General features: G+C 35.8%; 11 protein-coding genes and 1 pseudogene across 14 annotated transcripts; 11 read left to right on the top strand and 1 right to left on the bottom strand.

The window, feature by feature from the left end:
* Positions 1 to 7,609: 7,609 nt before the first annotated feature.
* Positions 7,610 to 8,536, bottom strand: LOC130960457 (protein P21-like). Its single transcript, XM_057885852.1, has one exon. The coding sequence runs from the start codon at positions 8,505 to 8,507 to the stop codon at positions 7,827 to 7,829; it is 681 nt and encodes a 226-aa protein (XP_057741835.1). The 5' UTR covers positions 8,508 to 8,536; the 3' UTR covers positions 7,610 to 7,826.
* A 2,389-nt stretch (positions 8,537 to 10,925) lies between these two features.
* Positions 10,926 to 12,572, top strand: LOC130961226 (putative disease resistance RPP13-like protein 1). The gene has a single exon (XM_057886980.1). It carries the CDS (start codon positions 10,926 to 10,928, stop codon positions 12,570 to 12,572), a length of 1,647 nt encoding a protein of 548 aa, XP_057742963.1.
* Positions 12,573 to 28,811: 16,239 nt separating this feature from the next.
* Positions 28,812 to 34,018, top strand: LOC130960763 (putative disease resistance protein At3g14460). Of its 2 annotated transcripts, none has more exons than XM_057886226.1 (3): positions 28,812 to 32,875; positions 33,359 to 33,434; positions 33,949 to 34,018. In XM_057886226.1, exon 1 carries the CDS (start codon positions 29,200 to 29,202, stop codon positions 32,869 to 32,871), a length of 3,672 nt encoding a protein of 1,223 aa, XP_057742209.1. In that variant the 5' UTR covers positions 28,812 to 29,199; the 3' UTR covers positions 32,872 to 32,875; positions 33,359 to 33,434; positions 33,949 to 34,018. The 2 variants fall into 2 exon arrangements, with proteins under 2 accessions (XP_057742209.1, XP_057742208.1); XM_057886225.1 differs by having other exon boundaries at positions 33,347 to 33,434.
* Positions 34,019 to 34,075: 57 nt separating this feature from the next.
* Positions 34,076 to 40,593, top strand: LOC130961224 (putative disease resistance protein At3g14460). The gene is made up of 2 exons (XM_057886974.1): positions 34,076 to 34,162; positions 36,909 to 40,593. Exons 1-2 carry the CDS (start codon positions 34,113 to 34,115, stop codon positions 40,591 to 40,593), a joined length of 3,735 nt encoding a protein of 1,244 aa, XP_057742957.1. The 5' UTR covers positions 34,076 to 34,112.
* A 1,650-nt stretch (positions 40,594 to 42,243) lies between these two features.
* Positions 42,244 to 43,848, top strand: LOC130961344 (UDP-glycosyltransferase 91A1-like). Its single transcript, XM_057887178.1, has one exon. It carries the CDS (start codon positions 42,247 to 42,249, stop codon positions 43,675 to 43,677), a length of 1,431 nt encoding a protein of 476 aa, XP_057743161.1. The 5' UTR covers positions 42,244 to 42,246; the 3' UTR covers positions 43,678 to 43,848.
* A 1,232-nt stretch (positions 43,849 to 45,080) lies between these two features.
* On the top strand, positions 45,081 to 50,006 carry LOC130961343 (putative disease resistance protein At3g14460). The gene is made up of 3 exons (XM_057887176.1): positions 45,081 to 48,869; positions 49,393 to 49,695; positions 49,924 to 50,006. The coding sequence occupies exon 1, from the start codon at positions 45,131 to 45,133 to the stop codon at positions 48,806 to 48,808; it is 3,678 nt and encodes a 1,225-aa protein (XP_057743159.1). The 5' UTR covers positions 45,081 to 45,130; the 3' UTR covers positions 48,809 to 48,869; positions 49,393 to 49,695; positions 49,924 to 50,006.
* A 1,884-nt stretch (positions 50,007 to 51,890) lies between these two features.
* On the top strand, positions 51,891 to 55,557 carry LOC130961223 (putative disease resistance protein RGA3; annotated as a pseudogene).
* Positions 55,558 to 61,360: 5,803 nt separating this feature from the next.
* LOC130961341 (putative disease resistance protein At3g14460) lies at positions 61,361 to 66,656 on the top strand. Of its 3 annotated transcripts, XM_057887175.1 has the most exons (4): positions 61,361 to 62,744; positions 62,880 to 65,209; positions 65,341 to 65,931; positions 66,315 to 66,656. In XM_057887175.1, the coding sequence occupies exons 1-2, from the start codon at positions 61,565 to 61,567 to the stop codon at positions 65,189 to 65,191; spliced, it is 3,492 nt and encodes a 1,163-aa protein (XP_057743158.1). In that variant the 5' UTR covers positions 61,361 to 61,564; the 3' UTR covers positions 65,192 to 65,209; positions 65,341 to 65,931; positions 66,315 to 66,656. The 3 variants fall into 3 exon arrangements, with proteins under 3 accessions (XP_057743158.1, XP_057743157.1, XP_057743156.1); XM_057887174.1 differs by having other exon boundaries at positions 61,361 to 65,209; positions 66,319 to 66,656; XM_057887173.1 differs by having other exon boundaries at positions 61,361 to 65,209.
* A 2,463-nt stretch (positions 66,657 to 69,119) lies between these two features.
* LOC130961222 (putative disease resistance protein At3g14460) lies at positions 69,120 to 79,517 on the top strand. The gene is made up of 8 exons (XM_057886973.1): positions 69,120 to 69,146; positions 70,979 to 71,024; positions 71,716 to 75,368; positions 75,806 to 76,020; positions 76,523 to 76,971; positions 77,576 to 77,695; positions 78,736 to 78,793; positions 78,884 to 79,517. The coding sequence occupies exons 1-3, from the start codon at positions 69,120 to 69,122 to the stop codon at positions 75,348 to 75,350; spliced, it is 3,708 nt and encodes a 1,235-aa protein (XP_057742956.1). The 3' UTR covers positions 75,351 to 75,368; positions 75,806 to 76,020; positions 76,523 to 76,971; positions 77,576 to 77,695; positions 78,736 to 78,793; positions 78,884 to 79,517.
* Positions 79,518 to 88,635: 9,118 nt separating this feature from the next.
* On the top strand, positions 88,636 to 92,944 carry LOC130960400 (putative disease resistance protein At3g14460). Its single transcript, XM_057885787.1, has 2 exons — positions 88,636 to 92,351; positions 92,667 to 92,944. Exon 1 carries the CDS (start codon positions 88,719 to 88,721, stop codon positions 92,331 to 92,333), a length of 3,615 nt encoding a protein of 1,204 aa, XP_057741770.1. The 5' UTR covers positions 88,636 to 88,718; the 3' UTR covers positions 92,334 to 92,351; positions 92,667 to 92,944.
* Positions 92,945 to 118,344: 25,400 nt separating this feature from the next.
* On the top strand, positions 118,345 to 120,092 carry LOC130961221 (putative disease resistance protein RGA1). Its single transcript, XM_057886972.1, has 2 exons — positions 118,345 to 119,766; positions 119,912 to 120,092. Exons 1-2 carry the CDS (start codon positions 118,421 to 118,423, stop codon positions 120,090 to 120,092), a joined length of 1,527 nt encoding a protein of 508 aa, XP_057742955.1. The 5' UTR covers positions 118,345 to 118,420.
* On the top strand, positions 119,966 to 122,635 carry LOC130961220 (uncharacterized). The gene is made up of 2 exons (XM_057886970.1): positions 119,966 to 120,807; positions 122,547 to 122,635. The coding sequence occupies exons 1-2, from the start codon at positions 120,135 to 120,137 to the stop codon at positions 122,633 to 122,635; spliced, it is 762 nt and encodes a 253-aa protein (XP_057742953.1). The 5' UTR covers positions 119,966 to 120,134.
* Positions 122,636 to 142,192: the final 19,557 nt, after the last annotated feature.

Raw genomic sequence — 142,192 nt, 5'->3', positions numbered from 1 at the left:
CAACAAGTGTAACATAAACTGCCATGACACAGTGCCAAAAAAAACATAATATAAAGACTCTTGCTTCAAGGAATTGGAGTGGAGTTGCTGCTGCCGCTTGATCCTTCCTTCAAGTGTGCAGTTGTGGACCTCTTTTTTGGTGGTGGACGGAAGGCAGGCTGAGGCCATCGAGTTGAGGTTGATCCCCCTACTGTGGGAGTAGGCATGAATTCCATGAATCTGGAAGTAGTCCCCTGGGAGGTAGCTTGCATGGTTTGAGGTGTGACAGTGGGTGGCACATCAGAGGCCGTGGGTGATGGAGTAGTAGTAGCTGGTGTTGCTAGAGCAGATTGTGGTTGGTGAGTAGTTGGTGGTGGTCTTCGCAGATTCTTCTTCTTCCTTGGTGGCTTTTGTGTAGTTGTTGGCCTAGTTGAAGGAGACCTCACTGTATTAGGAATCGGTTGAGGAGCTGAGGTAGTCTCCTACAACAGTAGACACATATGATTGATTTCATTAAGAACCTTTAGAATGAAGTTGTAAAATGCATCATTAAACTTACATGTGGTGGCTGAGATGCTGCTGCTTCAGCTACTTCAACAGCTTCCAGTGTCTCTTCCCAGAACATCTCCTCCAGTCTTGCAGCCTCATCCCCATCATCCTCAGCAGCTCGGTGTGGATTTGAACTTTGTCCCCTAGCCATAGCTTCCTTCTTCTTGGAACAGCTACGACTGTTGTGTCCAGTCTGCAATACATGTAACATGAACTTTCATTTTGTTGACATTGAAAGCACAAGTAATGGGAGCATATGAATTATGGCTTACCTTTAGGCAGTACTTGCAAGTGATGGGGCCATACTTTCTGGGGGCCCTATGAGGATCTGGTTGGGTTTCCTTTGGGGCATCATTCTTTCTGTCTCTTTTTAATTTTGGCCTCCCAATCTGCTTCTTGTATACTGGGGGCAATATAGGAGGTAGATCAACATGTTGCCAGTATTCTTGGCTAGGGACAGGCTGGATGACATACTCATATGTGCTATTATATGCCCCCATAGAAAGCCAGTTATGTGCATGTTCCTCTGGCTTCCTATTCTGGTAGCTCAGTGCAGCACATGCATGCCTGCACGGCAAGCCAGTCAGTTGCCAAAATCTACAGGAACAAATCCTCTTTCCTATATCCACCATAACCTTATGAGGCAGGCATTGTACTTCATAGACATTTCCAGGATCATCTCCGGTAGGAAACGGCCGCCACTTGTTGCTCTCCCTTTTCTCTTTTTCAAGCCTACTCTGCTGCACAGGAGTGATCAGCCCGTTATAACCCACCAAAGCCTTCTTGTTTCTTGCAATTATACTCATCATATAACACCGCACCTCTTCCAGCATAGTTATGATAGGCTTCCCTCTCATCTTCTTGATCCTAGAATTAAATGATTCGCAGTTGTTGTTGGTATAATTGTCAGATTTTGGGTACTCACTAAAACCACTCCTGCTCCATTGACTAGGAGGGATTCTGTTTAAATAGTCCCAAGCATGAGGATTAACCCTTTTGATTCTATCCAGTACAGCATTGAACTCTTGAGGGGTTGTGGCCTTGGCACATCTCCACATTGCCATTTTCAACTCTGTGTCACCCCACTGCTTTCTAAAGTTCTGCCATATGTGCATAGCACAAAATCTATGATGTGCTCCTGGATTCACCTCACGCATAGCTGGGATGAGGCCCTAGTTGTAATAAGTAAAGCAACATATTCATTATACTCTATTATGGGCAATAACTATGACAGCGGTAGGTAAGCAGGATATAATGTAACAAAATAAAATAACAATGAAGACATACACAGGGGATACGAATTCAGATGTTACCTTCTGCATGTCTGACATGAAGTTGACACCATTGATTGCAGCATTACCTATGTCTTCTTGGAGGAGTTCCAGAAACCATTTCCAGCTATCCTTGCATTCACACTCCACAACAGCGTATGCTATCGGATAGATGTGGTTATTGGCATCATGGCCGATTGCAGTCAACAACTGCCCAGGGTAGTAACCCTTTAAAAAGGTTCCATCTAACCCTATAAAGGGCCTGCAGCCAACCGAAAAACCCTTTTTACACCCTTCCAAGCATATATATATCCTTTTGAATTTGTGCCCAGTCCCTTCAACATAATCAGTACTAATCCTCACAGTGGAGCCAGGATTGGTCCTCATAATCTCATTAGCATAGTCTCTAAGAACAGCATACTGAGCTATTTCACTCCCTTCTATTAGTTGTTTTGCCTTCACCATAGCCCTGTATATCTTTCTCTCGTTCACAATCACGTCATACTCCTTCTTGAAAAAATCTTGTGCCTGCCTTTGAGTCAAGTCCGGAAAATCACGGATCTTGTCTTCAAGCTCCTGTACAACCCATTTACCATCTGCAGATTTATTTTTGTTAACTCTGCTGCAGGTATGTTCATTCACAAACGTTTTCACCTGAAAGCTTAATGGAAACGACCGTTTTGCACAGTATATCTGCCACGGACAGCTCTCATCATAACATATGGCCTTGCACCTAGTTGAGTCCACCCTTGGAAAGAATATGCTTCTCCCTAAGTTGATGTTGAACTTCCTAACTGCCTTCTTGAAATGGTCCAGATTTTCAAACTCCATGCCAAGCTCTAACCTTACTTCCCTCACTGGAGCATCTGGATTCGCTTGAGGAAATGCTGCCTGCTCACTATCTTCATCATCACTTGCAACGGAATCAAGCTCCTCCGACTCGTAACAATGCATCCCTGCAGTTGCCTCTGACATATTTTCACCATCCACAGGTATATAGAATGAAGGATGCTTGTTTGGATCTTGGTTGGGTATGAATGTTTGCCCTGAAGGTGGAGGCCTGACTGTTGATCGTCTCTTGGACTTCTGTTGACTGCCACTACCCACATCTGCATTTATATCTGGCTGTGAACTATTGGGTTGACTACCAGTACCGGGTTCTTGACAAGGATGTGGAATGTACTGTGTGAAAACCTCGACAGATTCGGTAGGCCCTTTATCCACAGTGGGAGCCACTGACTCTGCAGAAACTGGAATTTGGTTTCCATTTTCTTCACTTGCAGCTGACACATCTGGTTGTTCAGGGTGTGGATGAGTGTTTTCCGGAGGTTGATATGGCGGTAAGTTGGGTTCAGTGGGTGGATCTGGTAGCTGAATGATCCTTGGTGCCTCATCAAAGGTAACCTTTGGTGAATGGGTGGGTATATCTGGTTGATCATTGCTCAATTCTGGTTGCTGTGTGTTTCTTGGGGTATCATGGACTTCTTTCTCTCCCGCAGCATCCGCTGTTTGAGCATCCCTTCCAGGCACACCTCCTACATTCTCCCTCAATTTCATCACTTTCTTTCTCTTCTTCTTTGGGGTTGGGGGTCTCCTAACACATAATTTGGTTCTGTGTTTCACTGGGGTCCTGTTAACAGTTAATATCTCAAGCTCTGGTTCCGGTTCGTTGTTCTCTTCTGCGAACTCAGGAAGGTCAACTGGATGCTCGGTGAACACTTCAACTCTCCTCCCATTAGCAATCGCTGCTTCATACATGCTCACCACATCCATGTCTAGTCTAAGCAACCTCAACCCACCATTCAACTCCTTCCCAGGTTCAAACCAGTACAGCTCGCTCACATCGTTGTACCCTATGTCCTTTACTAGGTCATTCATGAAGAACTTATTAAGCGTGTCCACATTCACTCGTTCAATCTCTGTTTTCTCACCCCCAACATACGCCAGTTTCCCATCATCACCCTTTTCAAATTTTTCTCTGTGACTAATGACTAGCGTAATGTGGATAGTTGCCATTTGCAAACACACATGTATAAAGAAGAGAAAACGAACTCAGAACCACATCATAGCCACTGAAAAGACACCCACCCTAATAAAAACAACATACCCACAACCATGCACCAAAAAACCAGAAAACCAACACAGAGAAATTGAAGGTTAGTGCTTACCTATGGATGAGACAACACAACTCCAACAGCTGACACGAAACACACCAACAAGCACGCTCTCTTGAACACGGAGATTATCGTCGGCACCGGAGATTTTCTGTGACTAGAGAAGATGAACTGGCTACTCTTAGGGCTCTACCCTCTGTTCTGCGAAACGCGCGAAGAGGTGTACCTTTGATAACTGTTCAATTCTAATTTTCCCTTTTTTTTAAAAAATTATAATTTTGAAATCCAATTGTATTTATTTATAATTTCCACGTAAGAGGCCCCCCATGCCATGTCACGCCGGGAAGTGCCACGGAGGATGAGTTACTAACGGAGTCAACGCCGGAATAAGGCTTGGTTAGTTTCATCCCACGAATGTCACGATTGATGGTTACATTTGGTAGTTTTCTTCTCTCGTGGGTACATTTGTCAGCGTTTTCAACTTTCATGGGTACAAATGGTACTTTACTCATTTTTATCCATCAAATTTTCAATTTGCATCAATTTTATCCTTATTGTTAATTTTTTTATAATTAATATTTTTCTTTCCGGTTATACCCTCATATCCCCATCAATCCATCATCATTATCATCTCTCTTTCCCACACACACACACTCTCTCTCTCTTTTCATCCTCGCCATCATCATCGAGCACCACTATCGGCAGCGGTGGCGGCAACTGCAGGGAGCCGAAGAGGGCGAGAAGAAGGCGGCAGCAACTAACGGAAGTTGGGTATTTGTGGCACCACTCTCTCTCCACCACCATCTTCATTTCCATCCTCACCATCATCTCCACCACCACCATCATCATCTCTCTTTCCCACTCTTTATCTCTCTCCGTCCTCACCATCATCTCTACCACCGTCATAATCGAGCAACCACTATCGGTGGTGGCGACCGCAGCTGTAGGGAGCCAAAGAGGGTGAGAAAGGGGGAGAAGAAGGCGGCGGCAGCTAACGAGAAAGGGGCAGCCTTTGCGGTTCAGAAGAGCGAGCTTGGTGTCACTATTGGGTATTTGTGGCACCACACAGCAGCGGAGGCTTCTCAAGAGTCAGGAGTATGCAATTTTTTTTATTTTTTAGTTTCCTGAAAACTCAATGTAAAATTTGATTCTGAAATCTGTCTATTGCAGATATATGTAATTGTTATTGTTGTTGTTATTGTTACTATTATGTTTTGTTTGTGAGGAGATAGTTCACAGTTTCGAAATTAGAGTGGATGGAATCTTGGGTTGAGTTTGATGTAGTTTGAGATGTGTTTTTGTGTTTATTGGCTAGGTCTTTGGATTATCTTAAAAAATTTTGGAATTGATTGTGATATAAATCTTGTTCTTGGGTGTGAATATTTGGTAGTGCTTCAAAGGAGGAGAGAGATGACTTTGGTGGTGCTGGGATTGTGCAAAGAAGAAAAAAAAGGTTGGTCATCGTCAAGAATGGAGCTCGATGGAGATGGTGGTGATGGAGAGTCGGAGAAAAAAGGAAAAAGAAGGAGAAAATGGGGATATGGCCAGCGATGATAAAGAAGAAGGTTGATAATGGTTGCTCAATGATGATGCTGGTGGAGATGATGGTGACGATGGAGAGAGAGAGAGAGTGAGCGAGAGACGATGATGATGGAGATATGAGAGGTATCATTGGAAAGAAAAATATTAATTATTAAAAATTAATAATAAAGATAAAATTAATGCAAATAAAAATTTTGATGAACAAAATTGAAATAAATTAAAATTTAGGAATATTTTTAAAACTTTTAACAAACATTAAGTACAAAAAGTATATTTTATCCTAATTTTTATATTTAAATAAAATCTTTTAATATGAATTAAAAAAATAATAAAATTATTTTTTTCTCTATAAATATAAAATAAAATAATTTTATACACCGTAAAATAAATTTTTATGTATAAAAACTTTTTAAAATTAAAAATAATAATTATTAATATCAATAAAAAGATATTAATAAATTTTATAATGAAATAGTGTTTGATCCGGCGTAGGCCGGGGTTTTACACTTATGGAGGATTATATATATATATATAGCTTCCAACACTCTTATTTAACAATTAAAGTGTGGTTTATCTCTCAAAGAGAGCCCTTTTTTTGTGTAGAAAGAAATAACAAATGAAAAAGAAATAATCATGAGTGTCTCAAACTCTCAATCACTGATAAAAGTTGCAGAAAATCATACTATTGCCTTGCTCGTACAAAGTTAAAACCTTCTTCAACTTGCAATTTCGTTGAGTCTTTCATGAATTAAAAACACAAGTATGAGCCATTATTACAAAATTTAAATCCAATTCTTAAAATCTTCTTATATTACAATTTTGGATAAGCCAATAAATTTTAAAAATTTCTATGAAATCAAATGATTTTTTGATTTAAATCTAGTTATGGTTTTACATTTTATATGTTTAATTTATTCTTCAATTTCAATCTCAACTACCTTGCTGTTCACTACAAATTCATTTCATTGCATGCATTATTAGCTTGTATTAGAAATAATTATTTTAGATTTCTTTAGTTTGTTAGGTTAATAATCAAATTAGTTTTTAAAAAATTTTTTTAATTAAGGTACGAATTAATTATATTTGTCCTTCAATCACTCAATTAACAATTTTTTTTTTAAATTAATATTGTAAAACGTTAATTGATAACATATATAATGCTTGATATGTCTAGTTGGATATTGACTAAATATGTTTATAAAAATTTATTAATTTAGTTATTTTTTCCAATTACAAAAATCTTATTTTCAATATGAACTAGTGACTAAATTGATAGATAGATTTTTGTAAAAGTCAACGTCCAATTGAACATGTTATGGTCATGTATATGCTATGATAGCTATCAGTTAACATTTCACATCATCAATCATTGACGAAAATTGTGAGGGGGGAGTAATCGACGGACATATATATATATATATGATTAATTCGTCATCTTTGAAAGACAAATTTAATTCTTTCAGAAACGAATTTAAAAAATGTCTTATCTTTCAAAGACTAATTTGACTATTAACTCTTAGTTTATAATGTTTCTTTCATCTTTGTATTTTGTCAATGTGTATAAACAAAAGTCTGTCTCTATCTCTATTATTTGGTGTTTAGATATTTTTTTTTTAACTGATACTAAATCCATGATACGCTTCACAGCTAGTTGTAAACTTGTAATAGTTCAAATACGTGACTCTTAATATAGTACTGAGACTAGTAACTAATATTAGCATAACTACTTCGATTTGATGCATTTGAGAGAGATTAGTATGGTAGTACTATTGAACCTGGACCCATAACATAACACGTTAGTTGAAAATTGAAACTTACCCTAAGATGCATTTATGTTGTATGCATGAAATAAAGTAGAATTGGCCACATCTCTAATCAATTGCCACTCTAAAAAAAGTGTGGTCATTGACTATTTTTGGCCGCGCTTTTAAAGTGTGGCAAGAAAAAAGTGTATTCATAGACTTTTTTTCTTTTCCCTTCATATAGTCCATGAAATTGAATTACAAAACGCTATATTCACTGACTCTTTTTAAAAGTATTAATTTAAGGGCTTGCCTTTTAGCCAACGAATTACTTAATTATTTGAACTAACACTTACTTAAATGAATTAGAAAGTTAATTATTAGACTAATCTAAATTAATTATCGAAATAAGTAGTCAACGACCTGTAAGACAGGATGTCAATACTAATTAGTATTAATGTACACACAGCATTAATGTTTTATTGTCACCATTAATAATTTATTAAGAACACTCCATGTGTTAATTATCATATTAATGACAGATTTTTATACGCCCAAGACGTACAAAGTAGGCCCTTTATTTGGAGGTGCTAATTAACATAATTAATTAGCGGGGGTGTTCGGGAGGTTCAAGGGCAAAAGACAACCTTGTAGTTGGTTCCTCCGGGGCAAGTAAACGTGCTTGTCTGGTCATCCTTAGGGTAACTGTATGCGTCAGGGCATCTAGTTTTAAAATATCTTGAATAATCAGTGGCGCTGCAGCTACCAGAATTGCAACAATACTGATCCGTCTTGAAAACAGTGCAAGGGTTGTTGCAGCCGCCATTAGTCTTCAGCTGGCTAGGGCACTGTCCGATGATGTCGGCAGTGCAGCTAATGGAGCGCGTGCACCCGTTTGAGGTGGGGCTGAACTGCATGGGAACGTTGAAACCGTCCACCAAGGATATGTCGTAGAAGTCCAGGTTGTTGTATTGGTTTAGGGCGAATTCTGCCAGCGTGTTTGGTGGTTGGCCGTATCCGCTGCACTGGAGCCGACCGCCGCAGTCGCCGGTGTTGCAGTGTCCGTTTCCTGAACCGTCGAAGCTGCATCCTGTTCGGGCCCAAATGCGTGCTGCGGTCGTGCGGGCAGCAACCTGAATGGTCCATGTTTGGCCAGAGTTAAGCTGCCGGCCGCCTCCGGTGGGCACCGCGGCGGCCCAGACGGTGTAGGAGCATTTGTTGATTATGTCAAACTGTGCTGCCCTGGCGGCAGCGAGGTATGTGGTGGCGAGGACGAGGAAGATGGAGAGGGTTTTGGTTGTGGCCATCATTATTGTTGAGTTTGGTTTCAGTTGAGTGCAAGAGGGTTGTGTTTTATATATAGGATTTTTTTTTTCGTGACGATCGATGCCGTGTTCTTGAATGAGACAATATGACGACATCATAGACTAGTCAACAAGTAATGTAATTGGAAAATTCAACATATAGGCCACCATAGTTAGTGTATAAAAATGCACTTCACTTTAATTTCCAATAATAAAATACATATTTAATCAACTGTTGAATTTATATATGGGAAAAGGGGGGTTTGCCATATAGTACACGTAAAATAGTACACGTAAAATAGCCGGATCCTTTATATATATATACGCAAAATAGTACATATAAAAGGGAGTTTGCCGTGATTATCGCAAAATAGTGTAAGCCAGCTGGGACGACTTGAAGTCAATGTCTTCTAGCCTGAACCTGAATTATTAGAAGGAGCATCTCACGGTAAATTTTAAAAAGATAAATTTAACAGTGTTCGTATAATTTTTTAGAATGTTTGAAAATATTCTAAATGGTTCCAAATATTTTAAAATATCTTAGAAGGTCTGGTAATATTTTAGAAGGTTCTAGAAAATTCTAAAAGTTCATAAAGTATTTTAGAAGAGTATGGATGTATATAGGAATATAAAGAGTAGTATAGAAGAATCTAGAAACATTTAGAAAGTTGTAGTAAGATAGATATTCGTAATGAAGGTTCTAGATAATTAATCTGAACAGTTGATTAGATTTAATCATAACCATCTATTAAGGGGGTGGATGGCTATAAATATGAGGTGAGAGTTAGTGTGAGGTGTGTGAGAATCATTTGTAACAAACTCTTGAAAAGTAAAGTGTTCTTTCCACCAAAACTTCCTTTCTCTTGTATTCTCTTGTATTCTTAGATTTCTTGCTAAGTATTGAGGGTTAGGCTGACTTGGTCTTATCTCAAGAAGTTGAGTAAGTTCGAGTGCCGGCACAGTACCGTTGGAGTGTGTCCAATGGCATGACAATTTGGCATCAGAGCAAGGTTCGAGAGGGAGTACAAGTAGTTTGTAGGTATGGCTTCTAGTGTAACCATGGAGCATGTTGAGTCTCCAAGGGGAAGGAATGCTATTCCTTCTCAATGAGGAGGCAAGAAGGTCCGTTCTTCAAGTGAGTCTAGAAGTAATTAAGGACTCTAACTTCTTAGAAGAGAGAGTTTCTGTATTGGAGAATGTTCTATCCTCTATGGATGAGCGTTTCAAAAGATAGAACATGATAAGGAGACCCTCGAGGCTCACGTGTTAGGAGAACTAGATGCTTTCAAAGAAAGCATGCTCCAAATCAAAGAGAAGTTTGAGAATTCTTTGAAGTTATTTGAGGAAGTTCGAGTTTGGTTTGAGGAGGCAAAATCTCGACCAACCATTATAAGTGAGACGACAAAGATTGATCTTCCAAAGCCAAAGGAGTTCAAGAGCGTGAGGGACGCTTGAGAGGTGGAGAACTTCCTATGGCAAATGGAGAAGTACTTTAAAGGCTAAGGGGTGGTCGAAGAAGTAATAAAGGTACACAATGCAGCTCTCTACCTTTCTGATAATGCTACTTTGTGGTGGAGAAGAAAGTGCGTAGATATGGAGAAGGGTACTTGCAATATAGCCACATGGGAAGATTTCAAAAGAGAGTTGAAAAGACAATTCTTCTCTGAGAATGTGGTATATGAAGCAAGGAAGAAGTTGATGGAGTTGAAGTACAAGAGTACGATTAGCAACTACATAAAGGAGTTTACTACTCTTACGCTTCAAATTCCCAATTTAGCGTCAGAAGATGCATTGTTCTTCTTCATTGATGGACTCCAACTTTGGGCAAAGCAAGAACTATAAAGAAGGAATGTTAAGGATGTCGATGAGGCCATCGTGGTGGCCGAATCACTTACTGAGTATCATAGAGGAGACTCTAAACCTAAGTCTTCCTCCAAGTCTAGTTCTACTAAAGGTGGGGGAGATAAGGGAAAGAGTTTCTCGACCAAGAAGGAAGGAAAATACTCTTCAAAGAAAGAGTACGAAGAAAAGAATAAGGCTTTCGTGCCCAAAGGAGGATGCTTTGTGTGCAAGAGACTACACTAAATAAAGGATTGTCTCAAGTTAGGGACTTTGACATCTATCGCCGAAGAACGAGAAGCTCAAAATCAAGTAATTGAGTGTGTTGGATCCATCGATGAGGAAGTGGCTCGATAATCTTAGGGATGCTGTTTACTGTGCTGAGGACTTGCTGGACACCGTCCTCGCCAAAGCTGCCACACAAAAAGAGGAAAGTTCTTCCTGGTGGTCCCCTAGCTTCTTCATCAACCGAGATAGGAATGACATGGTAGAGAAGATGGAAGGGGTGGTTAGAAGAATAGAGGATCTTGGAAAACAAAAAGATTTTCTTGGTCTTGAAAGATTCCCACTAGTGGCTCATCATGGATGACTCCATCCAGTTCTCTTGTGAGAGGGAATGTGTATGTCAGGGAGGATGACAAGAAGGCCTTAGTCAAGATGCTGAAGGACAACAGTGAGCATCACCTGTCTGTGATGGCTATTGTTGGCATAGGTGGGGTTGGTAAAACAACTTTAGCCCAATGGCTGTACAACAATCAGGAGGAGTTCATGAAGGGATTTGATCTGAAAGCATGGGTTTGCATTTCGGAGAAGTTTGAAGTTGTTGAGACAACAAGGAATGTCATAAAGCAGATCCATGGAAGTACTTGTAGTCTGGATGATTTCGATTTACTTCAAAATGCTTTGAAAAAAGAATTGTCCAATAAGAAGTTCTTTATTGTTCTGGATGATGTTTGGAGTGATGATGGTGACAAATGGAGTAATTTTATGACCCCTTTCCAACAAAATGGAAATAAGAGAAGTATTATTTTTCTGACTACTCGAGAGGAAAATGTTGCTTTTGCAGTTCAAAATTGTCGCCCTTATTTTCTCAGGAAGTTGTCTGAGGACTATTGTTGGTCAGTGTTTGCAAAAAATGCATCTTTTCCAGAATCAAATGGGAGAGCAGCACTTGAAGAAATAGGCAGAAAGATTGTCAAGAAGTGTGATGGATTGCTATTAGCTGCAGAAACACTTGGCCGCTTGTTACTTACTAAGCATGATGTTGAGGAATGGAACAAGATACTAATGAGTCATATTTGGGAATTTCCGGTGAATAAGAGTAAGATTATTCCAGCATTACCGATAAGTTACTTCCATCTTTCTCCACATTTAAAGCGTTGTTTTGTTTATTGTGCTTTATTTTCCAAGGATTATCCATTTAAAAAAGATGAATTAATCCTTTTGTGGATGGCAGAAGATCTTCTACCACCACCAAAAAGAGGAAAGAGTTTGGAAGAAGTTGGTTGTGAGTGTTTTGATAAACTAACTTCCAGATTATTTTTCACGAAGACAAAAGGCTTTGATCATTTTTTTGGGATGCATGATCTGTTGCATGACTTAGCAATATTCCTTGCTGGAAATTTCTATTGCAACTCAGAAGAACTTGGTAAAGAAGAGGAGATAAAGATTCAGACTCGGCATTTTTGTGTAGATTTACGTCATTGTAGCTCAAAACTTTATAATTCTATTTCTAAAGTAGAATCTTTGAGAACATTATTATTGTTTGCCAATTTCTCATCTCCCAATTGCAACATTGAAGCGGCAACATGTGAGATATTATCAAAGTGTAAATACTTGAAAGTTTTATCCTCTGATAAACTTGATGTGTTGCCTAATTCAACAGGAGAATTGATCCATCTCCGCCACTTGGATCTCTCTTATACTCGTATAAAGACATTGCCTGATTCTTTCTGCAGCTTGTGTAATTTGCAAACATTGAAGTTGCGTCGTTGTTTTGAGCTTACTACGCTGCCTAGTGGTTTGCATAATCTTGTGAATCTGCCGCATCTTGATATCAGAGGAACTTCTTTGGAAGAAATGCCCGGAAAAATGAGCAAATTGAATCAGTTGCACGTTTTAGGTTCCTTTATCGTTGGCAAGCACGAAGACAATGGAATCCAGGAGTTAGCAGGGCTGGTAAATTTTCACGGATCCGTTGAGATTAAGGGTGTGTTTGGCAAACCAGTTTGAAAGGATAAAAGTGCGTTAAAGTTCTTTGAACGCTGTTTTTTTATGTTCGGCAATCTTTTTCTTCTAAACGCAGAAGTGATTTTGCAGCTTAAAAACGTGTTTACTGAAAGTAAAAAATTATTGCTTCTGCGTTCACTTTAAAATATGACTTTTAATGATCATTATTAGTTTTTTTCAAAAGAATTTTCATATTTGTTTCAAGTCATTTTAAATATTTTAAATTCTTTTTCAATTTTTAGTACTTTTTTTTATATTTTGATTTTTTATTAAATTTGTTATTGTAATTCTATTATAATATGAATTATTGATCTTATTAAAAATGATAAAATAAATAAAAAACTAATCATATATAATAATGGAATTATAAGTAATAAAATTTTACAGTACAAAATAACACTAAATAAAAGAATACTGAGAGTACTAAAAAAATTATAGAATATTTTTTTGTTTGACATTCTAAAATTTATTATTATAATTTTTGTTCATTGTTTATTATTCTAATTTGTTATAATATGTGATGAGTTTGGAAAACTCTTATTTAAATTTTGATGATGAACAAACATTATTAAATATTTAATTACAAAATTATTAATTTGATCTTAATTCATATTTGCTTAATTAATAATTTTGATTGTGCAGACTTTGTGTTGGGCCAAAAATGAAATTCTGGTTTAAGCCCAATTAGGTTTGCTACATACTTCTCATGCCATGAAGCTGAATTATTAATTGGGCCAGAATAAATGTTATTGATGCAAGCCCAAGTGAATGCTTTCTTATGTGCTCAATGCTTGATCAAAACTTACCAGGAAAGCAAATGCTTTTTAGTGGGCCAAAATTCAATAGCCCAATGTGTTTTATTCATGCTATGGTCCGAAAGGAAAATGATTTTGGGACAAAATGAAATCTATTGCTACCAAGCCCAATGTTGATGAATGTTTCCATGCCTTATTCGAATCCATGAAGCAAATGAAATGCCTAAATGCTTCCAACGGATTCCACTTCATTATTTTGAAGGATTTCAAATTTAATTAATGCATTGGAAACATAAGAAAGAGAGAGAAGATTGATTTGATGGCTATTATGACACTACACGCTACTCAACAAAGGGAAGTGGGAAACTTGAATTCACTTTTACTTTCTCTCTCTTTGTTCATTGATTATTGTTCAAATCCATTGAATACTTTCTCTCTTCTCTCTCATCCCTTTCCTCTTCTTTCTTCGGTCATTAACCAGGAAGCCATGGAAGCTACTTGGGGCTACCAAAAGGAAAAGGAAAGCAAGCCTAAAGACCATCGAGTTGATGGCACGAAAAAGAAAAAGAAAAGTATGCTGTGACTGAGATTATCACCTAATCTGGTAAGATTTGGTGAGGTAATCTCGGATCCTTCATACTCAAAAGAAGGATGAAGATTCGGCCAGTAGGGAAGATCCTTGGAGGCATGGCTTGTCTTTGATTCTGCTCAACCACCACAGGGAGTAGCTAGAGTGGCGAAGTGATGGTTGAAGGCAGAGATTGAAGCAGATGAAGTCATCATCATCATGAAGCATCAAGGGCCAGAAATCCATCTTGGAGAGGAAGCCAAGGATGGAGCGCTCGGATTGATGAAGAGTGATGATCAAGGAAGGACTAGAGGTATTTGCATGTTGGTTTCTGCATGAGTTACCTTTTCTCTCTGGGTGGCCGAACCGGTTTTTTTTTGTTGAAGGAAAGGAAGCTAAGCTCGGGTTTGTGTTTCAACTGTGAAGGCTTCACTTCTCTATAAAAGAGGTGAACAGTCATGGTTTGATTCAAGGAGTAAGATTTGAGAGTGCAAGGCACAGAGTTCTCAGAGCTACCTAAGCTAGCAGTTCTCTTCTCCTTCAATGTTTTCTGTTTTGTATTTTTCTGTTTAATTTTGTCATGTCTTGAGTCTCATGGAAAAAGGCAAACAGTGAGATTTGTATGAAAAAGCCATAGAGCGGAAAAAGGCAGAGAGTGCAAAATTAAAAGAAAAAGTCATAGATGTCTTAGAGTTCCTTTGTACATCTGTGTTGTGTTTCATGATTCTGTGGGAATCCTCTTGTAAGTTGGGTTAGCACTTTGCAAGTTGTAATCTGGATGATTATAGTGAAATTCCATCATTGTTGTGATGGAGACTGGATGTAGGCTGCACTGCACTTAGCAGCTGAACCAGGATATATCTGGGTGTAATCTTCTCTCTCTCCTACTTCACTTCTGTTTTTACTGTTCTAATGCAAAGTCAAAATGTCTCATGCCAAGTGACGAGATAAAATGAAAATGTCTCGTGACTAAGGACGAGATAAAACAGAAAAGTCTCCTCTAAAGTCCAGCAAGTGTTAGCAAGCAAAAAGGGGGCTAAGATTCAACCCCCCCTTCTCTTAGCCACTGAAACCATCAATTGGTATCAGAGCTTGGTCTCAAAGAGATCAAGCTTTGCAGCTTGGAGTAAAGATCCTCTTACAATCTGGTTGAAGGTCAATCAAGCAACAGACCTCCTCTTTTCAATGGGAAAAACTATACCTATTGGAAGGAGAGGATGAAGATATTTGTACAAGCCGTGGATTACAGACTTTGGAAGATCATCTTGGAAGGTCCTAAATTTCCCACTACCACAAATGCTCAAGGAGTAACCTCTCTTAAACCAGAAGCAAGCTGGACCGAGGAAGATAGGAAGAAGGTGGAGTTAAATGCCAAGGCAACCAATCTGCTCAATTGTGCTATCAGCTTTGAGGAGTACCGACGAGTATCACGATGCACAACGGCAAAGGAAATCTGGGACAAGTTGCAAATCACTCATGAAGGAACTACTCTTGTAAAGAAAACTCGGACGGACATGTTAAACAGGGAATATGAGATGTTTGCAATGAAGGAAGGAGAGTCCATTGATGAACTGTTTGAACGGTTCAATATCATCACTGTTGGCTTAGATGCTCTTGGAATCACACATTCAGAATCTGTGCTAGTGAGAAGAGTGTTGAGATGTCTCACGAAAGAGTGGGAAACAAAAGCTTTAATTATTTCTGAGAGCAGCAACTTAGATTCCATGACACTTGATGATTTGAGAGGAAATTTACTTGCTTTTGAAAACTCCTATTTGAAAAAGGATTCAAAAAAGAAAGGAATTGCATTTTCTTCTATGACTAACCCTCTGGATGATGAATCCAGTGATAACTCTTCTGAAAATGAGTTTGTGTTGTTTGCAAAAAAATTCAGGAAAATGGCAAAGCTCAAAGGCAAAGGCGGCAGCTCAAGGAGGATGAAGAAAGATCTTAGCAAAGTAACCTGTTTCAATTGCAAGGAAATGGGGCATTTCAAATCTGATTGTCCCAAGTTGAAGAAGGAAGAAAAGCCGAGAAAAGGAAAGAAGAAAGGACTAATGGCTTCATGGGAAGAGTTGGAAAATGACTCAGATGATGATGATGAAAAATCAGAAATCAAGTCCCAACAGTGCCTTATGGCAGATCATGTAAATCAGGTAGTCTTTCATAACCCTGACACTGAAGATCTTCATCTTATGATAGACCACCTTTCTGAAAAAATAAGATGCTTTCTGCTGGAAAATCAAGAACTTGAACAACAAATCACCATTCTTCAAGCTGAAAACAGTATTCTAAAAGAAAAAGTGAGAGAGGCCGAAACTGCTTATGATCTTGTCGAAGAGAATAAGCAGTTAAGAGCCCAAGTTAGAAGTTGTGAAAGTGACCACTCGATACTTGCATATGTGGATTGTTTTAAGCAAAATGAAGAGTTGCTTAAAGAGGTTAAAAGACTTAAAGAAGACTTAGCCAAGTTCGCCCAAAGTTCTGAAAATTTGAATCAAATCTTGGCTAGTCAAAAACCTCTTTATGATAAAGCTGGGTTGGGTTTTTATAAAACTGAAAAATCACATTTTGAAAACTTTGCTTCATCTTCAAATGATACAAAGTATCAAGACCCAACTTGCTTTAACAAAACAACTACTCCAAGATTTTGTAGACTATGCAATCGAAATGGACATTTTCCTATTCAATGTTTCTTTGGTGAAAGAATGATTGGTGATAAAGTTTGTAAAGTTGTTTTTAATTACAATGGCTTAGGACATAGAAGATGGTTTAACATAAAAGGATCCAAAAGGATTTTGATACCTAAGGTCTCTTAAGCATTGTTTTGTAGGTGTGCCTAGCATCCAAAAGGAAAGAGAACATGTGGTACATGGATAGCGGATGCTCTAGGCATATGACCGGAAAGACAACCTTCTTCATAAAGCTTGATGAATATGATGGAGGATTTGTCACATTCGGTGATGATACAAAAGGAAAAATAGTAGCTGTTGGGAAAGTGGGTAAAAATCTCTCATCTTGTATAAATGATGTTCTTCTTGTACATGGATTGAAACATAACTTGCTTAGTGTTAGTCAATTATGTGATTTGGGTTTTGAAGTTATTTTTAAGAAGCTTATTTGCTTAGTGGTTTGTGAGAAAACTGGGGATGTTCTATTTGAAGCTAAAAGATGCAATAATGTGTATGGATTAACTCTTGAGGATTTAAAGGAACAAAATGTAACATGCTTTACCTCTCTTGAATCTGAAAAATGGCTTTGGCATAGAAAGTTGGGTCATGCTAGCATGTACCAAATTTCTAAGCTAGTCAAAAGGAATTTGGTTAGAGGAATTCCAAACATCAAGTTTGATAAGGATCTTACTTGTGATGCTTGCCAATTAGGCAAACAAGTAAAATCCTCTTTTAAATCAAAAGATGGAATCTCAACCAAAAGGCCATTGAAAATGTTACATATTGATCTTTTTGGTCCTACTAGAACTCAAAGTTTAGGAGGTAAACACTATGGTCTTGTGGTGGTAGATGATTACTCTAGATTTGGTTGGGTACTTTTCCTTACTCATAAGAATGATGCATTTTATGCATTCTCCACCCTTTGTAAGAAAATTCAAAATGAAAAAGATTTGAAAATTGCCCATTTGAGAAGTGATCACGGAAGAGAATTTGAAAATCAAGATTTTGAAAAATTCTGTGATGACTTAGGGATTTCTCATAATTTTTCATGCCCTAGAACCCCCCAACAAAATGGGATGGTTGAAAGAAGGAATCGAAGCCTTCAAGAAATGACTAGGGCCATACTATGTGAGAATGAAATTCCCAAATTTTTATGGGCTGAAGCTGTGAACACAGCATGTTACATTTTGAATAGAACAATCATTAGAAAAGGGTTAAAGAAAACTCCTTATGAGCTGTGGAAAGGAACCCCTCCAAATCTTAAGTACTTTCATGTTTTTGGATGTAAATGCTTTGTACTTAACAATAAGGAAAACCTTGGAAAATTTGATCCAAAATCCTATGAAGGAATGTTTGTTGGATATTCCACCACAAGCAAGGCCTATAGAGTTTATCTCAAAGAGCATAGAACCATAGAGGAATCCATACATGTTACCTTTTGTGATTCTAACTTAATTCCTAGTATTGTAAAGGATAATGATACAGATTGTGAAGAGGATGGAACAAGTAAAGAAAATTCCAAAACTATTGAAAATGAAGAATTTGTCAGCCCGGTTTTATCTCGTCAGATTGAAGGAGAAACTTCCATTTTGTCTCCTGAGCAGACACGAGAAACTGAAACAGTGAGACCACCAGAAGCTCATCAAAACTTAACACCTGTCCGAAAGCCTAGAGAATGGAAATCCATGAGGGGTTATCCTCATGATTTCATCATTGGTGATCCCTCTCAAGGTGTAACCACAAGATCCTCCACCAAAAGGCAAACCAAACCTAGCAACTTTGCTCTCTTGTCACAAATGGAGCCCAACAATGTCAAACAAGCTCTTGAAGACCCATCATGGGTCAAGGCCATGCAAGAAGAGCTTGCTCAATTTGATAAGAATAAGGTTTGGACTTTAGTACCTCATCCGGATGGTAAGAAGGTAACGGGTACTAAGTGGGTATTCAAAAATAAACTTGGTGAGGATGGACAAGTTGTTCGTAACAAGGCTAGATTAGTGGCCCAAGGTTACGATCAAGAAGAGGGAATCGATTTTGATGAGTCTTTTGCTCCGGTAGCTAGAATGGAAGCAATTAGGTTGCTTCTTGCCTATGCTGCCCATAAAGGTTTCAAAATGTTTCAAATGGATGTTAAATGTGCTTTCCTTAATGGCTTTATTGATAGAGAAGTGTATGTGGCTCAAACCCCCGGTTTTGAACATAAAGATTTTCCTAATCATGTGTTTAAACTTTCAAAGGCTCTTTATGGCCTTAGACAAGCTCCAAGAGCTTGGTATGAAAGGCTTAGTGCCTTCTTGCTAGAAAATCATTTTCAAAGGGGAACCACCGACACTACTTTGTTCATTAAAGTATCTAATGATGATATCCTTCTTGTTCAAGTTTATGTGGATGATATTGTGTTTGGATCAGCCAATGAAACCTTGTGTGAAGAGTTTGGAAAACTCATGACTAGTGAGTTTGAAATGAGTTTAATGGGAGAGCTGACTTTCTTTCTTGGCCTCCAAATTAAACAAACTCCTAGTGGTACTTTTATTCACCAAGGCAAATATGCAAAAGAATTGATAAAGAAATTTGGCTTAGAAAATTCCAAACCAATGGGAACACCAATGCATCCTAATACTAAACTTGAAAAGGATGATGATGGCCTAGATGTGGATGAGACACGGTATAGAGGTATGATTGGTTCACTAATGTATCTTACATCCTCTAGACCGGACATTGTTCAAAGTGTGGGTGTATGTTCAAGATTTCAATCTCACCCAAAAGAATCCCATTTATCGGCTGTTAAACGCATCATTAGATATATTAAGGGAACATGTGATTATGGCTTGTGGTATCCAAAATCTGATGATTTTTGTGCAGTAGGGTTCTGTGATGCAGATTATGCGGGAGATCGAGTAGATAGAAGGAGCACCTCGGGCATGTGTTGCTTCCTTGGAAGCTCACTCAACATGTGGTCAAGCAAGAAACAACCCACAGTGGCTCTATCTACAGCTAAAGCTGAATATATATCCGCATCTGCTTGTTGTTCACAATTAATTTGGTTAAAAACTCAATTGGAATATTACAAATTAAAAATCAATAGCATACCCTTATTTTGTGACAACATGAGTGCTATAAATATTTCCAAAAATCCTGTTCTGCACTCAAGAACAAAGCACATTGAAATCAAATATCATTTTATTAGAGAACATGTGCAAAAGGGTACTATTGATATTCAATTTGTAAAATCTGAAGAACAACTTGCTGATATTTTTACAAAACCCCTCTGTGAAGATAGATTCTGTCTATTAAGGAAAAGTTTGGGAATGATTGATTTAAATCATGTTGAAAATTTGTGAATTTCTGATTCTGTCCAATTTTATCTCGTAGGAATGGACGAGATAAAAACAAGGCATGTTGGAGGAGCTATGATTAAGGGGGAGGCTACGCAGACTTTGCTTTTAATGGGACCCACATAATCAAGTTTGACCCCTCATTGATTTTTTTTATTGGTTTCTCATTTTATGCTGATCAAATCTTTTGATTGTCATTTCAAATCTCATTGGAAGTGGTTATTGTCACATCAAATCCCGCTCTCCATCTAATCCCTTGAAACTAGAAAACCACTTTTTCAAAACCCCTTGGTTAATAACCGCACCATTATGGCTATTAACTTCCCATCATCTCTCTCCAATCCTCATTAATTGCACCACTAACCTCCTCTCTCCTCACTCTCGTTCGGCACTCCCACCCGTTCATATTCAACTTCTCCATTCCTCCTAACATGAAAAAGAAAACGGCACAAAAGAGAAGTAGCCGAACCCCCATTCCAAAAAATCCACCATTCTCATCACCTCAAACTCATACACATATCCATCTTCATTCTACCTCCTCTTCTACTCCATCACCTCCTTCCAAAAGAACCAAAACCATGCGTCGCAAAGTCATCGCTCACAAATCTTCAGGGAGAGGAAAGAACAAGGAGCCTAGCGTTCAAGAAGAAGAAGAAGAATCACACACTTCTCCACCACCATCACCGCCAAAAAGACCTACTCCAACCACAAAAAGCTCTCAGAAAAGGCCGAAAAGCTTTGTTCTGCATGACACAAGGGAACCGGCAAATTTGGAGTCTCTCGACTTCAAGAAAAAATTTCATAAAACTCACTCCCACTTTGATCCCTCTAGGTTTTACTCATGTGCCTTCTATGAATTTCATAAAGAGGTTTTGCTAAAACGCCCTCTCTGTCTTTCATACCTGGTAAATCTTGAGAAACTGGCAACCAAAGGAATCAACTTTTCTTCCATGTTTGATGCTTTGAAGTGGACCCCACTGCTTCACATTCAGAGACTTGTGTACCCGGGGCTGGTCCGGAAATTTTATGCAAACATGCGTTTGATTGATGGCTCAATTCACTCTTATGTCAAACGTGTTTACATGACCCTCAATCCTCAAACAATAGGCGCTGCTCTTGGATATGAAGAAGAAGGGCCAAAAGTTTACATGGTTGACAAGTGGGATGATCAGGTTGGCATTGCACAACAAACGGTCTTACAACACATCTGTGCAAATCTCTCTGGTTTGGATGGACTAATTCCAACTCATCGAGCACTCGGTCCTGAGAACTCTCTGTTGCACCGTATCATCACTCACATTCTCACTCCATAAGGCGGTTCTCACCACAGAGTAACAGTTTCTGATTCTGTTATTTTATTTGCACTTCTTACTTCTTCCCAAATTTCATTTGCTTATGTTATGATACGTCATATGTGGGAAGCAGTGAAAAGTACCAAAAAGGCTAATCTTCCTTATGGCATGTTTCTCACATGTATATTTGAGTATTTTAAGGTTGATTTGACTAATAAAACTGTTGAGAACAAGATTTCAATGATTAAAGGAGGAGGGATTTCGGGCAAGAAAGGAAAGAAATCTGTTCCCTCTGAACCCTCTCTCAGTGATCTGGAGAGCCATCCTGAACCCTCAAATGTTACTGGATCAATTCGGGAGGTTCTTAATGAGATGCACAACATGTCCAAGCTGATGTTCAAATCCCACAAAACTGCCAGAAAATTGGAATATGAACAGGAAAGGGCTTGGAAGAAATGTCTTGATAGGGTTGGATTCATGATCAAGAGCTTTGATGATGAAATGGGGACAGGGGATTTTGAAGCGGATTCTGGTTCAGAATTCAATCTTTCTGATGATTGATGGCTGTTGTTTAATTTTATTTGATATTGGCTTCATTAGGCTCAATCTATTTTTTGTATGAGCATGACTTGATACTCACTGCTCTGTGATACTTTGATACACTCTTCTTATTCTATTATAAATATTTTGCTCTATTACTCATGTTTTGTGCAGGTGCCCCCATGATGACAAAAGGGGGAGGAAAATCAGTTTCTAAAATTGAAAATGGAAACAAAGGAAAACAGGGGATAAGAACAGGGATGAAATTTTCAAAATTGAAAATTCATGATCACCTTTGTTCAAAAAATGCATGTTGGTTGTTGATAAAATTTTGCATTGCTGCATTTAGTTTATCATGATTAATTAAATCTCACTTGGCATCTGATTTATAATCATGCTTGATTTTTTTTATGCCTGGATGTTGATTCATCATTGATAGATTTGCTGGATTGAAAATGTATTTTTGGCAGTTCCTTTAAATTGTATAAAGTATCAAAAAATGCCTTATTTTGCTCTACAAATATTTTCCATCATGTTGATTTGCTCTGATATGATAATATTTGGATATTTTTGATGGATATAAATTTTTGAGCAGTAAATCAGTTTATGATATCAAATGAGTGTTGATTATCAATTAAAACTGCTCATAGATCAAGCATTTAGCATCATAAAATTTGCTAAATAACATTGTTACTTGAAGCTTGATTAAATGTCACAGGTTTAATGCTTCCCTTGGTAAAATAGCATACATTAAGGGGGAGTCATGTGACAATTTGAAAGGGAGAAATATTCAATCTTCAAAGGGAGTACTCGTACTCAATCTTTAAATTTCTTTCCATTTCAATTTTAATAATGTTTGTCATCAAGGGGGAGATTGATGAGTTTGGAAAACTCTTATTTAAATTTTGATGATGAACAAACATTATTAAATATTTAATTACAAAATTATTAATTTGATCTTAATTCATATTTGCTTAATTAATAATTTTGATTGTGCAGACTTTGTGTTGGGCCAAAAATGAAATTCTGGTTTAAGCCCAATTAGCCTTGCTACATACTTCTCATGCCATGAAGCTGAATTATTAATTGGGCCAGAATAAATGTTATTGATGCAAGCCCAAGTGAATGCTTTCTTATGTGCTCAATGCTTGATCCAAACTTACCAGGAAAGCAAATGCTTTTTAGTGGGCCAAAATTCAATAGCCCAATGTGTTTTATTCATGCTATGGTCCGAAAGGAAAATGATTTTGGGACAAAATGAAATCTATTGCTACCAAGCCCAATGTTGATGAATGTTTCCATGCCTTATTCGAATCCATGAAGCAAATGAAATGCCTAAATGCTTCCAACGGATTCCACTTCATTATTTTGAAGGATTTCAAATTTAATTAATGCATTGGAAACATAAGAAAGAGAGAGAAGATTGATTTGATGGCTATTATGACACTACACGCTACTCAACAAAGGGAAGTGGGAAACTTGAATTCACTTTTACTATCTCTCTCTTTGTTCATTGATTATTGTTCAAATCCATTGAATACTTTCTCTCTTCTCTCTCATCCCTTTCCTCTTCTTTCTTCGGTCATTAACCAGGAAGCCATGGAAGCTACTTGGGGCTACTAAAAGGAAAAGGAAAGCAAGCCTAAAGACCATCGAGTTGATGGCACGAAAAAGAAAAAGAAAAGTATGATGTGACTGAGATTATCACCTAATCTGGTAAGATTTGGTGAGGTAATCTCGGATCCTTCATACTCAAAAGAAGGATGAAGATTCGGCCAGTAGGGAAGATCCTTGGAGGCATGGCTTGTCTTTGATTCTGCTCAACCACCACAGGGAGTAGCTAGAGTGGCGAAGTGATGGTTGAAGGCAGAGATTGAAGCAGATGAAGTCATCATCATCATGAAGCATCAAGGGCCAGAAATCCATCTTGGAGAGGAAGCCAAGGATGGAGCGCTCGGATTGATGAAGAGTGATGATCAAGGAAGGACTAGAGGTATTTGCATGTTGGTTTCTGCATGAGTTACCTTTTCTCTCTGGGTGGCCGAACCGGTTTTTTTTTGTTGAAGGAAAGGAAGCTAAGCTCGGGTTTGTGTTTCAACTGTGAAGGCTTCACTTCTCTATAAAAGAGGTGAACAGTCATGGTTTGATTCAAGGAGTAAGATTTGAGAGTGCAAGGCACAGAGTTCTCAGAGCTACCTAAGCTAGCAGTTTCTTCTCCTTCAATGTTTTCTGTTTTGTATTTTTCTGTTTAATTTTGTCATGTCTTGAGTCTCATGGAAAAAGGCAAACAGTGAGATTTGTATGAAAAAGCCATAGAGCGGAAAAAGGCAGAGAGTGCAAAATTAAAAGAAAAAGTCATAGATGTCTTAGAGTTCCTTTGTACATCTGTGTTGTGTTTCATGATTCTGTGGGAATCCTCTTGTAAGTTGGGTTAGCACTTTGCAAGTTGTAATCTGGATGATTATAGTGAAATTCCATCATTGTTGTGATGGAGACTGGATGTAGGCTGCACTGCACTTAGCAGCTGAACCAGGATATATCTGGGTGTAATCTTCTCTCTCTCCTACTTCACTTCTGTTTTTACTGTTCTAATGCAAAGTCAAAATGTCTCATGCCAAGTGACGAGATAAAATGAAAATGTCTCGTGACTAGGGACGAGATAAAACAGAAAAGTCTCCTCTAAAGTCCAGCAAGTGTTAGCAAGCAAAAAGGGGCTAAGATTCAACCCCCTTCTCTTAGCCACTGAAACCATCAATATGTATTATTATTCCTATTGAAAATGATAAATTAAATAAAAAATTAATCATAAATAATAATAAAAATATAATTAATAAAAAATTAGAATCTAAAACAGTAAACAAAATAAAATTATTGAGAGTACTCATAAAAAATATTAAAATATATTATTTTATATGTTATTTTTAATTTAATAAATAAATATTAATTTTTATTAAAAAAATTATAACAAACTAAAATAGAATTTTATAAAAAATATTATATAAAAAATATACTAAAAGAAGTATAAAAAAAATTAAATATACTAAAAAATAATATTATAATTTAATATTATATTTTGTTAGTAATTAACCAATTATCTATCTAAAATTGATTTTAACTAATATTATCCAAATAATTTTATTTTACCAAAATTAATTTTAGTATAAAATTGTCAAATATAAATTATATTGGCACAAATTTACTTCTGTATCCAAAATCAATTTTACAAAATCACTTTCATTCAAATTTCAGTTTCACCAATTCTAATCTAAACACACGCTAAGAAGTTGGAGAATATTGTTGATGTGAAAGAAGCAAAGAGGGCAAAGATAAAGGATAAGAAGCACATTGATGCATTATGTTTGGATTGGTCTTCAGGCGATGATTTGGTTTCGGGTACACAAAAAGAAAGACACATCCTCAGATCCTCGATAACTTGCAACCGCAGAATGGGTTGAAAGAGTTGAAAATCGAGGGATACAAGTGTACAATATTTCCAGATTGGCTGGGGAACTGCTCCTACGTAAACATGACACGTGTATCTCTAAAGTCTTGCAAGAATTGCTGCATGCTGCCTTCACTTGGACAGCTGCCATCTCTTAAGTCCCTAAGCATTGAAGGTTTGTATCAGCTGAGGAGAATTGGCGAGGCGTTTTACAAGAATGAAGGAGATCATCATTCTTCGCATATTGCACCGTTTCTCTCACTGGACACTTTGCTATTTGATAACATGGCATGTTGGGAGGTGTGACACCTATCTGAGTCGGAAACATTTCCTCAACTTAGGAAGCTTGAAATAACAAATTGCCCAATGTTGAAGGAAGAGATGCTTAATCAGGTCTTCTTCAGAATAGTTTCTTCCCTGTCGGATGTTTCCAAAGTTTGCAAACTAGATATAAATGAGCACAGCGAGGCCATGTTTCTTGATGGGGATACTTTAACAATTAGCGGACGTGAATCTGTGATGGAGTCTGCATTGAAGGCAATGATGAGCATCAACCATCTACGTTGCCTCCAAGAAATACACATCTTGTGCTGTAGAAAACTAGAATTCCCAATACAAGACAGCTGTGATTTGGTAGAGCTACAAATAGAAGACAGCTGTGATTCACTGACCTCCTTGTCGTTGGATGTCTTTCCCAATCTCAAGAATCTGGAGATAAGAGGGTGTAGGAATCTGGAATCAGTGTCAATGTCAGAGGCACCACACGCTGCTCTTCAACGTCTCATAATCAGTGCGTGCTCCAAATTAGTGTCATTTGCAGGAGAAGGACTGGCTGCACCCAACTTGACTCATCTCAATGTTAGCAGGTGCTCAAAGTTGGAGGCATTACCACGTCACATGAATAGTCTACTCCAAGTTTACATTCTCTCGACATATGTGCTTGCCCAAACATTTGCATGTCGCCAGAGGGTGGTTTGCCGCCTAACTTGAAAGAGCTTACTGCCGGAGGTTGCGAGAAACAAGTGAAGGATCTATCATGGATGGCCAATTTGGACGCCCTCACTCATCTCAGAATTTATGGTTTAGGGTGTGAGAACATAAAGTCATACCCAGAGGTGGGTTCGCTGCCTCACCTTCCCTCTATTGGTGGGTCCCCAATATCAAGTGGGGCCCACACAAGTTAAAAAAAAAAGGAAAAACAATAAAGTAAAAAGGAAGTGGCATATAGGCCACGGAGGGAGAGAGAACCAGGGCTTGACTCTCTCATTTACAAAACAAAGAAAAGAAGGGAACAGTGCGGCGTCGAGAGAAGAAGAAAATTTGGGGGAAAAGAGCACTACTATCTTGATCACATTGACTTGGTAAACTTGCTCCATTTCTTATGAAATTTTAGTATGTTATTCCTGGTGTAGAGATGAACATTAGGATATAACTTATTTGTTGTATTGCCTTCTCTTTTGCCTGATTTGAGATACCCACTTTTGTGGAGGGTTTATGTTGATTTCACCAGTTTTGGTGATGTATTTTGTTGATTGTTGAGATGCCCTAGTGTCACTAGGAAGACTGTTTGTGTACCAATTATTCTGATAGTGGAAGATTTTTCTGGACTAGGTCCCGTGGGTTTTTTGTCCCTCTTTTGGGAGGTTTTCCCATGTTAAAATTCTGGTGTCTAATTATTTAATTTCTGCCATTATATTTGCTGCTTGGAGTATCTTTGGTGTTGCCCATTAATCGCACAGGTTGTGGGAAAATTATTTTTTGGTGCTTCCGCTGTTAGACAGGTTCTTGTTTTAAACCTGTGTTGAGTTTTCCCAACACCCTCCCTTACCACTCTCAAGATATGCTGGTTTAATAATCTGGAGACGCTGGAGTGCAACGAGCTTCTCCGCCTCACCTCTCTTCAACAATTGCACATTGAGTACTGTTGGAACCTGGAGAATATGGCAGGAGAAAAGCTGCCTCCCTCTCTCTTGCTACTTCAAATTAAACTGTGTCCTTTCCTGGGAGAACACTGCAAGAACAAGAATCAACAAATTTGGCCCAAAATTTCACACATCCCCACCATTCAAGTTAGAGGCCCGAAATAATAACTGTTTCTTCCTTTCTGGATTTGGATACCTCATCAGACAGATTCACAAGGTGATAAAGGTATGTAGCTAATGCAAGAATATGCTTTCCACATTTAAAGATGACAATCCTGTACCCGAAATAGTCATTAGAAGGTGAAGTTTTGGTGATGCCATTAGGAGCAATTTCATTCCTATCAACTTCACTCATTGATCTTTATCTTGGTATGTGCAGTTTGTACATATATACACCTGCAGTGGGATTCAAATTATTCAAGAAAAAGCATTGTCATAGAATATTTGATCTTTTAGGATTGATATACAGGGTTCTTTTTATGTAAAGTTAGTGTATTATGTGTATGGAAATTCTTTTATCACTTGTAGTTGTGTTGGAAGATTCATGTAGAATAGTAAAAGGAATCTGCATGAGGTGTTTAAGCAACTTTTCAAAATAAAATAATCAAGTAATTGCTGTGTAGTATATGTCTATAATAAGCTATTTCTAATACTAAGAAAAAGGGTTCTTTTAGGATAATAATTTCTTCCTTGTCTTGTTTATATACAGAGATATATCAGTATCCAACATGCTATTCTGAAAAAAGAAATGATAGCAGAAAAGGAGAGGGAAAATTGAAAGATAAACATCAACACAACTTGCAACTGCCCTCAAAACAATGCATATATGTAGTGAATTTATCGCAGTTGCAGCTTCATTTTTTGAGAGAAGGAGTGCACAGTCTACTGGGCTTGTTGGTGTTGTTGTTTGAATGAAATCAGTGCTGATAGCTGAAGTTGAACTCTGAATCTTAGGCTTCATCATCCATTTGTAAGAATACTTATATATAGTGAAAATCTCACCTCTTGATGGAGAGTGGAGATCAAACCAGTATAAAAATTACTAGTTTTATTCTCTTGTGCCTTTTGCTATTCATTTCAATTTACATATTTTGATCTATTTGGTTTCTGAAGCTATCTGTCTGCATGATAAAAATATAGAAGCTACACATTGACACATTTTTGTTACTTTTTTATTTAATTATTTACAACAAAGCCAGTTAATGAGTTAAGATCAATTTTTAACTGGTTCGATAAAAGTGAAATTTCATCACATATTTTGTCAGTGAAAGTTCTTAACACCTTGAATTTCTCAGTTAATTATATAAAACGACTATTTTCTTCACTTCAGTTTTGCATTATGTTGAGCATGATTTCTAAAGTCTTGTTTTTAATATGTATATACAACTTTCCATGGAAAGTAATCTCAGTTAAACACACAAATAAGTATAACAACATCCATCAATTCAACAGCGAAATAATCATCATGATTTCAAGATTCATTAGCCCCTTATTCAGCTTTATCTATATAGTATGTACCTGCTCTAATTCATGCAACAGTTGAAACCTTCCTCACCTTGCATTTCTGCAGCAAATTAAAAAATACATAACAAATTAGTTTCAAACAGACTAAGTGTAATAAATTCAACAACATACGATTTACAATCTTCATTATTTTATTCTTTTAAGAAGTAACCTTGAAGATAGAAAATTATTAGTTCCAAGCCAACCTTTTAACCCCACTATTAATAACCTCACAACATAATATATCACCATGGTACTTACATACATACATGTGCAGTCACATGAAGTTCCTAGTTTTATGTAATTAATTATTTTTCACAAAGACTAGTGTCCGTTGGCCACACTGAAACAACACCACTTTTGGTATTTGCATAATTTGTCTCATCCTTCAATGAAAATTTAAAAAATGAAGAATTTGTGAAAAGCCAGCTAGCAACTCCATTTGTTAGAATTATTTTAATTTACCTCGGAGACCGATACCACGTGAAATCATGGACATCTTGGGATATTCTTGATTCAGTAGTCCCTCAGTTCAGTACCTTGTAAACATTGTTCTCTTACCTCTTCTGAAAGTTTGATCACTTTGCTATTGTTTGAGATCATGGCTGGAGTTCTTGTTGGGGGAGCTTTTCTGTCTGGCTTCATTAATGTTGTCCTGGACAGGCTCATTTCTGCTGATGCTGTCAACCTGGTTGTGGGCAAGAAGCTTAGCCCTGACTTGGTTGAGAGGCTGAAGAATGCTCTGACAGATGCTGGAGCTCTTGTTGATGATGCGGAGCTCAAGCAACTGGATAACTATGATGTGAAGGAGTGGCTCAACTGTCTCCGAGATGCTCTCTACACTGCTGATGACTTGCTGGACCGCGTCTGCACCAAAGCTGCAACTCAAAAGGGGGTATGCAATTTCTTGCCTAGCTTCTTGAATTCTGAAGACAGGAAGATGGTGAATGAGATAGAAAGGGTGGTTAGAAGGATAGAAGATCTTGAGAACCGTAAAGGAAAGCTTGGGCTTGAAAAGATTTCCACTGCTAGCTTCTCCTGGAAAACTCCATCCACTTCTCTTGTAAGAGGGAATGTGTATGGAAGGGAGGATGACAAGAAGGCCTTAATCAAGATGCTGAATGACAACAATGAGCATCAACTGTCAGTGATCTCTATTGTTGGCATGGGTGGTGTTGGTAAAACTACTTTGGCTCAATGGATGTATAATAATGCAGAGTTGATGGATGGATTTGATCGGAAAGCATGGGTTTGCATTTCGGAAAGCTTCAATATTGTTGAGACTTCAAGGAATATAGTAAAGGAGATCTCTGCAAATGCTCAGGATCTTGATAGCTTCAATTCAATTCAAGATGCTTTGAAGAAAGGATTGTCCAAAAAGAAGTTCTTTATTGTTTTGGATGATGTTTGGAGTAATGATCTTCATCAATGGAAGGATTTTCTAGCCCCTTTTCAATATGGGGTTAAGGGAAGTACTATTCTTCTGACTACTCGCAAGGAAGATGTTGGTTCAGTAGTTCAAACAAATTATCACCCTCACTATCTCATTCCATTATCAGAAGACTACTGTTGGTCAGTGTTTGCAGCCAATGCTTCTTTTCCAGAATCAAATGGGAACCCGACACTAGAAGGAATAGGCAGAAGCATTGCTAGGAAGTGTGATGGTTTGCCATTAGCAGCCGAAACCCTTGGTTGCTTGTGCAGAAGGCACGTTGCTGAGGAATGGGAAAAAATATCAAGGAGTGACATTTGGGGATTTTCTATAAATGACAGTAAGATTATTCCAGCGTTGCTAGTAAGTTATCATCAACTTCCTTCATATTTAAAGCGTTGCTTTGTTTATTGTTCATTGTTTCCCAAAGATTATCACTTTGAGAAAGATGAACTAATTTTGTTGTGGATGGCCGAAGATCTTTTAAGACTACCAAAGAGAGGAGAGAGCTTGGAAGAGGTTGGTTGCATGTGTTTTGAAGAATTAGTTTCAAGGTTATTCTTTAAAAAGCTTCAAGACAATGATGAGTATTTTGTGATGCATGATCTCTTGCATGACTTGGCAGTATTCCTTGCTGGAGATTTCTATTGTAGAATAGAAGAACTTGGTGAACAAGAAGAAAAGAAGGTTCTCACTCGCCATTTCTCATATTTCCCACCTGGAAGGTTAGATCATCCAATCTCAAAAGTCTTTGACTCCAATGCGAAGTTGGAATCTTTGAGGACATCGTTGTATATCGATGATTTGTTCAGCATGGAAAGTATCGCATCTAAGTTTATATGCTTGAGAGTTTTATCCTTTGATAAACTTGATGTATTACCTGATTCAATAGGTGAATTGATTCATCTACGCTATTTGAATCTCTCTTGGACTGACATTAACAGGTTGCCAGAATCATTGTGCAACTTGTATAATCTACAAATATTAATACTGTTCGCATGTACTAAGTTGACCATGTTGCCCATTAACATGCACAATCTTGTGAATTTACGGCATCTGGATCTCAGGGGAACTTCTTTGGAAGAAATGCCTGGAGGAATAAGCAAATTGAAACACTTGCGTACCTTAAGTTTCTTTTTGGTGGGCAAGCAAGAAGATAATGGAATCCAGGAATTAGGAGGGCTCTCAAATCTTGAAGGTTCATTTGAGATAAGGAAGTTGGAGAATATTGTGGACGTGAAAGAAGCAGTGAATGCAAGGATGACAAACAAGAATCTCATCAACGAATTATGCTTGGAGTGGTCTTCAGGTGATGATATGGTTCCGAACACAAGAGCCGAGAGAGATATACTCGACAGCTTGCAACCTCACAACAGCTTGAAAGAGTTGTCCATCGAGGGATATAAGGGTACAATATTTCCAGATTGGTTGGGCCACTGTTCATACAAAAATATGATAAGTGTATCTCTGAAGTCTTGCAACAATTGCTGCATGCTGCCTTCACTTGGACAGTTGCCATCTCTTAAGGCCCTGCGGATTCAAGATTTTGGTCAGCTTAGCAGCATTGGAATGGAGTTTTACAAGAATGAAGACAATCCTTCTTTGCATATTGCTCCTCCTTTTCCCTTGTTGGAGATTCTTACATTTTATAACATGCCATGTTGGGAGGAGTGGCACTTACCTGACTCAAAAGCTTTTCCTCAGCTTAAGACTCTTCAAATAATAGATTGTCCAATGTTAAAGGGAGATATGCTTCATCAGGTATTCATGAGAATCGTTTCTTCTTCATCGGATGCTTTGAAAGTTCGCAAGTTATTTATAAACAAATTTCGAGTAGGATGGCTTCCAGGTATGTCACTTAAAGGGGATACATTATCAATTACGGGAAGTGAATGTGTGGTGGAGTCTGCATTTAACGAAATGATGAGCAATAACCATCTACCCTCCCTCCAAGAAGTAGAAATCTTCGGGTGTTCGTTTGCTGTGTCCTGGCCTTTACTACCGAAATCTTTGCAAAAGCTCACAATCAGGCAGTGCAGCAAACTGGAATTCCTACAGCACAAGTTTGATTTGGTAGAGCTACTAATAGACAGCTGTGATTCACTGACCTCCTTGTCGTTGGATGTCTTTCCCAATCTCAAGAATCTCCGGATTGATAGGTGTGAGAATCTGGAATCAGTGTCAATGTCAGAGGCACCACACGCTGCTCTTCAACGTCTCATAATCTGGGGGTGCTCCAAATTAGTGTCATTAGCAGGAGAAGGACTGGCTGCACCCAACTTGATTCATCTCAGCGTCACATGGTGCTCAAAGTTGGAGGCATTACCATGTCACATGAAGAGTCTACTCCCAAGTCTACAGTCTCTCAAGATATATGGTTGCTCAGACATGTGCAGGTTGGCAGAGGGTGATTTGCCGCCTAACTTGAAAGAACTTGAGGTGGCAATTTGCGAGCAACAAATGAGGGATCTATCATGGATGCCCAACTTGCACGCCCTCACTCATCTTACCATTAGAGGTTGGGAGTGTAAGAACATAAAGTCATACCCAGAGGTGGGTTCGCTGCCTCACCTTCCCTCCCTTACCACTCTTGTGATATCCCAGTTCAATAATATGGAGACATTGGAGTGCAACGAGCTTCTCCGCCTCACCTCCCTTCAACAATTGCACATTGAGTTCTGCAACAAGCTGGAGAATATGGAAGGAGAAAAGCTGCCTCCCTCTCTCTTGCTACTTCAACTTACAGAGTATGGTTTGCTGGGAGAACACTGCAAGAACAAGCATCAACTAATCTGGCCCAAGATTTCCCACATCCCCACTATTAAATTCGCAGATTTCTGAGCAGGTAATTCTCTAATCTTCATGTTTCTCATGATAAATTTACACACGCATAAATTTCTATTTCCTTCAAGAGACAAATAATTCTCTCTTTCTTAGACAATTGAACTCGTATGCCAAATTGCATTCTTTTCTTTCATTTATCTGGTAAGCTCTCACTTTGCAGTTGAGCTCAAGAAATATCTTTTGTTTCTTTCACAAACTCATTGCTCTCTCTAATACTTATTAACATTCATATTTTTCAATAAAATCACATTTACAAAAGAACATAAGAATTAACATGAAACAAAAATTGAAAGACAGTGACTATCTTTTTTGTGTATCCAACATTTAAGAATTTTTTTTAGATGTATTAAACAAAGTGTTTGATTTGCACGGTTATCCAATTAGATTCATACATTTAGATGACTTTTGAAGTGATGAATTTGAAACTTAGTAACTTTAGTGGATTTAAGAATTATTTGTTGTGTACCTGAAGCTGTGCTTACAGAGTTCGGATACTAAAGGAAGATATCATGGAGAAAGTTAGAATGACACTTCTTATTGAAAAGATTCTTTTTTTGTTGGTATGTTTCTCTCTTCCTCTCTATAATTTTATTTTGTTGTTTTGCACAGAAAAAATAAAATAATAGCTTGATTTGTGGAAAGAATAGAGTTATAAAATGGTATGTGCAGTTTGTACATATATTAACCTGCAGTGGGATTCAAAATTTCAAATGATTCAAGAAAAAGCATTGTCATGGAATATTTGATCTTTTTGGACTGAATTGAAGAGGATAGCTACAAATATACTGGGTTTTTTCTAATGTAAAGTTAGTGTATTATGTGTGTGGAAAAATTTTTCCTTCTATAACTTGTAGTATTATAACCATCAATCACTTTAGTTTCTTTATAATTTCTCTAGTTCTGCTTTGACTTCCTGTTTTTGGGTGTTATTTCTTTTCACTGCTAACTCTAAAATCAAACCAATAATCCAACATTGTGTTCATGAGGTTTTCACATAAGTGTGTCTGTGGTTATTGTGATGACATTATGACAAACATTTAGTTTTGAAATGTATATATATAATTTGTGTTTCAGGAAATACTTTGAAGATCAAGCAGCAATTGTCCTGAGAGCATTGCAGTTCTGGAATGGATCTTGAATGCCAGTTTCAGTCAAAACAAGCAAAAGAAATGAAGAATCATTTTCCACCTTTACTTTCGTTTTTCCAAAGAAAAAATAAGATTGAAAGATAATAGCAAATGGGGACAAAAGATGATAAAGTTGCTATTAGCATGAAGGAGCATAACAGGTGAAGGAGTTGTGAATATCAATTCACATCAAATCATAACTTTTCTTTTTCTTTTTATTTGTATATTTCTTTGTTGTTTTATCGTTGAGATCAAATGCATTAATACATGAGTTCAATTTGGAATTCTCTTACTACTTAGGATCAATGGTAAAATAAATATTTGTTCATTATATTCCAAAGATGAACACTACAAATTTAAACATAAAAATAAAGATCATACTAAGATTCAATGATAATAAAATGAGTATTTGTGCACCATATCCCAAAATTACTAAAATAAAAAAAAAGAAGGCTGTTTCCAAAAGCACATATTCATGTATGTTAATACCAGATTAGTTATGTGGTAGGTAAGATTTTTTTTTAGTGTGTATGTAAGATTGTTTTGGTGTGGATTTTGAGAGCATCATCCTCAAGCTAAGTAGATACTTACTTGGTGATGAATTTAGTTGTTAAAAGGTGTTAGTTAATGATATCAGATAAGAGAGTGTTTGAAGGTGTAAATTTAGAGTTTTATTTGGATGTTGTTCTGTTTGTTTTTGAGATCTTGTTAGTATTGGATCTTTTTGTCTTTAGTAGTTTTTCTATTTCAGAGTTAAAGCATTTTTGAACTATTCGAGAAAAACAATTGAAGTGGTAGGTGAGTTTTGTTCCTTCTTTAATAGTCTTGACTTTCAGTCTTTAAGGTGGAAAAAGTTTGTACAAAAAAGTAGTAGTGCCAAATTCATACTATAACACAAAAACATAGTTACTTAAACTTTATTAATCAATTCATAACAATAAAGGTTGGATAGTCCTACAAGGAAAGAATTGCTAGCATTTATATATATACTCATAGCACCTGAAGTTGGCATAGGATCTGATGCGAAATCCAGTGAAGGAATTTGTGTCTGAATTGCTACCAAATTGGATCATTTGTGACTTTCATCCACACCGGATAGTAGAGATAGCACAAGAGCTTCATGTGAAACTCGTGTACTTCTCTGTTTACTCTGCTTCCACTATTGCGTTCTATGGACCACCCGATCGAATGAGAGCTAAAACATTGCCAGAAGACCTAGCATCACCAAGAGATTGGATGAATTTTCCGTTTTCAGTGGCTTTTCAATGAAACGAGGCCATTGTGTTCTACCAAGATGCATATGTAGAAAATGTCCGGTTTAAGAGACATTGACAGGTTTGCCAAGATGTAGGCGCCAATGATGTAGCATTTGGCTGCTGCTATGAGATGGAAGGTGAGTATTTGAATCTATACCAAGAACTTATTGGGAAGCCAGTGATTCCTATAGGTTTGTTTCCTCCGGAGGCGCCGGAGAGAAGACTCGTTGATGAGTCTTGGAGCAAGACATTCGAGTGGCTTGGCGCACAGGCAACAAAATCAGTAGTCTTTGTTGGGTTTGGTAGTGAGTGTAAATTGAGCAAAAAGCAAGTTTTTGAGATAGCTTATGGATTAGAGCTTTCTGAATTACCATTTTTGTAGACATTGAGAAAACCAAATTGGGCAATTCAAGATCATGATTCTCTGTCTCTTGGATTTTGTGAAAGAACATCAAAGAGAGGAAACGTTTGTTTTGGATGGGCACCACAAAAGGAATTTTTGGCACATAAATCTATTGGGTGGTCTTTGTTTCATTCTGGCTGGGGATCTATAATTGAGACTTTGATGTTTGGCCACACTCTTGTAGTGTTGCCATTCATTCTTGATCAATCTCTCAATGCAAAGGCTTTGGTTGATAAGGATCTTGCCATTGAAGTGAAGAGAAACAATGAAGATGGTTCATTTAGTAGAGATGACATAGCCAAATGCCTCAGAGAAGCTATGGTATTGGAGGAAGGAGAGAAGCTTAGAATCAAGACAAGAGAAATTGCTAAAGTTGTAGGAGATTTGAAGCTTCACCATGATTACATGGAAGCATTTGTCAAGTTTCTTAGGACTTGATGAATCTGAGAATAGACCTTGTTATTAGTCCAAATGTTTCTTATATTGAGTCATTAAGGAATAAACTCTTAGGTTGTGTTTAAGCAGTGTCTTAAGACAGATGCAGATATATTGAGACTATGGAGTCAGATAAGATAGTTATTGAACAAACTCTTAATGTTATGGATGTATTTAAATGTGACTTAAGCAGTAGATCAACTACGTAATAAATTATCTTCTGCTGTTGATTTGTTTGTATGGTTTGAGAAATAAATTCGGTAATATTGTTAATGATTAAAAGGGCTATAAATTACGTTTGAGCAAAGCAAGTCTAGAATTACTCCCAACATGCAATAGATCAACTCGGAGGAAGTTTGGATGGTTAAAAACTTGATATTGAAAAATCGGTAATATTGTTAATGATGTATTTAGGTGACCATCTGCTCAGTGTAGAAGAGATTATGTATGACGAAGTTTTTGCCAAATCAACCTATGTACTGGATATGATTATTGCTGTTAGTTTATTAGTTATTATGTTGTATGATGACAAACATTATTTTTGGAGCAGATTAAATGTGTGTTATTGCCTTGATGTAACTGCATTTTTTTCCCTTTGTTTTAGAAACAATTAAACTAAGATATTATCACTGTACAAATTATTAAAATAAGACAACTAACATGCATTATTGTTATTGATAACCTCATATATGTTACCATGATATACATACAAAAAATCCATTCACTTTGCTGTTGCTGAGATCATATCATCATGGCTGGTGCACTTGTTGGTGGAGCTTTCCTTTCTGGCTTCATTAACGTTGTCTTTGACAGGTTGCTCACAACGGATACGGTCAACCGGGTCTTGGGCAAGAAACTTGGCCCTGGCTTGGTTGAGAGGCTGAAAATTTCTCTGCATGCTGCTGAAGCTGTGCTTGATGATGCTGAGTACAAGCAACTGGGCGACGAACGTGTGAGGGATTGGCTCAACTGTCTAAGAGATGCTGTTTACGATGCTGATGACTTTCTGGACGCTGTACTCACCAAGGCCGCCACTCAAAAGGAGGTACGTTCTGTCTTGCCTAGTTTCTTCCTCAACCGACATAGGAAGATGGTAGATAACATGGAAGGGGTGGTTTCAAGAATAGAATTTCTTGTAAGGCAAAAAGATATCCTTGGTCTTCAAAAGAGTACCAAGGATAATAACTTGTCATCATCATCATCATTGTCATCATGGCGAGAAACCACATGTCTGATGGAAGGGAACATATATGGAAGGGAGCATGATCAACAAGCTCTAATCAAAACAATAAATGACAACAGTGAATCTCAGTTATCTGTGATTCCTGTTGTTGGCATGGGTGGGGTTGGTAAAACAACCTTAGCCAAATGGGTGTACAGTGTCGTGGAAGGATTTGATCTGAAAGCATGGGTCTGCATCTCTGAAACATTTGATGTTGCTGAGATTACAAAGAAAACCATTGAGGAAATTACAAAAACTACTTGTAGCCTTGGGAGTTTAAATTTGCTTCAAAATGAATTGCAGAAAATCTTGTCGGGAAAGAAGTTCTTTATTGTTCTAGACGATGTCTGGAGCGATGATGCCGATAAGTGGAAGCAATTTATAACTCCTTTTCACTGTGGGGCTAAGGGTAGTACAATTCTTCTAACAACTCGCAATCAAGAGGTTGCTTCAGTAGTTCAAACATGTCCCTCTTGCATTCTTAATGAGTTGTCCGAAGAGTCTTGTTGGTTATTGTTTGCAGCCAACGCATGTTTTCCGGAGTCAAACGGGAACCCAACACTAGAGGATGTGGGCAGAAAGATTGTGAAGAGGTGTAAGGGGTTGCCATTAGCTGTAGAAACACTTGGGCGATTGTTGCGAGGAAAGGATGATGTTAAAGAATGGAATGTTGTTTTAATGAATGACATTTGGGAATTGAAAAATAGTAAAATTATTCTAGCATTGTTAATAAGCTACTTCCAGCTACCTCCTTACTTGAAGCGTTGTTTTGTTTATTGTTCATTGTTTCCCAAAGATTATCGCTTTAAGAAAGATGAACTAATTTTGCTATGGATGGCCGAAGATCTTTTAAGGCCACCAAAGAGAGGAGAAAGTTTGGAAGAGGTTGGTTGCAAATGTTTTGAAGAATTAGCTTCGAGGTTATTTTTCAAAAAGCTTCAATATGAGAGCGAGTATTTTGTGATGCATGATCTCTTGCATGACTTGGCAATATTCCTTGCTGGAGATTTCTATTACAGAATAGAAGACCTTGGTGAACAAGAAGAGATGAAGGTTCTCATTCATCACTTGTCATATTTTCCAAGGGGAAGCTTAGATCTTCCGATCTCAAAAGTCTTTAGTTCCGTTGTGAAATTGGAATCTTTGAGGACAGGGTTGTATATCGATGATTTGTTAAGTATGGAAAGCATAGCATCAAAGTTTAAAAACTTCAGAGTTTTATCCTTTTTTAAACTTAATGTACTGCCTGATTCGATAGGTGAATTGATTCATCTTCGCTATTTGAATCTCTCTTGGGCAAACATTCACACATTGCCGGAGTCATTGTGCAACTTGCATAATCTACAAACATTAATATTGTATGGATGTTTGGGCTTGACTATGTTGCCTAGTGGCATGCATAAGCTTGTGAATTTACGGCATCTTGATCTTAGGTTGACGACCTTTTTGGAAGAAATGCCCAGAGGAATGAGCAAATTGAAACAGTTGTGCATTTTATATTTCTATGTTGTGGGCAAGCATAAAGAGAATGGGATCCAAGAATTAGGAGGGCTTTTAAATCTTCATGGATCATTTGAGATTAAGGAATTGGAGAATGTTGTTGATGTCAATCAGGCAAGGAGTGCAAGGATGATAGACAAGAAGCACATTGATGAATTATTCCTGGAATGGTCTTCAGGTGATGATATGGTTTTAGACACACAAACAGAAAGAGGTATACTCAACAGCTTGCAACCGCACACTGGCTTGAAAAAATTGAGAATCAAGGGATACAAGGGTACAATATTTCCAGATTGGTTCGGGAGCTGTTCCTACAACAATATGACAAGTGTATCTCTAGAGTCTTGCAAGAATTGCTGCATGCTGCCTTCACTTGGACAGCTGCCATCTCTTAAGTTCCTGCGCATTGAAGGTTTGGATCAGGTGAGGAGTATTGGCGAGGAGTTTTACAAGAATGAAGGAGATCATCATTCTTCGCATATTGCACCGTTTGCCTCACTTGAGAGTTTGGAGTTTGATGACATGCCATGTTGGGAGGTGTGGTACTTATCCGAGTCAGAAGCTTTTCCTCGACTCAGGGACCTTCAAGTGAAAAATTGTCCAAAGTTAAAGGGAGAAATGCTTAATCACGTATTCTTGAGAATCATTTCTTCATCTGATTTTTCGAATGTTCACGAACTGAAAATACAGGAAGATCGTGAAGGAGGGTCTCAAGAGATGCGATTAATTTCTGAGGGTGCTGTGTCAACGAAAATACGGCAAGATCATGAAGGAGAGTCTCCAAAGGTGGTACTAATTTTGGGGGATACTTTATCAATTAGGGGATGTGAATCTGTAGTGGAGTCTGCATTTAGTTCAACGAGCATTCTAAGTTGCCTGCACACAATAGAAATATCAAGGTGTTCGTCTGCTGTATCCTTTCCAGGCAATTGTTTACCTAAATCTTTGAAAACTCTCAAAATCTTGAATTGCAGCAAACTGGAATTCCCGCAGCAACAGCAACAGAAGTGTGATTTGGAAGAGCTACAAATACATTTCAGCTGCGATTCACTGACCGCGTTGTCGCTGGATGCCTTTCCCAATCTCAAGAATCTCGAGATATCATGGTGTTCAGATCTGGAATCAGTTTCAATGTCAGAGCCACCACACGTGGCTCTTCAACGTCTCACCATCAGTTGGTGCTGCAAATTAGTGTCATTAGCAGGAGAAGGACTGGCTGCACCAAACTTGACTCATCTCCATGTCAGCTTCTGCTCGAAATTGGAGGCATTGCCACGTCACATGAATACTCTTCTCCCTAATTTACACTCTTTGGACATAAATTCTTGCCAGAAAGTTTGTAGGTTTCCAGAAGGTGGTTTCCCGCCTAACTTGAAACAGCTTAATATCGAGAAACAATGGAGGAGTCTATCGTCGATGGACAACTTGGACAACCTCACTCATCTTACTATTTATGGTTATGAATGTAAGAGCGTGAAGTCTTTCCCAGAGGTGGGTTCTCTGCCTCACCTTCCCTCCCTTACCACTCTACATATATCGGGGTTTCATAATCTGGAGACATTGGAGTGCAACCAGCTTCTCCGCCTCACCTCCCTCCAACAATTACACATTTCCAACTGTCGGAAGCTGGAGAATATGGCAGGAGAAAATCTGCCTTCCTCTCTCTTACATCTCCAAATTGACAACTCTCCCTTGCTGAGCCAACATTGCCAGGAGAAGCACCCAGAAATTTGGCCCAAAATTTCTCACATCTCTGTCATTGAAGTCAATGCATAGACAATTTTTGAATACGGATTTCTGAGCAGGTAATTCTCTAACCTTCATGTTTGTCATGATAACACAATTAAATTCACACAAGCATAAATTTCCTATTCCTTTGTGATGGTATCAGAACTCTTCAGAGAAGAGAATGAGAACACACCAGCCGAGAGAGAGATCTAGAAGACTCCTTTCATAGAGTGTGAAAGAGAAAAATGATTTCATTATCTGATTATTACATTGACTTTTAGTCTTATATAGCAGCTCTTACAGCAACTGTTGATAGACCTGAGATTGATACTAACAACCACTAGCTGATTTTATAACTAACTAACCAACTCTGCCAGCTCAGCTTACTGGCTTAGTTGCTATTTATCCCTGACATCCTTGAAGCAAAAAAGTTTAGACAACATTAACTAGTTGAACTGATATGTCAACAGCAAAATTTGCATTCTTTTCTTTCATTTATCAGGAAAGCCCTCAATTTGCAGTTGTAGTCAGCTATATGTAAGATTGTTAACTCCAGAATAGCAAACGGTGGACACATGATGTCCTTCTATCAATTCATCAACTAAAACTTAACGGTGATGCTTATATGTATTATTAATTACTCTGACATGTCTATCTATAAAAGATAGTCATATAGATAACAACTTTTGGAGCAAAACTTCACTTGTTTTAATAGGATTTGTGATAAATAAAAAGCAGCTGATAAAGGATATATGAAAACTCAAAAGATAATAAATGTTTCACTGTCCAAAACTACATCGTTTTCCTACTCATGTGACAGTAACGAGATATGCACCGCTGTAAATAAAAAAATAGATAGACAATTCCATTTTGTTCCGCACTATTCATTGACAGAAGGACATACATGTCCACCATTTACTATCTTAAAGGACTTAATTGGTACTTTTTTTCTTCAAGGACTAATTAGTCCGAGGTCAATATCTTCGAGGATCTAATTGTCACTTTACTCAACATTATTTTTGGAGCAGATTAAATATGTGTTATTGCCTTGATGTAACTGCATTTTTTTCCCTTTGTTTTAGAAACAATCAAACTAGGACTAAGATATTATCAATGTACAAATTATTAAAATAAGACAACTAACATGCATTATTGTTATTGATAACCTCATAATATGTTACCATGATACACATACAAAAAATGTGGTGCCCAAATGTTCCTAGTTTAATATAGTTTCCTCAAAGACTAGCATTATCCGTTGGTGACACGGAAGCAATACCACTTGCAAGAAAGAATTAAAAAAATGAAAAGTTAGAGCAAAGCCAATTAAGCTCTTCCCTGCTATGAATTTTCAAAGTTACCATGTCTTGTTGCTAAGTGTATGTTTGGTTTTTGTGATGACAAATACCACTTTTCTTTTGTTTTTTTCAAAGGAACTATAAGATTCAAAGATAAGGTTGTCATTATGAAATTTGGATATCTCTGACTTGATGTGTTCCCCAATCCCATGCAATTTTGTTACATTCCACAAAGTTACTATTTTTGTTGCATAAAAAATAGTAAGTGTGAGACAGCCAGAAACCAAATAATTCAAATAATAAAGTACCTTGAAATTGATTAGCCAATCCCTAACATAATAAAGTTTGAATAGTCATACATGGAAAGAAAATCTAGCATGTATTTTTGTTTCTATATACATATATGTCCATCAAAAGTCATAGGATAAACACAAGAAAAAAACAGAGGAAAAAAATGTCTGAGAATGCAACTCATCATGTGGTGATGCTTCCATGGTCTGCATTTGGCCACTTGATTCCATTTTTCGAACTCTCCATAGCCATAGTCAAATTAGGCATTCATGTCTCCTTCATTTCAACACCAAAGAACATTCAAAGGCTTCCAAAACCACCTTTAGATTTATCTCATTTGCTACACTTGATTGAAATGAATTTTCCATCATCAATAGACTCATCACATCTCTGTGGTGGTGAGGCCACTGTGGACATTCCATTTGATAAAATTCAGTACCTGAAGTTGGCATGGGATCAAATGCAAAATCCAGTGAAGGAATTTGTGTCTAAGTTGCAACCAAATTGGATCATTTGTGACTTTCATGCACACTGGACTGTAGAGATTGCTCAAGAACTTCATGTGAAACTCATGTACCACTCTGTTTACTCTGCTTCCACTATTGTGTTCTTTGGACCACCCGGTCGAATAAGAACACCAACATCGCCAGAAGTCCTAACATCACCAAGAGAATGGGTGAATTTTCCGTCTTCGGTGGCTTTTCAACAAAACGAGGCCATTGCGTTCTATCAAGATGCATACATAGAAAATGTGACTGGGTTAAGAGACATTGATAGGCTTGCCAGTGTAATAGACGGTGCGAATGCTCTATCATTTCGTAGCTGCTATGAGATGGAAGGTGAGTATTTGAATCTATATCAAGAGCTTATTGATAAGCCAGTGATTCCTATAGGTTTGCTTCCTCCGGAGATGCCAGAGAGAAGACATGTTGATGAGTCTTGGAGTAAGACTTTCGAGTGGCTTGATGCGCAAGCAACAAAGTCAGTAGTCTTTGTTGGGTTTGGTAGTGAGTGTAAGTTGAGCAAAGAGCAAGTTTTTGAGATAGCTTATGGATTAGAGCTTTCTGAATTTCCATTTTTGTGGACACTGAGAAAACCAAGCTGGGCAATTCATGATCATGATTCTCTGCCTCTTGGATTTTGTGAAAGAACATCAAAGAGAGGAAAAGTTTGTTTTGGATGGGCACCACAAAAGGAAATTTTGGCACATAAATCTATTGGGGGGTCTTTGTTTCATTCTGGCTGGGGATCTATAATTGAGACTTTGATGTTTGGCCACACTCTTGTAGTGTTGCCATTCGTTGTTGATCAACCTCTCAATGCAAAGGCTTTGGTTGATAAGGGTCTTGCCATTGAAGTGAAGAGAAACAATGAAGATGGTTCATTTAGTAGAGATGACATAGCCAAATGCCTCAGAGAAGCTATGGTATTGGAGGAAGGAGAGGAGCTTAGAATCAAGACAAGAGAAATTGCTAAAGTTGTAGGAGATTTGAAGCTTCACCATGATTACATGAAAGCATTTGTCAGGTTTCTTAGGACTTGATGAATCTGAGAATAGACCTTGTTATTAGTCCAAATGTTTCTTATATTGAGTCATTAAGGAATAAACTCTTAGGTTGTGTTTGATAGGTGTCTTAAGACAAATGCAGATATATTGAGATTATAGAGTCAGATAAGATAGTTATCGAACAAACTCTTAATGTTATGGATGTATTTAAACGTGACTTAAGCCGTAGATCAACTATGTAATAAATTACCTTCTGCGGTTGATTTTGTTGTATGGTTTGAGAAATAAATTTGGTAATATTGTTAATTATTAAAAGGGCTATAAATTACGTTTGAGCAAAGAAAGTCTAGAATTACTTCCAACATGCAATAGATCAACTTGGAGGAAGTTTGGATGGTTAAAAACTCCGATATTGAAAAATCGTTTTCTTAATAATATTGAAATGGTAATTAATGCATCAGAAAATATTTTTGATAGTTCACAAAAAAAAGTATTTGTAGAAAAGCTATCTATCTAGAACAAAATCTAATCTGAAAGTGAAACATCATCTTTCAGAAGTGCATGTGCATTAATTGGTAGAACATTATGAATGGTAAGAGGAAGAAGTGGGAGCTATTGTTAGATGACATGCATGGATATCAAAATTTGTAAAGATAAAAAGAGAGGGTTTTTTGGTATTAATAACTTGAGTAGCTTTTATAAAACAATCTGGTGGTGATTAACTATCTCAAGTTGGATTGGATAAAAAAAAATACTAATAATGAAATTCATATTGCCGAAGTCAGTCACAATTATATGAAGCAAATTATTCAGATTCTTTCGGATAAATTCTAGATAGTAGGTTAGATCAGATACTGTGTCAAAATGACGTTTGTTAATACCTTCTGCCGATGACCATATGAAACTTGTTTGAAAAATTATGAGTGTATGGTAGATTTATCTTAATATTAGAATAACCATCCGCACACCTAGTGAATTGAACATCTGATATATCCGTTGTTCACATTGTTTAATATTTTCATTGTCTACGTATATTTTTCATTTAAAAAAAAATAGTAGATGCAAGTAATTACCATTGAGTGACTAACAGCTTATGAATTATGATGATGTTTTTCTGCAATACAAAATTTCCACAAAGATTACATTTCTATTGGTCCTAAAAAGTTTGAACCTTACACATCTTGCAGTCTCATTGCAACTTCAAAAAATTAGGAATATTATTAAACATTAAAGGTTTTATGCAATTACGGTGCACCTTCCAAAATGACAATAACATTTAAATTATAGTGTTATAAAAATGAAAAGTTAGTAAAGATAGCTATCTACTCCACTGTTTTGAATTATTTTAAGTTATCTCGGAGACTGATACCACGTCTTGTTCCTAACTTGCAATTGCAAAGAATTGTTCTTTCCTTCTATTCTCAAAACTTTAAGCATAGTTCTTTCCTTCTATTCTTAAAATTTGATTACTTTGATCTTGTTTGAGATCATGGCTGGAGTTCTTGTTGGTGGAGCTTTTCTGTCTGGCTTCATTAATGTTGTCCTGGACAGGCTCATTTCTGCTGATGCTGTCAACTTGGTTGTGGGTAAGAAGCTTAGCTCTGACTTGGTTGAGAGGCTGAAGAATGCTCTGACAGATGCTGGAGCTCTTGTTGATGATGCAGAGCTCAAGCAACTGGATAACCATGATGTGAAGGAGTGGCTCAACTCTCTCCGAGATGCTCTTTACACTGCTGATGACTTGCTGGACCGCGTCTGCACCAAAGCTGCAACTCAAAAGGTCACTCTCTTGGGTAGAATCTTCAATTCTGAAGATAGGCAGATGGTGAATGAGATAGAAAGGGTGGTAAGAAGGATAGAAGATCTTGAGAAACGCAAAGGAAAGCTTGGACTTGAAAAGATTTCCACTGCTAGCTTCTCCTGGAAAACTCCATCCACTTCTCTTGAAAAAGGGAAGGTGTATGGCAGGAAGGATGACCAGAAGGCCTTAATCAAGATGCTGAATGACAACAATGAGCATCACCTCTCTGTCATCTCTATCGTTGGCATGGGTGGTGTTGGTAAAACTACTTTGGCTCAAACGATGTACAATAATGCAGAGTTGATGGAGGGATTTGATCGGAAAGCATGGGTTTGTGTTTCAGAAAAATTCAATATTGTTGAGACTACAAAGAATATAGTAAAGGAAATCTCTATAAATACTCAGGATCTTGATAGCTTCAATTCAATTCAAGATGCTTTGAAGAAAGGATTGTCTGAAAAGAAGTTCTTTATTGTTTTGGATGATGTTTGGAGTAATGATCATCATCAATGGAAGGATTTTCTAGCCCCTTTCCAATATGGGATTAAGGGAAGTACTATTCTTCTAACTACTCGCAAGGAAGATGTTGGTTCAGTTGTCCAAACAAATTATCACCCTCACTATCTCATTCCATTATCAGAAGACTGTTGTTGGTCAGTGTTTGCAGCCAATGCTTCTTTTCCAGAATCAAATGGGAGCACAACACTAGAAGGAATAGGCAAAAAGATTGCCAAGAAGTGCGACGGGTTGCCATTAGCAGCAGAAACACTTGGTTGCTTGTGCAGAAGGCATGATGCTAAGGAATGGGAAAAAATCTTAAGGAGTGATATTTGGGGATATTCTACAAATGACAGTAAGATTGTTCCAGCATTGTTAATTAGTTACTTTCACCTTCCTGCACATTTGAAGCGTTGTTTTGTTTATTGTGCACTGTTTCCGAAAGATTATGTTTTCAATAAAGATGAACTAATTTTGTTGTGGATGGCTGAAGATCTTTTAAGCCTACCAAAGAGAGGAGAGACTTTAGAAGAGGTTGGTTGCAAGTGTTTTGAAGAATTAGCTTCAAGGTTATTTTTTAAAAAAACTAAGTACAAATTTGAGAGATTTGTGATGCATGATCTCTTGCATGACTTGGCAATATTCCTTGCCGGAGACTTCTATTGTAGAATAGAAGATCTTGGTGAACAAGAAGAGAAGAAGGTTCTCACTCGTCATTTGTCATATTTCCCACGTGGAAGCTTAGGTCATCCTATCACAAAAGTCTTTAACTCCATTGCGAAATTAGAATCTTTGAGGACATCGTTGTATATTGATGATTTGTTTAGCATGGAAAGTGTAGCATCTAAGTTTATATACTTGAGAGTTTTATCCTTTGATAAACTTGATGTATTACCTGATTCAATAGGTGAATTGATTCATCTACGCTATTTGAATCTCTCGTGCTGTAGCATTAATAGGTTGCCGGAATCATTGTGCAACTTGTATAATCTACAAACATTAATATTGTACAGATGTACTAAGCTGACCATGTTGCCTAGAAACATGCATAATCTTGTGAATTTAAGGCATCTTGAACTTGGAAAAACTCGTTTGGAAGAAATGCCTGGAGGAATAAGCAAATTGAAACACTTGCATACTTTAGATTTCTTTGTGGTGGGCAAGCATGAAGATAACAAAATCCAAGAATTAGGAGGGCTCTCAAATCTTCATGGATCACTTGAGCTAAAGAAATTGGAGAATATTGTTGATGTGAAAGAAGCAGAGAATGCAAGGATGACAAACAAGAATCTCATCGACAAATTATGCTTGGAGTGGTCTTCAGGTGATGATATGGTTTCAAACACAAAAGCCGAAAGAGATATACTCGACAGCTTGCAACCTCACAACTGCTTGAAAGAGTTGACCATCAAGGGATATAAGGGTACAATATTTTCAGATTGGTTGGGGCACTGTTCTTACAACAATATGACAAGTGTATCTCTGGAGTCTTGCAACAATTGCTGCATGCTGCCTTCACTTGGACAGTTGCCATCTCTTAAGGCCCTGGACATTCAAGGTTTTCTTCAGCTGAAGTGTGTTGGCATGGAGTTTTACAAGGGTATTGATGACCCTTCTTTGCATATTGCTCCTCCTTTTCCCTTGTTGGAGAGTCTGAAATTTGATAAAATGGCATGTTGGGAGGAGTGGCACTTACCTGACTCAAAAGCTTTTCCTCAGCTTAAGACTCTTCAAATAACAGATTGTCCAATGTTAAACAGAGATATGCTTCATCAGGTATTCATGAGAATAGTTTCTTCTTCATCGGATGCTTTGAAAGTTCACAAGCTAGTTATCGAATCTCAAGCAGCAGGGTTTCCAGTTATGTCACTTAGAGGGGATACATTATCAATTCGGGGAAGTGAATCTGTGGTGGAGTCTGCATTTAACGAAATGATCAACATTAACCATCTACCCTCCCTCCAAGAAATACAAATCTTAAGGTGTTCGTTTGCTTTGTCCTGGCGGAACAATTGTTTACTACCCAAATCTTTGCAAAAGCTCGCAATCAGGCGTTGCAGCAAACTGGAATTCCCGCAGCACAAGTATGATTTGGTAGAGCTACTAATATTAGAGAGCTGTGATTCCCTCACCTCATTCTCCTTAGATGCCTTTCCCAATCTCAAGAATCTAGAGATAAGAGGGTGCAGGAATCTGGAATCAGTGTCAATGTCAGAGGCACCACATTCTGCTCTTCAAAGTCTCTCCATTACTTACTGCGAGAAATTAGTGTCATTTGCAGGAGATGGACTGGCTGCACCCAACTTGACTCGTCTCAATGTTAGCAGGTGCTCAAAGTTGGAGGCATTACCACGTGACATGAATAGTCTACTCCCAAGTTTACACTCTCTCGACATATGTGCTTGCCCAAACGTTTGCATGTCGCCAGAGGGTGGTTTGCCGCCTAACTTGAAAGAGCTTACTGCCGGAGGTTGCGAGAAACAAGTGAAGGATCTATCATGGATGGCCAATTTGGACGCCCTCACTCATCTCAGAATTTATGGTTTAGGGTGTGAGAACATAAAGTCATACCCAGAGGTGGGTTCGCTGCCTCACCTTCCCTCCCTTACCACTCTCAAGATATGGTGGTTTAATAATCTGGAGACGTTGGAGTGCAACGAGCTTCTCCGCCTCACCTCCCTTCAACAATTGCACATTGAGTACTGTTGGAACCTGGAGAATATGGAAGGAGAAAAGCTGCCTCCCTCTCTCTTGCTACTTCAAATTAAACTGTGTCCTTTCCTGGGAGAACACTGCAAGAACAAGAATCAACAAATTTGGCCCAAAATTTCACACATCCCCACCATTCAAGTTAGAGGCCCGAAATAATAACTGTTTCTTCCTTTCTGGATTTGGATACCTCATCAGACAGATTCACAAGGTGATAAAGGTATGTAGCTAATGCAAGAATATGCTTTCCACATTTAAAGATGACAATCCTGTACCCGAAATAGTCATTAGAAGGTGAAGTTTTGGTGATGCCATTAGGAGCAATTTCATTCCTATCAACTTCACTCATTGATCTTTATCTTGGTATGTGCAGTTTGTACATATATACACCTGCAGTGGGATTCAAATTATTCAAGAAAAAGCATTGTCATAGAATATTTGATCTTTTTGGATTGATATACAGGGTTCTTTTGATATAAAATTAGTGTATTATGTGTATGGAAATTCTTTTATCACTTGTAGTATTATAACCATCAATCACTTTAGTTTCTTTATAATTTCTCTAGTTCTGCTTTGACTTCCTGTTTTAGGGTGTCATTTCTTTTCAACTGCTAACTCTAAAATCAAACTAATAATCCAACATTGTGTTCATGAGGTTTTCACATAAGTGTGTCTGTGGTTATTGTGATGAAATTATGACAAACAGTTAGTCTTGAAATGTATATATATAATTTGTGTTTCAGGAGATACTTTGAAGATCAAGCAGCAATTGTCTTGAGAGCATTGCAGTTCTGGAATGGATCTTGAATGCTAGCTTCAGTCAAAACAAGCAAAAGAAATGAAGAATAACGCATATAATAAACAATGCGAACAACGTATTAAAAAAAGGGTAAAATGCTGTCCTGTGAAACCCGCGCAGTCGCAGCCATAGTTGATTCACGATCCTGTTCTCCAGCAGTCGCTGCTGTTTTCTTCCCTGGATCGCTGCCTTGAATTGCTGTTCACGACCCAGGACCGCCGCCTTGAATTGTTGATCATTTTACTAGGTATGCGGATGGTTATTTTCGTTCTAAAGTGGATGTTTATTTAACTTGGATTTGATTTAAGTAGATACAATGAAATTTGCTGAATGTTCATTTTACTAGGTATGTGGTTGGTTATTTTCCCTCTAAAGTGGATGTTTATTTAATTTGGATTGGATTTAAGTAGATACAATAAAATTTGCTGAATGTTCATTTTACTAGATATGTGATGGTTATTTTCATTCTAAACAGACAGCTTGATGGAGAAGAAGCTCGGCGGCACTGAAGCTGGCTGGTGAGGGAGGGACCGATGGTGCAATGAGAGTTTGGAGAGGGGGTATGTGGCGGTAAAAGGGTTAGAAGGTGGATGGCTAAAGTATAAAAGGTGAAAGTAGGGTTTTTCACTAATTTGTTTTCCATTTAAGTTGATGGAGAACACATTTTCTGAATAGAGATTTCTGACCAGGTATTTCACTAATCTTCATGTTTGCCTTGGTACCCCAATTCAATTCATATATACATAAATTTAAATATTTTTGTTTTTTGTGGATCTAGCATTTGAGAATATCAAAATTGGATGATAGTTTTTTGATTACATAATCAGTAGTTGTGTTGGAAGATTCATGTAGGATAGTAAAAGGAATCTGCATGAGGTGTTTAAGCAACTTTTCAAAATAAAATAATCAAGTAATTGCTGTGTAGTATATGTCTATGATAAGCTATTTCTAATACTAAGAAAAAGGGTTCTTTTAGGATAATAATTTCTTCCTTGTCTTGTTTATATACAGAGATATATCAGTATCCAACATGCTATTCTGAAAAAAGAAATGATAGCAGAAAAGGAGAGGGAAAATTGAAAGATAAACATCAACACAACTTGCAACTGCCCTCAAAACAATGCATATATGTAGTGAATTTATCGCAGTTGCAGCTTCATTTTTTGAGAGAAGGAGTGCACAGCCTACTGGGCTTGTTGGTGTTGTTGTTTGAATGAAATCAGTGCTGATAGCTGAAGTTGAACTCTGAATCTTAGGCTTCATCATCCATTTGCAAGAATACTTATATATAGTGAAATATCTCACCTCTTGATGGAGAGTGGAGATCAAACCAGTATAAAAATTACTAGTTTTATTCTCTGGTGCCTTTTGCTATTCATTTCAATTTACATATTTTGATCTATTTGGTTTCTGAAGCTATCTGTCTGCATGATAAAAATATAGAAGCTACACATTGACACATTTTTGTTACTTTTTTATTTAATTATTCACAACAAATCCAGTTAATGAGTTCAGATCAATTTTTAACTGGTTCGATAAAAGTGAAATTTCATCACATATTTTGTCAGTGAAAGTTCTTAACACCTTGAATTTCTCAGTTAATGATATAAAACGACTATTTTCTTCACTTAAGTTTTGCATTATGTTGAGCATGATTTCTTAAGTCTTGTTTTTAATATGTATATACAACTTTCCATGGAAAGTAATCTCAGTTTAACACACAAATAAGTATAACAATGTAGAGTTTCATTTCATGATATATATCTCTTTATGGGTAGAACAATTTACATCCATCAATTCAACAACGAAATAATCATCATGAATTCATGATTCATTAGCCCCTAATTCTGCTTTATCTATATAGTATGTACATGCTCTAATTCGTGAAACAATTGAAACCTTCTTCACCTTGCATTTCTGTAGCAAATTAAAAAATACAAAACTAATTAGTTCCAAACAAACTAAGTGTAATATATTCAACAACATACGATTTACAATCTTCATTATTTTTATTCTTTTAAGAAGTAACCTTGAATATAGAAAATGATTAGTTCCAAGCCAACATTTTAACCCCACTATTGATAACCTCACAACATAATATATCACCATGGTACTTACATACACACATGTGCAGTCACACGAAGTTCCTAGTTTTATGTAATTAACTATTTTTCACAAAGACTAGTGTCCGTTGGCCACACTGAGACAACACCACTTTTGCTATTTGCATAATTTGTCTCATCCTTCGATGAAAAGCTAAAAAATGAAGAGTTAGTGAAAAGCCAGCTAGAATTATTTTAATTTACCTCGGAGACTAATACCATGTGAAATCATGGATATCTTGGGATATTCTTGATTCAGTAGCCCCTCAGTTCAGTACCTTGTAAACATTGTTCTCTTATCTCTTCTGAAAGTTTGATCACTTTGCTATTGTTTGAGATCATGGCTGGAGTTCTTGTTGGTGGAGCTTTTCTGTCTGGCTTCATTAATGTTGTGCTAGACAGGCTCATTTCTGTTGATGCTGTCAACTTGGTTGTGGGCAAGAAGCTTAGCCCTGACTTGGTTGAAAGGCTGAAGAATGCTCTGACAGATGCTGGAACTCTTGTTGATGATGCAGAGCTCAAGCAACTGGATAACCATGATGTGAAGGATTGGCTCAACTGTCTCCGAGATGCTCTTTACACTGCTGATGACTTGCTGGACCGTGTCTACACCAAAGCTGCAACCAAAAAGGTCACTCTCTTGGGTAGAATCTTCAATTCTGAAGACAGGAAGATGGTGAATAAAATTAAAAGGGTGGTTAGAAGGATAGAAGATCTTGAGAAACGCAAAGGAAAGCTTGGGCTTGAAAAGATTTCCACTGCTAGCTTCTCCTGGAAAACTCCATCCACTTCTCTTGTAAGAGGGAATGTGTATGGCAGGGAGGATGACCAGAAGGCCTTAATCAAGATGCTGAATGACAACAGTGAGTATCACCTGTCTCTGATCTCTATTGTTGGCATGGGTGGTGTTGGTAAAACTACTTTGGCTCAATGGATGTATAATAATGCAGAGTTGATGGATGGATTTGATAGGAAAGCATGGGTTTGTGTTTCAGAAAATTTCAATATTGTTGAGACTACAAAGAATATAGTAAGGGAGATCTCTACAAATACTCAGGATCTTGATAGCTTCAATTCAATTCAACATGCTTTGAAGAAAGGATTGTCCGAAAAGAAGTTCTTTATTGTTTTGGATGATGTTTGGAGTAATGATCATCATCAATGGAAGGATTTTCTAGCCCCTTTTCAATATGGGGTTAAGTACTATTCTTCTAACTACTCGCAAGGAAGATGTCGGTTCAGTTGTCCAAACAAATTATCACCCTCACTATCTCATTCCATTATCAGAAGACTACTGTTGGTCAGTGTTTGCAGCCAATGCTTCTTTTCCAGAATCAAATGGGAGCCCGAAACTAGAAGGAATAGGCAGAAGCATTGCTAGGAAGTGTGATGGTTTTCCATTAGCAGCCGAAACCCTTGGTTGCTTGTGCAGAAGGCATGTTGCCGAGGAATGGGAAAAAATCTTAAGGAGTGACATTTGGGGATTTTCTATAAATGACACTAAGATTATTCCAGCGTTGTTAGTAAGTTATCATCAGCTTCCTTCGTATTTAAAGCGTTGCTTTGTTTATTGTTCATTGTTTCCCAAAGATTATCACTTCAAGAAAGGTGAACTAATTTTGTTGTGGATGGCCGAAGATCTTTTAAGAGTACGGAAGAGAGGAGAGAGCTTGGAAGAGGTTGGTTGCAAGTGTTTTGAAGAATTAGTTTCAAGGTTATTCTTTAAAAAGCTTCAAGACGATGATGAATATTTTGTGATGCATGATCTCTTGCATGACTTGGCAATATTCCTTGCTGGAGATTTCTATTGTAGAATAGAAGAACTTGGTGAACAAGAAGAAAAGAAGGTTCTCACTCGCCATTTCTCATATTTCCCACCTGAAGGTTTACATCATCCAATCTCAAAAGTCTTTAACTCCAATGCGAAGTTGGAATCTTTCAGGACATCATTGTATATCGATGATTTGTTCAGCAAGGAAAGTGTAGCATCTAAGTTTATATGCTTGAGAGTTTTATCCTTTCATAAACTTGATGTATTACCTGATTCAATAGGTGAATCGATTCATCTACGGTATTTGAATCTCTCTTGGACTGACATTAACAGGTTGCCAGAATCATTGTGCAACTTGTATAATCTACAAACATTAATATTGTACGGATGTTCTAAGTTGACCATGTTGCCCATTAACATGCAGAATCTTGTGAATTTACGCCATCTTGATCTTAGGAAAACTTCATTGGAAGAAATGCCTGGAGGAATAAGCAAACTGAAACACTTGCATACTCTACATTCCTTTGTGGTGGGCAAGCATGAAGAGAATGGAATCCAGGAATTAGGAGGACTCTCAAATCTTCATGGGTCATTTGAGATTAAGAAAATGGAGAATGTTGTTAATGTCAGAGAAGCAAGGAGTGCAAGGATAATAGATAAGAAGCACATTGACAAATTATGCTTGAAATGGTCTTCAGGTGATGATAAAGTTTCAAACCCAAAAAGAGAAAGAGAAATACTGGACAGCATGGAACCGCACAATGGCTTGAAGGAGTTGAAAATCAAGGGATACAAGGGTACAATATTTTCGGATTGGTTGGGATACTGTTCATACAAAAATATGACAAGTGTATCTCTAAAGTCTTGCAAGAATTGCCGCATGCTGCCTTCGCTTGGACAGCTGCCATCTCTTAAGTCCCTCTGCATTCAAAGTTTTGATCAGCTGAAGATTATTGGCATGGAGTTTTACAAGAATGAAGGCCATCATCATTCTTCATGTATTGCACCTTTTCCCTCACTTGAGACATTGGAATTTACGAATTTGCCATGTTGGGAGATGTGGCACTTACCTGACTCGGAAACGTTTCCTCAACTCAGGAAGCTTGAAATAAGAGATTGTCAAATGTTAAACGGATATATGCTTAATCAGGTATTCTTGAGAATCCTTTCTTCTTTGTCGTATGTTTGCAAAGTTCGCAAATTGAACATAGCAGAATTTTATGATTCATGGCCTCAAGAGATGTCACTTTATGGGGATACTTTATCAATTTGGCTGTATGAATGTAAGACATTGAGCATCAAGCATCTAAGCTGCCTCCAAGAAATAGAAATCATATCATGTTCGTGTGATATGTCTTTTTTGAGTGATTGTTTACCCAAGTCTTTGCAAAAGCTGAAAATCACAGGTTCTAGATATCTGGAGTTCCCCGAGCAACAGCAGCAGAAATATGATTTGACAGAGTTACAAATACATTCCAGCTGCGATTCACTGACCTCGTTGTCATTGGATGCCTTTCCCAATCTCAAGAATCTCGAAATACATTGGTGTGAGAATGTGGAATCAGTTTCATTATCACAGCCACCACACCCTGCTCTTCAATATGTCAGCATCATTGGCTGCCCCAAATTTGTGTCATTTCCGGGAGAAGGACTGGCTGCACCCAACTTGACTCGTCTCCATGTTGAAAGGTGCTCAGAGTTGAAGGCATTGCCAAGTGACATGAGTACTCTTCTCCCAAATTTGGAGTCCCTTGAAATGCAAAATTGCCAGGAAATTTGTAGGTTTCCAGAGGGTGGTTTGCCAGCTAAACTGAAAGAACTTCATGTCAAAGGTTGCAAGCATCTAAGAGGTCTATCATGGATAGGCAACTTGGACAGCCTCACTCATCTCACTATTGATGCTTTTGAGTGTGAAAGCATAATAAAGTCATATCCAGAGGTGGATTCACTGCCTCACCTCCCCTCTCTTATCACTTTGGAGATCCTGTGGTTTGTTAATCTGGAGACATTGGAGTGCAACCAGCTTCTCTGCCTCACCTCCCTCCAACGATTACGCATTAAATGCTGTAGAAAGCTGGAGAATATAGCAGGAGAAAAACTACCTTCCTCTCTGTTAAGACTTGAAATTGAAGGCTGTCGTTTGCTGGAACAACGTTGCAAGCAGAAGCATGAACAAATTTGGCCCAAAATTTCCCACATCCCCACTATTCAAGTCGATTTCCAACAAATTGTCTGAACAGAGATTTCTGAGCAGGTAATTCTCTAATCTTCATGTTTATCATGGTATCACATTTAAGTTCATACATGCATAAATTCCTTTTCTTTAGAAACACCATTATGCTGTTTTGCACAGAGAGGGAAAAAAATGATAGCTTGATTTATAGAAAGAAAACGGTTATAAAAATGTTTATGCTTAACCTAATTCATTGTGCATAGCAAATTAAATAGGGCTATAAAACTGGTTTCCAAGATTAAAAATGTATTTTTTTCAACCCTTTTTTTTTTCATCAAAAAGTTGCCTATTGTGTTAGAAGATTCATGGTAAAAGGAATCAGCATGAGGTGTATAGCTTTAAAAATAAAAGGTTAAAGTTTTGCTGTATAATCTTCCTTAACCATAAATTGAATCATTAGATAAAATTAATAGTAGGAGATGATTATAATAAGCTATTTCTAATACTATGACTAGGGGCTCTTCAACAGTAACTATTTCTTCCTTGTTTTGTTTGTATACAGACATATATCAGTGGCCAGATGTTATCTGAATTTTGGTAACATATTGTACCATATCTATACTTATCAGCAAGAATTAGAAGAGTAAGTTGGGATTTATGCCTTCAACTGCTTGCTCAATTTGTAACTCTTAAGTTGAATAGATGAAGAGTTATTCACATTATTATACACTCATCTAATGCATTGTAGAATTTCTTTTGGATACGTTATCAAACAGTTTTCCCAAGGTGATCTTGATACAGCTAATGTCATTAGAAGATCAAGTTGTGATGATGCCATCAGACAACAATTTCAATTCTATCAACTTCACTTATTGGTGAGTATCTATCTTTTTTTATTTTTAAATAAATTAAAAAATAGGCATACCATGAATTTAACCAGGTGGTCTTTATCCTGGTATGTGCAGTTTTACATATATTAAGCTACATAAGATTCTGCACTGAAATGTCTACATTGAAAATCTTTTCTAAGTTGTAGTATTATGGCAATTAGATTATGCTTGTGATCACTTTATTTTTCTATCTAACTGCATTTAACTTCCTCTTTGCAATTTAACTTTTTGGTGGCATTTGGGTTTGTTAAATATCCTTTTACTGCTGACTCTAAAATCAAAACAATGATCCAACATAACCGCAGTACTATGCATTCTCAAAAAAAGGTGTAGAAAATAAAAAAGGACTGAAAGACCATAGAATGATAACTGATCATGAAATTCTGTTATTTGTGTATGTTTATTAGTGTTTCAGAAGAAAGCCTCTGAGCTCTGCATGAGATACATTGAGGACTACGCAGCAATACAGAAACAATGGAATGCCCTTGCTGTCACTTGAGCAGAGAAGGCCAAATATTCTGAAAACAGAAATGATATCAGTTTCAGAAAAGGAGAGGGAAGCTTGAAAGCTAAACATGTATATAGTGAATGTATTGATTATTGAAGTTGTAGCTTCATTTTCTGAGAGAAAGAGTGCATCCTGTTGATCTTGTTGGTGGTGTTGTTTGAGTGAAATTGTGTTCTGAGAACTTAGATTAAACTTTGTATCTTTGAGGCTTCATCATCCATTTGTATGAAACTGTGAAAAGTCTCACCTTTTTGTTATTTTTTCATTTGATTATTTACAAAGTTAAGATCATTATTAGCTGGTTTGATTAAAGTAAAATTACATCACATACTTTCTCAGTGAAAATTCTTAAGACTATATATATATATACATATAAAGAACTTATATTCCTCTGCAATTAAACATTAGTTTCTCTGTGATGCATTATCTTTTCTTTCCTCGTTTGCTTTTTTTTTTTTTTTAACTAGTCTTGAAACACTTGCAACATAAACTCTGTTGAAATAATATGGTATAAGATAAGGGACTTCATCATGAAAATTAGACAAGGATTTCTTTTGCCCAAAAACTCATTTTCAATTTTTGTTTTTTTTTGTTTTTATCATCCAAAGAGAGATCCTCTTTTATAAAAGTTAAATATTCATCTTCATAATTGAAACGTCATTGTATACTTTTTATAATCACATAATTTCCCAAAACAAAAAACGGGGGAAAGATAACTCTAACCCTGCTTGGTTGGCTCTATAGTTATTTCTCCTAAGCAAATTCCCTATGTTGTTCCGTATATTGACTACTAATAAGTTGTCGAAAAGAGAATCTTGTCAACAAAAAGAAAAGAAGGTTCTCACTCGCCATTTCTCATATTTCCCACCAGGAAGGTTACATTATTTCCCACCTAGAAGGTTACATCATCGAATCTCAAAAGTCTTTAACTCCAATGCGAAGTTGGAATCTTTGAGGACATCGTTGTATATAGATGATTTGTTCAGCATGGAAAGTGTAGCATCTAAATTTATATGCTTGAGAGTTTTATCCTTTCATAAACTTGATATATTACCTGATTCAACAGGTGAATCGATTCATCTACGGTTTTGAATCTCTCTTCGACTGACATTAACAGGTTGCCAGAGTCCTTGTGCAACTTGTATAATCTACAAACATTAATATTGTACAGATGTACTAAGTTGACCATGTTGCCCATTAACATGCACAATTTTGTGAATTTACGGCATCTGGATCTTAGGAAAACTTGTTTGGAAGAAATGCCTGGAGGAATAAGCAAATTGAAACACTTGCATACCTTAAGTTCCTTTGTGGTGGGCAAAGATGAAGATAATGGAATCAAGGAATTAGGAGGGCTCTCAAATCTTCATGGATCACTTGAGCTTAAGAAGTTGGAGAATATTGTTGATGTGAAAGAAGCAGAGAATGCAAGGATGACAAACAAGAATCTCATCAACAAATTATACTTGAAGTGGTCTTCAGGTGATGATATGGTTCCGAACACAAAAGTCGAAAGAGATATACTCGACAGCTTGGAACCTCACAACAACTTGAAAGAGTTGAGAATCAAGGGATACAAGGGTACAATATATCCAGATTGGTCGGGCCACTGTGCCTACAACAATATGATAAGTGTATCTCTGGAGTCTTGCAACAATTGATTCATGCTGCCTTCACTTGGACAGTTGCCATCTCTTATGGCCCTGTGCATTGAAGGTTTTAGTCAGCTGAAGTGTGTTGGCATGGAGTTTTACAAGGGTATTGGTGACCCTTCTTTTCATATTGCTCCTCCTTTTCCCTTGTTGGAGAGTCTGAAATAAATAATAAAGAATGGATTAACAAATTTTGCATTATGGAGGACCAAATAATTTTTACACATTTAATATGTCAAAAGCTATACATTTGCATCTCTTCTATAATTTATCTTGGAACATCTTTCAAAGAGAAATTATATTAAGTGTTTGTTATTTGTGTTGAATAAATATTTTAACTTCCAACTCTTCATAAAAAAAAAATAGACATTATGGTATTTCTTAGAAGGTATGTGTTTGGTATCACTTATCAGTTATCAGAAATTGTAAAGAAAGAGGAACTGATCATAATAACTATTTAGTTGCTTAGTTGATACTCCTAACTTGTAAGACAAAGATATAACAAGACCAGATATCCTTAGCAGATAGCAACAGAAGTAATTAATAACAGAAAAATGTAAGGAATCCGAAATCGAAAATATATAACATTGCAGAACTTTTGACAAGTCAGAACATAATCAATTCAGTGGTATGGGGAAAATTTATTAACTAATAAACAAGATAATATTATACATGATAAAGTAGAAGTTATTTATTATTGACGAATAGACTAACATGAATATTTTTTTGTTAATAGTCCTTCTGGCAAGAAATTATGAAAACTACAAACTACAAAGCCTACAAAGTAAAAACATCTTTGTAAACGACTATCAGTGATTGATGGCTTATTTATTTCTTCCTTTTCTTGTTTCTACATGAAGGTGGCTACCATGCTTGTGGATTCTGGTGGATTGTCAAGCTTACCAGCACTGCTTTGAATATCATGTGATTTCTTAAACTTCACACCTAGTCTTAATAATTTAGAAAGCAAAAATAAAAAAATAAAACAAACACTACATAAGAAGACTAATAAAAATACAAAAATTATTACCATAGATAAGCTAGCTATCAACACGTGTAGGCGTGAAAGTCAATGTCAATTGCCAACAAATTATAACCTTATATTATTACCATAACTAGAGTGAGACCCGCGCAATGCGCGAAAAAGTAGATTATTTATACTATATAGTATATTTTAATAAATGTTATATTAAAAATATTTTAGAGAACATATTATAAATAGATTTTGAATTTATTTATTTTTAAAAAAGACATAAGTTATTTATATTAGAGCTATACAAAGCTGCATTTTCTTTTTTTTTTCATTTTTCGATTTGCATTAATGGCTACACTTTGTCTTTTCTTGCGATTTTTTTGTTTATAAATAATGAAAAAAAATAAATGAATGAGAATGAAAAACATATAAAAATGTTATATTAAATTTAAGGAATTTTTGACAATTAGTATAAGAGATTAAGAAATAAAGAGTAATAAGAGTCTTAATATGTATAAGTTGTAGAATTTGAATATTTGTAACTGAAATTTTTTGTAATTATTATTATTATGACACTTTTAATGTATGTTTATTGCATTTAATTAGTACTTGATATTTCAATTGAATAATAATAGATAAGAGTTTTTTGTTTTAATTTTTTAAAAGATTTTACTAAATAGTGATTGGTTGATTTTCATCTAGTAATTTTGGGTATTAACTCTCCCGGTCTTTCATTACCACAATCCTTCTACAACAAAGAGAATAAAATATGGTCAAAGAAAGATAATCCATTCTAAGTAAATTGTGGAAGTAATACTGTACATGTGGAATAACAATTTGAAAAAGAGGAACACGTAAATGTAAACTGTAGAAGAAGAAGTACTCCACATGTAAAATAACAATTTATAATTTGATGATGAAATATTGCAATCAATAGTATATAGGGAGCAATAATTTTAAATGCACATTAATTTTGGTTGTGACGGTTAGACAGAACCGTTTACAAAAGAGGAATACATAAACTTGTGCTACTTGCAATGAGTTCACAATTAAAATGTTATTATTTATAAAAAATAAATAGAGCTATTGAAAATGATATTGAACAATGAGAAGAGTAAACGGAAAAGTTGAAAATCTTTAGGAAGACACCTGGGACAAATTTCCTACGTTGGCGGTGCCGAATGGTAACGTTAGTTTGAGACCCAGAATTGACAGGGAAACCGCAAGAGGAGGAATGGAGTTTGCCCTGATTTCTGCAATTTATGCAATGCGGTTTCGCCGGAGATGGACATCGACAATTTGTTTTGAGGAAAAAACAATGGCTTATGGAATTGGAAGAGGATAGGGGAAATAGGATGGGACCGAAAGAGGATGGAGGAAATAGGATCTTGGTACGAAGAAGTGCTAAGAGGGTGAGGGTTCGAGAAAGGTAATAAACTCTTTGGTTGAGAGCTTTTTGTTGGGGTAAATATTAATTTGTGTTTTTGTTGTTTTAGAAATAAAAATTGATTTGGAAAAAGTTAATTTGTTGGTTTTTATTGTGTTTTTTAGTTGTTGTGTGTTTTTTTTTATGTAAAAATAAAAGTTGATTTGACAAGATTTAAGTGGTGAATTCTAAAATTTTGCCAAGTAAGCGTTGGTGCTGACATGGCGTTAATAGAAGAAAAGAAATAACTTAGAAGCAATGTGGTACCTACTTTTATATATTAAGAATAGAATAGATACCATGATCCATGTGCAGCTTCATGCTCCTTGGTTTTATATAATTTCTTTCCACAGAGACTAGTGTCAGTTGATATATTTTTGCTATTTAACAATGTGTTGCTTCTTTCAAACAAGAACTATCAAATGGAGTTAGTGCAGAGCCAGCTAAGCACTCCACTGATACCGAATTTTTTATAGTTACCTTGGAAACCGATACCACGTGATATCATGTAGGACAACTTCTTTGAAGAAAACCCCTCTATTGAGTTGACTACACCCTGCAACCATTCTTCTCTTACCTTTCTCTGCAAATCCATTCATTTTCTGTTGTTGAGATCATATCATGGCTGGTGCACTTGTTGGTGGAGCTTTTCTCTCTGGCTTCATTAACGTTGTCTTTGACAGGCTCCTTGCAAAAGATGCGGTCAACTTGGTCCTGGGAAAGAAGCTTGGCGCTGACTTGGTTGAAAGGCTGAAGACTGCTCTGTTGGGTGCTGAAGCTCTTGTTGCTGATGCTGAGTTGAAGCAGTTCAGTAATCCATCTGTGAGGAAGTGGCTCGATAGTCTCCGGGATGCTGTTTACTGTGCTGACGACTTGCTGGATGCTGTCCTCCTCAAAGCCACCACTCAAAAGAATGCAAGTTCTTCCTGGTCCCTTAGCTTCTTCATCAACCGAGATAGGGATGAAATGGTAGACAAGATGGAAGGGATGGTTAGAAGAATAGAGGATCTTGGAAAACAAAAAGATTTGCTTGGTCTTGAAAAGATTCCCACTGGTAGCTCATCATGGAGGACTCCGACCAGTTCTCTTGTAAGAGGGAGTGTGTATGGCAGGGAGGATGACCAGAAGGCCTTAGTCCAAATGCTGATTGACAACAGTGAGCATCACCTGTCTGTGATAGCTATTGTTGGCATAGGTGGGGTTGGTAAAACAACTTTAGCCCAATGGCTGTACAACAATCAGGAGGAGTTCATGAAGGGATTTGATCTGAAAGCATGGGTTTGCGTTTCGGAGAAGTTTGAAGTTGTTGAGACTACAAGGAATGTCATAAAGCAGCTCCATGGAGGTACTTGTAGTCTCAATGATTTCAATTCACTTCAAAATGCTTTGAAAGAAGAATTGTCCAATAAGAAGTTCTTTCTTGTTCTTGATGATGTTTGGAGTGATGATGCTGACAAATGGAGTAATTTTATGACGCCTTTCCAATATGGGAAGAAGGGAAGTATTGTTCTTCTGACTACTCGCGGGAAAAATGTTGCTCTAGCAGTTCAGAACTGTCGCCCTTATTTTCTGAAAGGGTTGTCAGAAGACTATTGTTGGTCAGTGTTTGCTAACAATGCATCTTTTCCAGAATCAAATGGGAGTGCAGCACTTGAAGAAATAGGTAGAAAGATTGTCAAGAAATGTGATGGGTTGCCATTAGCTGCAGAAACACTTGGTCGCTTGTTACGTACTAAGCATGATGTTGAGGAATGGAACAAGATACTAATGAGTCATATTTGGGAATTTTCGGTGGAGAAGAGTAAGATTATTCCAGCATTACTGATAAGTTACTTCCATCTTTCTCCATATTTAAAGCGTTGTTTTGTTTATTGTGCTTTATTTCCCAAGGATTATAAATTTGAGAAAGATGAATTAATCCTTTTGTGGATGGCAGAAGATCTTTTACCACCACCAAAGAGAGGAGAGAGTTTAGAAGAAGTTGGTTGTGAGTGTTTTGATGAACTTACTTCCAGATTATTTTTGACAAAGATTCATTATTATTTTGTGATGCATGATCTGTTGCATGATTTAGCAATATTCCTTGCTGGAGATTTCTATTGCAACTCAGAAGAACTTGGTAAAGAGGAGCTAAAGATTCAGACTCGGCATTTGTTTGTAGATTTAAGTCATTGTAGCTCAAAACTTTATAATTCTATTTCTAAAGTAGAATCTTTGAGAACATTATTATTGTTTGGCGGTTTCTCATCTCCCAACTACAACATTGAAGCGGCAACATGTGAGATATTATCAAAGTGTAAATACTTGAGAGTTTTCTCCTTTGATAAACTTGATGAGGTGCCTAATTTAATAGGAGAATTGATCCATCTGCGCTACTTGGATCTCTCTTGGACTTATACCAAGACATTGCCAGAGTCTTTGTGCAAGTTGTGTAATTTGCAAACATTGAAGTTGAATCATTGTTCTAAGCTAACTACGCTGCCTAGTGGTTTGCATAATCTTGTGAATATGCAGCATCTTGATATTAGAAATACCTCTTTGGAAGAAATGCCCAGGAAAATGAGCAAATTGAATCAGTTGCACGTTTTAAGTTACTTTGTGGTTGGCAAGCACAAAGACAATGGAATCCAGGAGTTAGGAGGGCTGGAAAATCTTCATGGATCCGTTGAGATTAAGAAGTTGGAGAATATTGTTGATGTGAATGAAGCAAAGAGGGCAAAGATAATGGATAAGAAGCACATTGATGAATTATGTTTGCAATGGTCTTCAGGTGATGATTTGGTTTCAAGTACACAACAAGAAAGAGACATGCTCGACAACTTGCAACCGCAGAATGGGTTGAAAGAGTTGAGAATATGGGGATACAAGGGTACAATATTTCCAGATTGGTTGGGGAACTGTTCCTACGAAAACATGACACGTGTATCTCTAAAGTCTTGCAAGAATTGCTGCATGCTGCCTTCACTTGGACAGCTGCCATCTCTCAAGTCCCTGCGCATTGAAGGTTTCCATCAGGTGAGGAGTATTGGGGAGGAGTTTTACAAGAATGAAGGAGATGATCATTCTTCGCATATTGCACCGTTTCCCTCACTTGAGACTTTGGAGTTTGATGACATGGCATGTTGGGAGGTGTGGCACGTATCTGAGTCGGAAACTTTTCCACAACTTAGGAAGCTTCAAATAAGAAGATGCCCAATGTTGAAGGAAAAGATGCGTAATCAGGTATTCTTCAGAATAGTTTCTTCTTTGTCGGATGTTTCCAAAGTTCGCAAACTACGTATAGGCGACGATATTATAGAACGGCACACCGAGGACATGTTTCTTGATGGGGATACTTTATCAATTAGGGGAAGTGAATCTGTGAGGGAGTCTGCATGGAAGGCAATGATGAGCATCAACCATCTACGTTGCCTCCAAGAAATACACATCTTGAGCTGTATAAAACTAGAATTCCCCCAGCTACAGCAGCACAAGTATGATTTGGTAGAGCTACAAATAAAAGACAGCTGTGATTCACTGACCTCCTTGTCGTTAGATGCCTTTCCCAATCTCAAGAATTTGGAGATATCATGGTGTATGAATCTGGAATCAGTGTCAATGTCAGAGGCACCACACGCTGCTCTTCAACGTCTCTCCATTGCTTTCTGCGACAAATTAGTGTCATTTGCAGGAGAAGGACTGGCTGCACCCAACTTGACTCATCTTCAAGTCACATGTTGTGAGAAGTTGGAGGCATTACCACGTGACATGAAGAGTTTACTCCCAAGTTTACAGTCTCTCGAGATATATGGTTGCCCAAACATTTGCAGGTTGCCAGAGGGTGGTTTGCCGCCTAACTTGAAAGGACTTGATGTGGGAATTAGCGAACAACAAATGAGGGATCTATCATGGATGGGCAACTTGCACGCCCTCACTCATCTTGAAATTGCAGGTTATGACTGCGACAACATAAAGTCATACCCAGAGGTGGGTTCGCTGCCTCACCTTCCCTCCCTTACCACTCTCAAGATATGCTGGTTTAAGAATCTGGAGACATTGGAGTGCAACGAGCTTCTCCGCCTCACCTCCCTTCAACAACTACACATAGATTGGTGTCCTAAGATAGAGAATATGCAAGGAGAAAAGCTGCCTCCCTCTCTCTTGCTACTTCAAATTGATCAGTGTTGTTTGCTGGGAGAACACTGCAAGAACAAGCATCAACTAATCTGGCCCAAAATTTCCCACATCCCTGACATTAAAGTCTTCTAAACAGGGATTTCTGAGCAGGTAATTCTCTAATCTTCATGATTCACACATGCTACCACAATTAAATTCACACATACACAAGTCATACTTATTAACACTCATATTTTTCAAGTCATACTTATTAAAACTCATACTTATTAAAACATTTGCAGGTTGGCAGAGGGTGGTATGCCGCATAACTTGAAATCACTTGTTGTGGGATTTTGCGAGCAACAAATGAAGGATCTTCAATTGAAAAATATTCTCTTTCTTTAGACAACATTAACTAGTTGAACTCATATGCCAACTGGAAAATATTCTTTTCTTTCATTTATTAGGGAAGCTCTCAGCTTGCAGTTGTAGTTCAAGAAATATCTTTTGTTTCTCTAACAAAGTCATTGGCTCATTGCTATCTGTAATACTTATTAACCTTCATATTTTTCAATAAAATCACCTTTACAAAAGAAGATAAGAATCAACATGAAACAAAAATTCAAAGACACTGAATATCTTTTGTGTATCCAACATTTAAGAATATTTTTAGATGTATTAAACAAAGAGTTTGATTTACATGGGCATCCAAATATATTCATGCGTTTAGAAGACTTTTGAAGTAATGAGTTTGAAAATTAGTTACCAGAAGCTGTGTTTACTGAGTTTGGCTTCATGTTAGTATCTACACTAGAATGAACAAGATAGAAAAGGAAGACACGATGGACAAAGTTGGAGTGGCACTTCTTAATGAAAAGCTTCTGTTTTTGTTGGTATGTTTCTCTATCCCTCTCCATAATTTTATTTTTGCTGTTTTGCACAGAGAAAAAACAAAATAATAGCTTAATTTAGGGAAAGAAAAGAGTTATAAAATGGTGTTCCTGTCTTTGTCAATTCTTTATGATCAGAGTCAGTTGTTGTGCTGCAAGATTCATATAGGAATAATAAAAGGAATCAGCATGCATGAGCTATATAAGCTTTCAAAATAGAAGGATCAAGTTATTGTTATGTAGTCGTTTTTTTTTTAAACCACAGTTTGAATCATTACATAAAAAGAATAGTATTAGATGCCTATAATAAACTATTTCTAATATTAAGAGAAATGGTTCTGTAATAATAACTATTTCTTCCTTTCTGGATTTTGATACATCATCAGACAGATTCACAAGGTGATGAAGGTATGTAGCTAATGCGGACATGATTCAAGGATATGCTTTCTACATTTGAAGATGACAATCCCGTACCTGAAATAGTCATTAGAAGATGAAGTTCTGGTGCTGCCATCAGGAGCAATTTCATTCCTATCAACTTTACTGACTGATCTTTATCTTGGTATGTGCAGTTTGTACATATATTAAGCTGCAGTGGGATTCAAATGATTCAAGAAAAAGCATTGTCATAGAATATTTGATCTTTTTGGACTGAATTGAAGAGGATAGCTACAAATATACAGGGTTATTTTTATGTAAAGTAAGTGTATTATGTGTATGGAAAAATTTTTCCTTTTATAACTTGTAGTATTATAACCATCAATCACTTTAGTTTCTTTATAACTAGAGTGAGACCCGCGCAATGCGCAAAGAGATAGATTATTTATACTATATAGTATATTTTAATAAATGTTATATTAAAAATATTTTAGAGAACATATTATAAATAGATTTTGAATTTATTTATTTTAAAAAAGACGTAGGTTATTTATATTAGAGTTATACAAAACTGCATTTTCATTTTTTGATTTACATTAATGGATACACTTTGTCTTTTCTTGTAGCTTTTTTGTTTGTAAATAATTAAAAAAATAAAAGAATGAGAATGAAAAACATATAAAAATGTTATATTAAATTTAAGAAATTTTTGACAATTAGTATGAGAGATTAAAAAATGAAGAGTAGTAAGAGTGTTAATATGTATAAGTTGTAGAATTTGAATATTTGTAACTGTAATTTTTTATAATTATTATTATTATGACACTTTTAATGTATGCATGTTTATTGAATTTAATTAATACTTGATGTTTCAATTGAATAATAATAGATAAGAGTTTTTTGTTTTAATTTTTTTAAAACATTTTACTAAATAGTGATTGGTTGATTTTCATCTTTTGCCAAGTCATTAGAATTGCTGATGTGGCATCATTAACAAAGAAAAGACGGCTTAAACTCATTGTGGATATTATATTAAATTTAAGGAATTTTTTACAATTAGTATGAGAGATTAAGAAATGAAGAGTAGTTAGAGTCTTAATATGTATAAGTTGTAGAATTTGAATATTTGTAACTAAATTTTTTTATAACTATTATTATTATAACACTTTTAAGGTATGTTTATTGCATTTAATTAGTACTTGATGTTTTAATTAAATAATAATAGATAAGAATTTTTTGTTTTAATTTTTTTAAAATATTTTACTAAATAGTGATTGGTTGATTTTCATCTTTTGCCAAGTCATTAGAATTGCTGATGTGGCATCATTAGTAAAGAAAAGATGGCTTAAACTCATTGTGGAGAAAGTTGGTATCAGCTTTTAAATAGATAGATAGATAGATAGATAGATAGATAGATAGATAGATAGATAGATAGATAGATAGATAGATAGATGCAAAAGATTTCATTTTCATCCTACATAGCAAACAATTACAACAAATTATACAAATTTTTTCCTATTAATTAGCTATGAGTAGCAACAATTAGAATAAAACATGTTATAAAATAATTTGTACTCACCTAAAGTGAAAGCTGAATTGGCAATACTTCTTAATTTAAGATATAGCTTTCTTTTCAATGTTGTAAAATTATTATTGAAGTAATTTTTTTTAAAAAAAATTATCCCATGAAGTATTAAAAATACAAATAGGCTTCTCAATTTCTTTCTCAACAATTTGGTTTAACTAATGGATTAGACAATCTTATTATACAATAAAATTGGAAAGATATCATATTTTTCTACGGATTGCAAAATTACTATTCATGTGATTTTTTGACCAAAAAATTATCCTTTTTTTTACTGATTTTTATGATTTTAAATATAATACAAAATATTTTATTTAAATCCTACTTAATGATTCGTAAACAATTACAAAAGAATTTTTTTAATTCGTACCAAAAATCAATACAAAAAACAGAACAAAATATGTTAGAAGATTCTTTTGTACTAACCTGAACTGGAAGCTAAATTGGCACTCCTCTTCGACAGGAGATATTGCTTTCTCCTCATTCTTGTTTGTCTAAATTGGATATATCTAAGTGTTTCAAATAATTGTATTTCTACATTTTTAAAATAGGCATCAAAATCACCTTATGAATCAATTTAAAATAAAATAAGGAAGGTGCAATCATATGTTGCAGGCACATATCTTCTTGTCTTTTTTTTTTTGAAAGGATTGCTCTCCGTCTCTTTAATCTAGCAATTTTAGGTATTAACTCTTTCAGAGTCTGTCATTACTACTGCAAATCCTTCTACAACAAAGAGAATAAGACATAGTCAAAGAATGATAATCTATTCCAAGTAAATTGTGGAAGCAATATTGCACATGTAAAATAACAATTTGAAAAAGAAGAACACATAAATGTAAATTGTGGAATAATTTTAAATGCACATTAATTTTAGTTGTGACTGTTGGACAGAACCCGTTAAAAAAAAAGAGGAATACATAAACCTGTGCTACTTGCAATGATTTCACAATTAAAATATTATTTATAACAATAGAATGAGAAGAGTAAACGACAAATTTAAAAATCTTTAGGAAAATACCTGGGAAGAATGGTGGCGTTGGCCTGAGATCCAGAATTGAGCTCCGGCAGGAAACCCGCAGTTCCACTGAAGATGGACATCGCGATAGACAATTTGTTTCGAGGAAAAAACAATGGCTCATGGGACCGGAAGAGGATGTAGGTAGGAAAAAACAATGGCAAAACAATGGCTCATGGGACCGAAAGAGAATGTAGGTAGAAAAAAACAATGGCTCATGGGATGGGACCGGAAGAGGTGCGAAGAGGAAGAGGGATTCTAGAAGTATGAGAAAGGGAAGGGGTTTTTTTGAGTAAATGTTAATTTGTGTTTTTGTTGTTTTAGAAATAAGGATTGATTTGGAAAAAGTTAAGTTGTTGTTTTTATTGTGTTTTTTAGTTTTGTTTTATATTTTTTTTTTTGTTTGAAATAAGCTATTCCACCGATTTGATTTGGCAAGATTTGATTGGTTGATTCTAACATTTTGCCAAGTAAATAATATTGTTGACATGGCGTTCGTAGAAGAAGAGGAATAGCTTCAAAGTAATGTGGATAAACTTATATATCTACTTTTATATATTAAAAATAGATTGCTCTAGTTCTGTTCTGACTTCCTGTTTTTGGGTGTCATTTCGTTTCACTGCTTTGTGTTTCAGGAGATACTTTGAAGATCAAGCACCACTTCTCTTGAGAGCATTGCAGTTCTGGCTAGAATGGATCTTGAATGCCAGTTTCAGTCAAAACAAGCAAAAGAAATGAATCATTTTCCACCTTTACTTTCGTTTTTCCAAAGAAAACATAAGATTGAAAGATAACGGATGCCATTATGAAAATGAGTAATAGCACATGGGGAGAAAAGATGATAAAGTTGCTATTAGCATGAAGGAGCATAACAGGTGAAGGAGTTGTGAAGAATGTCATGAGCTGCGGAAAATGGCAGGGGAAAAGCTGCCTTCCTCTTTGTTATTGCTTCAAGTTGAATGGTGTCCTTTGTTGGCAGAAGGCTGCCAGATGAAGAAACAATATCAGTTGCAGAAAAGGAGAGGGAAGCTTGAAAGCTAAATATGCAGAGTTGATAAGCTTGTTTGTGTGAAATTGTGTTGAGAGCTCAGATTGAACTTTGTATCTTGGAGGCTTCATCATGATTCTATATAGTGCAAAATCTCACCTCTTGATTTGATATAGTTTTACTAACAAAAACAAAGAAGCTGCACATTGCCACATTTCTTTTATTTAATATAATTATTTACAGCAAATTAAGTTAAGATCAATTTTTTAACAGGTTTGATAAATTTCAACTAAAGAATTTCTATAGTTCTCTGCAATTAAACATCAGTTTCACCATGACTCATTATTCTTTCATTACTTTTACTTTTCTTTCTTGTTTGATTTTTATTAACTAGCATTATAATTTATAAATGTCACTGAAATGATAAGGAGTAAGATAAAATAAAACTGACTATTTTCTTCGCTTCAGTTTTTTGCATTGTGCTGAGCATGATTACAGATTTCTTATGTCTTTTAATTTTAAGAGTTTAATTTTATACATTTACAGCGGTAAAATTCAGTCAAGCAATCATATCTGTATTTTTGGATGACTATTTTCACCGTCAATGAAAATAGTAGTTATTTTTATTTTTTAATGATGTGGTATTGCATGATTTTTTTTTGGTAACTAGTGTTGCATGATTGAATACACACGTAAAATCACACACTATCATTAAACCCACTTCTTTCATTTTACTTCCTTCTCCTTCTCTACTCTATTTTATTCATTCAAATTTCACTTATGACAACCCTAAATCATGGAGTTTTAACTTAATGAGTGAGGAAAGTGTTCAACTTTTGAGTTCTGGTTATTATTAAGGCTTCAAGGTAACTCTTTGACTCAATAATTAGTTATATCTCAAATTTTTATCATCCCAATACTTGTGGGTATAACAAAATCCGAAATTAGGGTTATTAGGTTAGAAAATTTGGGGTATTTGTCAAAGTGAGGAAGATTATGTTAATTGACAATATTAGTAGCTCACAAATATTATTATTGTCATATTTCTAGAATTGTAAGATTATTGGACATCATTTGGTAGCTCGTTGACACGCTCAGAGTTGTTTCCGGTTCTTTGGAATCAAGTTGTGAGTAGATATTATGTCTATAATTGTTTTTTAAATATATTATTATCAATATTTATATTGAATCATTATTTTTAAAGTTTGAAAATATTTGATTATTGTGATTTTTGAATTTTTGAAATAAATATTGATTTATGAAACTTATAATTTTATAAAAATACACACGGGACGATATTTATATATTTTGTAAAGCATACGTGTTTTAATAGTCATTTCAATTATTTGCCTATTTAAATGTTTCAACTATTCAACTATTTATTAAAATATTAGCTGGGTTGTGAAAAAAGTCTGAAACCTTCCTCAAGTTGCAATTTTAATTTGTTACATCTCTTGGAAATAAAAACACAGAAGAGTAACCTTGAAGGCATCTACCACTTGAAGTCAATGTCTATGCTATATTGCCAAATGCCAACATATTTTAAGCTCATACTATCCATTATTGTTATTAATAATGATATGAATTGATATCATATAATGATGATCCTACATTAAATTATATAGTTAATTAATTTCCACAAAGACTGGTTTCGGTTGGTCACCCTTTTGCTATTTGAATATTGTGTTTCAACCTTCAAAGAAGAATATAGAAATGAAGTAAATATCTCTCTCTTCCTTACATTCTGAGAATCCAATCACTCACTGATTCATTTGCTGTTGTTGTGATCTGTAATTCTGTATCATATCATGGCTGAAGCACTTGTTGTTGGAGCTTTAGTTTCTGGCTCCATCAGCCTTGTTCTTAACAGGCTCATTTCACCTGAGTTTGTCAACTCGGTGGTGAGCAAGAAGCTGAACCGCAAGTTGGTTGAGAGGCTCAAGACTGCTCTCTTGGCTGCCAAAGCTCTGGCTGCTGACGCCGAGCAGAAGCAGTTTGGAAACGATCATGTGAGGAAATGGCTTGATAGTCTCAGGGATGCTCTCTACACTGCTGATGACTTGCTGGACCGTGTCTTCATCAAAGCTCGAATTTGCAAGAAGGTACGCATTCGCCTTCCTCTCCGCCTTAATTTATCTGTTAGGAAGATGGTGGCTAAGATAAACGAGGTGGTTAAAAGAATAGAAGATCTTCAGAAACTTAAAGATAGCCTTGGTCTCAAAGAGATTCCAACGGGTAGCTCCTCATGGAGAACTCCATCCACTTCTCTTGAAAGGGGGACTGTCTATGGCAGGGATGATGACAAACAGGCATTAATCAAGATGCTAAATGACAACAATGATCATAACTTGTCCGTCATCTCCATTGTTGGTATGGGTGGGGTTGGTAAAACTACTTTAGCACAATGCCTGTACAACAATAAGGATTTGATGGACGGGGTTGATCTGAAAGCATGGATTTGTGTTTCTGAAAATTTTGATGTTGTTGAGACTACTAAGAATGTTATAAAGGGGATCTCTTCAGGTGTTTGTAGTCTTGACAACTTTGATCTACTTCAGCAAGATTTGAAGAAAAAACTGTCAGAAAAGAAGTTCTTCATAGTTTTGGATGATGTTTGGAGTGAAGATGCTGACAAGTGGAATAGTTTTATCACCCCTTTTCAACATGGGACAAAGGGAAGTACTATTCTCCTAACTACCCGCAAGGTAAATGTTGGTCGAATAGTCCAACACTATCACTCTTACACTCTCAAGGAACTGTCAGACGATTATTGTTGGTCTATTTTTGCTGACAATGCATCCTTTCCTGAGTCAAATGGGAGCTCAGAACTGGAAGAAATAGGTAGAAAGATTGTCGAGAGGTGTGATGGTTTGCCATTAGCTGCAGAAACACTTGGACGCTTGTTGCACTCAGAGCATCGTGTTGAAGAATGGAATAGAATACTATCGAATGACATTTGGGAATTTCCTATGTCAAACAGTAAAATTGTTCCTGCATTGTTAATAAGTTACTATCATCTTCCTGCACATTTAAAACGCTGCTTTGTTTATTGTTCGTTGTATCCTAAAGATTATCAATTTGATAAAGATGAATTAATCTTGCTATGGATGGCTGAAGATCTTTTGCGACCTCCAAAGAGGGGAGAGACTTTAGAAGAAGTTGGTTGCGAGTGTTTTGATGACTTGTCTTCAAGACTATTTTTCAAGCAGGCTGAGCACTATGCTAGGAAGTATTTTGTGATGCATGATCTCATGCATGACCTGGCAACTTTTCTTGCTGGAGATCTTTATTGTAGATTCTCAAAAGAACTTGGTGAAAAGGAAGAGAGGAATATTCTAACTCGTCATTTGTCATACACTCATTCAATCCCTGAGAAAGCATGCTCCTCTAGTGAAATAAAATCTTTGAGGACATTATTATATATCAATGATATACCTTATATCCGGGATGAGCGCGCAACATTACCATATGACATATTGTCAAAGAACAAATACTTGAGAGTTTTGTCCTTTGATAGACTCAATATATTTCCTGATTCAATAGGTAAATTGATCCAACTGCGCTATTTGGGTCTCTCTAGAAGTGATGTTCAGATATTGCCCGAGTCACTGTGCAATTTGTGTAATTTACAAATATTAAAGCTAGCAGATTGTTCAAAGCTGACTATGCTGCCCAATGGCATGTGTAATCTTGTGAATTTGCAGTGTCTTGATATAAGGGGTACTCCTCTGAAAGAAATGCCAAAAGGAATGGGCAAATTGAAACAGTTGCACATTTTAAGCAAGTTTGTGGTGGGAAAGCAAGAAGACAATGGAATTCAAGAGTTAGGAGGGCTTTTAAATCTTCATGGATCACTTGAGATTGAGAAATTGGAGAATGTGGTTGATGCCAATGAGGCAAGGAGTGCAAGGATAATAGAAAAGAAGCACATTGACAAGTTATTGTTGAAATGGTCTCTGTCTTCAGGTGATGATATGGTTTCAAACACACATACTGATGAACAAGATATACTTTGGGGCTTGCAACCACACACTGGCTTGAAACAGTTGACTGTTGATGGATACAAAGGTAAAATATTTCCAGATTGGATTGGGCATTCCTTCTACCAAAACATGACAAGTGTATCTCTCAAGTCTTGCAAGAATTGCTACATGCTGCCTTCACTTGGACAGCTGCCATCTCTTAAGTCCCTCCGTATTGAAAGGTTTGATCAGATGAAGAGCATTGGCAAGGAGTTTTACAAGAATGAAGGCCATCAACATTCTTCACCTATTGCACCGTTTTCCTCACTGGAGGAATTGATATTTTATAATATGCCAAGTTGGGAGGAGTGGCACTTACCTGACTCAGAAGCCTTTCCTCAGCTTAAGAGCCTTGAAATAAGAGATTGTCCAATGTTAAAGGGAGATATGCTTAATCAGGTATTAATGAGAATCGTTTTTTCCTCATCGGATGTTTCCAAAGTGAGCCAACTGGAAATACAAGAAGATGGTGAAAGATGGTATAAAAAGATGAGCCTTGATGAGGATAGTTTATCAATTAGGGGATTTGAATGTGTGGTGGAGTGTGCATTTATGGCAAGGATCATCCACCATCTAACTTCCCTCCAAGAAATAGAAATCTCAGGGTGTTCATCTGTTGTATCCTTGGGGGGCAATTGTTTACCCAAATCTTTGCAAAAGCTCAAAATCTTTAATTGCCGCCAAATTGAATTACTCCAGCAACAACACAAGTATGATTTGGTAAACCTACAAATATATGAAAGCTGTGCTTCACTGACTTCATTGTCATTGGATGCCTTTCCCAATCTCGAGAATCTGGAGATAGAATGGTGTTCAAATCTGGAATCAGTGTCAATGTCAGAGCCACCACACACTGCTCTTCAACGTCTCACAATCAGTCAATGCTCCAAATTTGTGTCATTGCCATCTGACATGAATAGTCTTCTCCCAAACTTACACTCTCTGGACATACAAGGTTGCCCAAACATTTGTAGGTGGCCAGAGGGTGGTTTGCCGGCTAACCTGAAAGAGCTTAGTGTAGGAGATTGCGAGGAACAAGTGAGGGGTCTATCATGGTTGGGCAACTTGGACAACCTCACTCATCTTACCATCTCAGATCATCACAGTGTGAGCAGAATAAAGTCATACCCAGAGGTGGGTTGGCTGCCTCGCCTTCCCTCCCTTACCACTCTACATATCCAAGCGTTTGATAATCTGGAGACATTGGAATGCAATGAGCTTCTCCGCCTCACCTCCCTTCAACAATTGCATATTTCATGGTGTAAGAAGCTGGAGAATATTGCAGGAGAAAAGCTGCCTCCCTCTCTCTTACTACTTCAAATTGATGCCTGTCATTTGCTGCGCAAACGCTGCAAGAACAAGCATCAACAAATTTGGTCCAAAATTTCCCACATTCCCACCATTCAAGTCGATGGCAAGCAAATTTTCTGAGTAGAGGCTTCTGAGCAGGTAATTCTCTAACCTTCATGTTTGTCATGCTACCACAATTAAATTCACACATGCATAAATTTCCTTTTCCTTCAAGTCAATTTTTTTTCTCTTTCTTTAAACAACATTAACCACTTGAACTCATATGCCAACTGGAAAATTTGCATTCTTTTCTTTCACTTATGGGGAAAGCTCTCAGTTTGCAGTTGTAGTTAAAGAAATATCCTTTCTTACTCTCAGAAACAGTCTTTGCTATATGTAATAGTTGTTAACTCATATGTTTCAAAAGAAAATCACATTTAAAGAGGATGATAACAATTACCATGAAACAAAAATTGAAACACAGGGAATATCCTTTTTCCATGCATCCAACATTTGAGATTTTTTTAGATGTATTAAACAAATGGATGAATTAAATGTACTTTTTTAATGTTTTTACTTTTTACTATCTTCTGCAGGTAGCTTGTGTACATATTAAGATGTAATCCTATACACTGGCTATATATCTTCATTTAATTCTAAGTTCATTTGAGGTGGTAATTAAGCTGGATTAAGGTGTTGGGAACCAGATACTGTGTTTTCTGATTTTGGCTTTATGTTATTGAAAAGCAAGGACATGATGGAGAAAGTTAGAGCAGTGGCAGTTATTATTGCAAAGCTTTTGTTGTTGTTGGTACTTTTCTCTATTCCCCTCTATAATTTTATTTTTGCTGTTTGGAGAAGTGAGAAAATAAATGATAACAGAGTCAGCTGTTGTTTCTATCTTTGCCAATTCTTTATGATAACAGAGTCAGCTGTTGTGTTGCAAGATTCATATGGGACGGTAAAAGGAATCTGAAGGATCAATTTATTGATTTATAATATTTTTTTTTAATGAATCCTCTCAATATTTTTCTTTCAATTTTTTTGTAAAGTGTGAATTCTTACCATTCAATATTTTCTCTCACATGTTTTCTCTTGGTCCTACTTAGAGAGTATATGGTAAGGGTTCACACTTTACAAAAAAATTGACATAAAAAAATTGAAAGGATACATTCCCTCTTTTTTTTTACCATAGATGAATCATCTGTTAAAATTAATAGTGTTAGATGCCTATAATAAGCTATTTCTAATACTAAAGGTTCTGTAGTAATAACTATTTCTTCCTTTCTGGATTTTGACTCCTTATCAAACAGATTCTGAGGTGATGAAGGTATGCAGCTAAGGCAGTCAAGATTCAAAGATTATGCTCTCCACATTTGAAGGTGACAATCATGTACCTGAAATGATCATTATGAGAAGGTGAAGTTGTATAGTGATGCCATCAGCAAGAATTTCATTCCTATCACCTTCACTCAATGGTTTGTTCAGTTTGTACATATATCAAACCAATGGGTGCCATTTCTTTTCACTGTTGACTCTAAAACCAAACCAACGATCCAACATTGTGTTCATGAGGTTTTCACATAATTGTGTGTGTGGTTTTTGTGATGACAAACACTTTAAGTCTTAAAATGTTTTTTAATGTGTTTCAGAAGATCCACTGGGAAAGGGAAGTACATTTGAGGTTTAGTAACCAACCATATCTAAATTATCTTCATTCAATCCAAAGTTCAACAGAAGATGTGCTCTGTTTTAGCTTCAGGTTGGTATAGTTTCTCTATTCCTCCTTACAATTTACTTTTCCTATTTTTGTTGGGAGAAAGAAAAAGAGATGATGATAGCTTGATTTCAGAAGGAATTAGTTATATGTAGTTCAGGGAAAGATAGTGTTTCTACCTTTCCCATTTTTTAATGTATATGCTAAACTAAATGTACTATAAATATCAACTTAATTTTGGTTCCTTAAACAAAAAGATGCAACGTGTCTAATGCATTCAAGTTTATTACATGAATTTATAAATACATCCACTTTTGAAAATTGTGTGATTTCTTAAACTACACATCTAATCTAATAGTTGGTTGCTTTTTGTTCAAACATGTCATGAAGAGAATCATACTTTTACTAAATTGATAATTGAAATTCTACAATTTTGTGATGATACTATTGTTGAAATATTCTTTTAGAAGAGTTTCATATCATGTAAATACTTGCCTAAAGTTTTCGTGTCTCTTTTGACATTTAGTCCTGCTAACTACTTGAATAATATGCACTGGTATGGTTTAATTTTGATGTAATGGACCTCAATTTTCATTACCATATTGTTACTGGAATGATATTTTTTTTTCTTTTTCGGTTGCTTATGCAGTCACTGTAAATCTGCAGTCGGAGAGTGGTCCAATCTTGGTTTTGGCTAAAATTTTGATAGCAAGTTCTGGATGTACTATTTCATTCTGAATGGTTGGACGATTAAGATAAGATTTGGAGGGTGAGATATGGCTTGCACACGCAAAGTAGCTCTGGTTTTGTAAATTTTTCATGTTTTTGGTTCCCGTTTATATGCATTGGTGCTTGGTTGTTTTGATTTACTATAAGCATGATTTGTGAACTCATTTGAGATTCTCTTGTATCCATACTTGATTACAATGGTACTTGTTTTTTGGTCTGAATGATCCGTAGTTTTTACCTCTCACATTGACAGAGTTTTCCATGTTAAAATTTCGGTGTCTTGTCCCGATTTTTATTTTTCTGGTTTCTGTTATTTGTTGGCTGCCACTGTTTTGCGTATTGTTACGCCAATTATTCTCTCAAACAGGTATTCCAATTGATGATGTATTCGCCAAATCAATGTTTTCTGTTTCTGAAATTGGGAAGTTTTACCTTTAATATTTGGAATTTGTGTGCTTTTGCAACAGAAAAAGTACTTCTTTTCCCAAAAAGAAGAAAGAATGAAATTTACACAATTTGTTTGAGACATTATCTATGTATTCATGAAATTTCATATGAATAAATATAATAATTATTGCCTTAGAGGATTCTTATTTGCTAGGATGTATTTCTTATTGCTGACATGGCATTAGTAGTAGAAGCAAGATGTCTTAAAAGTAATGTGGGTAAACTTATTAATCAACTTTTATATATTAAGAATAGATGTTTAAAAGTGTGAGATAAAGTATGTGTTAAAAGATCATCAATCAACCAGCTTGTACTGAGGTACAAGATCATACTTTTACTAAATTCATAATTTAAATTTTACAATTTTGTGATCATGCTATTATTGAGTTGTTATGTTAAAAGATTCTGTAAAAGGAATCCGCATCATATGTTTTCAAACCATAGGCTCAAATTTACTACACTTCAATTCTTTTCTATTGATTGATACATGCAATTACGTGGCATTCTACAGGAAATAAATGAATTGTTTGATTATTTATTTACTAATAATACATAATTTTAATTTGAATGTTCCTTTTGAATTTTTGGTAACACCTAGATTTTAGATGAGCATATCTCTCTTATCATCTTCAGGTAGAAGAACTTGGGTTTTGTGATCAACAACTAGCTTGCAAGTAAACTTTCTGTGAAGGTAAACTATAAACTACATGCTACCACATGGGTATTTATATTTTACAATGCTTTATGTCATAGCATTTCTTATGGATTCCAACTGAAACAGATTTTCCTGGGATCTGAGGAGATTACTACTATGATCTAGGATGAGCTTTTAAAATTGTGTTGCAAAACCATTAAAATGCGTATGGGGTGGCCTCATCAGCATTTCAAGATAGAAGATTGTTCAGACCTCCTATTCTTAATTCTTGGAACATTCTCTTTTTCTCCCTCACAAAGCTTATATTGAAGATCTTTATTTTTATCTTAGGTAAGCTAAAATGTCTTCTAGTCTTCCAGTATTTTGATTTGTTTGTATAAATCTTTCTGTGACAACAAAAGGCTATCATGAGTTAGTGAAGAATTAAGAAAAAGCCATGAATTGAAAAGGCAAGATAGATTAGATGAAAAAACCATCAAGATGTTTGTTCCTGTTTGTATTTGATTCTGATTTTGAAAAGATAGATTAGAGTTCATTTCATAGGGAACTCAGGTCTGAGTTCACTTGTTCCTGATATTGGTATTGGTATTGGTGTTTATAATCTGGTTTGGTTACAATGAAAATTCCACTATAGTTTTGGTAAAAGACTGGATATAGGTCTCATTGCACTTATAGATTGAATCAGGATACATGGTTATGTCATTCTCTTTTCTCTTCCCACTATATTTTGCTAAATTAGATAGATTAGACAACAAGAAAAATCTCCTACATAACAGTTTATGTTTTAATCAGTCATTAATCAAATTTTAAAAATACCTTGATTCAACACCTTTTTTTTCTCAAGGCTAGCCAAACCACCAGAAATGTTATAATATTTGTTTATTTGGATTTCAAAAGATACCTTGAGGATTAAGCAGCAGTTGTCCTGAGAGCATTGCATTTCTGTTCTGAAATGTCTATATTGAAAATCTTTTCTTTCTAAGTTGTAGTATTATATGGCAATTAGATTATGCTTGTGATCACTTTATTTTTCTATCTAACTGCATTTAACTTCCTCTTTGCAATTTCCCCTTTTGGAATGATATTAGTTTCAGAAAAGGAAAGGGAAGCTTGAAAGCTAAACATATATATAGTGAATGTATTGAAGTTGTAGCTTCATTTTCTGAGAGAAAGAGTGCATCCTGTTGATCTTGTTGGTGGTGGTGTTTGAGTGAAATTGTGTTCTGACTTCTGAGAACTTAAGATTAAACTTCGTATCTTGGAGGCTTCATCATCCATTTGAAAGAAACTGTGAAAAGTCTCACCTTTTTGTTATTTTTTCATTTGATTATTTACAAACAAAGTTAAGATCATTATTAGCCAGTTTGATAAAAGTAAAATTTCATCACATACTTTCTCAGTGAAAATTCTTAAAGACTATATATATATAAAGAACTTATATTCCTCTGCGATTAAACATTAGTTTCACTGTGATGCATTATTCTTTCATTACTTTTCTTTCCTCCTATTTCCTTTTTTTTTTTAAACACTTGCAACATAAAATTAGATAAGGATTTCTTTTGTCCAAAAAACTCATTTTCAATTTTTTTTATTTTATCATCCAAAAAGAGATCCTTCTTTATAAAAGTTCAATATTCATCTTCATAATAGAAATGTCCTTGTATACTCTTTATAATCACATAATTTCCCAAAACAAAAACGGGGAAAAGATAACTCTAACCAAGCTTGGTTGGCTCTGGTTATTTCTCCTAAGCAAATTCTCTCTGTTGTTTTGCATACAGACTACTAATAAGTTGTTGAAAAGAGAATCTTGTCAACAAAACAGTAAAATATACGAGACTCAGAAGAGAGTTGTATACTTGTTAGAGATACACAATAATGAAATAATCATCACGATTCATTAGCCCCTAAACAACAAACGAAACAGACACAACAAAGAAACAAACCAGAACATAAAGGTTATCAATCCATGTTATCTCTGGCATTATCATCAACAACCAAAAGGATCAATACCACTCCACTCCTTGTAACTCAAAAAGGTCTTTTTTTGATTGATCTCAACACCTACTTCTTTATTGTTGAAAATTCTGTCCTTGCGTTCCAACTGAATGTTCCAAATCACTACTTCTTTATCTATCATAATATATTCAACAATGTACGATTTACAATCCTACATTATCCATTAATCCTGCTTTATCCATCATAATATATTCAACAACTTAAGATTTACAATCCTCTTTTCTTTTCTTAGAAGTAATCTTGAAGACAGAAAATTTTTAGTTCCATGCCAACATTTTAACCTCACTCTACCAATCTATTCTTAATACATAAGCATGCACCACATTACTTTTGAGACATTTCTTTCCTCCTACTAATGCCATGTCAACAATATTACTTACTTGGCACAACTTTAGAATCAACCACTCAATTCTTGCCAAATCAACTACTATTTCCAAATCAGCAAAAAAAATAAAATATACAAATAAAAAACTAAAAAATAGAATCCAATAAATTTGTAACCTCCAAATACATTGAATTCATATTCCTATATTTATTATATCTTACCGTTATAAACAATACAATTAATTTATAACCGCAACAATTAATTTATAAATTAAAAGTTTAAAAAAAGAAAATTATATTTTATTATTATAATTATGTTTATTATAATCATTTTAATTTTTGCCAATGAGTTATACCTCAAATAGCATAGTCTCCCATATTGGTCGCGAGTTCGAGTCTCTGTATCTTTGGTAAAAAAAAAATAATCATTTTAATTTTTAGAAGTAAAACTAGGTACAAAGAACTATTATTGTAGTTTTTACTTATTATTAAAAACAAATTCTATTTTATTTTACCAATATAAATTTTGAAAAGAATATTTGAAAACTAAAAAAAAAACAAATTTATTAAAAGAGTATCAAAACGAAACAAAAAATATATGATATTAGACATACATTTTCATATTAGATACATTTGTAGTATATAAGATGCATCATGCATGCATGTTTACCTCAAAACACTAATTAACTATTTTCTTTTTTTTACTAAAAATGTTTAATTTTTAGCTTTTGTTGCATATATTTGTACATATAAGATGCATCATGCATGGATACAAATCTAAATATATAATTATTACAATAATTATGTTGACCGCAACTCTATAAGTTTAGGCCATTGACTACCGTTAATTGCATTGCCAACTTTAGAATAATTATTATTTGGCACAACTTTAGAATCAACCACTCAATTCTTGTCAAATCAACTATTATTTTTAAATCTGCAAAAAAATAAAATATACAAATAAAAAACTAAAAAATAGAATCCAATAAATTTGTAACCTCTAAATACATTGAATTCATATTCCTATATTTATTATATCTTACCGTTATAAACAATACAATAAATTTATAACCGTAACAATTAATTTATTAATTTTTATAAATAACTCACCAAAGGTAATAAACATCCATATTACAAATGTAATCAAACACCATAATCTCCAACAATAAGGTAACTCTATATACTTTTCATAATCTCATCTATCAAATTATTAGTTGTTAGCCCAATACTTATTTTAGGTTCAGAATTCAGTTAAAGGTTTTAGATCAAAGTGTTACAACAACTTTTGTACTATTTGATGGCGCTTTAAATCTAATGACATTTCAGAAAAAATAATGACATTGAATAGCACCACCCCATCAAGAGATTAAGGAGAAAGAAAACCATACAAATTCAAAACACATCTTCGGAAGAAGAACATACATACAAAGATGGAACCAAGTAACACAATAGAAAGTGCATCAAACTCAACAATTCATAAAGAATATGTCTTCACAAAAACCTACGACAAAAAGAATAAAGCACCAACTCTAACTACCAACAAAAAAAAAGGAGGACGAACGCCACATAAGATGACTAAGTCCATAAACTAAAACAAATGCAAAAATCAAACCACCAAATAAAAATGTTACTTTGTACAACTCCAACATCCAAATCTTTTGCACTACAAATTATTTAAAATAAAACACCTTTTAAATTTAATTTCAATTTACACATATTTAATTTATTTCTACAAAACATAACAATTTTTAATATTTATTATATACTATTGTTAATTTATCGTCCCACGCATCGCGCGGGTCTCATTCTAGTTTAAATTAATGACTGATGTGTATCATATCCACACTACATGTGGACTTGCTTGAATTATTCAATTCAATGCTTTGCTTCAAAGATGGAACCATAGCTGGTTGTTTGGCTATCATAATCCTTTTTTTTTAACCAAAGATAAGGAGACTTGAACCCGCGACTTCTTAGATGAGTATAAGGAGACTATATCATTTGAGCTATAACTCATTGGCAATAGCTTTCATAATCCCTTGGAAACATATATATGACAAAAAAAAAAACTAACTTCCATTGTTAATAATACATGTTTTTTCATTTGTGAAAATATAAACTTATGTTTTTTTTCTTTTTATGTCTAAAAAAGCCATTGTTCTTTTGCTTACAGTTTGTGCGCATCCGTGAAAAATTGTAAAATGCAAATGACGTAAGATTAATAAAAAACCAGAATGAGACCCGCGATGCGTGGGACGGTAAATTAATGATAGTATATAATAAATATTAAAAATTGTTATATTTTGTAGAATTAAATTAAATATGTATAAATTAAAAATAAATTTAAAAGGTGTTTTATCTATTCTTAATATATAAAAGTAGATAATAAGCATGCACCACATTACTTCTAAGTTATTCCTCATATTCTACTAACGCCATGTCAGCAATATTGCTTACGTGGCAAAATTTTAGAAACAACCAATCAAATCTTGCCAAATTTCAACCACTCAAATCTTGCCAAATCAACTTCTATTTTCAAATTAAAAAAAAAAACTAAAAAACAGAATAAAAAACAACAAAAACACAAATTAACATTTACCCCAAAAAACCTCTGAAAACCAAAGAGTTCATTACTTTTCTCATACTTCTCGCCTGAAAACTCCTTACTCTTCTCATGCTTCTCGAAACCCTCTTCTTCTTGGCACCTCTCCGTACCAAGATCCTATTTCCTCCATGCTCTTCCGGTATGAGCCATTGTGTTTTTCTCGAATCAAATTTTACTCTTCTCATACTTCTCGAAACCCTCTTCTTCTTGGCACCTCTCCGCATTGCATCAATTGCAGAAATCAGACCAACTAAAAAAATTCGTCCAATGAAGAAAATTCGTGCCAAGTATTTTCCTAAGGATTACAACATTTAGGTAATTTTATATAAGAAATTAAAAGTAGATATACTTAACCTATCTTTTATCTTTTTTATTCATAAACTTATTCTTTCCCAGTCGTTTATGCTTGCAGTACTTGATTCTATATCAATGGCATTTCAACAAACTTATGAGAATATATCTTCTATAAAGTAAGTCATCTCTTACACATTGTGAGTCGATGAGTAATTTCATACCAAACTCCTTTGAAAAAACTTGCGATAATATATTTCTTCATAAGTAATCAATTTTTTACGTCTAGAGTAATGTTTATATTTCTTTTTTCTAAAATTTCTCATACATATTTTTTGTGAAAATGGTTGTATCTACAGGTATAACACGCTTCGAAATAAAGTCGACCTCTACAATGCTCTAACTGGTCCGAAAATTAAATCTCAATACTTCTTTTTAGACATTGCACATATAACCATGGGTTGAATTTAAGGATATTTTTTCCTCTTAGTTTTGTATACTCCTAAATTTATTTATATATTATGCTACAGTTTTTTATTTTTTTCTTTTACAAAATTCTTAATCATATCATTTATAAATCATAATTTAAACAACTTAAAATTGGTCTATAAAATTTATGTAATATTCTTAATCACATATAACAATTTAAATAGGTTAAAGTTACATTTTAAAGCTTATAATAATTTATTAGTTAGTAAATAAATTTATATCATTATTATTGCATATTACTTCACTAAGAAATATATATTTAAATGTGATAATATCATATTAGGTGGAATGCTTGGTCATCTTTAACATTAAGATATCGACATTCAATTTGATCCACCAAGGACCGATCACATTTAATAATATGATATTATCTAATTCAACTTGCTAATTTATGTATTTTATTAGGAATAATTGGTATTATTCATGATTACAGATAAAAATACTATTATTAATTAATAAATTACTTTAAAAGTGGGATAAAAAAAATGGGCAGAAAGAAGATGTACTAACTTCTATTCTAACTGCAAAATTTTATGAAGTCATTTAATTAAGTAATTAGAATATTAATTTTGAATTACTGCTAATAAACTTTTCGCCATTTTCGGTACGTTAGTATATATTAATTGTTCAAAGAGAAACGTTAAGGACTAATATTTTTTATTAATATTAGTCTAAAAATTTTCAATTAAGTCCATATAATATACAAATATTTTTTAATCAAGTCTTTTTAAATTAAAATTTTTGAAATTAAATTTGTAACATATAAAGACATTGAAATCATATTCCTATATTTATTATATCTTACCGTTATAAATAATACAATAAATTTATTATACTAATAATTAATTTATTAATTTATGTAAATTAACTCATTAAAAATTTATATCATTATTATTGCATATTACTTCACTACTGCCATTATTTCAGCGAACATAGGTCTCAACTTTGGATCTCTACAATACAAAAAGAGTATCATATAGTCACACCAAGCATCGGGTGTATTTCATTCATATAGGTGAAGTATTCTAAAACTTCCTAAAACTTACACATTTGCAAATAGCCTAAAAATTTTCTATTAAGTCCATATAAATCTAGAAGTTTTTGATTAAATTCATATAATATACAAATATTCTTCAACCAAGTCTTTTTAAATTATAAATTTTGAAATTAAGTTTGTAACCTATAAAGATATTAAATCTATATTCTTATATTTATTATATTTTACTGTTATAAACAATATAATAACTTTATAACACCAATAATTAATTTATTAATTTCTATAAACTCAATCATTAAATGTAATAAATATCCATATAATAAATGTCATAATAATATTATTAATCATAATAAATTTTACGTTACAAATATTTAAATTATATACTATTTGAACTACTTATATAAGTCTCTAATCACTATTCTTTAAAATAACATCAAATTTACCATAAGAAATTTCTTTCCAAACTATACAACATCTCAAACTTACTCAATAGAGCATCATTCATTGGACAATATAACCAAACATACGGACAATTGGTTTATCAAAGTTTGCGTGGTTCGTCTATGGAAAACATTAACACCCAAAAATAAAGAGGAGCCTCTTTTCTTAGAAATGATTATATTAGATAAAAAGGTACAAAATAAACAAATTTATTCTGTTTTTAAATTGAATTTAAAAAATGCTTTAATTATTTTTGTTTTTTATACTTTTAATATTATTTTATAATACTTTATATATAATTGTATTTTAATATCGTTAAAGTTAAACTTCTCTCAATTTGATAATCATTGTTCCTTTTCTAATAATTTAAAAAAATAAACGCAATCATTTTTTTTAACTAATTGTTAACAATGATTTACTAACACTGGAGGGAACACCTCTTCATGTAATTGTGAAGAAAAATATGATAAACAAATTCAAACATTTGTTAGAAGAAGAAAAAGTCTATACTATCAAAAATTTGAAAATAGAAGATGCAAATGATTTGTATAGAGCAATTAAAGGTACTATGAAAACAAATTTTTTAATAACAACTATTGTGAAAGAAATCAAAGATCCAATTTTGAACATTCTCCAACACTATTTTGAATTTGTATCACTTGAAACATTATCTGACAGAGTGGGTCAAAGACAAATTTTAACAGGTAATTTTATTTTATATTATTTCAATTATTCTTATTAAAAATAATTTATTAAAAAAAATCAACACATTTTTGTTCTTTTTATTGTAGATGTCATTGAAAAACTGCATGCAATAGCAGAAGAAGAACAAGTAGATGTTAAAGGAAAACCCACAAAAATACGAAGAATGGAATTGATACTCAAAGAGTAAAAAAAATATACAACCAATTCATTTTTCATTTAGATATATAGTTATTAACAAAATACTATTAATTTTAGGAACATCGTGTTGAAAGTCACGTTGTGGAGAAATCTCTCAAATCAGATAAATAAAAAAATTACAACACAAATCAAGGGCCAAAAAATTGTTGCACTCACATCAACATTGGTTAGTGAATATAAAGATATGATCTTTTTCAAAAAATTTTAATTTATTGTTTTTTTTAGTTAAAAAAATTATATTTTATATAATACATTAATTGACACAATACAACACAATCTTATTTTATATAACCTATTATATTATAATATTAGGTGATTATTAGGTTAGCACAACTTCAAGTACAAAAATCTATATCAATCCAGAAATTGAAGAATTCACACAGCTGACTTATGGATATTTAATAACTAATAAGTCTCTCAAAAATTAATTCATTTATTTCTAATTTATATTATTCATTGATTATAGGAACCAACTTCGCCAACACCAATATCATCAGACGAAGATCACATACCTATCAAGAGGTTGAGGAGAAAAAAAACGATACAAATTCAAGACACATTTTCGAAAGAAGACCATACATGCAAAGAGGGAGCAAACAACACAAAAGAAAGTGCACACAACTCACCAATTCATAAGGAACATGCCTTCATAACAACCTATGACAGAAAGAAGAAAACAACAACTCTAACAACAACCAATAAAAAAAGGAGGACGAGTGCCACATAAGAAGACCAATTCCATCAATTAAACCAAATACAAAAATCAATTCCAACATCCAAATATTTTGTACTACCATTTCTTTTAAATAAAATACCATTTAAATTTATTTTTAGTTTATACATATTTCATTTAATTCTACAAAACATAATTATTTTTAGTATTTATTATATATTATTATTAATTTAGGGTAACGCACATCGCGCGGGTCACGTTCTAGTTTAAAAAAATTTGTAGTACAAAGTATTTGGATGTTGGAATTGTATAAGGTGAAATTTATATTTGGTGGTTTGATTTTTGCATTTGTTTTAATTGATGGACTTAGTTTTCTTATGTGGTGCTCGTCTTTCTTTTTTTTATTGGTTGTTGTTAGAGTTGTTGTTCTTTCGGTCGTAGGTTCTTATGAATGCATATTCGGTCGTAGGTTCTTATGTGGAGCAGACTAAATGTGTTATTGCATTGATGTAACCGCATTCTTTTCCCTTTGTTTTAGAAACAATAAACTAATATATTATCACTGTACAAATTATTAAAATAAGACAACTAACATGCATTATTGTTATATCCATACAAAAAATATGGTGCCCAAAGTTTAATATAGTTTCCTCAAAGACTAGCAGTGTCCGTTGGTGACACCAAAACAACACCACTTGCAAGAAAGAATTAAAAAAATGAAAAAGTTAGAGTAAAGCCAATTAAGCTCTCCCCTGCTATGAATTTTCTAAGTTATCACGTCTTGTTGCTAAGTGTGTCTGGTTTTTGTGATGACAAATACCATTTTCTTTTGTTTTTTTCAAAGGAAATATAAGATTCAAAGATAACGATGTCATTATGAAAATGTTGAATATTGATGTGCAGTTACATGCTCCTTAGTTTTATATAATTTCCACAAAGACCACTAATACCTTGCTATTAAACAATGTGTTACATCTTTTTTTCCTTTTAAACAAGAATTAACAAATGGAGTTTGTGCAAAGCCAGCTAAGCAATCCACTTATACCGAATTTTTTATAGTTATCTCGGAGACTGATACCACGTGATGTCATGAACACATTCGCTCTCAGTCTTACTTTACACTTTTGAGACTCAAATTCCTGAGTTCAGTTACAAACTTGTGAGCATTGTTACTCTCATTCTAATCTGCAGAATACTCTTACTTTTCCTTGAGATCACCATGAACAAAGTGGGTGAAGCTTTTCTGTCTGGTTTCATCACTGTTCTCCTGGAGAGGTTCATTTCAGCTGAGACTTACAACTTGGTGGTGGGGAAGAAGCTTGGCCCTGAGTTGGTGAGAAGGCTGAAGACTGCTCTCTTGGCTGCTGAAGCTCTGGTTGCTGACGCGGAGCAGAAGCAGTTTGGTAACCAATTTGTGAGGAAGTGGCTCGATGATCTGAGGGATGCTGCCTACAAGGCTGATGACTTGCTGGACCGTTTCTGCATCAAAGCTGCAACTCAGAAGAAGGTAGGAACTTTCTTGCCTAGCTTCCTCAATTTTGAAGAAAGGCAGATGGTCAAAGAGATAGAAGAGGTGGTTAGAACTATTGAAGATCTTGAGAGATGCAAAGAAAGCCTTGGCCTTGAAAAGATTCCCACTGGTAGCTCCTCATGGAGAGTTCCATCCACTTCTCTTGCAAGAGGGAATGTGTATGGCAGGGAGGATGACCAGAAGGCCTTAGTCCAGATGCTGAATGACAACAATGAGCATCACCTCTCTGTGATCTCTATTGTTGGCATAGGTGGGGTTGGTAAAACAACTTTAGCCCAATGGCTGTACAACAATGAAGAGGAGTTCATGAAGGGATTTGATCTGAAGGCATGGGTTTGTGTTTCAGAAAATTTTGATATTGTTGAGATTACTAGGAATCTCATGAAGGGGATCCTTGGAGGTACTTGTAGTCTCGACGATTTCAATTCACTTCAACATGCTTTGAAAGAAAAATTGTTGAATAAGAAGTTCTTTGTTGTCTTGGATGATGTTTGGAGTAATGATCAACATCAATGGAGAAATTTTATAACCCCTTTTCAATACGGGGCTAAGGGAAGTACTATTCTTCTAACTACTCGCAAGGAAAATGTTGGTTTAGTAGCTCAAACAAATTATCAACCTCTCGTCCTCAACACGTTGTCAGAAGATCAATGTTGGTCGGTGTTTGCATCCAGTGCATCTTTTCCAGAATCAAATGGGAGCCCTGCACTAGAAGAAATAGGAAAAAAAATAGCTAAGAAGTGTGATGGTCTGCCATTAGCAGCAGAAACACTTGGTTGCTTGTGCAGAAACCATGAAGCTGAGGAGTGGGGAGAAATATTAAAGAGTGATATTTGGGAGTTCTCTACGAATGACAGTAAGATAATCCCAGCATTATTAATAAGCTACTATCATCTCCCTCCATATTTGAAACGTTGTTTTGTTTATTGTTCATTGTTTCCCAAAGATTATGAATTTGAGAAAGATGAATTAATCTTGTTGTGGATGGCAGAAGATCTATTACGGGTATCAAATAGAAGAGAGACTTTAGAAGAAGTTGGTAGCAAATACTTTGACAATTTAGCTTCTAGATTATTTTTTAAAGAGTATCACCATGATTATTTTGTGATGCATGATCTCTTACATGACTTGGCAATATTCCTTGCTGGAGATTTCTACTGTAGATTACATGAACTTGGTGAAGAAGAGGAGTTGGGGAGTTTGACTCGTCATTTGTCATTTGGAAAATTGAATCGTTCAGTCTCAAAAAATTTTAATTCCATTGCTACATTGGAATCTTTGAGGACATCCTTGTATGTCAATGATTTGTTTAGCATGGAAAGCGTAGCATCAAAGCTTAAATACCTGAGAGTTTTATCCTTTGATGAACTTGATGTGGTGCCTAATTCAATAGGAGAATTGATCCATCTGCGCTACTTGGATCTCTCTGGCACTAATATTAAGGCATTGCCAGAGTCTTTGTGCAGCTTGTGTAATTTGCAAATACTGAAATTGTATTATTGTTATAAGCTAACTACGCTGCCTAGTGGTTTTCATAATCTTGTGAGTTTGCGGCATCTTGATATTAGAGGAACTGCTTTGGAAGAAATGCCCAGAAAAATGAGCAAATTGAATCAGTTGCACATTTTAAGTTACTTTGTTGTTGGCAAGCACGAAGACAATGGAATCCAGGAGTTAATAGGGCTGGTAAATCTTCATGGATCCGTTGAGATTAAGAAGTTGGAGAATATTGTTGATGTGAATGAAGCAAAGAGGGCAAAGATAATGGATAAGAAGCACATTGATGAATTATGTTTGGAATGGTCTTCAGGTGATGATATGGTTTCAAGCACACAGAAAGAAAGAGACATTCTCGATAAATTGCAACCGCAGAATGGGTTGAAAGAGTTGAAAATCAAGGGATACAAGGGTACAATATTTCCAGATTGGTTGGGGCACTGTTCCTACGAAAACATGACACGTGTATCTCTAAAGTCTTGCAAGAATTGCTGCATGCTGCCTTCACTTGGACAGCTGCCATCTCTTAAGTCCCTAAGCATTGAAGGTTTGGATCAGCTGAGGAGTATTGGGGAGGAGTTTTACAAGGATGAAGGAGATGATCATTCTTCGCATATTGCACCGTTTCCCTCACTGGAGACTTTGGTATTTGATAACATGGCATGTTGGGAGGTGTGGCACGTATCTGAGTCGGAAACTTTTCCTCAACTTAGGAGGCTTGAAATAACAGATTGCCCAATGTTGAAGGAAGAGATGCTTAATCAGCTATTCTTCAGAATAGTTTCTTCTCTGTCGGATGTTTCCAAAGTTCGTAAACTACGTATAGGCGACCACTTTATGAAACGGCACACAGAGGCCATGTCCCTTGATGGGGATAGTTTATCAATTATGGGACGTGAATCTGTGATGGAGTCTGCATTGAAGGCAATGATGAGCATCAACCATCTACGTTGCCTCCAAGAAATACACGTCTTGTGCTTTAGTAAACTAGAATTCCCCCAGCTACAGCAGCAGATGTATGATTTGGTAGAGCTACTAATACATGACAGCTGTCATTCACTGACCTGCTTGTCGTTGGATGTCTTTCCCAATCTCAAGAATCTGGAGATAAGAGAGTGTAGGAATCTGGAATCAGAGTCAATGTCAGAGGCACCACACGCTGCTCTTCAACGTCTCTCCATTAGATTCTGCCACAAATTAGTGTCATTTGGAGGAGAAGGACTGGCTGCACCCAACTTGACTCATCTTGAAGTCACAGATTGTGATAAGTTGGAGGCATTACCACGTAACATGAAGAGTCTACTCCCAAGTCTACAGTCTCTCCAGATATATGGTTGCTCAGACATGTGCAGGTTGCCCAAGGGTGGTTTGCCACCTAACTTGAAATCACTTGAAGTGGGATTTTGCAAGCAACAAATGAGGGATCTATCATGGGTGGCCAACTTGCACGCCCTCACTCATCTTATCATTAGAGGTTCTGGTTGTGATAACGTGAAGTCATACCCAGAGGTGGGTTCGCTGCCTCACCTTCCCTCCCTTACCAGTCTTGGGATATGGTGCTTCCATAATCTGGAGACATTGGAGTGCAACGAGCTTCTCTGCCTCACCTCCCTTCAACAATTAAGCATTTATTGGTGTCCAAAGCTGGAGAATATGGAAGGAGAAAAGCTGCCTCCCTCTCTCTTGCTACTGAGAATTCAAAAGTGTCCTTTGCTGGGAGAACACTGCAAGAACAAGCATCATCTAATCTGGCCCAAAATTTCCCACATCCCAACCATTGAAATCAATAGCAAAAAAATGTTCTGAATAGAGATTGCTGAACAGGTAATCATCTAACTTCACGGTTCTCATGCCACCACAATTCAATTATACATGTATAAATTTCCTTTTCCTCAAAAGAAAATAGTTCTCTCCTTCTTTACACATTATTAACTAGTTGGACTCATAATCTGATTCGCCAACAACAAAATTTGCATTCTTTTTTATTTCATTCATTGGAAATCTCTCAATTTGTACTTGTACTCAAAAGAAATATCCTCTTTCATTCTCAAAAAATGTTGTTATATATGTTGTGTATTTATTTGAGAATTTCTTCCATAAATAGATATTGAAATCTTCTGTTTCATCCATCTTCTGCAGGTAGATTGTAATGAAGTAAAAGTCCCCAAATGGCAGAGATTTCATCTTATACAAGGTTTCAGCTTCAGGTTGGATAATTTACTCCACTTCATTCCATCCTAGAATTTACTTTTCCTGTTCTGCTAGGAAAAAGAAAAATGTTATGAAAGCTTGATTTGAGAGGAAATTAGTTATTAGTTATATGCAATTAATGGTAAAATTTTGTTTCTGCCTTTGCCACTATTTGATGTTTATGCCTTAATGCTGAACTAATTTGTATTGCCATGTAGTAACTTAAATTTGATTCTTTAACTGTTTTTGGAATCTATAAATTGTACTTTTTTGTTACAATTCTATTTACTGTCGTTCATTCATAATTTTAGCAAAAAGATAAATTAAAATCCTTTAAAAATATTTGAGGTAAAACTAAAATTTTTGCCAAACACTAAGAACATTTGATATAGTTTTTCCTTGTTTCCTTTTCTTCTATTCTTTAATCTTCTTTTAAAGCTCTTTTACGGTATGACATGTTTTGGTTTGCGACGAGATTTCATTGCGCATGTATATCTATATATATATGGAGATGTAAACTGGATTAACATGTTAATTGGTATCTACACTAGTTTAAATTAATGACTGATGTGTATCATATCCACACTACATGTGGACTTGCTTGAATTATTCAATTCAATGCTTTGCTTCAAAGATGGGAACCATAGCTGGTTGTTTGGCTATCAATAGCAGTCATGTTTGAACTTTGAACCAAAGCATGAAACAGTTAACTAAAGATAAGGAGACTTGAATTCTTGACTTCTTAAATGAGTATAGAGAGACTATACCATTTGAGCTATAACTCATTGGTAACAGCTTTCATAATCCCTTGGAAACATATATATGACAGAAAAAAAAAAAAAAACTAACTTCCATTGTTAATAATACATGTTTTTTCATTTGTGAAAATATAAACCTATGTTTTTTTCTTTTTATGTCTAAAAAGCCATTGTTTCTTTTGCTTAGAGTTTGTGCGCATCCGTGAAAAATTGTAAAATGCATATGCCATAAGATTAATAAAAAACCGTAATGAGACCTGCGCGATGCACGAGACGGTAAATTAATGATAGTATATAATAAATATCAAAAATTATTATATTTTGTAGAATTAAATTAAATATGTATAAATTAAAAATAAATTTAAAAGGTGTTTTATTTAAAAAAATTTGTAATACAAAGTATTTGGATGTTGGAGTTGTACAAGGTGAAATTTATATTTGGTGGTTTGATTTTTGCATTTGTTTTAATTGATAGATTTAGTCTTCTTATGTGGTGCTCGTCTTTCTTTTTCTTTATTGGTTGCTGTTAGAGTTGTTGCTTTCTTCTTTCGGTCGTAGGTTCTTATGAATGCATATTCTTTATTAATTGTTGAGTTGTATGCACTTTCTTTTGTGTTGTTTGTTCCATCTTTGCATGTATGTTCTTCTTCCGAAAATGTATCTTGAATTTGTATGGTTTTCTTTCTCCTCAATCTCTTGATGGGTATGTGATCTTCGTCTGATGATATTAGTTTGGCGAAGTTGATTCCTATAATCAATGAATAATTTAAATTAGAAATGGAAATGATGTCTTGAATAAGTGATTTTTTTAATATTATCTGTTTTATTTGTTGTAATGGGTGTTGAGGTTCAGTATTTTTAGTTGGAAGAAATGTCTTGGTAACAGTGTATTGTTGAGAACCTTTTTTGAAATTAAAGTCATTTAGTTTGACTTCAAATATAAGTGTGAAGTTGCAAAAGTTTTTCAATTGGGGTGGTGCTTCAATATCATTACTTTCCTAAAGAGTCATTAGATTTGAAACAGTTGTGCCGAACAATTTTTTTGCTTCGCCATCAAATAATACAAAAGTTGTTGTAGCACTTTGATCTGAAACCTTTAATTGAATTCTGAACCTAAAATAAGTATTAGATTAGTAACTAATAATTTGATAGATGAGATTATAAAAAGTTTATAGAATTATCTTATGGTTGAATATTGTGATGTTTGATTACATGTGTCACAAATGTAGTTGTCTCCTTTTTTATATGCTTTCTTATGACACTTTTCACATTCAACATAGTTCCATCCAAATTTGTCATCAATTTCGTTTATAGTTGCTAAAATTGTAAAGATCTTTTCCTATTCCAATATTCAATTTATGTTATCATTAGGTATATGGTATTTGAGTAAGTATGAATGTATGATGCATGTTGTAAGTTTTTTTTGTCATACCTGATCATCAGATTCCCATTGTATGGCCATTAGATCTTGAATAGTTAATCGATTTCTAATTATTCTGCTGTGAAAATTTGTGTTGGTATTGTCTTGGCTTGGTATCTCCATTATTTCTTCATATTGATCAGTCCTTTTTAGGATTTTGTTATATTTGTTAAATTGAATAATTAAATAAATAAATTAATTTTTGAGAGAGTTATTAGTTATGAAATACCCATAAGTTAGCTGTGCGAATTATTCAAACATACAAATTAGATCTCTCACAACTTTCTCTTTAAAGGGGCTACTTCCATCATCATTGATGAACACTTCTAATCTATTTGATATCTCATTAGTTGTGTCATGGATATAAAGTTGTGCAAATTCACCTTTCCTCCCATCTAAAGGAACCAAAAATCCAAGAAAATGGTAATTTTGACCATTAATGTGAAAAGTATATGAGCCACCATGTTTATTAATTTCATGATCAATTTTTCCATCCATAAATGTAAAAGCAAAGGCTGCATTATAGATGCGAATATGCTTCCTAAGATTTTTTACAATGTTGCTTCCATGGTAATCTAGTAAATTATGTAGCAAAAGAGGAGGGAATTTTAACAATGGAAATTAGACTCTTCCTTCCAAGCAACAAATGGAGAATTTCGAATGAGTTATATTTCTGGTTTTGTGGGTCCTTTTTTCGTACCAAAGTATTGCGCCATAATACTCACAGACGCATGTTGGTCTTCCAAAATTTCATACTTCATTAGTCAAATATGTAAAAATTAAAATAAAGAACATAATTTAAATGATATATTTGCAATCAAATTAAATTAATACCTAAAGAATCAGTTTGTAATAAAAGAGTTCACTCAAACATTTAGTTGCCTTAATTTTGAGCTATAATGTTAGGGGAAAATTAAAAAAAAAAATTGGCCACTTACTTGGGCGTTGATTTGCTCGATTAGAAACAACCCCCGTTGAGGAAATAGTTTGTTGAATTTCTGGATTGCGTGTTGCTCGATTAGAAACAACCCTCGTTGAGGAAGTAGTTGGTTGAATTTCTGGATTGCATGCTACAGTGTTAAAAAAAAGGAAAAGAATTAATTATGAGTAATGAAATTTAAAATTTACTTTTGGAAAAATAGGGAGAAACTATTGCTGAAAGTAGGTATACTTAAATTTTGAGTAGATCAAACATATCTCTTTTGTCTCTCGAAACACAGCATATCTTTCCATCTCATTATTTGTATTATCTGTGGAGTGGAAGATATACAATAAAGCCACAATAGATCTTGAAGGTGAGATATGAATACATGATGATTTTCCACCTGTAAACAAAAAACTTCGATGAAATGTAGTTTTAAGCAGAACATATACCATGAAGAAGTATTAAAAATACAAATAGGCTTCTCAATTTATTTCTCAACAATTGGATTGAAGTAATAGATTGGACAATATTACACAATAAAACTGGAAGAATATCATATTTTTTTACGAATTGCAAAATTACTATTGATGTGATTTTTTTTTTAAATTATCCCTTTTTTCACAAATTTCAATGATTTTAAATATAATGCAAAAGATTTCATTTTCATCCTACATAATGACAGCAAATAATTACAATAAACTATACGAATTTTTCTCTATTAGTAACAACAATTAGAACAAAACATGTTACAAAATAATTTGTACTCACCCAGAGTGAAAGCTGAATTGGCAATACTCCATAACTTAAGATATTCCTTTCTCTTCGAGGGTTGCAAAATTATCATTGAAGTAATTTTTTTTTAAAGTTATCCCTTTTTCACACATTGATAGAATTTTAAATATGATACAAAATATTTCATTTAAATCCTACAGAATGATTCGTAAACAATTACAGCATAATATTTTTTTTTTACCAAAAATCAATACAAAAAACAGAACAAAATATATTATAAGACTCTTTTGTACTAATCTGAAGTGGAAGCTAAATTGGCACTCCTCCTCGACTTAAGATATTGCTTTCTCCTCATCCTTGCTTGTCTAAATTGGATAGATCTAAGTGTTTTAAATAACTGTGCTTTTACATTTTTAAAATAGGCATCAAAATCACCTTAGGAATCAATTTACAATAAAATAAAGAAGGTGCAATCAAAATTATGTTAAACAAACCAAACTGCATAATCATATGTTGGAGGCATGTAAGAACCGCAACTAATCAACCGGTTAATTAAGTGATTACATTGCCTAAATTTTGATTTCGAAAAGTTAGGGTGAGAATTTGAGGTTCTAAATATCATTTTTGGACTCAGTGGGTCTTTCTGAGTCAGAAAATGTGTTTTCTGCGAAAGACCATGAAAAACTGCGAACCGACAGTTGAACCGGTTCAACCAGTTCAAGTCTGTTCGGTGCTGCACAAGAAAAAATAGAAACGGTCAAAAACCTTAGAAAAATATTAGAAATGGAAAATCGGGCGTTAATTTTAAAGGTTTGGCCCGAAGTTGGGCCAAACGGGCTAAAAACGCTAACGGGTTAGACCGGGCCTAAGTTGGGCCCAAACCCAACATATATAAGGTTCATTTATGTGCCAAAAAGTTAAACCAACTCAACTAACTGATTATTTCCCTTTCACAATTCCGTTCAACTAACCAGCAAGTGTACTGGGTCGTCCAAGTAATACCTTACGTGAGTAAGGGTCGAATCCACAGAGATTATTGGTTTGAAGCAATCAATGTTTATTTTTTGTCTTAGTTAGGATGTCAACAAAAGTTTTGGGCTACTTGAACAATAGAGTTATTTGTTTATAAAAGATTATGAAATATATTGGAATAATAAAGAGTACTAGCGGGTCGAATCCACAGAGATTATTGGTTTGAAGCAATCAATGTTATTTTATTTGTCTTAGTTAGGATGTCAACAAAAGTGTTTGGGCTACTTGAACAATAGAGTTATTTGTTTAAAAGATTATGAAATATATTGGAATAATAAAGAGTACTAGCGTTACTTGTTGTGCAGTAATGGAGAATATGTTGGAGTTTTGGAGATGCTTTGTCCTCTGCTTCAACTCTTCCTTGGAATCCTCTTCTCACACGCAGGTTCCTTCCTTCCATGGCAAGCTCTTTAGGGTGTCACCGTCGTCAGTGGCTACTTCCCATCCTCGCAGTGAAAGCTAATGCACGCACTCTGTCACAGTACGGCCAATCACCGGTTGGTTCCCGCTCCTACTGGAATAGAATCCCTCTTTTGCGTTTGTCACTAACGCCCAGCAGGTTAAAGTTTGAAGCACGTCAGTCATTCAATCCCAGAATCCTACTCGGAATACCACAGACAAGGTTTAGACCTTCCGGATTCTCATGAATGCTGCCATCAATCCGGCTTATACCACGAAGATTCTGTTGGGGAATCTAAGAGATATTCATTCAATCTGATGTAGAACGGAGGTGGTTGTCAGGCACACGTTCATGGGTTGAGGTGATGAGTGTCACAGATCATCACCTTCTCCACAGTTAAGCGCGAATAAACATCTTAGATAAGAACAAGCGTGTTTGAATGGAAAACAAAGGAATTGTATTAAATCATCGAGACGCTGCAGAGCTCCTCACCCCCAACAATGGAGTTTAGAGACTCATGCCGTCACAAAGAATGTAATTCAGATCTGAAATTGTCATGAGGTACAAGGAATGTCTGTAAAAGTTGTTTAAATAGTAAACTAGTAACCTAGGTTTACGGAAAATGGATAAACTAAGATAATTGGTGCAGAAATCCACTTCTGGGGCCCACTTGGTGTGTGCTGGGGCTGAGACTAATGCTTTCCACGTGTGGAGGCTTTCTTGGCGTCAAACTCCAGGTTTTGACGTGTTTTGGGCGTTCAACTCCGGATCATGACGTTTTTCTGGCGTTTAACTCCAGACAGCAGCGTGTACTTGGCGTTCAACGCCAAGTTACGTCGTCTATCCTTGCGCAAAGTATGGACTATTATATATTGCTGGAAAGCCCTGGATGTCTACTTTCCAACGCCGTTGAGAGCGCGCCAATTGGACTCCTGTAGCTCCAGAAAATCCATTTCGAGTGCAGGGAGGTCAGGATCCAACAGCATCAGCAGTCCTTTTTCAGCCTAAGTCAGATTTTTGCTCCGCTCCCTCAATTTCAGCCAGAAAATACCTGAAATCACAGAAAAACACACAACTCATAGTAAAGTCCAGAAATATGATTTTTGCCTAAAAACTAATATTATTTTACTAAAAACTAACTGAAACATGCTAAAATCTACATGAAATTACCCCCAAAAAGCATACAAAATATCCGCTCATCACAACACCAAACTTAAACTGTTGCTTGTCCTCAAGCAACTAGATGAATAAAATAGGTTCTAACAGAAAAAGAAGTAATATATATTTTAGAGTTTTAATTGAAGCTCAGATTCTTATTAGATGAGCGGGGCTTGTAGCTTTTTGTTTCTGAACAGTTTTGGCATCTCCCTGTATCTTTTTAAATTTTAGAATGATTGGCATCCTTAGGAACTCAAAATTCAGATAGTATCATTGACTCTCCTAGTGTAGTATGTTGATTCTTGAACACAGTTATTTTATGAGTCTTGGCTGTGGCCCTAAGCACTTTGTTTTCCAGTATTACCACCGGATACAAAAATTGCCACAGACACATAACTGGGTGAACCTTTTCAGATTGTGACTCAGCTTTGCTAGAGTCCCCAATTAGTGGTGTCCAGAGCTCTTAAGCACACTCTTTTGCTTTGGATCACGACTTTAACCACTCAGTCTCAAGCTTTTCACTTGGACCTTCATGACACAAGCACATGGTTAGGGACAGCTTGATTTAGCCGCTTAGGCCTGGATTTTATTTCCTTGGGCCCTCCTATCCATTGATGCTCAAAGCCTTGGATCCCTTTTTTACTCTTGGCTAGTGCCCATGGCTTGTGAATATTGTTTTTTTTTTTTTTTGAACTGCTTTTTCTTGCTTCAAGAATCAATTTCATGATTTTTCAGATCATCAATGATATTTTTCGTGTTCCTCATCCTTTCAGGAGCCAATATTCATCAAATTCAAAGTACATATTATGCACTGTTCAAGCATTCATTCAGAGAACAAAAAGTATTGCCACCACATATAATTAATTATAAATTTTATTATTAAAAACTCGAAAAATATAGATTACTTCTTTATTCTAAAAAAATCTACTACTTTATTCATGCCTGATGATGATGAGAAAAATAAACTATAGCTTAATTGGAAATAAAATCAAAATAGACATACTAATTACTACTAAATATCTCCTAAGGTGAATTTCAATAAAATAAAAAGAACGCTATCACTAAATTAAAGCAGGAAAATTGGAACTCAGCAACCTGTTGTTTGAGGAGTGGATGCTCCTCTAATTATTCTGAGTGTGGTTCAAGAATTATTTTTGGCGCTTCAGCTCCCTTATATCACGCCCTTGCTCTTCCTGTTCCTTGAGCAGTTTGCAGAGCATGCTACTTTGATTATTCTGTTCTTCCTTTATTTGGTCCATAGCTTCTTGCAATCTGGAAATAGAAGCCTCAAGATGTTCCCAATATTCGAATTGGGGCAGTTCTGGGAGGGCTTCTTGTGCTCTCCTCTTGGTTGAATCATCTTGTTGCTGTTGTCTGACCATTGATATTCCAGTAATGGGCTTTTCAATTAGGATATATTCAGTTATTCCCATCTTTACTCCAGCATCTTTGCAAAGCATATAAATTAGGCTTGGATAAGCCAATTTGGCGTCCGTAGAATTCTTGTTTGCAATCTTGTATAGCTCACATGAGATCAGCTGATGGACTTCCACTTCTTTTCCTAGCATGATGCAGTGAATCATGACAGCTCTTTTGATGGTAACTTCAGAACGGTTGCTGGTGGGTAATATGGAACGACTAAAATCCAGCCAGCCTCTAGCTACTGGTTTTAGATCTCTCTTTGAGTTGAACTGGGTTGCCAGTTGTACTGGTAGTCCACTTGGCTCCAGGAACGCATATATCTTCCAAGATCCTGTCCAATCCTTTATTGATCCTCATCATTCTCCTATTAAAGGAGTCTGGGTCATCCTTCAGTTGAGGAATCTTGAATATCTCCCTGATTTTGTCAGCATTGGTATGAATGATCTTTCCTCTGACTACGGTCTTATGGTCAAAGATAGCTGCTCCAATGATTCTTTGCCTTTCTGTCTGCCATAGATTAGCATAGAATTCCTGAACCATGTTCCTTCCTACTTTCGTTTCAGGATTGGCCAGAATTTCCCAATTCCTGTTTCGAATCTGCTCTTGGATCTCCGAATATTCATCTTCTTTCAGATCAAATCTGACTTCCGGGATCACTGATCTGTGACTCATTATCTTGTAATAGTGATCTGAATGTTCTTTAGTTAAGAACTTCCCTTGATTCCAGAGGGGTTTTGGATTGCTCTTTTCCTTGCCCTTTTGGGTGGTTTGCTTTCCTCTAGGGGCCATGATTAAGAGACACAATAGTTTTTGTGATCACGGGTAAAACACACCAAACTTAGAGCTTTGCTTGTCCTCAAGCAAAAGAGAAGAAAGAAGAGGCAATGAAGGAGAGCAGGTGATGGATGGTGTTGAGGAGGAAGTCGCCGAACACAAGATATAGGGCGGGGGTGGGTAATTTCGAAAAATAAGAAAGAGATATAAAAGATATGATTTTAAAAGATATGATTAGAAAAAGATATAATTTTTAAAAGAAAGATATAAAGAATTTAAAAGACAAATCTGAAAAATTTAATTTTGAAAAAGATTTTTAAAAAAAATAATTGAGTTTTGAAAACAAATTTTAAAAGAGTTTGATTGGATTGAAAATTAATTTGTCCTTTATGGATTAAGATACCTTTGATATTTTGAAAAAGGGTTTTTAGAAATTAGGATTTTTAGAACTCTAATTTGGGATGAGAGATGATAATTTGAAATATGTTGATGCAAGAAATCATGAATTGAAACATAAAAATTTGGAAAAAAAATATAAGAAAACGAAATTGTACCTCCTCCCACCATCCTGGCGTTAAACGCCCACATGGTGCATGGTTTGGGCGTTTAACGCCCATGTGATGCTTCTCCTGGCGTTCAACGCCCATGTGATGCTTCTTTCTGGCGTTGAACGCCAGGAAGTCCTTCTTTACTGGGCGTTTTTCTAAACGCCCAGAATGCTAGCAGATTGGCGTTAAACGCCCAGAAGGTGCATCTTTCTGGCGTTTAACGCCCAGAAGATGCTCCTTTCTGGCGTTTAACGCCCAGAAGGCTACCCTTACTGGCGTTAAACGCCCAGTGGGTGCTTCTTTTGGGCGTTTTAACGCCCAAAGTGTTTCTTACTGGCTTTTTCATGCCAGTGAACTTCCAAATTTCTCTGTAATTCTTGGGACTTCAGTAAATTTGTTATTTCACCTTTTGAAGATACTTAGACCTAAACCTGTAAAGAAAGAAAATTTATTTAATTAGTAATTAAACTTTGTATATGGCTGGGTTGCCTCCCAGCAAGCGCTTCTTTAATGTCATTAGCTGGACTATCACTGATTCTTCAATTAAGTCTCAGTCTTGAGCATTCTTGCTCAAAATTGCCTTCAAGATAATGTTTAACTCTTTGTCTATTGACAATGAACTTTTTGTTAGAGTCATTATCTTGAAGCTCTATGTAGCCATATGGTGATACACTTGTAATTACATATGGACCTCTCCACCGGGATTTTAATTTCCCGGGGAATAATTTGAGCCTAGAGTTAAATAGCAGAACTTTCTGCCCTGGTTTAAAGACTCTGGATGACAATTTCTTATCATGCCATTTTTTTGCTTTTTCCTTGTAAATTTTTGCATTTTCAAAAGCATTGAGTCTAAACTCTTCTAGCTCATTTAACTGGAGCAATCGTTTTTCTCCAGCTAATTTGGCATCAAGGTTCAGGAATCTGGTTGCCCAGTAGGCCTTGTGTTCCAGTTCCACTGGCAAGTGACACGCCTTTCCATACACAAGCTGGTATGGAGAGGTCCCTATAGGGGTCTTAAATGCTGTTCTGTATGCCCACAGAGCATCATCCAAGCTTCTTGCCCAATCCTTTCTGCGGTTAATTACAGTCCGTTCCAGGATTCTTTTAAGTTCTCTATTTGAGACTTCTGCCTGCCCATTAGTCTGTGGGTGATATGGAGTAGCCACCCTGTGGTTGACTCCATAACGGACTAGAGCAGAGTAGAGCTGCTTATTACAGAAATGAGTACCCCCATCACTGATTAACACTCTGGGGATACCAAATCTGCTGAAGATATGTTTCTGGAGGAATTTTAACACTGTTTTAGTGTCATTAGTGGGTGTTGCAATAGCCTCCACCCATTTGGATACATAATCCACTGCCACCAGAATATAGGTGTTTGAGTATGATGGTGGGAAAGGTCCCATGAAGTCAATGCCCCATACATCAAACAACTCAATTTCCAAGATTCCTTGTTGAGGCATAGCATAACTGTGGGGCAGGTTGCCTGATCTCTGGCAACTATCACAGTTAAGTACAAATACTCGGGAATCTTTATAGAGAGTAGGCCAGTAAAAGCCACTCTGGAGGACTCTTGTGGCTGTTCGCTCACTACCAAAATGTCCTCCATACTGTGATCCATGGCAATGCCAAAGGATCTTCTGTGCTTCTTCTTTAGGCACACATCTACGGATTACTCCGTCTGCACATCTCTTAAAGAGATATGGTTCATCCCAAAGATAGTATTTTGCATCTGTGATTAATTTCTTTGATTGCACCTTACTGTACTCTTTGGGTATGAATCTCACTGCCTTGTAGTTTGCAATGTCTGCAAACCATGGCACTTCCTGGACGGCTAGTAATTGCTCATCCGGAAAGGTTTCAGAAATTTCAGTGAGAGGGAGGGACGCCCCTTCCACTGGTTCTATTCGGGACAGGTGATCTGCTACTTGGTTTTCTGTCCCTTTTCTGTCTCTTATTTCTATATCAAACTCCTGTAGAAGCAGCACCCATCTTAAGTCTGGGTTTTGAATCCTGCTTTGTGTAGATATTTAAGAGCAGCATGATCTGTATACACAATCACTTTTGATCCTACTAAATAGGATCTGAATTTGTCAATGGCGTAAACCACTGCAAGTAGCTCCTTTTCTGTGGTTGTGTATTTTTCTGTGCATCATTTAAAACACGGCTAGCATAATAAATGACATGCAGAAGCTTGTCATGCCTTTGTCCCAACACTGCACCAATGGCATGGTCACTGGCATCACACATTAATTCAAATGGCAATGTCCAGTCTGGTGCAGAGATGATTGGTGCTGAGACCAATTTAGCTTTCAGGGTCTCAAATGCCTGCAGACACTCTTTATCAAAGATAAATGGCGTGTCAGCAGCTAGCAGGTTGCTCAGAGATTTGGCGATTTTTGAAAAGTCCTTTATAAACCTCCTATAGAATCCCGCATGCCCCAGAAAGCTTCTGATTGCCTTAACATTAGCAGGTGGTGGTAATTTTTCAATTACCTCTACTTTAGCTTGGTCCACCTCTATCCCCTTGTTCGAAATTTTGTGCCCAAGGACAATTCCTTCAGTCACCATAAAGTGACATTTTCCCAGTTTAAAACCAGGTTAGTCTCTTGGCATCTTTTCAGAACAAGTGCTAAATGGTTAAGGCAGGAGCTGAATGAGTCTCCAAATACTGAAAAGTCATCCATGAAGACTTCCAGGAATTTTTCCACCATGTCAGAGAAAATTGAGAGCATGCACCTCTGAAAAGTTGCAGGTGCATTGCACAGGCCAAATGGCATCCTTCTGTATGCAAATACTCCAGATGGGCATGTGAATGCCGTTTTCTCCTGATCCTGGGGATCTACTGCAATTTGATTATAACCTGAATATCCATCCAGGAAGCAGTAGTATTCATGACCTGCTAGTCTTTCTAGCATCTGGTCTATGAATGGTAAAGGAAAATGATCCTTTCTGGTGGCTGTATTGAGCCTTCTGTAATCAATGCACATACGCCACCCTGTAACTGTCCTTGTAGGAACCAGTTCATTTTTTTCATTATGAACCACTGTCATGCCTCCTTTCTTTGGGACAACTTGGACAGGGCTCACCCAGGGGCTGTCAGAGATAGGATAAATAATCCCAGCCTCTAGTAATTTAGTGACCTCTTTCTGCACCACTTCTTTCATAGCTGGATTCAGCCGCCTTTGTGGTTGAACCACTGGTTTGGCGTCATCCTCCAACAAGATCTTGTGCATGCATCTGGCTGGGCTAATACCCTTAAGATCACTGATGGACCACCCAAGAGCTGTCTTGTGTGTCCTTAGCACTTGAATTAGTGCTTCCTCTTCCTGTGGCTCTAAGGTAGAGCTTATAATTACAGGAAAGGTATCACCTTCTCCCAGAAATGCATATTTCAAGGATGGTGGTAATGGTTTGAGTTCGGGTTTTGGAGGTTTCTCCTCTTCTTGAGGGATTTTCAGAGGTTCTATTATCTTCTCTGACTCCTCCAAATCAGGTTGAACATCTTTAAAGATGTCCTCTAGCTCTGATTCGATACTCTCAGCCATATTGACCTCTCTTACCAGAGAATCAATCATGTCAACACTCATGCAGTCATTTGGGGTATCTGGATGTTGCATGGCTTTGACCACATTCAACTTAAATTCCTCCTCATTGACTCTCAAGGTTACTTCTCCTTTTTGGACATCAATGAGGGTTCGGCCAGTTGCTAGGAAAGGTCTTCCTAGAATGAGAGTTGCACTCTTGTGCTCCTCCATTTCCAGCACCACAAAGTTAGTAGGAAAGGCAAATGGCCCAACCTTGACAATCATGTCTTCAATTACGCCTGATGGGTATTTAATGGAGCCATCAGCAAGTTGAAGACATATCCTGGTTGGTTTGATTTCTTCAGTTAAACCAAGCTTTCTGATAGTAGATGCAGGTATTAGGTTGATACTTGCCTCAAGGTCACATAAAGCTTGCTTGGTGCAATTACCTTCTAATGTGCATGGTATCATAAAGCTCCCAGGGTCTTTAAGCTTCTCAAGTAAGCTTTTCAGAATGACTGCACTGCATTCTTCAGTGAGGTAAACCTTTTCAGTCTCCCTCCAATCCTTCTTATGACTTAAGATCTCTTTCATGAACTTAGCATAAGAGGGTATTTGCTCAAGTGCTTCTGCAAACGGAATCTTTATTTCAAGAGTCCTGAGATAGTCTGCAAAGCGGGCAAATTGCTTATCCTGTTCCGCTTGGTAGAGTTTTTGAGGATAAGGCATTTTGGCTCTGTATTCCTCAACCTTAGTTGCTGCAGGTTTATTACCTACAGAAGTGGGTTGGGAAGCCTTGTTATCAGCACTTGTATGTGACTGATTCCCTACTGGCATTTGAATGCCAGAGGTATGAGCTGGAGTGGCGTTAGACGCCACTTCCTTGCTTGTTACTGGCGTTTGAACGCCAGAACCATGCTCCTTTTGGGCGTTCAATGCCAGATTCAAGCTTGTTTCTGGCGTTGAACGCCAGGAATCAGCATGGTCTGGGCGTTCAGCGCCAGCTTTATCCCTTTCTGGGCTCTGCTTGTCCTCAGAGGGATTTTGATTAGCTATTCGTTCATTTCCTTGCTTCTTGCTGCTTTGAAGTGAGGTATTTAATGTTTTCCCACTTCTTAATTGAACTGCTTGGCATTCTTCTGCTATTTGTTTTGACAGTTGTTTTTCTGTTTGCTTTAATTGCACTTCCATGTTCCTGTTTGCCATTCTTGTTTCCTGTAATATCTCCTTGAATTCGGCTAGCTGCTGAGTTAGAAAGTCTAATTGCTGATTAAATTCATTAGCCTGATCCACCGGATTGAGTTCTGCAGTTACTGTTTTAGCTTCTCCTTTCATGGAAGATTTACTGCTTAGATACAGATGCTGATTTCTGGCAACTGTATCAATAAGCTCTTGAGCTTCTTCAATTGTTTTTCTCATGTGTATAGATCCACCAGCCGAGTGGTCTAGAGAAATCTGAGCTTTTTCTGTAAGCCCATAGTAGAAGATGTCTAATTGCACCCATTCTGAAAATATTTCAGAGGGGCATTTTCTTAGCATCTCTCTGTATCTCTCCCAAGCATCATAAAGGGATTCATTATCTCCTTGTTTGAAGCCTTGGATGTTTAGCCTTAGCTGTGTCATCCGTTTGGGAGGGAAATAGTGATTCAGGAATTTTTCTGACAGCTGTTTCCATGTTTTTATGCTGTTCTTAGGTTGGTTGTTTAACCACCTCTTAGCTTGATCTTTTACAGCAAATGGAAACAGTAATAGTCTGTAGACATCCTGATCTACTTCCTTATCATGTACTGTATCAGCAATTTGCAGAAATTGTGCAGAAACTCTGTAGGTTCTTCATGTGGAAGACCAGAATACTGGCAGTTTTGCTGCACCATGATAATCTGAGGATTCAGCTCAAAGCTACTAACTCCAATGGAGGGTATACAGATACTACTCCCATATGAAGCAGTAGTGGGGTTGGCATATGACCCCAGAGTCCTCTTGGACTGTCCATTCAAACTTACTTCCATAATGGAATACAAGTTGAGAATTTATATGTTAATTTTAAAAAAAATGGAATAAGTAATAACAATATATAAAAAAAAAGTAGTTAAAATATATATATATATATATATATTTTTTTTATTAATTTTTTTTTAAAAAAATAAAATAAAAACGAAATAAATAAAAGAAAGTGGAGATATTTTAAAATTGAAAATTGAATTTTTATAAATGATTTTCGAAAAAAATAGTTCAAAATTAGTTAGAAAAACAAAAATTTTTTTTTTGAATTTTGAAATTTTATGATGAAAGAGAAAAACACACAATAGACACAAGACTTAAAATTTTTAGATCTAATGCTCCTTAATTTTCGAAAATTTTTGGAGGGAAAACACCAAGGAACACCAAACTTAAAAATTTTAAGATCAAGACACAAGAAAAACTCAAGAACACCTTGAAGATTCACAAGAACACCAAGAACACAAGAAAGAACACCAAACTTAAAATTTTTAGAAAACCAAGACAAATTTTCGAAAATTATATTAAAATTAACAAGAAAACACCAAACTTAAAGTTTGGCACAGATTAAACCAAGAAAAATTATTTTTGAAAAAGATTTTCAAAAGAACTGGTGCCCAATTGCCAAGAACATAAGCCAACACTATAACCAACTGAATTAAAAATGTAATGTATTTTAAAGATGTATTATTTTTATGGATAAACTAAATTTTTGAAAACTAATGTTTTGAAAAAGCACAAGAAAACAAGAAAAGACACAGAACAAGAAAAACTCAAGATCAAACAAGAAAAATAAGCAAGAACAACTTGAAGATCAATGAAGAACAAAGAACACAAGTCGAAAATTTTAAAAGAAAATATGAGATATGCAATTGACACCAAACTTAGAACAAGACACTAAACTCACGAAAATTTAACAATTAATTAAGAAAAATAATATTTTTGAAAAGAAATTTTTTTGAAAATAAACTATCCTATCAAGATTTAATGACTCTATAACAATAAAAAATAAAAATAAAAATAAATTATTCCTAATCTAAGAAATAAAATAAGCCTTCAATTGTCCAAACTCAATAATCCCCGGCAACGGCGCCAAAAACTTGGTGGACGAAATTGTGATTCTTGATTAGTGGCTCCTTGGCATGTGCCAAAAAGTTAAACCAACTCAACTAACTGATTATTTCCCTTTCACAATTCCGTTCAACTAACCAGCAAGTGTACTGGGTCGTCCAAGTAATACCTTATGTGAGTAAGGGTCGAATCCACAGAGATTATTGGTTTGAAGCAATCAATGTTTATTTTATTTGTCTTAGTTAGGATGTCAACAAAAGTGTTTGGGCTACTTGAACAATAGAGTTATTTGTTTATAAAAGATTATGAAATATATTGGAATAATAAAGAGTACTAGCGTTACTTGTTGTGCAGTAATGGAGAATATTTGGAGTTTTGGAGATGCTTTGTCCTCTGACTTCAACTCTTCCTTGGAATCCTCTTCTCACACGCAGGTTCCTTCCATGGCAAGCTCTTTGTAGGGTGTCACCGTCGTCAGTGGCTACTTCCCATCCTCGCAGTGAAAGCTAATGCACGCACTCTGTCACAGTACGGCCAATCACCGGTTGGTTCCCGCTCCTACTGGAATAGAATCCCTCTTTTGCGTTTGTCACTAACGCCCAGCAGGTTAAAGTTTGAAGCACATCACAGTCATTCAATCCCAGAATCCTACTCGGAATACCACAGACAAGGTTTAGACCTTCCGGATTCTCATGAATGCTGCCATCAATCCGGCTTATACCACGAAGATTCTGTTGGGGAATCTAAGAGATATTCATTCAATCTGATGTAGAACGGAGGTGGTTGTCAGGCACACGTTCATGGGTTGAGGAAGGTGATGAGTGTCACAGATCATCACCTTCTCCACAGTTAAGCGCGAATAAACATCTTAGATAAGAACAAGCGTGTTTGAATGGAAAACAAAGGAATTGTATTAAATCATCGAGACGCTGCAGAGCTCCTCACCCCCAACAATGGAGTTTAGAGACTCATGCCGTCACAAAGAATGTAATTCAGATCTGAAATTGTCATGAGGTACAAGGAATGTCTGTAAAAGTTGTTTAAATAGTAAACTAGTAACCTAGGTTTACGGAAAATGGATAAACTAAGATAATTAGTGCAGAAATCCACTTCTGGGGCCCACTTGGTGTGTGCTGGGGCTGAGACTAATGCTTTCCACGTGTGGAGGCCTTTCTTGGCGTCAAACTCCAGGTTTTGACGTGTTTTGGGCGTTCAACTCCGGATCATGACGTTTTTCTGGCGTTTAACTCCAGACAGCAGCGTGTACTTGGAGTTCAACGCCAAGTTACGTCGTCTATCCTTGCGCAAAGTATGGACTATTATATATTGCTGGAAAGCCCTGGATGTCTACTTTCCAACGCCGTTGAGAGCGCGCCAATTGGACTCCTGTAGCTCCAGAAAATCCATTTCGAGTGCAGGGAGGTCAGGATCCAACAACATCAGCAGTCCTTTTTCAGCCTAAGTCAGATTTTTGCTCCGCTCCCTCAATTTCAGCCAGAAAATACCTGAAATCACAGAAAAACACACAAACTCATAGTAAAGTCCAGAAATATGATTTTTGCCTAAAAACTAATATTATTTTACTAAAAACTAACTGAAACATGCTAAAATCTACATGAAATTACCCCCAAAAAGCGTACAAAATATCCGCTCATCAAACACTCACGTAAACACACTCACACAGCTGAAGAGAACAAGAAGAAGAAGAGAAACCCCAAGAGCATTATTCATCCTCTTCTTCTCTAGCTCATATCTTGAGCTATAGAGCTCCGATTTGCGTGCCGTCAGTGGCTACGCGTTCCTTGTGAAGAGTTCTACAAAACTCATTCAAGAAACTCTAGAGGTAAACTCGAAATCCTCTCGGTTCTTCTCTCCAAAATTTCGGATTTTTAGGGCTTTGGGTTAAAATTTTTTTTGTGATTTTGGATGTTTAGGTTCACTCTAATCCTTGCTTAGCATTGGGTTTTGGCTACCAACATTGTTGAACAAGGTAAGAGGCTTTGAAATCTTGTGAACTTTTGATTGATGTTGAGTCCTAGGTTGATTTTGTGGTGATTTATATGTATATAGCTTGATTATTGTGAGTTTGGAGCTTGTTGGAGTTACATTGGTGGTTGGATTTTGGTTGAAAGCTCTTTTGGTTCATAAAGGGAATCGGCCAAGGTATGGTTTCAGTTTCCTCTATGTAGTATATAATATTCATGGACACTTAGGCTATTGACCCATAAGATAGGTTGAATTTATATGGTTGTTGAGTTGTTGAATGATGGTATGTGGTGATTTATGATTAATTGATGATTGTTGAGTTGGGTTATGTTAATTGATAGTGATATGATGATGATGAATGATTTGTGAAGTTGAGGAGCAAATTGTGTTGATAAATGTGATATTGATGTTGATTGATTAGTAATGTAGTTGGAAAATTGTTAATGAGGTTTGATATATGTGATATATTGATGTTGATGTTGTGGATGAGGAAAGGTGAAGGAAAAATGTGATAATTTTGGTATAATATGACACAGAGGTTTGATTTTGATGAAAACTGGAGTTTGGAATGGTTTGGTTTGGTTTTGGTTGTGTTCTATAAAGGAATTGAGGAATGTGTGATGTTAGGTAAAAGTTGAGTTTTGATGAACTTTGTCTGATCATAACTTTTGTCTCGGTTTGCAAAATTGGTTGAAATTTCTTTAGATCTAAAGACCTTTGAAAACCCTTTAAAGCAATATAAAGTTTGTGAAAATTAGAATTTTATAGAGGAAGTTATGATCATTCAAAGTTGGTGTTAAAAATCTGAAATTCTGCAAAGTTACAGAATTTTATGTTTTCTGGTATGTGCGCACGCACAGTCCTGTGCGCACGCACACTCTGCGAAAATCTTGACATGTGCGCACGCGCAGACCTGTGCGTCTGCACACGTAGAGGCAGGCAATCTGCTTGTAGCGCTGGCACAGCTTGTGCGCACGCACACGTTGGGGATGCCAGTCTGTTGGGGGCGCTGGCACAAGTTGTGCGAGTGAACAGACCTTTTAAGTTTTGACACCTGTGTGTACGCACACTTTTAAAAATTTTCCTGGGCGTGCGCACGCATACCCCTGTGCGGACGCACACGCCCTGTTTCTCAAATTTTGCTTGTTTTCAACTATATCACCTTCCCGAAGATGTTGTAAGCTTCTATAACACCTTTTTAAGACTTTTGGACATATTTTTGGATACTCAAACATGGGAAAATATTTAAGGGTTTTAGACGCTATTATTTGGAAATTTAGAAAACGGAGGACTAGGCTTCTGGCGTACTGAAGGTGGTTTAACATTATGTGATGAATGGTTAATGAATGAGATGAGGATTAAGGAACTGTTGAGTTCGGAACTGTGATGTGAATGAACAGTGGTTGAAAAGAGTCGAGGACTCTAAATGAAGTGATGAATCCATCTTATACTAAAAATGTTTTTGAAAACCACTGCACTACTTCTTATTGAGATTTTGAGACACTATGCGCCCGGCAGGGGGCCGAGGTTGGATCCCGCCTTTCGAGGTAGCGGCGGCGGCGTAAGGGCGGTGGTTCGTCCCGCTTGCGCTTAGATGTGAGGTCGGAGGCAATAGATCCCGCTCGCATCCCTTCGGATCATCAGAGCGTGCAGGCGCAAAATCTTGGACAGTGATCCGAGCACTATATCTCGGGGGTTCCCACACCATGATTCCAAAGGGCAACATCTCCATGGAGATGTGTCGGGTTGGCAGTTGTCCCAGGTTCTTATATCCTACATCACTAGGCACTGTTACCATGTTGAGAACCTCCGGTTCTCATACCATATTTCTGTTGTGTGTTTCAGATGCAGGTCGCAACCCATCTCGATTTGTCTGGTTGGTGACAGGAGCGGAGGATCTGGATATATTTTGTAGTCTTTTGTTTATTTTGACTATGTCTCTCGCTTTTGTATTTTGTTTTGCCTAGAGGCTTGTATTTGAGAGACCAAAACTTGTATAAGCTATTTTTACTGTCTGGTTTCATATATGGTCTGTATATGGCTAGCCAACTTAAACTTCGCGAGCCGTGGCTAGATTCTTATGATATTATATCACTATATTTTGTTATATTATATCTGTTTTTTTTTTTTTGTGCTTTAAGTTAGTAGCTTCGATAGTATGTTTTTCGCTTTTCAAATCCTGTTTTTGAGCTATACCTTTCATCGGGCTTCTAGATATTATTAATTCTTTCTATATAATATATGTATAAGCTTAGAACTGTCGTAACCTTTGATTAACCTTTGCTTTACAATGTGAAGTAAGGCTTAGACTAATTAGGGTGTTACAAGGCACATATCCTCTTGTCTTCTTTTTTCGAAAGGATTGCTCTCCGCCTCTTTAATCTAGCTATTTTGGATATTAAATCTTCCACTCTGTCATTGCCACTGAAAATTCTTCTACAACAAAGAGAATAAGACATGGTCAAAGAATGATAATCCATTCCAACTAAATTGTGAAAGCAGTACTCTACATGTAGAATAACAATTTATAATTTGATGCTCAAATATTGCAATGGACAGTATATAGGGAGCAATAATTTTAAATAGACATTAATTTTGGTTGTGACTGTTGGATAGAACCCGTTAAAAAAGAGGAATACATAAATCTGTGCTACTTGCAATGATTTCATAATTAAAATATTACTATTAATTACAAATAAATAGGGCTATTGAAAATGTTATTGAACAGAATGAGAAGAGTGAAGGGAAAATTAAAAAATCTATAGAAAAATACCTGGGATCTGGAATCAAGCTCCGGCAGGGAAGCCGCAATAGGAGGATTGGAGTTTGGCCTGATTTCTGCAATTTATGCAATACGGCTCTGCCGGAGATGGACATCGTGATGGACAATTTGTTTCGAGAAAAGCGCAATGGCTCATGGAACCGGAAGAGGATGCAGGAATTCGAGAAGTATGAGAAAGGTAATAGGCTCTTTGGTTATTCCAGTTTTTTTTTTCTGGCCAAATGTTAATTTGTGTTTTTGTTGTTTTAGAAATAAGGATTGATTTAGAAAAAATTATTTATTGTGTTAAGCTGTTGGTTTTTATTGTGTTTTTTAGTTTTTTTGTATATTTTTATTTTTTTTTAATTGGGAAATAATAGCTGATTTGACAAGATTTAAGTGGTTGATTCTAAAATTTTGGCAAATAAGCGATGCTGCTGACATGGCGTTAGTAGGAGAAGAGAAATAGCTTAAAAGTAATGTAAGTAAACTTATGTATCTACTTTTATATATTAAGAATAGATATAACTATTATATTTGTTTAAGAAGTTTTCTTTTCTTATTATATGATTTAAATTGTTTATACATTGGATAGCTATATATCTTATTTATGTCACAGGCTACATTTTTAGCCTTAGCGTACTCTTTTATTCATATATAATCAAAGTGTACTCTTCCATTCATATATAATCAACCCAAAAAAAAAATTAAAAGTTTTCTAGTCAACTTTATGGATTCTTTTAGTCGGATATGTCTAAAATAACAACTTTGTGCTTATTGAATGTGCCTTACTGTTATAAATCACTAGAATGAGATCCGCGCGATGCGCGGATGGTAAATTAATGATAGTATATAATAAATATTAAAAATTGTTATATTTTATAGAAATAAATTAAATATGTGTAAATTGAAATTAAATTTAAAAGATGTTTTATTTTAAATAATTTGTAGTACAAAAATTTTAGATATTGGAGTTGTACAATTTTAGATATTGGAGTTGTACAAAGTGATATTTTTATTTGGTGGTTTAATTTTTGCATTTGTTTTAGTTGATGGACTTAGTCATCTTATGTGGCGTTTGTCCTCCTTTTTTTTGTTAATTGTTAGAGTTGATGCTTTCTTCTTTTTGTCGTAGGTTATTGTGAAGACATGTTCTTTATGAATTGTTGAGTTTGATGCACTTTCTATTGTGTTATTTGGTTCCATCTTTGTATGTATGTTTTTCTTCCGAAAATGTGTCTTGAATTTGTATGGTTTTCTTTCTCTTTAATCTCTTGATGGGGTGGTGCTTCAATTCATTATTTTTCTAAAATGTCATTAGATTTGAAGCAGTTGTACCCAATAAGTTTTTTGCGTCGCCATCGAATAATACAAAAGTTGTTGTAACACTTTGATCTGAAACCTTTAATTGAATTCTGAACCTAAAATAAGTATTGGATTAGCAACTAATAATTTGATAGATGAGATTATGAAAAGTATATAGAGTTACCTTATTGTTGGATATTGTGGTGTTTGATTACATGTGCCACAAACGTAGTTGTTCCTTTTTTTTTTTTTGTATGCTTTCTACTGACACTTTTCACATTTAACATAGTTTCATCCTAATTTGTCATCAATTTTGTTTATAGTTGCTAAAATTGTGAAGATATTTTCCTATTCCAATATTCAATTTATGTTATCATTAGGTATATGGTATTTGAGTAAGTATGAATGTATGATGTATGTTGTATTTTTTTTGTCATACCTGATCATCAAATTCTCATTGCATGGCCATTAGATCTTGGATAGTTATCTGCTCTGAAAGAATGATGCTCTATTGAGTAAGTTTGAAATGTGCAGTTCGAAAATAAATTTTTTGTGCTAAATTTGATGTTATGTGAAGGAATAGTGATAAGAGACTTATATATGTAGTTTAAATGGTATGGAATTTAAATACTTATAACGTAAAATTTATTATGATTAAAATATTATTATGACATTTGTATATGGATATTTATTACCTTTAGTGAGTTATTTATAAAATTATAAATTAATTATTGCGGTTATAAATTTATGTATGTTTATAACGGTAAGATATAATAAATATAGGAATATGAATTCAATCTATTTGTATGTTACAAATTTATTGAATTCTATTTTTTAGTTTTTTATTTGTATATTTTATTTTTTTGCTGATTTGGAAATAATAGTTGATTTGGTAAGAATTGAGTGGTTGATTCTAAAGTTGTGCCAAGTAAGCAATATTGCTGACATGACATTAATAGGAGAAAAGAAATATCTCAAAAGTAATGTGGTGCATACTTATATATCTACTTTTATATATTAAGAATAGATTGGATTTCATTAATTATAAATCAAAACTACTATAAAAAAAAGAATATTGATAGACCATAATAATTATAGAATACACTAGACATCACTAGTACATAAATAAATAAATATCTTTTAATATACGATGCTTTAAATGAAAAATATAATTTTTTATTTTTAAATAATAAATATAAAACATATAAATACAAAAAATATAAATCTTTTTTATTTATGAAGTTGGAGTAGCAGTTAAAAGGTTTTGTTGTTGCCTTGTTGGTATCATTACTTTGTTTTCCTTTCCATAATTTTATCTTGTGATCACTTCTAACTAACTGCACTGCTGTTTTTAACTTCCTCTTTTGCAATTTCATTTTTTGGTGTCATTTCAGTTTGTTAAATATACTTGCAATCCTGATCCTAAAATCAAAACAGTGATCCAACATAACTGCTGTACTATGCCCTTCTATATTAATACTTATAATATAAAAGGATTAATCGTAGAAATTAGTCGTATAAATAGAATAAATAAATAGAATAATATTGAATAGTATTCAATTTGAGAAGAGAATCTTTATAGAGGATTTCGAATAGATTCGAAATTTAATAGATTAATAAAATCTATAAATCTGAATATATTACTCCTATTAAATATTTAAATTCATTTTTCTATTACTATTTTTTTTATTTTGTGATTTTATTCTATAAATTTAATTATATTAAATTGATAGATTTTGAAAGTTGAATTCAATTTCTATTTTGAGATTTGTTTTTAAGTTTTACAATATACCCTCCCTATATATAAATATAAGATGATATAAATATTAAGTATAGAAGATTTTTCCAATAGAAAAAAAAGTTTGACCCCTCCCTCCCTATAATGTCTTAGTTTTCTTTATTTTTATTTGGGGGCTTATACTCACAAAAAGGTGTAGAAAATAAAATAAACAGAAAACTGTAGAATGATAAGTGTCTTTGGTTTTCGTAATGACAAGCACTTAGTCTTTAAATGTTATTAATTTGTGTATTAGTGTTTCTGGATAGAGTTGTTTTCTTATTTTGGCTTCAAGTTGGTAACTTTACTCAATTCCATTCTCGAATTTACTTTTCCTGTTCTGTTGGGTAAAAGAATTAGTAATGAAGCATGATCTGAGAAGGAATTAGTTATATGCGCTTAATGACAAAATTGTGTTTCTGCCTTTGCCACTATTTCATGTTTATGCTGAATGGTATTGCTATATAGGCCATATAGCAACTCAAATTTGATTCTTTATGGTCTTTTCTTTCTTAGTTTCTAGTCAACAAAAAAAAAAAGCTTATGGTCTTGCAGGTAAAAGTTCACAGATGTTCGGGATTTCATTATACATGCATATATGTGGAGATGTAAACTGGATTAATGTGTTGGGATGCAGAAGCACTGTTTTCTGATTTCAGCTTTCATGTATATCAATTTTGAACTGTATTTTTTATTTTTTTGGCTAAATTTACAATTCAAAGCCATGATGATTAAGATCATTGAACCTAGCTGAAGTAGTGTTATTATATGTTAAAGCTATGATAATCTACATCTTACCAAGCATGCAGCAGTTAAATTAACTAACTTCTAATCAAAGGTAGGTACAACAGCTGTAATAATCCCTTTGGAAATATATGACACAAAAATAAAGTACCTTCCGTTGTCATTAATACTCGAATTTTGGGCATTTCTTACATATCATTAGATGTATGTCTTCTTTTTCCAGTTAGTTAGAACAATAATGCCATGAACTAATGTTCTTATCAATGAAGTTCAACAAATTAAAACCAATAAGGGAATGACTCAAAGCTATTAAAACAGTACTTCAGAAAACAAAATAAGCTCGTGATCCTATAGACATTATTCTCTTTAAAATTGAACGTGTAATTTGTTTAGGAGTATCTCAAAAAGAGGGTTTATTTTATCTTATATAGAAGCTCCTTCAGTCACTATATTTTAAAAGTTGAAACGCTTGAAATTTTGTTGCTTCTTTGACAGAATTAAAAACAAAAAATTATGAGTATTTTAGAGGGGGAGAAAGCTCTTGAATCCAACTGAGTCAATAACTTTGCTTGATAATCAATTGTAAAGTTGTAATAGTTGAAATAGAAGCATAACTCTTAATTTAATACTGAGTAGTAACTAATATAATATGCTATACACCATAACTGATGCGATTTGATGTATTTGAGTGAGATTAATAATTTAGTATAGTTGTAATATTGAGCCTGGTCACATAAGTCATAAGATAACACATTAATTGAAACTTCCAGCAAGATGCAATTATGTTGCATCCATCAAATAAATTAGAATCAAGGACAAAGTTAGTGTGAGCCAGCTAGAAGCTAGGCAATTCAAATAACTCAATTCATACAAATTTTCCATGGACAGAGATGAGGGCTTGAAGTGAATGTCTTTAAGCTAAAAAGTGACTGAAGCTGAATTATTGGAACTTGGAAGGAGGAAAGCAATTGCACTGCATCTGCATCATTATTTTACCATGACCCTCAACCAGCTCATTATGATAATGTATCTGACATCAAAGGCAAAAATAATGATGACAGTTTTGAAAAAAAAAATAAATAAAAGGTAACAAACAGTAAGAATTAAAGGCAAAAATGAAAATTACGTTCCTTCCAAATACATAAAATTAGTACAGAACCAGCAACACACTCCCACTAATTAAGGAGACCAACTTTTTTATTGAGTCAACAGTCTTTGTCTTTTTGCCATCAAATTATTGACAACTACTTCTTCACAATAAGCTTTCATACACCTACACACAGTTCATCAGTTACAAACCCTGCAAAATCTGCATTTTCACTCTCCTTCATACCCGAATTCTGATCACTTGTTTGAGATCATATCATGGCTAGTGGAGCTTTCCTTTCTGGCTTCATTAACATTGTCTTTGACAGGTTGCTCACAATGGATACGGTCAACCAGGTCTTGGGCAAGAAGCTTGACCCCGGCTTGGTTGAGAGGCTGAGAATTTCTCTGTATGCTGCTGAAGCTGTGCTTGATGATGCTGAGCACAAGCAACTGGGCGACGATCGTGTGAGGGATTGGCTCAACTGTCTGAGAGATGCTGTTTATGATGCTGATGACTTTCTAGACGCTGTACTCACCAAAGCCGCCACGCAAAAGGAGGTACCTAGTTTCTTCCTCAACCGACATAGGAAGATGGTAGATAACATGGAAGGGGTGGTTGCAAGAATAGAATTTCTTGCAAGTCAAAAAGATATCCTTAGTCTTCAAAAGACTACTAAGGATAATAACTTGTCATCATCATCATCGTCATCATGGCGAGAAACCACATGTCTGATGGAAGGGAACATATATGGCAGGGAGGATGATCAACAAGCTTTAATCAAAACAATAAATGACAACAGTGAATCTCGGTTATCTGTGATTCCTGTTGTTGGCATGGGTGGGGTTGGTAAAACAACCTTAGCCAAATGGGTGTACAGTGTCGTGGAAGGATTTGATCCGAAAGCATGGGTCTGCATCTCTGAAACATTTGATGTTGCTGATATTACAAAGAAAACCATTGAGGACATTACTAAAAATTCTTGTGCCCTCGGGACTTTAAATTCGCTACAAAATAAACTGCAGGAAGTCTTGTCAGCAAAGAAGTTCTTCATTGTTCTAGACGATGTCTGGAGCGATGATGCCCATAAGTGGAAGCAATTTATAACGTCTTTTCACTGTGGGGCTAAGGGTAGTACAATTCTTATTACAACTCGCATTAAAGAGGTTGCTTCAGTCGTTCAGACATGTTCCTCCTACTTTCTTAATGAGTTGTCGCAAGATTCTTGTTGGTTATTGTTTGCAGCCAATGCATGTTTTCCGGAGTCAAATGGGAACCCAATGCTAGAGGACATCGGTAGACAGATTGTCAACAAGTGTAAGGGCTTGCCATTAGCTGTAGAAACACTTGGGCGCTTGTTGCAAGGAGAGGATGATGCTGAAGAATGGAAAGCTATTTTAAGGAGTGCCATCTGGGAATTTCCCATGAAAGATAGTAAAATTATTCCAGCATTGTTAATAAGCTACTTCCACCTACCTCCTTACTTGAAGCGTTGTTTCGTTTATTGTTCCTTGTTTCCCAAAGATCATAAGTTTGAGAAAAATGAACTATTTTTGCTGTGGATGGCTGAAGATCTTTTAAGGCTACCAAAGAGAGGAGAGAGTTTAGAAAAGGTTCGTTGCAAGTGTTTTGAAGAATTAGCTTCAACCATTTGGAGGGAAGACAATTGTGTTTGGAGGAGATTTTAGACAAATATTACCCGTGATACCTAAAGGGACTAGACAAGAGATTGTAAATGCAACAATTAATTCATCATACATTTGGAATAGCTGTAAGTTGATGACACTTACCAAGAATATGCGCCTAGAAGGGGCTAATGGCAATCAAAGTTGTAGAGAACTAAAGGAGTTTGCAGATTGGATTTTAAGCATTGGAGATGGGAGATGTGGAAGATCTATGGATGGAGCGGATAATGTTGAAATTTCAGATGACATCCTCATAAAGGAGTGAGATGATCCCATAGTTGCTATTTGTAGAGAAATTTACCTAGAAATGATGAGCGGAATGAACTGTGACATGCAAGTTGAAGATCGAGCTATTCTCGCACCCACATTGGAGTTGGTTGATGAAATCAATAGGTACATGATGAGTTTAAACCCAACTGAAGCACAAACATATTTCAGCAGTGACAAAGCATGCCCTACAGAGAACAATAATGACATATTAGCTTCTGTCCACACTCCTGGACTTCTAAACGCAATTAGGTGCTCTGGGGTGCCAAATCACGACTTAACACTTAAGGTAGGTACTCCCGTCATGTTACTTCGAAACATCGATCACTCTGCAGGTTTGTGCAATGGGACCCGGATGGTTCTCACAAAGCTTGGAAAACACATATTAGAAGCAAAAAACATCTCAGGAAAAAATGCAGGTCAAAAGGTGTTCATTCCAAGGATGACTTTAAGCCCATCCGACCATAGGATACTGTTCAAATTCCAACGCAGACAATTCCCTATCATGGTATCCTATGCAATGACTATTAATAAAAGTCAAGGTCAATCGTTATCGAAAGTTGGTTTGATATTAAAAAAACTTGTTTTTACCCATGGACAATTGTATGTTGCCGTTTCAAGGGTTACAAATAAAAAAGGTCTAAAGATACTTCTATGTCATGATGATGATAGAGTTAAGGAGACAGACAACGTGGTTTACAAAGAGGTTGAAGGTTGTGGTAGGCTTAGAGAAGGGGGGGTTGAATCTATGCCTTCCTTTTAAGTTGCTGTTATTACCCTTTTAAAACAAATTTGCAATTCTGATTCTGTTTGAACTCAGCAGCGGAAATTTATGAGACAATTTATTTTTGTCTCATGAATATCAGAAAACAGAACACAGCAGAGAAAAGAAAAGCTAACACCAGCAAGTATCCTGGTTCGGTTGCCTTGTGCTATGCAACCTACATCCAGTCTCCTCCACAACTATGGAAGAATTTCACTATAGTTAACAGTATTACATACACCAATAACACAGGATTGACCCAATCCTTTCATACTCAAGTTCTAACCTAACTTGACATTGGCTATGCTAATACCTAACTATACCTCTTAGTGCTAACCCAACTAAGAAAGGGATACCTTTCAGGTACAAGATACAAGACACTTAACCAACCTAAAGAAATCAGAAAATAACTCTAGGCTTTTTTCTCAAGTGTTTCTCTCAGCCTTTTTTTACTCATGGCTTTTTCTTAAGCGTTCTCACAATGCCTTTTCTCTCAAGAAATTACAGAAAGATAAGCTTAGAAAAGTTCATTACAATCAGTAAAACATGAAGGCTCTCCTTACCTCTGAATGAGCAGAAAGTCTTCTTTTGTCTCCTTGCATGTGGTTGAGTTCTTCTTCCAAGGTCAACACCTGAGCCTTGAGCTTCACCAACCCACAAGCTTACTTTTCTTATTTAACATCAAAGAGGAACCTTGCCTCTGACTTTCCAACTTGACCGAAAGCCATGAAGAAGTAACCAAACTTGTTTTCCAATGGTCAACCAAAATCTGAACCCTTGAACACCAACTTGGTCTCCAAGTTTTGATTAAAACCGTAGATACACAGCAGAATAGGGCAGAGAACAACTTTCCCTTCAAAGCCATTTTCGGATAGAGCAGAGAGTAGGGAAGAAAGGATGAAGATCTGATGCATGCAAGATGATATGGTTTACCTTTCTTAAGCTTGATTTAGCTTGGGATTCCTGTTTTAGCTTCTGTGCTTCAAGCTTCAACTCTCTCTCTCTTGCTTCTTTGGTTAATGGCTTATGGAAGAAGCTTTTCTTCTCTTTCTCTTTCTTGCTTTTTCTGAAATCTTGATGTGACTTGATTAGAAGGAAGGAGAACGTTGCTTTTGGTTAAGCAGAGAGAGGGAATTTCAATTCTGAAACCAGTTCGGGCTGGATCGGGTATTAGTATGCATGGCCCGATTCAATTTCTTTGGTTTCTTCCTTTGCTTTTGCTTGGGCTCTTTATTTTGCTTTCAGCCCAATATTCTTTGCTGAATGCCTTTTATTCCATTTGGGCTATTAACATTTGGCCTGCAACAATAAACAATTAGTTAATAAGTAGATATAATTAATCAACACTAATTATTTATTTTGCTCAAAAATAATGTTTGTCATCATTAATTAATTTAGTTAATTTCTTAACTCAACAATCTCCCCCTTGATGACAAACATGATTTAAGCAATAATCAAAAGGAAATAAGTTTGAGTTAGGTTTAGAAAACTCCTTTTGATTTTATGTTGCTCCCCTATCCTTTTCAACAGTAGCTCCCCCTGAATCTATGCTTTCTTCTTTATCCCTGTTTCACAATGTACTTAAAAAAGCACAGCTCCCCCTGAATCTATGCTTTCTTCTTTGTCCCTGTTTCACATTGTACTTAAAAAAGCACAATAAAGAGTTATGTACAATATATCTTGTACAAGGGATATCAAATGAGCAACATCACATAATCAGCCCAACATCAAGCTATTACCATCAGCAAACAGATTCAGTATGTGAAAGCAAGTATTAATGCAGCAAAATTAAGTAAGAAGTACTAGGATCTACTATCCTATCCTATTGCTATTTTACTCCCCCTTTTGTCATCAAGGGCGGATAAGAGCAACAAAAACAAAGTCTTGTATCCTGCAGAAAAGAGTTAGAGCACAGACCAAAGTACTAATTAAGCTGTCTAAAGTGCACCAATAGTAAGAGTTATTACAGTCATCCAAAATGAAATAGTTCAAAAGTAGCAAAAGAAGCATAAATCATGAGACAAAAAGAGAGCAGCAGCAGTTTTTATGAGACAAATCCTAGGCATCAGAACCATTCCCCTCTGAAACATCATCCTCTTCAACATCAGTGGCAACATCTTCATCATTTTGAAGGTTATCAATGAAGGTCATCAGTACAGCCACCCTATCCCTTGACTTCTTCAGAAAGTTCTCATGCTTGCTAGCTAGTTTTCTTTGTTCTTTGCTCATGGCAATCAAGTGGTTCGAGTGCGAGACAAACTCTTGAGCAACGTCCTTGACCACATTCAGCAGAGTGGATTTCTTCCCAGTGGAAATGGAAGTACCCTCAGTGGAAGGAGCAGTGGAATCTTCAGGAACAAAGTCCTCATCTTCATCATCCAGGACGACTCTTTCAGATCTAGTGGGTCCTTTGTTCTGTTTCACTGAACCACCCCCCTTTAGGTATGAATGTCTATTTTCATATTTCTCATTGGTCAAGTCAACACCAAAATGCTCAAAAATACAGGTTAGAAACATGCCATAAGGGAGTGCTTTGTCCTTTTCACTTCTAACAGTGTCAAACATATATCTAACCATCAAGTATGCAAATGAAATTTCGGTTTTGGTGAGAAGGGCATATAAAACAAGAGTATCAGTGTATGAAACCCTTTGATATGAGCCGCTTTGAGGCAGAATAACATGATTGACCATGCGGTGCAATTGAGCACGCTCATATCCTAGGGCTTTGTGAGTGGGTGTAATACCATCAATTAGAGAAACATGTTCACAGATGTGAGCCAATGCATCATTATAAGAGATTCCAACACCTTCATCCCACTTAACTGAAGTGTAGGCACAAGGCCCTACATCAGTATACTTCAAGGCATCACTGATAGTTTCATTATTTAGAAAGATGTCACGGCCCTTAACATATGAATGCACACTTCCTTCATGGTAAGTCATGTTTGCATAAAATTCTTTGACCAACTGAGGATATACAAGTTTTTGATTTTGAAAAGGTGATTCCAGTCTAAAAATTCCAAATTTTCAACAAAAGGAAAACCTTTCTTTTTCAAATCAGGTAAATCAGCCAGAAAAGAAGGACACAGAGTACGATACTGAATAACTCCCTCATAGAAATCATGGTTCATGGCAGATTTGAAACGATGGGGGTTAAAGTCTGAGTGAGAAGTCATATAGTGTGATTTGTGAGCAAAAGGATCAATGTCTGGTTCTCTAACAGATGTGAGAGGAACTCGAGTTTTGCCTCTTTGAGAACGTGATGGAACAGACCTGGACTTTGGTTGAGTGGACTCAGGAGGAGGTTCTGGCGCTGCAGGTCGCTTCCCTTTGGATGAACTCGGTTTCGATGACCCTGGCTTGGATGGTGTGACTTTCGGCGTAGGCGTCGGCTTGGCAGAGGCAGGGAATCGTGGAGTGTTTTTGGTCCGAGCCATGGGGTCACGAGGAGGAGAGGTAGGAGGAGAAGGAGAAGGGGTAAAGGTGCGGTCTTGAGAGCGAGTGGAAGGCTTTGTGGGTAGCTTGAAGATCTTTTCACGAGGAGGTCTTTTAGGAATGGTTTTCTTCCTCATTTGGTGAAAATCTGTCTTTTGAAGGAAGATATGCAGTAAAGTGAGTGGGAAGAAACCGAAGAGTGTGTGGAGAAGTTATGGAGGGAAGAGAGGGAGTATTGGTAACCGTACCCAAAAAGTAGATTTCCAAACCCATGCAACTGCATCACCATTTGAAAAGACTTGACAAGACATGACCTCATTCAAGAAAGATTTTATTTGATTTTTAAAGATCAATTAATAATTAAAAATTGAAAACAACAAAATTAACCTGAAACACTTTTTGGGCCAAATTAAATTTACTTGAAAACCTTTTGGGCCACAAAACATTTAATGAAAGCCTTTTATGAAACACTCAATTCATTAAAAAAAAACTAACAAACAAGATTGTAACATTCACATTTGGGCCTTGAGGTGATATGAAATTAATGAAACACATTTGGACCACTCTAGATCTGAATAATGAGGTTGGCCCAGATTGAGATTCATTTGAAATGGCCCCTGAGTACGCTGATTTGACGGAGACGTTCATCACCTGCCCAGAATTGTCTCATGCCTGTTTATGAGACAAAAAGCTCCAGCAAATATATCAGCATTTTTCAAACAAGGAATCATAACTCAAAATTCCTAGACAAGTCCTTAGCATGCAAAATCTATCCTCAGCCAATGGTTTTGTAAAAATATCTGCTAATTGCTCTTCTGATTTAACAAATTGAATGCAAATATCCCCCTTTTGGACATGTTCTCTTATTGAGTGAAATTTCACTTCAATATGCTTAGTCCTAGAGTGCAAAACTGGATTTTTAGAAATATTAATGGCACTCATATTATCACACATCAAGGGTATATTTTCAGCCTTTAATTTGTAATCAGCAAGCTGTGTTTTTAACCATAAAAGCTGAGAACAACAAGAAGAAGCAGCTATATACTCAGCCTCTGCAGTGGAAAGAGCCACTGTTGGTTGCTTCTTACTTGACCATACATTTAAGGACTTCCCAAGGAAGCAACATAAACCAGAAGTGCTCCTTCTATCAACTCTATCACCAGCAAAATCTGCATCACAATAACCAACTGCAGAAAAATCATCAATCTTAGGATACCAAAGACCAAAGTTGGATGTGCCATGAACATATCTAATGATCCTCTTAACAGCCGAAAGATGCGACTCTTTTGGTTTGGATTGGAACCTAGAACACAATCCAACACTTTACACAATATCGGGTCTAGAGGAAGTTAAGTACATAAGAGAACCAATCATTCCTCTATACCTAGTCTCATCAACATCTTTCTCATTTTCTCCCTTATCTAATTTAGAATTCGGGTGCATGGGAGTTCCCATGGATTTGGCATTTTCAAGACCAAATTTCTTAACTAATTCCTTGGCATACTTTTCTTGATGAATGAAAATACCATTTTCAGTTTGTTTAATTTGCAGCCCAAGGAAGAAATTAAGTTCACCCATCATACTCATGTCAAATTCACTTGTCATGAGTTTTCCAAATTCAGAACAAAGGGATTCATTGGCTGATCCAAAAATAATGTCATCAACATATATCTGGACTAAGATAAAAGAATCATTAGAATTCTTGATAAATAGAGTTGTATTAGTGGTGCCTCTTTGAAAACCATTTTTCAAAAGAAAAGAGCTAAGTCTCTCATACCAAGCTCTAGGAGCTTGTCTTAAACCATAGAGAGCTTTAGACAATTTAAAAACATGATTGGAATGCTCTTTATTTTCAAAACCAGGAGGCTGTTCCACATAAACTTCTCTATCAATCACACCATTTAAAAATGCACATTTCACATCCATTTGGTATAATTTAAAACCACAAAATGCAGCATAGGCTAAGAGAAGTCTTATGGCTTCCATTCGGGCAACAGGGGCAAAGGATTCATCAAAGTCGATTCCTTCTTCTTGGTCATATCCTTGTGCCACCAGCCTTGCCTTGTTCCTTGCAATGCTACCATCTTCTCCCAACTTGTTCCGGAATATCCACTTGGTGCCGGTCACTTTCTTTCCACTTGGCCTTGGAACCAACGTCCACACTTGGTTTTTTTCAAACTCAAGAAGCTCATCCTCCATAGCCTTAATCCAAGATGGGTCACTAAGGGCTTCCTTGACATTTTGAGGCTCCATTTGTGAAAGAAGGGCAATGTTTGAACCTTCATTTGCCTTTCTAGTGGAAGACCTAGTTTGTACTCCATGAGAGACGTCCCCAATGACAAATTCCTCAGGATAATTCTTCAAGAATCTCCATTCACGAGGTCTGGTGGACTTGGAGGCAGATTCAGTCACCAAGGGATTCTGTGTGCTGCTGTCTGCAGAATTTCCTTCAGATTCATGAGACAAAATGGAATTGTCTCGTGAATTTTCAGCATTTGCTGTTTCAGGTTCAGCTTGTCCAGAATTTTCTTTCTCATGATTCTGAGCAGCTTCATCATCCTTTTGAGCTTGATTTCCTGCATCACCATCTTCCAAAATGCTTTGCACCAAGTTAGTATCACAAAATGTAACATGTATGGACTCTTCAATAATTCTAGCATCTTGATGATAAACCCTATATGCTTTACTAGTTGTGGAATAACCTACAAACAAGCACTCATAGGCCTTTGGATCAAATTTTCCCAAATTTTCTTTGTTATTTAAAACAAAACATTTGCATCCAAAAATGTGCAAGTAGTCTAAGTTTGGTGGGTAGCCTTTCCAAAGTTCATAAGGGGTTTTCTTCAAAAATTTCCTTATGATTGTTCTATTTAAAATGTGGCAAGCTGTGTTAACCGCTTCAGCCCAAAGGAATTTTGGAACATTACTCTCACAAAGCATGGCTCTTGTCATCTCTTGTATGCTTCTATTTCTTCTTTCCACAACACCATTTTGTTGTGGTGTTCTTGGACAAGAGAAGTTGTGAGATATTCCAAATTCCTCACAAAAGGATTCAAACAAATTGTTTTCAAATTCAGTTCCATGATCGCTTCTTATGGAAGAGATTTTCAAATCCTTTTCATTTTGAATTTTCTTGCAAAAAGGTTCAAAGGCCGAAAAGGCTTCATTTTTGTGTGCAAGAAATAAAACCCAACCAAACCTAGTGTAGTCATCCACAATTACTAAACCATAATGTTTACCACCCAGGCTTTGAGTTCTTGTTGGACCAAATAAATCAATGTGTAGCAACTCAAGTGGTCTTTTAGTAGAGATGTCTTCCTTCGGTTTGAAAGAGCTTTTTGTTTGTTTTCCCATTTGGCAAGCATCACAACTGATGTCTTTGTCAAACTTTATCAAAGGAAGACCTCTTACTAACTCTTTCTTAACAAGTTTGTTTATTTGAAACATACTTGCATGGCCCAATCGCTTGTGCCACAACCACTTTTCAGATTCTTTAGAATGAAGACAAGCTACATTTTGATCCTTTAGTTCATCAAGAGTAAGTCCATACATATTATTGAAACGCTTGGCAACAAACATCACTTCATTTGTATTTTCATTAACAACACAGCATTCAAGTTTTTTGAAAACCACTAAATATCCTAAATCACACAGCTGGCTAATACTCAAAAGATTGTGCTTTAAACCACAAACTAAAAGCACATCATCAATGAAAGTAGATTGCTCATTACCTACTTTTCCAACAGCAATGATTTTACCTTTACCATCATCTCCAAAGGTCACAAAACCTCCATCATACTTATTTAGTTTGATGAAGTAGGTTGACCTTCCAGTCATGTGCCTTGAACATCCACTATCCATGTACCACATGCCCTTTTTGTTCTTGGATGCTAGGCAAATCTGCATGATGAGTTTCAAGTAGCCTTAGGTATCCAAATTAATTTGGATCCTTTGAAGTTAATCCATCTTGGTTGCCTAAGTGCATTGAAATCACAAACAACATTGTAGACTTTGTTTCCTACAACTCTCTTCTCAATGAAGTATTGTACATATGAGTGACCAAATTTCTTGCAATTAACACAATGGTTTTCTTGTGTGTGTTGCTGAAACTGATGTGAGTTATATTGCTTGAAGTGACTAAAGCTTTGAAATTTTCTGGTTTTTGGAGGAGATGCATTTCTTTTAACAAACTGATTTTTATTAAAGTTATTCCTCTTTGCAAAAGTATTTTCACCAGAATTTTTTTGAACATTTTTGCCTTTCGAATATGAGCTTTTGTTGTAAAATGGTGGTTTCTTGAAAACAACCTCATTTTCCGAAACATAGCCCAAACCTGGTTGGTTTGAACTCGGACCAGTTCTTGGTGAAATTTCAGTTTCATTTGTGTATTCTTCATCAGATTTTTCTTCACAAGTGGAAACATATCCGATACCTGATTTATTTGGTATGGATTTAGTATTTGATGAAGAGGCCACAAATTTTATAGAGGAAGTGTTGGAAACAGCATCTTCCTTGGCTATGTAGCCTAAACCAGATTTTTCAAACAATGGTCTTTGACTTGCAAGTAATTTGTCCAAGTTACTAGAACCTTGTGCAAATTTTGCCAAGTCACCATTCAGCCTTTTAATCATATCATTTAATCTTTCATTTTCAGCAATTAACTCATGAGAAGGATCCACAATGTGCTTTCCTTTTAATTTTTCAAGTTCAGATTTTAAAAATCTGTTTTCTTCAATGATGTCCAAAGCACATTCAGTTTCCTTTACCTTTTCTTTTAAAAATTCATTTTCAGCTCTTAACACATCTCTTTCAGATCTGCAACCATTGTATTTATCAAGCAGTTTTGAGGTATTTAAAGTGAGATCATCAATAATAACATGCAAGTCCTCAATGGTCAAATCATAATAATTTACCTCATCAAGATTGTTGTTTCCAGCCATGAAACAGTCTTTGTCATCTCCTTCAGATTCTTCTTCTTCATTTGAGTCATTCTCAAGATCTTCCCAAGCTGTCATGAGTACTTTCTTCCTTTCCTTCTTCCCTTTGTCTTCCTTTTTGAGCTTTGGACAGTTTGATTTGAAGTGTCCAGCCTCCTTGCAATGATGGCACGTCACTTTGCTCAAGTCCATCTTGTGCTCCTTTGAACTTGAACCCTTGTATTTGCCCTTGTTCTTCATCATCCTTCTAAATCTCCTAGCAAAAAACAAAAGTTCGTCATCTGAAATACCATCACTAGACTCACTCTCTTTCGGTTCTATTTGTGACTTGAGGGCTATTCCCTTTTTCTTTGAGTCTGTGTTTGTGTGTGTGGCTTCATAGGCAAGGAGTTTTCCTCTCAGCTCATCATAGGTTATGGGACTTATGTTGTTACTCTTGGTTAGGACAGTGGTAGTGTTTTCCCACTCTTTTGTGAGGCTTCTAAGGAGTTTTCTCACCAAGGTTTGTTCCGCATAGTTTGTACCCATAGCATCAAGGTTGTTGATTATGATTGAGAATCTCTCAAATGCATCATCAATGCTTTCTTCATCCTTCATGCTGAACATCTCATACTCTTTTCGCAACATATCAATCCTCGTTTCTTTGACTTGTTTGGTGCCTTCATGTGTAACCTGGAGTTTTTCCCAGATTTCTTTGGCTGTCTTGCATCTAGACACCTTCCGGTATTCTTCAAAGCTGATAGTACAGTGAAGAAGGTTGATTGCTTTAGCGTTCAGCTCTATCTTCTTCTTATCATCTTCATTCCATTCAGCTTCTTCTTTTGGAGTCACCACTCCATCAGCACTTGTTTTTGTTGGGACCTTTGGACCGCTCACAACGATCTTCCATAAGTTGTAGTCAATGGATTGGATGAAAATCCTTATCCTTTCTTTCCAGTAGGAATAGTTCTTCCCGTTGAAGAAAGGTGGCCGGTTGTTTGACTGGCCTTCAGTGAGGGTGTAAGCAACTGTGGTTGTGCCCAAGTTGTTCGCCATTTGATCTTTGCTCCAAGCGGTTAAGCTTGATTCTTGAGACCTTAGCTCCTGATACCAATTGAAGGTTGTGGTAGGCTTAGAGAAGGGGGGGTTGAATCTATGCCTTCCTTTTATGTTGCTGTTATTACCCTTTTAAAACAAATTTGCAATTCTGATTCTGTTTGAACTCAGCAGCGGAAATTTATGAGACAATTTATTTTTGTCTCATGAATATCAGAAAACAGAACACAGCAGAGAAAAGAAAAGCTAACACCAGCAAGTATCCTGGTTCGGTTGCCTTGTGCTATGCAACCTACATCCAGTCTCCTCCACAACTATGGAAGAATTTCACTATAGTTAACAGTATTACATACACCAATAACACAGGATTGACCCAATCCTTTCATACTCAAGTTCTAACCTAACTTGACATTGGCTATGCTAATACCTAACTATACCTCTTAGTGCTAACCCAACTAAGAAAGGGATACCTTTCAGGTACAAGATACAAGACACTTAACCAACCTAAAGAAATCAGAAAATAACTCTAGGCTTTTTTCTCAAGTGTTTCTCTCAGCCTTTTTTTACTCATGGCTTTTCTTAAGCTTTCTCACAATGCCTTTTCTCTCAAGAAATTACAGAAAGATAAGCTTAGAAAAGTTCATTACAATCAGTAAAACATGAAGGAGATTGACTTCATCAACAGCCTCTGTGCTATGCGAAAAACCAGATTAGCAAGCCTCTGATTCAGTTCTTCATGCTGGCGGAATGCACCTTTGATTAGGTTACACTGTCCAGTTAGTTGAACTTCTTCAAACTGCTCTCTCAGAACAAACACCTCAGGTTCACTGGTTTTCTCTCCTTACCTCTGAATGAGCAGAAAGTCTTCTTTTGTCTCCTTGCATGTGGTTGAGTTCTTCTTCCAAGGTCAACACCTTGATCCTTGAGCTTCACCAACCCACAAGCTTACTTTTTCTTATTTAACATCAAAGAGGAACCTTTGCCTCTGACTTTTTCAACTTGACCGAAAGCCATGAAGAAGTAACCAAACTTGTTTTCCAATGGTCAACCAAAATCTGAACCCTTGAACACCAACTTGGTCCCCAAGTTTTGATTAAAACCGTAGATACACAGCAGAATAGGGCAGAGAACAACTTTCCCTTCAAAGCCATTTTCGGATAGAGCAGAGAGTAAGGAAGAAAGGATGAAGATCTGATGCATGCAAGATGATATGGTTTACCTTTCTTAAGCTTGATTTAGCTTGGGATTCCTGTTTTAGCTTCTGTGCTTCAAGCTTCAACTCTCTCTCTCTTGCTTCTTTGGTTAATGGCTTATGGAAGAAGCTTTTCTTCTCTTTCTCTTTCTTGCTTTTTCTGAAATCTTGATGTGACTTGATTAGAAGGAAGGAGAACGTTGCTTTTGGTTAAGCAAGAGAGAGGGAATTTCAATTCTGAAACCAGTTCGGGCTTGGATCGGGTATTAGTATGCATGGCCCGATTCAATTTCTTTGGTTTCTTCCTTTGCTTTTGCTTGGGCTCTTTATTTTGCTTTCAGCCCAATATTCTTTGCTGAATGCCTTTTATTCCATTTGGGCTATTAACATTTGGCCTGCAACAATAAACAATTAGTTAATAAGTAGATATAATTAATCAACACTAATTATTTATTTTGTTCAAAAATAATGTTTGTCATCATTAATTAATTTAGTTGATTTCTTAACTCAACAGAGGTCTTCAGAAATCTTGAATAAAAAATCACAAGTGCTCTGATTTACCAATGCATACAATCCCAGGTATACATTCTATGTAACTAATAGTTAATTTTGTTTATTATTTTTTGCACTTACATTACAAGGAATTTTTAAATCCAAAATAAGTTGTATAGTACAAACTATTATGATGCCAATGTATAGAACATATTAGCCTATTGATTCAGGAACTTTTGTCACAGGTAGTCACCATGTCAAATTAAAAGTCTAAAAACATACCTGAAACAACACGCTGTATGTGCAACCATAGAAATAATAATGCATTGTCCATCTCAGCACATTTATTTGATACATAAACTATTGAGATTGCAGGCACACACTGCATCTGGAAAAATAAAAGTTAGAAAACATATGAATGTCTAATTAATGAATAGAATTCAACAAATAAGCATACATTTACAAATAGTTTGATTAACAGGATTCTTTACTTCTGTTCTCCTACAGGATTCTGATGTGTACGAAAGTGGATAGTTATTGACCTAAACACCAACTTTTTTCTTGATGTTTCAACTGTAGTCCTTGGTAAGAACTGGAGAATAAGAACAAGAAATTCACTGCGGTTTATAGGTAAGTAGCATATTTTTGCCACAAGAAAAATATGCTAGCCAGATCAGTCAAAACAGATCAACAAGTTAACTCAAAGGGGTTTTTTTCAGTGTATCTTTTTTCAACATATCTTAATTAATGGGATGTAGACACATTATCATGTTAGATTTTGATTTATTTAATTATTCTACTAAACACAAGCCTAAATTTTAAATATTGGTTATACAGAAATTTATCCAGATTACAGATCAATCTTCCAGTTATAATTACAACATACAATTTACATAATAACATTAAATTAAAAATAAAACTTTAAATATCAAATAAGAAGTGCAGAACACATCTTCCAGAAAAATTCTGTTACGCTTCAAATTAGCTTTCTAGCCAAAAGATGTGGAGGAAAAAACTGATTTCTACTACACTCTTCTGGATCCATACTCTCTCCTGAGTGCAAAAGATCGAATTTCATATCAAGTGTAACTTCAGAAGTCAACAATATATACACCATCAACTATATCAGCTTGCAAATAATTGCTCTGCTTACAGGGGCAATCATTCTTATAAGTACCAGATCTATTTTTCAAAAAGAGGGTGTTTAATGGAATAGAGAGGAGGAGTGGGTGATAATAAATTCTCATTAATGTGGATTGGTAGTAATAATTGCTAAATGCCAAAAAAGAATAGATGGAGAATATGTCATGTGTCTTGTGTGTGTCTTGGGGAGTTGGAGAGAGAAAAAATTTTGGCGGTGAGAAATTTATTAATTACTTGCAACTATTCAAATTCAAAATATATCTTCAAAAGTGACATATTTACCCCAAATTTAAACTACGAGTATTCTGCTTGCAAATATAAAGTTAAACCCAACACTTTGGTAATGTAATGCTATTTACTGTTCTTTCCCTATGGATAAATAAAAACATGTTCCACATATTATAATTGAATAAAGCATTGCAGTGATTTAGTTAATGGGATTATGGGAATGCATCATCGGCGCTATTATTATTATTATTATTATTATTATTATTATTATTATTATTATTAAAAAAAATTTCACTTTTTTTAAGATATTTTTTAATAATTTTTTAATTATTAAATTATGATTTTATCAAAATTTTTATTAACAATTTTTTTAACTTTACTACTAATTTTTTGATACTCAATATATATTATTTTAACATTAAATTTAAAAATTTTATCACTGTTAATATGTATAATAATTAATATTAATAAATAATTTGATTAATAAATTTATTAAAAATTATTAATAACTTTATCAAAATTTAAAACTAAATCGAGATGGATAAATTCAAAATTTAAAAAATTAACATCTCATTCCTTCACATCTTGACAAAGCAAGTTCTTTAATAATTAAAAAATTATTGAAGGGTATCTTAGGAAAAAATAATTTAATCATTCAAAAATTTTTTTTAAAATATTTTGAAAAAAATCCAATTTAATCAATAGAAAGATAATTTGTTAAAAGAGTATTTTTGTAAATAAAAATTTATCATAAGAAGTAAAATTTTTGCTAAATTATATTTTTGTAAAAAAAATTTATTTTTTTTAAAAAATAAGTAAAGTTAATGGTAATTAATAAAAAAATTTAAATAAATTAAAAAAAAAGATTTTTTTAAAAAATATATAAAAAGAAAATATATATTTTACAAATAGAAGATACAACCATACAGGAATATTATTTTTACATCTCTTAAGGAAAGAGAATGAAATTTATTATTATTATTATTATTATTATTATTATTATTATTATTATTATAGGAGGCCTCAATGTCATATCGAGTGAGTAGTAAAAAAAAAATATCGACCGAAGGAATATATATCATATACCAAAAAAGAAACATTATCCTTCTACTTTTTCGTACTTAATTAAGACACATTACATTATACTCAAAGTCAATATATATCAAATGATTTAGTTAATAGTAAATATGATTCTAAAACAATGCAAACTCATATGAATTATATAACAGTATATACTATCAAGCAATTAACAAAGCGTCCCGAAGCGCGGGCAGCTCACTAGTAATATATTAAGCTGCATAGGATCAGAATAAATATATTATTCTTACATTAAAATTATTCAAGAAGAAATCTTGTCTTAGAATATTTGATCATTTGGGACTTAAAGAGGATGACTACAAGTATTCTGTTCTGAAAATGATTGTGATAACTTTCTTTTAACTTTTTCTTTTAACTTGTAATATTATGTCAATCAAATCATGATTGTGATAACTTTCTTTTTGTTGAGTTAAGAAATTAACTAAATTAATTAGTGATGACAAACATTATTTTTGGGCAAAATAAATAATTAGTGTTGATTAATTATATTTACTTATTACTAATTGTTTATTGTTGCAGGCCAAAATTCAATAGCCTAAATGGAATAAAAAACAATCAGCAAGGATATTGGACTGAAAACAAAATTAAGAGCCCAAGGAAAAGCAAAGAAAGAAGCTAAAGAGATCAAATCGGGCCAAGCATACCAATACCCGATCTGGTTTCAGAAAAGCAAATCCCTATCTTTTGCTTAACCAAAAGCAACGTTCATCTTTCTCTGACCAAGTCAAATCAGCTTCAGAAAAGTAAGAAAGAGAAAGAGAGAGAGAGCTTCTTCACCAAGATAGTCACGAAAGAAGCAAGAAAGAGAAAACTAAGCTTGAAAGGCAGAAGTCATCTCAACAAATCCAAACCAAATCAAGCTTAGGTTATAGGTAAATCTTTTCCTCATACATGCAATTCGGTTTCATCTCTTCTTCCCAACTCTCTGCTCTATCCGAAATGAGATACAAGGGAAAGATGATTTCTGTTCTTCCCTGCTGTGTATCTACGGTCTTAAACAAGACTTGGGGACCAAGTTGGTTTTCAAGGGCTCAGATCAAGTTGACCTTTGGAAGATTTCTATGGTTGCTATTTCATGGCTTTCGGTCAAGATGAGGAAGTCAGAGGGAAAGTTTCTTCTCTAAGGATTAAGGTGAAAAAGTGATTCTGTGGGTTGGTGAAGCTCAAGGATCAAGGTGTTGACCTTGGAAGAAGAACCAAGCAACATGCAAGGAGATAAAAGAAGCTTGATGTTCATTCAGAAGGCAAGGAGAGAAAACCAGAGTGTGAGAACAGTGTTCTGTTAAGAAGTTCCTCTACTTGGATAATGCTTTCTTTCAAAGAAGCATTCGGCCAATATTGAAGAACTGCATCTAAGGTTTGCGAATCTGGTTTTGCATATAGCAAAGAGGCTGCTGATGAAGTCAATCTCCTTCATGTTTTACTGATTGTAATGTACTTTTCTAAGTTTATCTTTCTGTAATTTCTTGAGAGAAAAGGCATTGTGAGAAAGCTTAAGAAAAAGCCATGAGTGGAAAAAGGCTGAGAGATATACTTGAGAGAAAAGCCTAGAGTTATTTTCAGATTTCTTTAGGTATGTTTATGTCTTATATCTTGTACCTGTAAGGTATCCCTTTCTTAGTTGGGTTAGCACTAAGAGGAATAGTTACGTATTAGCATAGCCAATGTCAAGTTAGGTTAGAACTTGAGTGTGAAAGAATTGGGTCAATCCTGTGAAATTGGTGTATGTAATACTGTTAACTATAGTGAAATTCTTCCATAGTTGTGGAGGAGACTAGATGTGGTTGCATAGCACAAGGTAACCGTACTAGGATACATGCTGGTGTTAACTTTTCTCTTCTCTGCTATGTTCTATTTTCTGATATTCATGAGACAAAAATGAATTGTCTCATAAATTTCCGCTGCTGAGTACAAACAGAATCAGAATATAAAGTTTGTTTTAAAAGGGTCAAAACAGCAACTAAAAGGAAAGCATAGATTCAACCCCCCTTCTCTAAGCCTACCACAACCTTCAATTGGTATCAGGAGCTAAGGTCTCAAGAATCAAGCTTAACCGCTTGGAGAAAAGATCCAATTGCGAACAACTTGGGCACAACCACAGTTGCCTACACCCTCACTGAAGGTCAGTCAAACAACCGGCCACCTTTCTTCAACGGGAAGAACTACTCCTACTGGAAAGAAAGGATAAGGATTTTCATCCAATGCATTGACTACAACATATGGAAGATTGTTGTGAGCGGTCCCAAGATCCTGATGAGCGGATAATTTATACGCTTTTTGGCATTGTTTTTAGTATGTTTTTAGTATAATTAGTTAAGTTTTTAGTATATTTTTATTAGTTTTTAGCTAAAATTCACTTTTCTGGACTTTACTATGAGTTTGTGTATTTTTCTGTGATTTCAGGTATTTTCTGACTGAAATTGAAGGTTCTGAGCAAAAATCTGATTCAGAGACTGAAAAGGACTGCAGATGCTGTTGGATTCTGACCTCCCTGCACTCGAAGTGGATTTTCTGGAGCTACAGAAGCCCAATTGGCGCGCTCTCAATGGCATTGGAAAGTAGACATTCTGGGCTTTCCAGCAATATATGATAGTCCATACTTTGCCCAATATTTGATGGCCCAAACCGGCGTGGAAAATCAGCCTCAGAAATTCCAGCGTTTAACGCTGAAACTGGCATAAAACTTGGAGTTAAACGCCCAAACTGGCATGAAAGCTGGCGTTTAACTCCAGAAAAGGTCTCTACACGAAAATGCTTCATTACTCAGCCCAAGCACACACCAAGTGGGCCCGGAAGTGGATTTTTACGTCATTTACTCATTTCTGTAAACCTTAGGTTACTAGTTCACTATTAATAGGATCTTTTGACATTGTATCTGCACCTCATGACATTTTTACACGTTTCATTGTATACTTTCCACGGCATGAGTCTCTAAACCCCATGGTTGGGGGTGAGGAGCTCTGCTGTGTCTTGATGGATTAATGCAATTACTACTGTTTCTTATTCAATCATGCTTGCTTCCATTCTAAGATATCACTTGCTCTTAACCCGGATGAATGTGATGATCCGTGACACTCATCATCATTCTCAACTATGAATATGTGTCTGACAACCACCTCTATTCTACTTTAGATTGAGTAGATATCTCTTGGATTCCTTAACCAGAATCTTCGTGGTATAAGCTAGAACGGCGGCATTCAAGAGAATCCGGAAGGTCTAAACCTTGTCTGTGGTATTCTGAGTAGGATTCAATGACTGAATGACTGTGACATGCTTCAAACTCCTAGCAGGCGGGGCGTTAGTGATAGACGCAAAAGAATCAATGGATTCTATTCCGGCCTGACCGAGAACCGACAGATGATTAGCCATGCTGTGACAGAGCATAGGAACATTTTCACTGAGAGGATGGGAGGTAGCCACTGACAACGGTGAAACCCTACATACAGCTTGCCATGGAAGGAGCCTTGCGTGTTTGATGAAGAAGACAGTAGGAAAGCAGAGATTCAGAAGATGGAGCATCTCCAAAGCCTCAACCTATTCTCCATTACTGAAAAACAAGTAACCATTTCATGTTCTTTTGCTTTTCACAATCAATCCTGATAATTTCTGATATCCTGACTAAGATTTACAAGATAACCATAGCTTGCTTCAAACCGACAATCACCATGGGATCGACCCTTGCTCACGCAAGGTATTACTTGGACGACCCAGTGCACTTGCTGGTTAGTTGTGCGGGATTGCAAAAGTGTGATTGCAATTTCGTGCACCAAGTTTTTGGCGCCGTTGCCGGGGATTGTTCGAGTTTGGACAACTGACGGCTTATCTTGTTGCTTAGATTAGGACTGTTTTATTTTTGTTGGTTTAGAGTCTTTTAGTTGAGTCTAGTTTCATATTTTAAGTTTGGTGTCAATTGCATGCTTTTGTTTTTTTTCTCTTAATTTTCGTTTTTGCATGTTCTTAGTCCCTTTTTGATTCATAAAAATTCTAAGTTTGGTGTCCTCTTTGTGTTTTCCTTTAAAATTTTCGAAAATTAGTGTTTGATTTTCTAAAAATTTTAAGTTTGGTGTCATTTTGTTGTTTTTCTCTTTCCTCTTTTCTAAAATCAAATCTTTTTCATAAAAATTTTTTCAATCATATCTTTTTAATTGCTATTTTCAAAATCTTTTTAATTGACTAATTGATTCAGTTCTCAATTTGCTTTGATCTTATTTTCTTTTTGATTTTCGAATTTTTATTTTAATTTCCTTTTGTTTTATTTTATTTTATTTTATTTTATTTTTTTTCAGTTAATTCAAAAAAAAAAACAAAATTTATCTATTTGCAATCATTATCATTTCCCTTTTGTCCATTATGGACCTAAGAGGGATTGATCAGTCCAAAAGGACTCTGGGGTCATATGCTAACCCCATTACAGCTGCATATGGGAGTAGCATCTGTACACCTCCCATCAAAGCAAGCAGCTTTGAGCTAAATCCTCAACTCATTATCATAGTGCAGCAAAATTGCCAGTATTCCGGTCTTCCACAGGAAGAACCTACTGAGTTTCTGGCACAGTTCTTACAAATTGCTGACACAGTACATGATAAAGAGGTAGATCAGGATGTCTACAGACTATTATTATTTCCATTTGCTGTAAAAGATCAAGCTAAAAGGTGGTTGAATAACCAACCTACAGCAAGCATAAAGACATGGAAACAGTTGTCAGACAAATTCCTGAATCATTTTTACCCTCCAAAGAGGATGACACAGCTAAGGCTGGACATCCAAGGCTTTAAACAAGAGGATAATGAATCCCTTTATAATGCCTGGGAGAGGTATAGAGGTATGCTTAGAAAATGCCCCTCTGAAATGTTTTCAGAGTGGGTACAGTTAGACATCTTCTACTATGGGCTTACAGAAAAAGCTCAGATGTCTTTAGACCACTCAGCTGGTGGATCTATACACATGCGGAAGACAATTGAAGAAGCTCAAGAGCTTATAGACACTGTTGCTAGAAACCAATACTTATATTCTAGCAATGAGTTCTCTCCAAAAGAGGAAGTTATGACAGTAGTCACTGATCCTAATCCTCAAGAACAGATGAATGAGCTTAATCAACAATTGCTTCTGATGACAGAACAGTTAGCAGAATTTAAAGAAATGCTCCATGATACTAAGGTTGCTAACAAGAACATAGAACTGCAGTTGAATCAAGCAAAACAGCAAATATCTAAACAGATATCAGAGGAATGTCAAGCAGTTCAACTGAGGAGTGGGAAGACACTGAACACCACTGCTCAAAAGAGCAAAAAGCCAAACAAGGAACAATTGACAGAGGATAACCAACCCACTGTTCAAAATCCCTCTGAGGACAGTAAGAGCCCAGAGAGGAATGTTATTGGCGTTCAAACGCCAGAAAGGGAAGGAAAGCTGGCGTTAAACGCCCATTCCTTGCCCAGTTCTGGCGTTCAAACGCCAGAAAAGGGGGAAAAGTTGGCGTTAAACGCCCATTTTCCACCCAACCCTGGCGTTCATACGCCAAGGGAAGATCAGACACCTGAGAGTGCTGACAGTAATCCCTCTAACAAGGCTTCTTCAACCACTTCTGTAAGGAATAAACCTGCAGCATCTAAGGTTGAAGAATATCAAGCCAAGATGCCTTATCCTCAGAAACTCCACAAAGCAGAACAGGATAAGCAATTTGCCCGCTTTGCAGACTATCTAAGGACTCTTGAAATAAAGATTCCGTTTGCAGAGGCACTTGAGCAAATACCTTCTTATGCTAAGTTCATGAAAGAGATCTTAAGTCATAAGAAGGATTGGAGAGAAACTGAAAAAGTGTTTCTCACTGAAGAATGCAGTGCAGTCATTCTAAAAAGCTTACCAGAAAAGCTTCAAGATCCTGGAAGCTTTATGATACCATGCACATTAGAGGGTGCTTGCACCAAGACAGCCCTATGTGATCTTGGAGCAAGCATCAATCTAATACCTGCATCCACTATCAGGAAGCTTGGGTTGACTGGAGAAGTCAAACCAACCAGGATATGCCTCCAACTTGCTGATGGCTCCATTAAACACCCATCAGGCATAATAGAGGACATGATTGTCAAGGTTGGGCCCTTTGCCTTTCCAACTGACTTTGTGGTGCTGGAAATGGAGGAGCACAAGAGTGCAACCCTCATTCTAGGAAGACCTTTCCTAGCAACTGGACGAACTCTCATTGATGTACAAAGAGGGGAAGTAACCCTGAGAGTCAATGAGGATGAGTTCAAGTTGAATGCTGTGAAAGCTATGCAGCATCCAGACACATCAATTGACTGCATGGGCGCTGACATTATTGACTCTCTGGTAGAAGAGATCAATATGGCTGAAAGCCTAGAATCAGAACTTGAGGACATCTTCAAGGATGCTCAACCTGATCAAGAAGAACTAGAGGAAGCAAAGGAATTTTCAAAAATTCCTCAGGAGGAGGATAAACCTCCCAAACCTGAACTCAAACCTCTACCACCATCCCTGAAGTACGCATTTCTGGGAGAGGGTGACACTTTTCCAGTGATTATAAGCTCTGCTTTAAATCCACAGGAAGAGGAAGCACTGATTCAAGTGCTAAGGACACACAAGACAGCTCTTGGGTGGTCCATAAGTGATCTCAAGGGCATTAGCCCAGCTAGATGCATGCACAAGATCCTGTTGGAGGATAATGCCAAACCAGTGGTCCAACCACAAAGGAGGCTAAATCCAGCCATGAAGGAGGTAGTGCAGAAGGAGGTCACTAAATTACTAGAGGCTGGGATTATTTATCCTATTTCTGATAGCCCCTGGGTGAGCCTTGTCCAAGTTGTCCCCAAAAAGGGAGGCATGACAGTGGTTCATAATGAAAAAAATGAACTGGTTCCTACAAGAACAGTTACAGGGTGGCGCATGTGTATTGACTACAGAAGGCTCAATACAGCCACCAGAAAGGATCATTTTCCTTTACCATTCATAGACCAAATGCTAGAAAGACTAGCTGGTCATGATTATTACTGCTTTTTGGATGGATATTCAGGCTACAACCAAATTGCAGTAGATCCTCAGGACCAAGAGAAAACAGCATTTACTTGCCCTTCTGGCGTGTTTGCCTACAGAAGGATGCCTTTTGGTCTGTGCAATGCACCTGCAACCTTTCAGAGGTGCATGCTCTCTATCTTCTCAGATATGGCAGAGAAATTTCTGGAAGTCTTCATGGACGACTTCTCAGTATATGGAGACTCATTCAGCTCCTGTCTTAATCACCTAGCACTTGTCCTGAAAAGATGCCAAGAGACTAACCTGGTTTTAAACTGGGAGAAATGTCACTTTATGGTGACTGAGGGAATTGTCCTTGGGCATAAAATTTCAAGCAGGGGAATAGAGGTGGATAAGGCAAAGGTAGAAGTAATTGAAAAATTACCACCACCTGCCAATGTTAAGGCAATCAGAAGCTTTCTGGGGCATGCAGGATTTTATAGAAGGTTTATAAAGGATTTTTCGAAAATTGCAAAACCTTTGAGTAACCTGCTAGCTGCTGACACGCCATTTGTGTTTGACACACAGTGTCAGCAGGCATTTGAGACCCTGAAAGCTAAGCTGGTCACAGCACCAGTCATCTCTGCACCAGATTGGACATTGCCATTTGAATTAATGTGTGATGCCAGTGACCATGCCATTGGTGCAGTGTTGGGATAGAGGCATAACAAACTTCTGCATGTCATTTATTATGCTATCCGTGTTCTAAATGATGCACAGAAGAATTACACAACCACAGAAAAAGAATT

Source organism: Arachis stenosperma, chromosome 2, assembly GCF_014773155.1.
Source record: "Arachis stenosperma cultivar V10309 chromosome 2, arast.V10309.gnm1.PFL2, whole genome shotgun sequence".
Classification (NCBI taxonomy): domain Eukaryota; kingdom Viridiplantae; phylum Streptophyta; class Magnoliopsida; order Fabales; family Fabaceae; genus Arachis; species Arachis stenosperma.
This window is presented reverse-complemented; position numbering and strand designations above follow the sequence as displayed.

What these genes read in the sequence shown, in the direction of transcription:
- LOC130960763 (XM_057886226.1), top strand. Translation starts at nt 29,200, where the DNA reads ATGGCTGGAGTTCTTGTTGGGGGAGCTTTTCTGTCTGGCTTCATTAAT.
- LOC130961224 (XM_057886974.1), top strand. Translation starts at nt 34,113, where the DNA reads ATGGGGACAAAAGATGATAAAGTTGCTATTAGCATGAAGGAGCATAAC. An exon ending in AGCATGAAGGAGCATAACAG is followed by an intron (nt 34,163 to 36,908) that starts GTGAAGGAGTTG and finishes TGTCTTTGACAG; the next exon opens with GTTGCTCACAACGGATACGG.
- LOC130961220 (XM_057886970.1), top strand. Translation starts at nt 120,135, where the DNA reads ATGATGAGCGGAATGAACTGTGACATGCAAGTTGAAGATCGAGCTATT. An exon ending in GGTTTACAAAGAGGTTGAAG is followed by an intron (nt 120,808 to 122,546) that starts GTTGTGGTAGGC and finishes ATCTTGTACAAG; the next exon opens with GGATATCAAATGAGCAACAT.
- LOC130961343 (XM_057887176.1), top strand. Translation starts at nt 45,131, where the DNA reads ATGGCTGGAGTTCTTGTTGGTGGAGCTTTTCTGTCTGGCTTCATTAAT.
- LOC130961341 (XM_057887174.1), top strand. Translation starts at nt 61,565, where the DNA reads ATGGCTGGTGCACTTGTTGGTGGAGCTTTTCTCTCTGGCTTCATTAAC.
- LOC130961226 (XM_057886980.1), top strand. Translation starts at nt 10,926, where the DNA reads ATGACTCCATCCAGTTCTCTTGTGAGAGGGAATGTGTATGTCAGGGAG.
- LOC130961221 (XM_057886972.1), top strand. Translation starts at nt 118,421, where the DNA reads ATGGCTAGTGGAGCTTTCCTTTCTGGCTTCATTAACATTGTCTTTGAC. An exon ending in TTAGAAAAGGTTCGTTGCAA is followed by an intron (nt 119,767 to 119,911) that starts GTGTTTTGAAGA and finishes CATTTGGAATAG; the next exon opens with CTGTAAGTTGATGACACTTA.
- LOC130960457 (XM_057885852.1), bottom strand. Translation starts at nt 8,507, where the DNA reads ATGATGGCCACAACCAAAACCCTCTCCATCTTCCTCGTCCTCGCCACC.
- LOC130961222 (XM_057886973.1), top strand. Translation starts at nt 69,120, where the DNA reads ATGGCTCATGGGATGGGACCGGAAGAG. An exon ending in ATGGGATGGGACCGGAAGAG is followed by an intron (nt 69,147 to 70,978) that starts GTGCGAAGAGGA and finishes ATCATTTGGTAG; the next exon opens with CTCGTTGACACGCTCAGAGT. An exon ending in CGGTTCTTTGGAATCAAGTT is followed by an intron (nt 71,025 to 71,715) that starts GTGAGTAGATAT and finishes TCATGGCTGAAG; the next exon opens with CACTTGTTGTTGGAGCTTTA.
- LOC130960400 (XM_057885787.1), top strand. Translation starts at nt 88,719, where the DNA reads ATGAACAAAGTGGGTGAAGCTTTTCTGTCTGGTTTCATCACTGTTCTC.
- LOC130961344 (XM_057887178.1), top strand. Translation starts at nt 42,247, where the DNA reads ATGTCCATCAAAAGTCATAGGATAAACACAAGAAAAAAACAGAGGAAA.